Below are 143,537 nucleotides of genomic sequence, written 5' to 3'. Positions count from 1 at the left end.
AAAATGATAAGTTGAGCAGAGCAAAGAAAAACGACTTCTGGTAGCAAATTCACAGATTAGCTTTCAATCTGATGACTTCAATCATTCTACAAGCAATATCAAAATAAACCATTTAATCTGATATCATCTCCATTATTGCAAACAAACATGTCAAGCATAGTAATAAGCAGTTCTATAGCCTGTGGGGACTCATAGGAGAAAGAAAGTGTCCCCTGAAAAGGGAGGAATTAACAGCCAAAATCATTGACTTTCATTTACACCACATATAATACACACAGAAAGTGCTTGTACCTCAACTTTTCTTTCACTCTGTGGGGATGTTCAATTCACAAGAAACCACTTAAAATGGGATACATTAAAAGATGATCCAAACATAGAATAACACCTACCTCATAGCCAGACACGGTTGTGTTTCAGTAGTCCAAATCTCGAACAAAAGTCTTGTCCACATCCATGTTAACTGTACTATCCATCACTTAAAATGTGAATGGTTTAAGTTGCAACTACAAATTCAAATTTTAGAATTAACACAATTGCACATTGAGAAAACATGCAACAAACTTTGTTAACCACCCCACCATCCAGAAACTATTGAAAATTATTCTAATTCATCCAAACCATGTCAATCAAAATGAAGTATGAAGATAGATTTGGAAGTCCTGAGAGAAAGAATACTTCTAAAATCAAAACTAAAATTTCATAGAGGAATGATGAACTAAGGAACCATCAGAATTACCAATTTTGGCCAAGTCAAGTAGGTGTATCTATTGAGAAGGACAAAAGTTCAAAACCCACAAAAATAATAATAATAATAATAAAAGAAAGAAAGAACCATCCTCGACCAAAATTAATCCTCAATAGCTAAAAGCTGTTCGGTTCACATCATGGTTGCGTCTTCTTTTGAAAACACTCATCATTTGGTTCCTTAATTTCATCTCCATCAGTTTCAAAACCAAAATCGCATTCCCCAAATATTTGAAACAAACAAAAAATAAAGATGAAGACAAGATTTGAGCATAAACATAGAAAAGAAGGGAAGTTTAAAGCATTGTATACTTATCATTTTCTCTTGTATAGTTTATATATTCAAAGTCGTTCTATTGTTGCTCACATGAGCTAGCTCTTAAATTCAAATTCAACTAGGCTCTTTATCAGTGGTTGAGAGAGGGGTAGGAGAAGAATCTTTTACCTTTCTGTTTGTCTTAACCTTCACATAAATCCTTTTTTTTTAACAAGGTTGAAAATTCTTGGTCCACTTCACCATGTATATTGTATACATTGGAATAAACTGTAGACAACTATTCGTATAGGGTTGTATCCTTTTAACTCCATGAGTAGCATGTTCCTTTATGAATAGACACCATTTCAAATTTTAACCAACTTGAGGAATAGACTATCCAAATGGTCATGAATCTATAAATATGTTTTTTCTTCGAATTGGTTTTTAACCTTTCTCATAAACATTTTTCTTCCATAAAACTTTCTTCCTATTATAAATTTGTTGAAGTTTTCTTTGTTCCACAAACTTGGGTTCGTTAGATTTTGTGAACACTGTACAAGGTGTTCCTCTCACAAGAAAGTGTTTGCCAAAACAGTCATACCTTAACCGATTCACTTGGCTAACCAAAACAGTCATACCCAAATCCTTGAAACTCCCAGTATGGCTAATCCCACAATGTTTAACCCATAAATCATTCATACCCAGAAACTGTTTGCCAAAACGCTCAGCCCAAAACAAGTTTGAGTTACCTTTGAAAGCGCCGACAATATCGTCAGGATCGATCTCCGGCAACACCCATTCCTTCTTACTCCAAACGCCGGAACCATAAGGCCACGTAGTTTTCCCCACGCGCGAATCGAAGAGGTTTCGCCAATAGGCGCCGTCATATTTCTTCAATGCCTCCATGTCGTGTTGAATGTCGAGTAACCCACCAGATCGACTTCGGTAAACGATCTCGTCGAGAGAGTAGCACTCAGTGGAGTCGAGGCTAGCGTTAAAAGGGACGTACTTGGCCGAGAAGTTGCTCCGATCTTCTCCGGAGGCTGCACAGTGGCGACGGGCTTCATCTTTGATGTTCTCGTCGGCAGAACGACGGTTCTTGAGAGTGGACAATGGGGGAGAGCCGTCAGTTGGTGGAGAGGGGGAGGAATCAGAGGTAGCTTTAGGGATTCTGAGAATGGGGTTGCGGAATTTTGGGGTGGATTGAAGCTTGGGGTTGCGAGAAGGGAAAGAAATGGTGGGGTTGAAGAGGGAGGAGGTAGCCATTGTTGGGAGTGAAGGTTTTTGGGTGAAGATGGAGGAGGCAGCGGCGGCGGTGATTTGGGGTTTGAAACCCTAAATATATCTTTTATATATGAAACTCCAAAAAAACTTAAAATTATTATGTTTGATATCTATAATGTCGGTTAGAAAAAAAATAGATCTTTAATGTCGGTTTAAAACCGACATTAATCCTTCATCTTTGATGTCGGTTTAAAACCGACATTAAACATCCGCATTTTAAAAAGCGACATTAAAGATCCGTTTTCATTTTTTACAACCGACATTAAAGGTCATATTTCTTCTAGTGCTTTTCTCTAGCCTTTGTTTTTGTCTTTCCTTGCTTCTTGTATCTTATTCTTTTATCATATGAAACAGGAATGATAATGGTGCTACGGAGTTATCCGCCTAGTGAAGATACTCTCTGTTGCATCTACTGAACCCAAAATTCGCGCAAACTTATATTTAAAAAAAAACATCATAAAAACTTATATTTAATGTCGAGCAAACTCATTTAATGTAGGTCAAGCGATTGACATCAAAGAAGCAGTTTATCAATGGTTTTCAATGTCCGTCATTGATCTATAATGTCAATCGAAAACCGATATTAAAGTAATCTATAATGTTGGACGAAAACTGACGTTGAAAAACCTCTGTTAGTACATCCTTTTATTGTGATTGTCCGATCGAAATTATACCCCTCGAAACGTCTGTTTTTTACTGACATTGTAGTCCAGTTGTAGTAAGCTAATGCACTAAAGTATATGATCACTACACCATTAAATCTATTTCATAGCTTTCTAATTTGATAGCAAAAAATGTAAAAGTGCATATCTCAATCGATAAAGGATATATTATCCTCATTCCAGAGATTTCTACCTCACCTACCATTGAATTAAGAAAATAAAAATCGAGATGACCTAAAGAAACAATGACATAAATCGTCGTACGTACACTCTTTTGTTTCATTACTTTCATCTTCCACATAACCTCATACAAATTTCAGAATTAATGCATGGGATGACAGATATCAAAGTTTGGTCAAAAAGTTGGTGCTTTTTTTATGAGAGTTTATTGGGGTTGGTGATCTTTCACACCTAGCTCCACACTCAACTAATTAAGTCTTACTTCTCTCTTCTAAATTTCTCCTGCAGACATGGACTACACTGCACCATCTTCTCTGAACTCACCCAAGAGTGAATTAATGAACCTTTTAAAAAAGTAAAAAGAAATATTTATTTACTTTTTTCAAGAAAACATCGAATAATAATTTGAATATTTCTCCTACTCTCTCACTCAAACATATTTCACCTTATCTGATCTTTTTATCTGTTAGTTTTATGAACAAATTAAGAGTTTCTTTTAAAAGTAATCATTCTATCTCAAGAAAGCATTCCAGCTTGAAAGGCAAAGTGAGTCGAGTTAGGAAAAAGTTTGACTGATGGGGTGTGATGTCTCGAAGAATTTCATAAATCTAAACTTTAAAATTGGCAAATTTTATTAAAATTTTAAACCTTTATTCAAGTTTTTGTTTTAACCCTCATAGGAAAGGTTAGTAACAGGCCGGAAGTATTGCTCTATATGAAACGTACAATTTGCTAAAGAAAAGTATAGAGATAGACTCACCAAAGGAGTACTCGATCCATCATTTCGTTAATGAGAATGCTAGCTTTCAATTTCAGTTCTAAATTTTCTATTCGATCCATCAGCTTTTGGTACAAATAAAAAGCTTTCTGAAAAGAGTACTCTCATTCTAAAGTTGGTAACCTAATAATAGTTTCTTGTTAATTTTATTTCTTATTAGTATCAAGCTTGTTTTTCGCTACATCCAACGTATTGAGCGCAAGAGTTTCGAAATGTTACGGTTCATATCTTTTGTTATTTGGCTCGCCAACTCTCTCTTTCCAGTTGGATTATTTTTCTACGTATAGTTCCTCTCCCTTAAAAGACCAATAAATAGTCTGTGGTATTATATTCCCATCAACAGAGATCAAGTGTCGCGTAGTGGCTTTGACTATATGTAGACTCAAGTGGCTTAAAGCTTTACTCGGGAGTTTTGGGACAAATCATCCTCCTGTCATAAAATTATTTGGTGATCAGAATAAGCCAGAAATATGGGATATTACTCAAGACCCAGTTTTTAAAAAACGTATAAAACATATTGATGTAGATTGTCCTTATGCTTACGATGTTGCTCAAGATGACACCATTGATTCATTATCGTGTTTCTACTTAAAAGAAGGCTTCGAGCAAACAACAGTTTCCTTATCTTCTCCCTCCACTGGATTCATGATACTCATACTAGGAATTAGGAAATATATCTTCGTGGATTTTGATAATATATATTCCATACAAAATGTATTGAGTTTTTTTTAATAATATGTACTAAGTTAATAGTCATGACATGCACTTACGCATCTCAAAGAATTAGGTTGGCATCTCTCTGTTTTTTTAAAGAGATATGATCGGGTAAGTAAGTGCACCCAGACCATCTCTATTAGATGAACACTCATTTAGCACCCTCATCATTCTCATTTCATTAATAATAAGAGTTTAGTACAGAGAAGCAAGGGAAAACACAAAAAAGGGCTAGAGATAAAACCCCAATACAAGTAACCGATCGTCAAAAATTAAACAAAGGCATGAAGATTTAAAGTTAAAGTGCTCAGGCCATAGTTGACAAAAAGGGAGATCTACTGGTTCAGTATTCGGTAAGAGCTTGAATGTCTTCCAAAGCTCGAAAATCAATTTTTCACGGTCTTTGAAAATTCTATTATTTCTTTCCTATCAAATAGACCACAAAAAAGATGATATCATATTGAAAATGACGGTGCCTTTTTAGATGGAGCACCTCTCTTTTAACTCACTCACATCACACCTCTAACACGAAAATTATTATATTTTTTTAGATAGACTTACTCTACATGAAAACCTAAGAAAACACCTTTTATTTTATTTTAAATTTTTTTTCTTTTTTGGTAATTCATTTTGTGTTTTTAAAAATTAATGCAGCTTTTTTCTGTTGGGAATTTATATTTAAGATTTAATTTCATTCTTTTAGAAATTTCATTTTCATTTTGTGGGGGTGCACCTAGTTGTTATGGTACCAATACCAACTGTCCCTCCATTTGGTGAGACTTTAATTAAATTAGAAGATAAGATTCATTATGGAAAATACAAATAATAGCAAACTTTAAATAAAAATAAGAAAGAAAAAAAAAACATGAACAACAACAACAATAATAATAATTGATAATAAAACATTCTTGTGGGTGTAATAAGATTTTATAAATATCCAACAAAAATTAAAACATTAAAAATCAAAATTAAATATAATAGAGTATTTTTTCTTTTTGCGAAATTTCTATATTATTGAATAAATTATAATATATTTTATATATATAAAAAGTTAAAAAAACTAACTAAAAAACTAAATACCAAAAAGAAAAATAATAATAAAAAATACTAATGATTTGTAAACCCTAGTTTTCTTTTTAACATCTTTATAGAAATTAATATGTAATAACGTATATTTCTAAAATATTTATAAGATTTTTTAAACTAATAATCGCTCCATTTTATTCTCTTTCTCTCCTCTACAATGCTTAAATCATTTTCTAAAGAAAAATAATATAAATATATAATTTTGCATAAATAAAATCATAAAAAAAAATTGTGAGTGTGTTTTTTTTTTCTCTAGATGATTATTTTAAACGCATTTCATATAAGAATTTGATTAAAATAACTATGAAATATGTATATTTTACATCAACTTAATAAAAGCTTGACTCGTAACTTGAAAGCCTAAAAATTAATTAGAGGATGGATTAAAGAGGCAAAAAAAGATAACATTTATAGATTGACAATAAACAAATAGAAAATAATGAAGTTGAGGCAATTAAAATAAATATTTATTACATTGAAAAAAAAATTGAACAGACGTTTAACTAGTATAGATCTTCTATCAGCTTCAAAACTAAAAGGTTGGATTCAGTCACCTTATATATTGTAAAAAAAAAAAAAAGATAAATATTCACTCTTCTGGATTCCTAACTAGTTGTTCGTTAGAGTGTGATCGTCTCAACAGGATAGTGTAGAGTAACAAACTCTAAACTCGAGTAAAAGAATCGAACCTCAAATAACCATATCAATGCAGATAGGCTACATTCTCGAGACTTTGGAGAAAAAGAATCAAACAAGAGAGGAATAAGAAAAGTAGAGAGAATGTTTTTAGAGATGAATAGAGAGCTAAAATTTGAGATGTCTCAAATATAGAAAATATAGCAACTATATATATATATATATAGTTGCACGTACTTGAGTTTGTAACTCTCTAACAAAGTGTACGTACCATTAGGGAAAAACACTCTTCCAAGAATAACTCCATATATTAAATGTTGTTATCATTATTATTATTAAAAACTCATGTTAGAAGCATAGGCTAATATTTCACCTTTCTTTATTTCTAAAAATTTAAAATTCCATGTGAAGAAAAATCACTACACAATTCTAATTTATTTAGTGATGTAAATTTAATTTGAAATGTTTTCACTAATACTATGTAAAGTAATTATAATATAGAATTCGTTTTCTTAATATAGAAGGTTTGAAGTATACAACTTTTTTTTTTTTTAATAAAAAGGAAATTATATAATGGATGGCCAAGCTATAACCTCTCAATTGAATTATTCGAAAAATTCTAAAAAGGAAAAAAATATGTAATTAATAAAAAAAACATATTTCCATTTTTAATAAACATCTCAACCCCATAAGCATACTCAGATGACGTTCTATTCTTTTGCATCCACGACTTCTCCATATTATATAAGATGCAGTTTAATCTAAAAAAAAAATCAACAAAACAACGAAATTAAGTAAACTTAAACTGAATCCATATTCCAAAAACTAACAAGTTCTATATAACCCAAACCAAAAGCCTCTATATTATACACAAAACCAATGAATTCTATCCAATGAATTACTATGTATAGTTGAAGCTATCAAAAGACGAAGTCATTGTTCGAGTTGGTACCATAAAGTTAAAGCTGAAGTTTACCGACATAATGCGATTAAGATCATTAAAAATTTCAAGATATAAAAACAAATTTATTGAGAATACTTTTCTTTTTTTAAAAAAAAAAAAAGACCACTGAAGTGCATGTGAGTGGATTTACCACCTTAAAGATAATTCATAATAAATAAATATACATCATCCTCTATGCCTTTTTCTTGGTTACAGCGGAAGACTTTAAAATGTTTTGAAAAAGGAAATTTGAGACTTTTCTTTTTCAATGTTTTGTTGGAGGAAGAAGAAACAATTTCAAATATATCATAAAATTAAGAATTAAAATTTTGAGATTTAAAAGTGGTTTTTCTTTTAATGAGATGTAATGGTTGCATGGGTATAATACTGTACTTTAAACAGAAAATACATCACCAAAATATGCTAACAAATACCCAACACCAATAATTTAAAATATAATGTTGGTGTATAAGTAGTATATCGCATTAACTCAACAACATCGTATCACTACATTTGAAAAGAAGAATTTATATCACTACTAATAGTTCTTAAATATGCATTTTTTTTCTCTCAAAGTACATACTGCTACAACAACAGCCCACTGAAAATCTAATTTCAAGCGTCGCATTGATGTATGAATAATTCATCCAATTCACTCAAAATGATTGTTAATATGATCAATTAAACCATTATAAGCTGTAAGCTGTAATATAATATAGTAGATATATGCATGTTGAAACACTAATTAAATTAAATTTATCTCAAATCGTCAAAAAGCAGAAGTTGATGATGAAAACAAATTTAATATAACATATAACATTTTCTCTCACGACTTGAAATGTAAAGAAAAGCCCAGAAATCAATATGAAAAGGTAGGGAAACAACTATACAACTATAATTACTATGCTATGCCTTTCCCTCCTCAACTCCCTTTCCCATCACTTCATCCTTTACTTAAATTTATAAACTTCTAAACTTTTAAATTCAAAAACTTAAATTCACCCACAAAATTCGTAACCTCTTGTGTGATACCCTATTAAATAAAAGATTCAAATTTATGTAGCCAACGTGTTTGATACCATAAAAAAAATAAATATTAGATATCAAGAATCAACAAGAATCAACCTGAACTTGGAGTCTTTGTCCTTCCTATTCCTTTCCAAATGCTTTCTAATCGAGACAGCCTTCTTAATCAAATGGTAAAGATCCTCAGGAATCTCCGGAGCAAGCCCTTTTGATAGTAATAAAAAAACACACATTCAATTACCACAACAGCTAAAACCTAAAACTAATACATTAACATATACTCAATCATCCATATCTATCCTGGTAATAGCTAAAATCTAAAACTAATACATTAAAATTTCGAATTGATGAACAAGAAGAACAAGTACAATACCATGAGCTTTAAGAATGCGCAAGATCTTATTGTCAGTAACACTCTTAACCTCAGCAGTACCGTGAGAATCACGAAGAATGACACCGATGCAAACTATATCCTCACCTAAATCATCCAAGCGGAAAGGTGAGATGGAAACAAGAGAAGATTAGAAAACAGTTGCATATGGTCTAGAAAATTAGAAAAAAGTTGCATATGGTCTAGAAAATTAGAATATATCCTCACCTAAACCATAAAAAAATTAGAAAATTAGAAAACAAGATCAATTACACTGATTTTTGAAGATCACCTCCACTATTACACAGCTGCATATGGTCTCTCAAATCTAAAAGTCTCTACATTCCTACTTTATTGCCGATATTATAAGAACTTCTTGCAACTACAGCAATGATATAGCTTTATTTTCTCCATTCATTTTCCTGCCCAAGTTAAGCTAATTCTAAAGAGAATAGTTTTTTGATTCCTTTCTTTGAACCCAGTAGAAAGTAAGAACTTCCAGTTTGACCAACATTTTAACATAGCACAACATCTCTAATCTGGTTGCCTACCTGTCACTACACCTCATCTACCAAATACAAGAAGCTTATACTAAACGCAACTCCAGCCATTTCATCCTTATTTACAGCATTATTGTAATTAATTTATGCTTTTCAAGATTCGTCGACGCCAATAAAGCCCGCAACACAAATCTTCCAATGCCTTGACAACTTTCCCTTGTCTAAGAATCCATAATCTAAATCGAAATCAAAAAACATGCTAAAAACCCCAAATGAAAGAAGATGGAAATTTTACCGTGAGAGGATGTATTTTGTGAACGCGGACGAATTTGATTCCAAGAGTGGGCGAACCTGGTTGCTGGTTGATGTGAACGCAGACTAGCGGATGAGTTTCAAAAAACCTGGTTGCTGTGAACGCGGTTGCTGTGAACACGATTGCTGTGAACGGGGACGACCGGACGAGTTTCTTTAGAAGGAGAGAAATGCGGCCGAATTTGATTCCAAGGGTGGGTGAACAGAACAACAATCGATCGAAATGGTGGCGGCGATAGAAATGGTGGCGGCGATAGAAATGGCGGCGTCGATTAAAATTGTGGCGTCGATCGGAGAAGAAATGAAGGAGATTTGGAGAAGAAATGAAGGAAGTTCAGAGAAGACGAGGGTCGAATAGATTTGGAATCTAATAGGTCGAAAAGGTAAAGTAAGAGAGAGAATTCACGAAAAAAATTATTAAAAAAAAATTAAATGGACCTTTAATGTCGGTGGAAAACCGACATTAAAGTGTCTATTTTTTCACAAAATAAAAATATTAAAATTAAAATTTAAATGGACCTTTAATGTCGGTTCTCAAAATGGCGGACCTTTAATGTCGTTTTAAAACCGACATTAAAGCTTAGTCTTTAATGTCGGTGGAAAACCGACATTAAAGATCCGCCTTTTCAAAACCGACATTAATGTTCTTTTTTCATTTTTCCCAAGCGACATTAAAGCCTATATTTATTCTAGTGTTAAGTTAAGCTCTTGTTACAAATTTGGTTGGCTTATTTTATTAAAGGCAAAATTGGACCATCAATTCCTTAATAAGGTTATTAACAAATCAAATCTGTATGTTTAATATTTATTGATAATTATAAGAGGATATATTTTCAGAAGTTGGTTAATATTTATTAATAAATAATAAGAAGTTGGCTTTGGTTGCTTTTTTGGTCTTGACCTAAAATACAACTTGTGAGCTTTAGTTATAAACACAGTTGGTTTAATATTTATTAAAAAATAATAAGAAGTGGGTCGAGTGGTATATTTATTTATGTGGAAGACATAAGTGGGGATGGATGTCGAACTGATTCTGCATTGAGAAAGTCTTTTACGAACTAATAAGTTTGTGTGGTTGTAGTGTTAAACACCCTTGTTACTGGTATATCGAGTGATCACTTGGTTGAGAAAATTTGTGCAAGTTATTAGGAGAGTTTAATATTGAAGGTTATTTTGAGGAGTCTCTCACAGGGGGAGCCTAGACAATGAGACACAAGGTTGAAACATGCAGCCTAGATCGAATCCCTTGTTCACACATATATCAAGTGATTTAGAGGGAGCTTAAACGTTTATCTTGTAGAATTAAAGTCGTGCTTTTCAAGATAGAGTTGATTATTGATAAGTTATATGTTTGTGATTCTCTTAAATCTTAATAAATGATCTTTTCAATTAGGATAAAGGTCCCCAAATGTAGGTGTGATTATATTGAACTAGGTTACCAATGCATACATGTCGTTGGTGTTCTATTCCGTCTTTTCTTATTGTTATTTATGTAGTTACTTCAGTTATTAGCTTATATAAGTCATTAAGTTAATTATGACTTCTTTTTCAAGATCCCACTAATCTTTGATCCATCTAATTTAAATCCTAAAGTTCAATATTCAAATTATCTAATTAATTTAAATGTCATATTTTCTCTCTTTCTTAATGTCGTTAAATATACCGAATATATTTAACAATTTACTCTAGAAAATTAAATCAAACAATTTAAATTCTTTCATCACACTATTCTAAGGAAAACTTTGATATGAGAAAATAGGGGTTCTAATGAACCTACAATATTTCATGATCTTCAACAATCCTGACTAAACTCTTTAAACTAGTTAACCAACATCCGTTACCTACCATGACTGTCCACTATATAGCTCGTAGTCAAAATAATCACCAACACTTATTGAAAATTATAATAATAATGCTGTCTACAAGTTTTAGGACATAAAACCCAACAAAGTTAATTAGCACTTAAGGGAACAAACAAGCTCTCTACTAATTCTAGAAGCGGGACAAGAGTGAATTCCTTCTTACACCTTATGTCATCAGCTATCTACCCCGTCTTATCCCTAAAATGGGAGGCCTATTGAGTTTAGTGCTAATTAGCTGCTTTCACCCACGTAGATCTAAGGATAATCCCGTAATAAAATAAGAATTCATAGTTAGCTCAATATTAAGATCAAGTTACCTAAGCCATCAAATTTGAAATAGTTAGTTTTAAAGAGTAAACGGTGTATGGTGTTATAAAGTAAAAGTGACTATTTTATGGTCCAATTTTATACAAACTCTTTGCATAGAATGTCCCCAATTACATGTCTCTATATAAGCGATTTAGAATCACATCGTTTGTTTTAAAGACAAAATGGGTCACATCCATAGTGAACGTCCCCAGAATAAGGTTCTAGCCTATTCATATACTATAGATCTTTTAGCCTATTAACTCAAACTTGATATCCACTTTATGTCATTACATAAAGTTCAAGTACTCATATAATAGTCATGGACCCGTCTATTGGATTCGAGGTTATAAAGTAAATCATTAATTCAGCCACTTCATTGAATAATATCTCAACATAACATCTAATTTATCGAATAATAGAATATATTTATCATTTACAAACCACAAATTTTAGGACATAAAACCCAACACATGAGTGCGAATGTGAGTGTGTGCAAGTTCAAGCCCCAACTTTTTTTCATTATCAATTAGTATTTTTCCTATGAATTTTGAAACTTATATTATATTTTTAATAGAAAAATTGTATAAGATGACAAAAAAATTTAGAAAAAAAAAACAGCTCATGGCACGTTTTTTTGCTTATTGCAAATATGACAAATAGGATGACTATGAGACAGTTATTGGAGAGCTATCAAAGGGTTATCTACATTTAAATTTGCTATTTTTGCAATTCATAAAATGTAGTGACATGGACTCTATTTTCATATAAATTTTTTTTGCTATTTTTGCAAAAAAATTCTTTTTTTAATATTATAATCTATAATAGAAAAGTTATATTACAATTTAAAAAAAAAAAGTTTCAAATGTTATATTTTCTTTGCCTGAATTTTATCATTCATATTTAATTAATTTTTACAAACATTAAACTTTGAGAGAAATTTAAAATTTATTGCAAATAGGGTGGCTAAAATTTAACATTTTGAAAGAATAAAAACTAAATTTGACTAAACGATAAAAGACAAATACCAAAATAATATCTTAACGTTTCTGTTATCTCATTCAAAGAAACATATACCAAATAAAAGAAAAGTGTTAGGTATATATCTAATGTTTTGAAAGATACAATTAAACTATATATATAGTTAGTTGTAAAACAAATGGGTAATTATAATAGGTAGCAATTTTTAGAATAATTATTAAGTATATAGCAATATTTTAAAAAAATTGCAAATATAGCAAAATCTATCAGTGATAGGCTTCTATCGTTGATAAATTCTTATGGTTTATCAGTGATAGACCAACATTTACTACATAGTCTATCAATGATAGACTCCTATCATTGATAGATTTTGACAGATTTTGCTATATTTGCAATTTTTTTAAAATGTTGTTATATACTTAATTATTTTGAATATAATTGTTACATTTGCAACTATCCCAAAACAAATACTTAATAAAAAATTCAAACACTCAACTTAAAAGGAGAGATACTAAAATGATAATTTAAAATTTAAAGGAAAAGTTTGGAAGTTTATATGAATGGATCAACCATAAATAAACCTAAAATGGTGTGTGTGGACTCGATTATTCACTCTAACATGTTTGAGTTTTAATGACACGAGGAAAGCAACATCAAAATGGGGAGAGAGAAAACTGTCATTAAAACAACAGCAAAAAGAACTGACATTTCATTTTTGGTGAGAAAAATTACAAAAGAAAATTTGAATTCTCTAAAATTTATCACCCTTTTTAATTGTAACCAAATTATATATGTGATTAACATTCACTAAGTAGAAGCTAATTCATATGTATTTTTCTATTTGAAAAAAGATAAAAAATCAATTTTTAATAGAAAAAGTATGAATTCGTTTCAAATCATTTCAATTCTTTAATTTTTATAAAAGGACAAGAATTATAATAATACAAAATGTTCAACTAAACATTTGAAACAAACTACTTTTTGTAATTACTTGATGATGTAGGAGTAGTAGTTGTCCAAATTGCTAGGTCCTGAATTATTGGTAGTAATTTAAACTGTAGTAAATGTTGAATAAGATTATAAATTGAAACACCAACAACCTCACTATCCTCTATAAGGTATATAGATTAAATTTCTGGTTGTGATCAATTTCACTTTGAGAGATAAAAGTAGTATTAAAATTCGATAAAAGTTTAAAATTAGATAATCAAGTTAGAGTTTTATTAATTATGACAGACAAAGTTGACAAACAAAACATGAAAAAAATAATAATAAGAAATTGTTAAGTATATTTTTTAGCAGAAACCAAAATATCTGTAATAAATATGCTTAATTTTTATAAAAACAAATGATTATTAAAGGGGGCCTAGAATTTTGGAAGGTAGATATGGGAAGTGTTTGAAAAAAGGATACAATTAAATTAGTAGATATACCAATGGATCCCCTTTCTTCTGTTTTCTTTGTCTCTTTTTCCCCTCTCTGTGATTTCAAGCCATTACTTTTATGATTAAGAGAATCAGAAGGGTTTTGGTGTGTATTATTTAGAATTTGGGGGAAGATAAAAGAATTAAGGAATGGATGAAATTAAAGAAAACTTCCACTTTGTTGTGTTTCATTGTAAAAATGAACATTAATTCTTCTATAAAATAGCACACAAAAAGGTAGGAAGCAAATTAAAACTGAGTATAGAATTGCAACTTATTGAAATGGATGTGCTCATCGCCTCATATTACGATGTTTCCACTTCCAAAACTCCTTCCAGAGACCCTCATCATCTTCCTCTTCCTCCATATCCATTTCCACTCTCAATTATTTCTTGAGAGAATGGAGAAGGGAAAATATATACACTGATAACCAAATAGAAAAAATAAAAGGGAAGAATGGAGAAGGAGCTAGGAAGAGAAGGTGATAATATTTTTTTCGTTTTTAGTGTGGAAAGAGTATATTTGAAATAATCTAAAATATAAAATATAATATAGGTTTTATAAAAAAAAAAAAAAAAAAAAAAAAAAAAAAAAAATTTACCCTTCTAAATTTTATCTCAATTTTTCTTTAGTCAAATAAAGTAATTAACCCTCAGATCATTTAGAATTGTTTTCAAAATTTTAGAAACTAAAATTTATATTTTAAAAATTACAGATGAATAGATATTAAACTTAAACTTTATAGATAGAAGCATTTCTTCTTCACTGTAATATTTATTATTACTTGAGATTATAGATGGAAACATAACTAGGAATCTTAGTGATGATAGAGTGATATTAAAATATCCATATGTTTCTCTTTCTTTTTTTGAAGCTAATTAAGGTGATAGCAAAGGTGGTGGTTGCTTGTCTCCTCCCCCACCCAAATTGACACCACAATTAATTCTCTTCTCTTTTCTTTATACAACACATATTTGCATTGTTATGACTCTCGTTTTTCCACCCATCAAAAAATATTTGGCTGCTTCTCTTCAATAATTTTGTCATATCTTGTTGGATAATTATTTAGTTTTCAGTGTTTTTTCTAATTTGAGTTTATAATAAACCTTCGTTCCATCTTTAAATTAATCTTTCTATCATATAATCCATTATTCTTGAAAGAAACAACTGCATGTCCATGTCCAACGACGACTCAATCAATATAGGATTTTGATACGGAAAACATATGGTCTTTGATGTGTTGTTTGGACTTGTAGTTCCTCAAAGTTGTTTCTACTATATTTATGTCTTCTTGTGGGTTGCTCTCTATTCCCTCTAAAACCTTGTGTGTATTGCTTATCATATCCCTCTATTATTTATTGATATATATATCAATTAATGGAAAGTAAGACATAAGGAGTTTGCTATAAATGTGTGGGTTTGGTTAAGATATTGGTTTGGATCTATCAAACAACCAACCATACTTTTTTAAAAAGGAAAAAGAGTTAGGTAATGTTTATCAAACCATTATTCTTTTTTTCTTTTTATTATCTCTTCTTTTTCTAAAATTCTAATTCATTTTAAATATTTTTTTAAACGGAAAGAAACTTGATTGATATAGATGGGTAGCTCTTTTTATAATATAGTTTAGTTTTTTAACAAAGTTGTTATGATCGAATGATGTTATCGTTTTCTTTTTTCTTTCCTTTATTTACTTTTTTTTTTTTTGAATGATTGTAGCGGGTGACAATTTGAGTTTAACGATTTGTAAACTTGTCACACTTTTTTTTTCATTTTACGGTTATAGCAAAAAATGTAGTATCAACTCAAGTGATACACTTGATACATTCGATATACACTTTGATACCGAATACTACCTGATACATCTAAAAACCCGATACACATATTTATGTATGTAAATGTTGAAAATGACAAAATACTAAAGAATAAGTAAATATGTCTATTTGACATTTTTGTAAATAAGTTATCAAACCTCAAGGTAAAACAAATGCAAAACACATTCTTAGGAAGCATTTAGGGGCAAGGAGTGAACTATTATAGTTAAATTGTTTTGTTTTGTATTTAAAGTGTAGATTTTTTTATTTTGGTTATAGTAGCATGTGTTTGTGGTTTATATTTTATGATAATAAATATATATTTTTCCTTTCCTAATTCTCTAACAAAAATTCAAAAGCTTTTTATCATAAATACAAGTATTTGGTATTTCAAGTGTGTATCAAGTATGTATATATATCATTAAATATGTACCAAGTGTATGTTACGTATATCAAGTGTGTATCGAGTGTATATCAAGTACTATATATCCACCATATATCCATTGTGTACCAAGTGTAAATCATGTGTATCAAAATGAGTAGGATATCAAGTGCATATTAGTAGTGTATCAAAATGTAGAATGTGTATCAAATATATCTTATGTATCTGATGTATCATGTAGATATAGCAAAATCTATCAATCATAAACTTTATCATTAATAGATTTTTATTACTATTAATGAAGTTCATCATTGATAGACTTCTATTAACATCAATGAAGTTTATCATTGATAGACTTCTACTAGCAATATGGTTTATCCGTAAGGGTTTGATCTAAAATTTCTATATTTATAAAAAAATTTATAACGTCTTATATCTTCAAGCTTTGATCATTATATTTTGCAACTGCTCCCGCTAAAAAACATGATTATTTTTTTCAACCTAAATTTTTACTTCCTTTGTAATTCACTTTGCACTTAATAGTAATATTTTGAATCTTAAAAAATATATTTACATCATACGTACTCACACAAAGTTAGCAGAGGAAAAATAGAGGTTTTTATCGATCAAAAGTACTTAGTGATACACTATTGAGGTTATATAGGTAGAGCAAACAAAAATAAACAAAAGGAAAAGACTAACCTACCCTTATTAGATAAAGACTAATCTACCCTTGGGATAAATAATAATAATAAAATATGTTAACATTCACTGCAAAACATGATGCTACAACGATAAGCATTAAGAGTTTGTCAGTCAAGAAAACAAATTTGTTGTGAAATGGAGTGTGCCTTAGTAAACATATCAACCATTTGCAAAGAAGGGGAAACAAACAACAAGGAAATATAATGTTGCCAAGTTGAAGATGATGACAAATGACATGAAAATCAATCTAAACATGCTTAGTTTGCTCATGAAAACTTAATTACATGTTATCTAAATAGTACTCTGGCTATCACAATACAATGGAATAGGATGACTAAAATATACATCCATATCTAGAAGCAACCAACGTGTTAAGATTTTGTCAAAAAGATTTAATGAGATTATCTTATTTTAATGAGTTATTTAATTCCAAAAAGCTTTTATTTTAGGAATTTTGTATCAATGTCTTTTTTAGGTTAATCTTGAGAACAAATATATATATACTACGGAACTTGTAGGTTTCAGTACGACTGATGAAAAAAAGGATTCGGTATTGCTAGTCGAAACTATCATTGCAGTAGCAAGCGGAAGAAGGTAGTGCAATTATCTATCTATGGTCGCAACGAGTTGATCTGTGATGAACTAAATGATGAGTAATATGAAAGAATAAGTAATGATCAAGAGATCGTCTTCAATTCAGAGAGAGTATGGAGACATCTTCAAGTAGATTCACTCATATGTTCAAGGGGAGCCTGAACTCTTAAGTCATTAAGGGCTTTAATATAGTCATATGCTTGAGTCGAATATCACTTACTGTATTGATGTATATTGACTATGTGAATCTAAATAATATTACTCATCTCAGTTATGCACAACTCCACAAACGTAGGTTCTATTTACCGAACTGGGTTACCAAAGTTTTCTATATTATTTACTTCTATTGTCCCTTTAGCTAATACATCAATCAATTACTTAAAAATTAACTAGAGGATATATTGACTATCTCATAACTTTTTCACAATATAAACAAACAATTTATTTGACATGTAGTTGAGACCATGATACGATACTTTGCTTCTATAGAAAATCAAGAAATAACTTTGTTTCTTACTTTTCCATAAAATAAGAGAATCATCCAGAAAATATAAAATCCAATGGTCGACTTGCAATCCGTAGGATCACTTGTACAATTAGTATAGGAGAAAGCACACCATTTTAGAGATGATGTACAAGCAAACAAGAGACTTTAAAGTCTAGGATCACTTTTCAAATTTGGATTCTAGGATCACTAGTCAAATTTGAATATGAGTGCCTTGAATATACCTGAGTATACAAAGGACAACAACCCAAAGTGGGGTAGGAGCATTGACAAATTGGCTAATCACGTGAACTATATATGCAATATCAGGACAAGATCAGTCACAATAAGATAATCAAACTCTCCAACAATAGTATGATACAAGCTGGAATCTGACAAAGGAAAGCCCATTTGATAGAGAGTATCGAGCATTGGTCTCAAGAGGAGTATCCACAGTTCTATTGTCAATGAGACGAGCATGATCAAACAATTAGCTATATATACTTTATAACTAAGATAGGAGATAACCTTTTGAGAGAACATGCAACCTCAATACCCAAACAATAGCGTAGTACTCCCAAGTATTTCATTGCAAAACAACGAGATAACTCTGATTTTAAAGATTCTATTCCAACACATTCACCACCGGTAATAATCAAGTTATCAACATACAAGAACACAGTAAAATTTAGCTTATGCATCTATACGCTTGACAAATAATTGTAGAATCATGAAGACTAGGAATAAAACCAATCGATGTGATTAATGTGAAGAGCTTTTCAAACCAACCACGAGTTAGTGCTTGTTTCAGACCATAAAGTGCTTTACAAAGCCTACACACTTCACCGGATTGGTGGTTAATACAAGGAGGATAAGGAGTCATACTAGCCTTCTTCGTGAAGATCACAATTTATAAAAACATTTTGAGAGACATCCATTTGAGTTATTTTCCATCGACTAAAAGAAGTCACAACAATAAATTAAACGTGGATATAAATATCTCTTCGAATTTTATTTATATATATAAACACACACTCATGTAAAAGTGTTACAAACTTTGAATCTCCATCACCAAACTATTGAACAAAAAAAAAAGGTATATATTCTAATAGAGTATAATAATTTCAGTAGCATACAAATAATCATGAGAATTAGATAGGGAACTACAACCCTCAACTTTTTTTGGTCTTGTTGGAAAGTGTTACCATTTTTTATTATACTGAAAGAACTAAAAAGATGAATTATATTTTCTTAAAAAGAAATACATTATAACATTATAACCTTAATTAGCCATCTCTACCTCTTCCTACTATTATTCTGTTATTGTTATTGTTGCTGTTATTATTATTATTATATCGTTGTGTCTATATTTTAGGGTTTTGTAATGTGGTTTGGTCTGTTGGTGTCTTCTTCTGTTCATTTTTAATTTAAAGAACTATATATGTATATATATATATATTAAAAGAAAAGCAGTAAAGTAGGTGAATTAATTAATAGGATAAAATTGATTTTCAGTAATAATTAATGACACGAATTTCAAATAGAATTTATGATAGATTTAATGTCACTTGTCCAACTCACCATGTTATTTTGCATCAATTTTACGGTAGTGTAAATGCAAATACCAAATATCCTTGGGAGGCAGAGGCACACACTACAAGTAGCAAATTTATTCTTAGAATAAAAATTATTACTACAATTTATTTACATATTAAATGAACTCTAAATTGTTGAAGAAAATTAATTACATACTGAAATATCTTTGTAGAAATGGAATCTCATCCATTCGTTTATATTTAAATTTTTGGATTTTAAATAAAAAGTTAGTTGTAAGATTTTAATCTTACTTAAAAAAAAAATGAGGCTAAAGAAATCATGGGAACATAGTTTTCGAAATTTAGAAACAAAAATAAAATAGTTATCATGCCATCTTTATAGATCATTATATGTGGGTGGGTGAATGCAATTAATTTTTTTATACTTTACTAACCCTTCCCTTTAATTGTGAACTTGAATGTAAGGATTTGAACACAAAACATCCTAAACCATGCATTACTTTGATGTAATTTTATATCGCTAATTGACCTAAAAACTTAAGTTGATGGGTGAAGGTGAATTTAATTGTATACGACTTAACACTTCTCTCGCTTATATGAGCTCAATATATGTAGAAGGCTCAACAAGTACAAGTGTAAACAAATATTAAATGAAAAGGAAATAATATATATTACAAGCGTTTGATGAATATAGGATCTCCCTAGACTACATGTTGTAATACCTATCTTAAATCACCAATCAACCCAAAAGTTTAATTTGATGGGTGAAGGTAGATTTAACTATATATCATCTAAAACTTCCCCTTAAGCTTATTAAGCAGGTTGCTTCAAAATGTCTTGGGTTCAAGCTCCTACAACGTTATTTCTTCTCCCCAAATAATATAAATTTTCACTTGCTTTGGTTATTCTTCATATTTCAAGTTCGCAAGTGAAGGAGGATATTAAATATAGTATTAAATCTGTTCTTGCTCATCTACTTAAGTTTTTTTTGGTCAATTAGTAATTTAAGAATTAATGAAATAGTTAATAGTAATTTTAAGTTTTAAGAGTTTATGCATATTCATAATTATTGAAATACATAAATTGTAAGTGAAGTCATGATCATGTCACCTATGTTTTGTTTTGTTTTTGTTTTTTCTTTTCTTTTTTGTTAACTATATACTTAACATTTATAAAGTGGTTTGATATCTGTCATATCCCATATATAATTTAAATGTTGTGCCTAGAAAAAGTAAAGGGATCTTTGTTCAAAAATGAAAAAAAAAAAAAAAAACCCTAAAATTGTGAACACAAGATCCCTAAAATATAAGTGAATATGTACTTTTTTGGACAACTACTAAAACAATTGGTTTCTTTATCTTACATGTGATGGTTTCTTATAAGTGTTTGAATAGGTATGTTTCTAACTATAAAAGAAAAAAAAATTGTTTTCAAGTATTATTTAAAAAATCAAACAAAAAATATGCATACTTAATTTTCTTTTTTTTCTTTGGGATATTTTCATTTTTAAACCATTAAAACATCACTTAAAATAGGTGCTTCAAAAATAATAAAATATTAAAACCATTACTTTGGTAAAGAAAAAATTACCATCAAATGTTAAAATGATAATTGTTATTTTCTACATCAAAACGGACAAAATTTGTAGTATGAATGTATCAATTTCTACTTTCATTCATAAACTAACATGTCAATAAATAAATGATACATTAATTTATTGTGTGAATAATCTACTCTGCCTTGTTCTTAAATGATATAATTAAGATGACAAGTAATAATGATGGTTGGATAACATATTTTGCTTTACTATTTCTTCAAATTTTCCCCTATATATCAATACTAATTGTATTTTTTAGATTAAAATACAACTTTCGTTTTCATATTTGTAGGTTTTGTTCAATTTATTAGTCCCTATACTTTGCTTGTTCAATTTTAGTTTGTGTGTACTTTCTATAAATACTAAATTTAGTTACTTAAATTTAATTTTATCGATATTTATATAACAATATTTTCATGCAAGAATATAAAATATGTGGATGTAATTTCAAAATTTACTGATAACGTTCTTTTTTAAAAACAATATAAATTAGTATTGAGATTAAATTTAAGATTTATTAAAAACACAAACTATAATTAAACAAACTTCAAAAACAATTTCTTAGGATTAACTTACAAAACAAAAGCAAAAATTTTAACTTATAAAATTTAATGTCTTAAAGTTTGAGTAAACATATCGTTGTTATTGTTCTTATTATTATTATCATTATTAGGAGTATTTTTAAAATAGAACAAAAATTCAGTGTCATAAACAATGACAGAAGTGAATCAATATTTATCTGATGGATCTAAATAAAAATTATTTTATAGATATTTTAATTAGTTTGGTAATTTACAATAATTGTTATTGTTATTATAATAGTAGGGAAAGAGAGATATCACTTTATTAAATTTAGAGAAGAAATAAAGAAATGGAGGGAGAGAGAGGCTGAAAACGAAGAAGAAAAGAATAAATGATTGAAATATGACCCTTGACCACCATGCAATATTAGTTCAACATATTAAATAAACTATCACTTACCAAACATCTTGAATCATCAGATCGTCATCATCCTCATGAACAACGTAGAAGTGATATAAATATATATATAGTGTTTCTGAAGAATAATTTAAACTCACAAATCCCAAATGAAGAACGTAAGAGATGGACTGAAAAAGTAATGGTTGTTTTTCTTTCGTTTTCACGCCACCTTTTTAGGAGCCGTCATCTTTCCATTTGCGCCATAGTTCTTAGCATGAAAATCCGAGAACAAAGCCAGAAGCGACGAGTAAAATACGACATTAAAGCACCATCCCCAAACACCAGCACATCCCGTCCCTTTATGTGTGACATGAAAATATAGCATCAAAGCCAACACCACGAAGCTAAACTGAAACTGCACAATCTGACACTCTGTCACAAGCCTCTTCCATCTTGGCCTAATCCCAAGTGCACACGACAAGTAATATGTGTACATCAACACATGAACCGACGAGTTTGTTACTAATACCAACGGAAACAACGACTGCGACGAATGAAGCCATAAGTAACACATAATCACAACCGTTGCGTGGTGGTACACATGGAGGAATGTCAGCCGTTTGGTCGACCCACTCAAGATGATCAAGAAGGTATCGATGAATTCCACGATCTTGGAAAGGTAGAAGATGTAGGCCCAGAAGAAGAGAGGGCCACGTGGAGGGGTTTTTAGGGGAAGACAAAGAATGTAATGAAGGTGAGGTGCGTGGGAGAAAGTGGAGAGTGTGCATCCCAGGGCCATTGTGAAGGAGAGAGCAAGGAGGATAAGGTTATGAACGACTGAGATTCGTTTGAGAATGGTGGGAGGGAGGGGAGGAAGAGAGAGGTTGGAGAGGAGGAAGGTGAGGGAGAGGTAAGAGATGACAGTGACAGTGAGGAAAAGTGGAGAAGAACCCAAGGTTTCACCTTGAGACCATGAGAAATTGAGGATTTTTGGGTGGTTTACAAGCCAGTAATAGAGACTATCAGTGATTGTTAGACTCATTTTTCAACCACGCGCCGCCGTGAGAAGTGGTAGGTAGTAGTATAATACTTGGTGGTAGTGGTGAAAGAAATGAGAAAGAAGGAAGGGGTTTAAATTAGAAGAGAAAGAGAAGTGAATGAATGTGTGTGTGTATTCTAAATGTTTTTGGGACTGCTCCTATTTCGTAGCTGGAAAGATGTCAGCGTTTTGTATTGGGCAGCACAATATTTATAAGGCCATATGTAGAAGAAAACACAAGGCCTTCAACCTTTCACTACTACAAATGGAGTACCCTTTTCTCTTGAAATTAGTGAAAAGAGATGGGCACTTTGATAATGGCTATAATTAAGAGAGAGATAGAGATAAAAGGGCTACTGTCATTGTAGAATGGGGAAACTCACTACTTACTTTCTTCTCATCTAACTTTTTAATTATATCCATTTAATGTTCTTTCTCAAAATGACAATTTTTTTTGTCACTTAAATCATTCATTGGGATGTGGTTCATAGGGGATGGAAGTGTCACTTTAAGATTTGTTGAACTCAATGATTTATAAGTGAAAATGGGAATAGTTATGGTTATTTGGGTAAGAATGATACTCGTGTTGTTACTAGAGATGGAAGTGTCGTTTAATTTGAGATGGTTTGGAATGAATGTTTACCACATATATGATTGTCTTATTAGCAGCAAGCAGAAGTTTTCATGACATACTTTAATTACAACTCAGAAAAGCAAGTATGTATTTCTCTAATAAATTAAAGCACCTAATCATGATTGTATTGTGGAATAATATGTTACCAAGTCACCAACTACCCTTTGTTATGGATGGCGGAACCAAAATTCTAGGTACTTAGGAAACAAATTCGTATTAAATTAAAGGAATTTGATATTTTATAAATTGGACGAAAACTTAAAATATGGATTTTAGTTATTTTTTATTCATATTTGTCTTAAGGAAACCATTGATAGAGAGAGAGACTCCAGGTAGCACAAATTTTTAAGGTCACTATGCTTGATTGTATACCCAGCTTCATCAACCATGTCCATTATGAATATATGAACCATCAACCGATACTCCCTAACTTAGAAGGTAGGCTAATGTTATGTAAAATGGAGGAACTAAAGCATATATATATGATTAGTATAGAAGAAATATCAAGAAACATCAGAGAATACACAAAATAATTAAGATTTCCCTCCTTATTCAATTTTCGGAGACCCCTTATCCACATCAACCACAACTTTCATTGCCTTTAAAAAGAGTCTCCCTCACATAATAGATAACTCAGAAAGAGGGGAAGAGGCATTAACATCAATCACATAAAATTCAGTAGGAAAAAGGTCATTCATCACTACCAAAACATTTCTAACCAAACCAAGAGGTCTAACTAAGCAGAGATCAACTAATTGCACTAACGTATCAACAGATTGGCATGATATTAGATTGAAATTCATAATAAACAAAAGCAGACATGATGTTTATAACAGACCCTAAGTCTAGCTTAACATGCTCAAATTTTCTAAATCCTAAGACTAAGGAATAGAAAAAGTAGTTAGGTCATCATGCTTCATAGGAAGATTACCTAGAATAATTGCTTCTTTCCTATCTTATCCTTTTGTTCTATACCTTTTTTTTTCCTTATACAACACCTTTTCCCGCACTTTCTTTTCAGAGGACTAGGTAGACTTCACCTCTTCTTTTTATGTAACTTTCTGAGCAACAACTAACCTGCTAGGGAAAGGAGCAATAGGAACATAGAATCTAAACTCAAAGGAGGATCAAACCATATCTAGTGTATTTTGAGCGAAGCTAAAAGTAGTCTCACATGAGCATCAAACTCCTCAACATGTGCAAAGATAGGTGAAATATGACTCTCAACAAAGCATATGGTGGAGATGGCATTGACATTCCTCACATTGAACATCTGTTGGGAAGGAAGCTTCCTATACCAGGTGTTGAGTGGTCTGACAGTGTTGGCCAACTAGGACATCTAAGTAGCCAAGCTTTGTATGTGGAATATGGTCGTTAGGTGCAAGCAATGTTCTTTAAAGTACGTTCTAGATCAAGGATCAGCCATGTTCTCAACTTTCTACTCCAGCTGCTTTTATGAAACCTATGTTTTAGAATATAAGGGTTATGAGGAAGGAGACTATGAATGTTAAGTATAAGCTTAGGCATTTTGGAAGAAAGTCTGCATTCTAACTAGGTGATTCGAGGAAAGAGTTTTATTTTGAGCTAGGTGTGGAAGAAAGGAAAATTTAAGAGGACTTACTAGTCTGGATTTAGTCAGTAGGTTACGTGTAGGGTTAAAGTTAAGCATGATAAAAGGAAATATTAAACCTACATATGTAAGCTACAAAGAAGGAGCTGACAAGCTAAGATGAGTTTAAGGACGACTAATCTGGTTTAGGATTAAAATAAATAGCTTATGAGCTTAAGACGAAAGTTATCAAGGAATTCAACGAAAGTTCTAAGCGAAAACACTGTCAACAAAAAGTCCAGGCGAGAAGAGATGATCTTGAAAGTTAGGCAATAAGAAGGGTTCAGGAGGAAAGGAAGAGTTTAAGCTTTATGAGTGATTCTTCAAAGAAAAAGAGCAAAGTTTTCTAAAGCTTTTCTTTCAAAGTCAAGTTATGTTATATGTATTATATGTTATAATTATCTTAGTTATGACTTATATGTAAAGCATCACTGTTTAAAAGCTTATTTACGAGTTAAAGTGTATTTTCTCTTGATGCTTGTATGCGAGAGTAAACCATTAGTTTTATATATTCCTATCAAGAGCTAGCTATTACACATAGGAGTAGAGGTTGCCATGCATTCAGTGGTCCGCATGGTAAAAGGATGACTGAATACGTTAAGTGGTCTGTGTTCAAGTGCCTATCACTTGAGCAACTAGAGTTGAACAAAGGTCTGCAGAGATACTAGTGGTGAAATGAGTCATCATAGTAGTCTTATGTTGAGGAAGTTCAGTGTCCAGTCTAGAGGAGTAAGTAAAAGCTAATGTGATATGTTGTTTAAAATGTGAGTTGAGGCGGTAAGTTTTATTGCATACTTGTATTCCCTCAAAGGTTTTACTAAATATCACTCACTAAGCGCTAGGCTTATGTTTTTCAGAGTTTTCCTTTTCCTAGATAAGCAAGGCAAGAAGGTCGTTAAGAGGAGGCGAGCTGCTTAGTTTATCGAATGTATTTGTACCAAGTTGTACGAAATTCTTAATAAAGTTATTAAGTTTTTTTTTTAAGTTTGAAAGTTTTGAGTTCTTATCGCAGAAAATAATCCTTTAAAGTTAAGTATAGATTTGGGGGGTTTTGGTGTTTCATAGAGACGTTAGAGATGCCTAAGTCACGACCTCATTTGGAACACAAGAAGGAGGCGTTCTGGGTGGGGCGTGAAAGCTTTTCCTCCAATGTGCCTTCTACACATATTTCCTCTTATGAAAATATTCATACCCTAGCTTCTCTCTTTCATCGCCTTTTCTCCCATTCAAGCTCTGCAAAATACAACCAAGAATCTCGATCCTAGGAAGATCGGGTCATATACAAAGAAAGAAAGCTAAAGTACAGATCAAAGAATATAGAAAACTGATATTTTAAAGAAATCAAGACACTTCCTAGCAAGGGCACCACTTTGATCGAACATTTTGTCACCCAAATTTGGATCAAATAATTAATCGAACTATATCTACAAGAGTTAGCCTAAGTGGGAAGATTGAATCGAACACAAGGAGCATGTAAATTTCTCAAGCAAATGGTTTTCAACCTGAGGTAATTGATGGAGGGTCTGTAATTGGTTTCAATTATGGAAAAGTAAATTGTATTAAACAAAGAGAACCGGAGATGTGAATAATGATACAAAGCCTAGCTTGGGTTATGTCAATCTCTTCCCATTCAAAGAATTTGAACATAGAGTTATCATAACTAAATTAAGTTGTTGTTGATCCTAACCAACTTAATTAAAAAAGCTAACTAAATTGTCCTAGCTTCTAATGTGTTAAAAGCATTTTGTGTCAGGAGTAATTCCACAACTGATCTCGACGCAATATATAGACGTTAGAAACTATCTGGAAATGAAAGTTAAAAATTGAAAGGAATTCTCAATACCTCAATGTAAGGAGTTAGGCATTCTTGGGTACACTCAACAACTAATTAAGTCATGAGTGTCAAAAGGAAACTCATGAAACTTGTCATACGATTTTTTTCGCTTCAAGTAAATGTTCGCTATACTTGACGCAAATAAAACGTTAAGTAAAATCTCCCTTATACTTGATACGAAAAAAACGTCAAGTAAAAGCTAACGAAAAATAGTTCGAAAAAACCCGTGGAAACTCCACTTTTTTAAAACTATACTTGACGTTTTTTCTTTAAAATGGTCAATACTTGATGTTTTTTTTTTAATAAAAACGTCAAGTATGTAAAAGTTGCTAGTGTCAAGTAAAATAGATTTTGGTGTAGTGTCAGGAGTTCCCTTTTCAAAACCCTCTTCAAATATGCAATTTCACAAATCTGAAAAGGATCATAAAACCCTTCATTTGTCATGTCAAACGACGAAAAATTAAACTTGGGACTCCAAGAACATTTCCACCGCTCCTTTAATAACGTCTAATGTCGCCTTCCACCATCGGCTCCTCTCGCTGTCAGACCCTGCTGCCGATCATCTATCTTGATACGAAATTCAACCTTCCTCTCCATTTTGAGAATCTTTTCCTCTTTTGATTGATATAAATCTTTGCTCTCGTTTTACAATGGATTATAATGATTTTGAGATAATTTGTGGTTGTGTGATGATTTTGTTTGTGAAATATATGTTGGACTGAAGTTGCTTAATGCATGATTGGGTTGATTGTAGTTGCTTAATGTATGATTGAGTTGATTGAAGCTGCTTTCAAGAGGTTAAAATTTGATTTAATTTTGATTTTGCTTATACATTTAACTTTGATCTTGCTAGATTTAATTTTTGGGTTATTTTATCTTAGAGTTTTTTTTTATTAGTTTTGGCTTTTCAGTATTATTGTATTTATTATGTGATATATATAATTAGTGTTATTTTATATTGGATTCAGAATGTGATATATTGTTGGATTGAAGTTGCTTAATGTATAAGTTTCGTTAATTGAAATTGCTTCGAAGAGGTTAAACTTTGATTTGGAAAATGATGATCAGCTGAATTATATATCAACATTTGTTAAATTTAAACTTTAATTTCTAGAATGATTTGTTTAAAAGTTTTGTTATTTTTTGCTTATTTGTCTCATCTTGCTCTATCGATTTTATTTGTGATATTTTTATATTGATTCAAGTTGCTTTCACTAATTTAACCTTGGATTTAGAAAGTTATTGTTTCAAATAGGAACTACGTTCAAGACTTCTTTAGATAGTATATCACTTAAGTACGATCTATTCGATAAACTTGTTTGGATTTTAATAAGTGTTTTTCATTCTTATAAGCATCCATGAGTCTATATATAATAAGTAATTAACTATAATTATTTGACTAAAGAATACAAGTAATAACTTGTGTTGAATTCACAAGTTTATCGGAAAAACTTTTATTATTAAAGATCATGAACAAGGAGTAGATCAAATTTAGAAATAAATTACGTATATATCGACTTTGTGCTACAATTTCGTTATCTAATATATATATCGTTTGGTTTGATTAATATTATTTTGGATTTTAATTGAAGAAACTACAAAAGAAACGACTCAGGTGACTATTAAAACAATTAAAATTTGACAAAAAGCTAAAGAAACGACTTCCAACCATGTCGTCGAGAGATAAGTTAACAACTCCCAACGGGCTTCGTCACAAACTCCTAATCGTGTCCCGACAGGGTTTTCTCGACCAATGTGCCCATGAACAAAAGGTCGTTGAACATTCTTTTTCCAATGCATTTTTGGACATTTTTCGAGAAATATATTCTTGCTTAGATTTGGTATTACATTGATTTTTGCTTTTAACCTTGTTAATTTTGAGAAATATTTTTTCACTTTTTAAGTATAGGAGTGTTTGAACATTAATCTCTGTTTTTCATCCATAACCAATCCAAAAATTGAGAAATATATTCGTATTTCTAATTTTAAAAAATCAATAAATATTGAGCCTAGCAATAAACAAAATAGAGGGTAAAATTAATCTTAAAAAAGAAAAAAGAAACATAACATAATACTATATATATATATATATATATATATATCTCATATTGTTCCATTGTAGCACTTGTTCCTTCAATGTTGTTAATTTTCTCCTCAAGATATGTAAAAGCAATATAATTTGCAATATCAAAATTATTTTTCATAATTTCTTGAATTAATAATTCATCTCTTCTATATATTTGCATATTTTGTTTCCATATGACTTTTCAATTTTCATTAATTTATAGAGACATTTAAAGTTAAAAGAAAAATGTACTCACGGGTCATGACTAAAGTCAATCAAGATCACATCTAAAATTAATGTGGAACTTTCTTTTTAATCAAATATAGATCATATCTTAAAATCTATAACCACTACCAAGACCAATGACTAATTATCTTTTTTTTTTTATGCTACTAAGTTAATATGTCTAGTCCAAGTGAGCATAGCTTAATTGACATAATATTTGTACTATCGACTTCAAAGTTTAGAAGTAATTAGATTTTTCTACCCCACATTGCCAAATGGAAAAATAAGTTAATAAACCCCTACATTCTTTTTTTCTTTTTTTGTTTAATAAGTACATCTTTTGGAGGTTCATTTTGAAGAGGCCAATAATGGAGAAAAAAGAATATATATATATATATATACCTTATGATGTGTGCAATTGAAAGGGATCGTATATAGAGAGACATATTGAGAGTCATTCCTCCCTTTACTATATAAACATATTTTAGGGTTTTGTTTTAGAGAATTTAGAGGTTGAGATCTCAAAACATGTTGATCATTATTGATAGTACTCAATGCTGCATTCAAAGCCATACTCTCTATTATAGTTATTAGTTGGAAAGCTTATCTTCCTCTTCACTTTGGGTGGTAGAGTGTGACATTCTTTGAATTCCTTTATTATGGTGGATATATGTATCCAAATTTTATTGTTGTAGATCAGCTGAAAACCCTATTTGTTCATATAGCTCTAATAAAACTTCACCCATACTGCATCATTTTTATCAATGTATTGTATTTTATACGATACCGATGCACTATTCACTTTTTTCTAACATATTCTACAAAACATGACAAAATGTATGTCTATGATATATCAAGAATAATGTAGTTTCAATATCAATAATATATAAACAGTGACAAAAGCCAGAACGATTTTACTTAGACGAGTACAAGTTCATATAATAAAAGATATTTTTTAAAAACATATGTAACTATTGACAAAAAAAAAATCAAAATTTGTGGTTCAACTAGAAAAAGAGTTATTTGTTAATACAACGGTTGATTTTTAAGCATTTTTATACTGTACGAGATCTTTAGATAACGAATTGAAAGTTATATATCTAATAAACATTTTTAAGAGATTTATTAGTGTAAAAATTGAAAGATTAGATATTTATTGATCATAATCTAAAAAATGAGTATTAAACTTATAGTAGCTTAAATGTATTTTAAAATAATAATATTAAAGTAAATAACAAAACAAAAAATTTATATGCGAAAATTGTGTTTATATATATACTTTAAGTTTCAAATACTTATAACTTAAATAACCAAGCAGTTATAAAATAAACGAGCATTATCAAATATAACAAAATAAATCAAAATATAATAAAATTTTCAAAAGTACTATGATACGAAGCTTTATTATATTTTAAATATATTTTCAATAGTTTTTTTATTTACAATAATTTCCATATTTCCCGCACAAGAATCAACACATATGCAAGAAATTCTTTTACTAGAATTTAATCAATAAAAATGGAATTTATTCTTTTTAATCGGTTATATGTATCTGAAAGGCATCATTTTCAAAGATAGAAAAATTGATAAATTATTTACACTCTATAAAAAAAAAATCGTTAAAATATATAATTTATTATATTTAATTTTTCTATTAAGGGTAAATATTTTGTCAAATATTTTATTTTTGACCATTATCTTATTTATTGATATTTTAAGTGAGGAGAATTTAAATATGGTTAAAGAAAAAAGAAACAAAAAAACGACAAAATATGGTTGAAGAAAAAAGAATTAAAGAAAGAAAAAACAAAATATTGTGAAAGAAAAATAATTGAAAATTGGTTGATTCAAACTCTCCTCACTTGGGGAAGGAAACTACAATTTGTCCTAATTTTACCAAAAACAATATAAAATATATAAAACCCTACGATCCAAAGGGGAACACATTTATTTATTTAAATATTATTTTAAGAACTTTTATTCTTTTAACTTTCTAGAAATGTTCATCTCTTCAAGTTAGTTTATCGATATTTTTATTGATATTTCAAGAACATCGAGTGTCCTAACATTATGGTTCCACCCTTTTAATGCTAACTATCTAGATAGTACTGTAGTTTTAACGGTAAATTTGATAAAATATTTATAAAATAAAGTAATTTTTTTTAGATTCTATCAATAATAGACAATAATATAAGTTTATCGGTGTCTATCATTGATAGAACTTAAAATTTTATTGAATTTTGTAAATATTTTAATTTAATTTATTATATTAGTATTTACTATATTTGCAAATGTCCCTGATCTTTATTAATCATACTTTTTTCTCGATATTACATTTAATGTTTAATGTACTTAACTTAAGATATCTATCGTAATCTCTTAATTCAATATACCTAACTTTTTGTACACATGAGAAATTATCCATTATTAGATTAACATATATTATATATCATATTAATGCATCTGGACACCTATATCGAAAACCTATGTATAATTGAAAATATAGCTATTAAATTCAAAGTATTAGTAATATGTATTTTAAAAAATTAAAAATATAGTAAAATTTGTAATGGTTCATAAATGTTAATATATATATGTGTTAATTTTAAGTTAGTTTCTAAAACATTTGGAAGAGAAGAAGTGATAGATAAATAAAATTAGAAAAAAAGAAAAAAGAAGGGATGGGTAAAAAAGTGAGAGAGGAAATAGGCATTAATTAATATGAAAATAGGGGAGTGTTCCATTGAATATAAAGACAATGACACAATATTGAGACAAGAGGACAGTTGATAATTACAAAATTGAATTAAATGAGTACATGCAACCATATCAACCACATTACATTACATTAACCTCCATAAATAAAATTAAACCCAATAAAAAAAAAACATATTTTCTTTCTTTTCTTTTTTTCTTTTGAAGCCAAAAAAATAAAAAAATAAAAAAAAAATTGTCCACGTAAACCCTTTTGAATAAATAATCTAACATAGGAATTTCAGGTGTTCTTAAATGCTTTCACATCCCCCACTTTATTTACATATATATATATATACACATATATATTCCAATTTCCAAATATGAAAATTATTATTATTATTATTATTATTATTATTATTATTATTATTATTATTAGAGAAACTTACATAAATTTAACAAAATTGTAAACTATTTACGGCCCGGGTAACATAGCCTTAGCCATTTTTAAATATTCCAAATTTGTCCTTCCATCTTTCTTTTCTTCCTTGCGTCCTCTGTTATTCCGTTTTCCCCTGCGATTTCATCTTTCTTCTTTTCTCTTTTTCTTTTCTATGATTTCTTTTCATCATCTTTCTTATTTTTTCAATTGTTTATTTATGTCATTTAATCTTTCCATCGTCTTTCTTTTTCTTTTTTCTTTTTTTTTTTTTTTTTTTTTTTTTGCGTTTACATTTGGGTAACCAAATCTAAACGACTGTGTATAAGATTGTGTACAACAAAATAGGAAAATCTAAAAGATTGTCTACAAAATAGAAAAATCTAAAAGATCATCTTTAAAGAATCTTGAAAAAAAAATCATTTAGATTGGAGTAACCAAATGTAAACGATTGTGTAAAGAAAATAAAAGATTGTGTATAAAGAATCTTGAAAAAAAATCATTTAGATTGGAATAGTCAAATGTAAACGATAGTTTAAAAAAAGTAAATGATCGTGTAAATAAATCTAAACGATCGTAAAGATCGTGTACCAAATAAAAAAAATCATTTAGATTTGGGTCCCCAAATCTAAACGATCGTTTAGATATAGTTATAATTTATACGCGATCGATTAGATATGGCTACAATGCGATCGTTTAGATATGACTACAATTTATCTTTTCAATTCCATCATTTAATTTTGTTACACGATCGTTTAGATTTGGGGACATTGTAGTCATATCTAATCGATCGCGTATAAATTATAACTATATCTAAACGATCGTCTTATAGTCATATCTAAACGATCGCGTATCAAACAATAACCAAATCTAAAGATCGCAAGTATATTACGCGTTTGATTGATGGTAATATTTGAATTTCAAATAAATACATTTCAACGACATAATAATTTGTGAATGCTATAGAAAATCTTGTAATGATGAATGTTCCCACATACAACAATATATAGGTTGACATACAACATATTTATACAAAATAATAATAATAATAACATAAAAAAAAAAGAGAGGAAAAACTTTGGTTAAACAAAGAAACTAAACACAAGAAATGTTGCCACAAAATGTGTTGGCACCAACCCAACAAAAGGACACATATATAAATTAAGTTACTTGTTTGTGTTGTCACCAACCCAACAAAAGTTAAATGTTTTCAAATTTCTCATTTTTCTTATAAAAAGAGTGATCGATACCTAAATTTGATTCTAGTCATAGATATATTTTATACATTAAAAAGTATAAGATCTATAAAACGTAAAAGTATAAGATTTATATATCAACTTGAATTTCTCTAAATAATTAGTTTATTCATTAAAAAAAATGTTAATTTTATTTCTTTAGTTAGTTCTTTATATATTTTTAGAAACATCAATTTTATGTGATATATTTTATCAAAAACAATGATTAAATGCATACTAGTATGTATCTATTTCATGTGCTTTTCATCTCTCCACCACACAAAAATAACGAATAAAAAGTTGTACGTTCTTTTTTTTTTTACCCTGATTGCACTCTAAATGGTATATTCTTATACTAAAAGAATAAACTTTCCTTGTTTTATAACACTTCTTTTCTCATCATCTATAGATGTTACACATCAGTTTGCCTCAACACCATTTGCTACTTTTGATTTGAGCATGTATGTGTGGTAAAAAATGAATAGTTGATGAGGTCAATCTCTTTGCAAAAAGACTAACATCCATTTGACGTTGGGGCGGGTAGTTAACACACTCGTTGCGTAAGCCAATATTTACAAAGACGAAGCTACAATGTAAGTAGAGATCGATGAAGCACAGTATATCGTTTTCAATGAAAAGATTAGAAAAAGAAGACCATTAATTCCCTGCTACCATACTAACAATAATTTTCATTTATGTAATAGAAGAAATTCTATATGACAGAAAGCTAGGGGTCTCCTGCCACCAACATAGAGAGAGCTGCTCTCTATATATTAGGTTAGCCACATGTGCAAGAATAATGAACCTTATTATTAAACAACACAATTATATGAATATGAAGAGCTACATATTCCAAATTCTTCAGCCACATTTAACTATGAATAAAAGAAGAAATGAAAACGACATGATTGTTTTGTTTACAACAAAAATACAATAATTCTGCATTATTTGAAGCACATGTCATCCATTTCATAAGTGTTCTTAAGAAATAAGGGTCAGCTATTTGACTATTTTTGAATTAGCAAAACTACGGTGAGATATAATGTAACGCCCCAAATCAAAGTAATTTATTTTTTAATTATCTTAAGTTTAATTTTAAAATTTTGGGTGTAATTTTCTTTCAGTTGTTGAAATATTTGAATTGTGGAGATTGGAATTTATTAGATATTTTGGAAAATATATTATTGTTTAAAGTTGGAATTTTGATTAATTGTTTTAAGAGATTTGTGTTGGGGAGAAATTTGATTAATTATATGTGGTTATGTAATTAATTAAATTTGAAGTTCAAATAATTATATTATGTAGATAATATAATTATGTAAGGATATTTATTTTGGGAAAGATGAAAGTGATTTGATTGGATAGAGGAGGAGATTTGAGTTTAAAAAGTAGATTTTATGGATTTTTAACGGAGAGAGAATGAGATTTTTGGGAAATAAATAAAGCAAAATGAAAAGAAAATAATAATAATTTTATATTATTATTAATTTTCTTTAATTAAGGTCTCGGAATGCGTGGTAACCATCCACATCTTCTTTACAAACCCTAAAGAAACCCTAATCTCACAACAAAGAAACCCTAGTCGTTGCCACGCTTCATTTCCGCCGTCCAGCTGCTGATCATCTGTGTAATTGAGCTGACAACCAACCTCATCGACGCATTTTCATAAGCCAGTCGATCGCCCAAGCCATCTTCGTCCGCTCGTTAGCATCTTCGTCAGCATCTCTGTCAGCGTCTCCAGTCATCGGTCGTCGATCGAGTCGCCATCGAGATCTGTGAGTCTTCAACCGTAAACACCCGAGCTAGCCGTTCTCCGTCTCCGTCCGTCTCCGTCTCCAAGCTGTCTTTGTCAGTCGTTCGTCTCTGTCTCCGTCACAAGCGTCGTTGCACCGTCGACAAGTCGTTCTGTTCCATCACAACTAGTCATCGTCTACTGCTTCTTCGTTAGTTGCTCGTCAACCGTCGCAGTCGATCTCCTCCTAGTCGCCCAAGTCGTGTGTGTGTGAGTCGCATCCCCTAGCCGCCAGAGCCATCCGTGTTTGTGCGAGCCGCACCCTAGCCACCCGAGTCGTCCTTTCCCTTCAGTCGCATGCGAGTCACACGCCAGCCATAGTTGAGTCGCTTCCAGCCTCAGCCCGAGCCGAGCCGAGCCGCCTAGCCATTTTTTAGCCGCCAAGCCTATTTTGGCTTTTTCACCTATATTTTTGACAAGTTTGAATTGGGTTTTGGTTAATGCCCAAGAAAGAATTAGTTGGACCCTAAATAATTTAATTTTGGATTAAATTGAATTATTTTCTTAAAGAATTGGAAGTGAGTTATGGAACATTGTCCTAAATTAAGGTTAAGTTGGATCCGACATCAACTTTTGGTAAGTTGAATTAACTAGATTTTTGGATCCTAAATTAACTGCAAATTTAGTTATCTTAGTATTTTACCCTTAATATTTAGTATTTTTTTTTAAGCTTGACTTTGCTGTTAGAAGGGTATATCTGTGAATTGAGTTAATCTCCAGTAAGAGATTCTCCTACTAGACCATCAAATTGAAGTAAGAGCTGCATGTAATTTTTCGTTATGTGTTGTTGTAGCTGAGATGCATAATGAGTTTATGTTATGATAACTGATAATCAGGACGGAGTTTATATTTATGTTGACTGTTAGATTTGACATGGTAGTGGGATGATAATCATGTTTGATGATGTTGATGTTTATGCATGAATTATTATCCCATCATTAAAACTATTATGATTAATATTCATGTCATGCTTATGATGTTATGTTATGCCGCATACTATTGGATAGGGTGTACTGTTAGCTTTTTCGATTAGAATCGTACCCACATGGATGTCCCTCGGGATCACCACTTTTTTATGATTGTGTAGTCCGACGGGATCACCAATCTAGTATGAGATGATATGTTTACGAGTGGCTCGACGAAGTCACTCACAGTCCGATTGTCTTAGTGTTTCCTTTGAGATTCACTAATGACCAGTTTGTCCTAGGTGTTCTTTGCGCTCACCGAAAACTAGTTTTGTCCTAGATGTTCCTTTGGGTTCATCGAAGACCAGAGATGTTCTTATGGGATCACAGATTGTACGTGTTCGGGAACGTACCAGTTAGAGGTACCACTTTACAAGACTCTAATAATAAATTAATAGCCACCTAGCGAGACTAGTAGTACCCTTACTGAGTATATTTTTATACTCACTCTCTTATGTTTAATTTTTCAGGCAGAGGTAGAGGTAAGAGCAGAGGAAAGCTAGCGAATGACAAGAAGTGATCGTGGCATGTCATAGGGGACCACTTTTGCTTCCGCCTTATGTTATTTGATTTGATTTCAGTGTTTATGCACTTATTTATTTTACTCTTTTAAAACTAGATAGGGTCCAAGCTAGGAACTTACTTTTAGATTTATTTCTACTTACTTTAGTTATTTATGTTTTTAATGGATATTTGAGTTTTTAATTACGAAAAATTTGATATTTTCTATTTAAATTGTTGTTTTATTTTCATTTAAGTAGTAATGATCTCAGCTTAGTATAAAGAGTTGGGACGTTACAATTGGTATCATCAAAGCCTAAGCTTTAATTAGGTTCTGTAGACTGACTTACGATGTAAGTCTTTGTTTTTTGTTTTTACCCTATGGCTAATATGGTCCTTCGTCACTCGCCAGGTATGTTTTATGATTTATGACGATGTTATGAATATAACCTTGCCTGAATTAAACTAGATAATGAATGAATAATGTTATGACTATATTGTGAAAACTTCTGCCGGTGGAATTTAAGAAAAATGTCGCCACGTAAAGGTGCACGTAGAGGTGGTAGGGGAGGCAGGGGAGCTGGACGTACCCAACCTGAAGAGCAACCTACTGTACAAGCTGCCAACCCTACTACAGTCGTCACTCAAGTAGACCTCGTTGCAATGGAGAAGAGATATCGAGATATGCTGAGAGATGCTTTAGTACCATTTCATGCTGCGCAGCAGACTCCGACCGCCCCTCATCCAGCCCTAGCGGAATCTCAGATCGTGCTAGACCATTTGTCAGCCGAGGCTAAACATCTAAGAGACTTTAGGAAGTACAATCCAAAGACATTTGATGAATCTATGGATAACCCCACCAAGGCTCAGATGTGGTTGACTTCTATAGAGACCATCTTTTTTCATGAAATGCCCTTATGACTAGAAAGTTCAGTTCATAGTTTTCTTCGTGGAAGATAGAGGTATTGCCTGGTGAGAGACTGCTGAGAGGATGCTAGGTGATGATGTCAACCAGATAACCTGATAACAGTTCAAGGAGAGCCTCTATGTAAAATTCTTCTTTGCCAGCCTGAGGTATGCTAAGCAACAAGAGTTCCTGAACCTGAAGCAAGGCGACATGACTGTGTGGAGCAGTATGATGTAGAGTTTAACATGCTATCCCATTTTACTCCCAATGTAGTAAGGGATGAGGCTGCTAGGACCAAAAAGTTTGTTAAAGGTCTCAGACTAGACCTCCAGGGTTTCGTTCGAACCTTCAAGCCAACCACCCATGCTGATGCACTGCACCTAGCAGTGGATATGAGTCTGCACGAGAGGGTTAATCCATCCAAGGATGCAAGAAAAGGGTCAACCCCAGGTCAGAAGAGGAAGGCTGAGTTGTAGCCTATTATAGCGCCACATAGGAATCTGAGGTCAGAAGACGTTTTCCAGCGACACCGCTAGGAGCTTGCCACTGCAGGAAAGACTTTGAGAGAGCTACCTGCCTGTCGTAGCTGTGTGAGATCTCATGGAGGATGTTGCTTAGTGTCAGGGGCATAATTGTCCAACGTATTATTTACCGTTGGTCGTATGCCCGAATACCCCCAAATCACTTTATCTTTATGTCTTGAAAGTATTTAGGTTAATTCTTTCGTTTAGGTGTCGCCGAGTCACAGTGTGACATTTCGGCTTTTTCATATGCAAGTCTGCCAAGGCCAAAATTCTCAATATGTACTATAGGGGGTACATGAACAGTCCGACCCCCGCCCAAGCCTTGTCGCACTCTTTGCATGCCGAGTTATTTTCCTTGCAATTGACAGTCTTCAATGCTTTCTTTATGACGTTTTCAACTATTTACTTTCTCTCTCCCGTTTTATAAAAAACATTTTTCCAAGAACGGGGAGGGAGGCTACGTCATACCACGAGTTTGTCCGCGGATTCTGATTATCGAACGGCTGACTTGCTGATTGAGCTAAGCAAGTGCCACACAATCGTGTTGAGAAGTTACGATTGTGACAAGTGGTATCAGAGCCAAATTGGCAAATTGACGATTACACCGAAACATGTCGTCGTCGAATCCATCGGGCAAGGCTCAGAGAGACCGACTAGTAGAGATAGAGGAGCAGATGCTCTACCTAGTCGAAGTTCCCAACTCCATCCGCTACTTGGAGTCTCGTGTCGACGAAATTTCTGAGAAAGCCGACATGATCAACGCGGTAGCTGGCCGTGTCGAAGGGTTGCCAATACAAGAGTTGTTGGCAAGGGTTGACGTCCTAGAAGAAAACACCAACGCCAGAAGAACTATTAACTACGAGCATGGGGAGAGTTCCTCAGGTTTTGCTGCCCACATGGAAGAACGTGTCAGCGAGCTTGATAGCGCTCAGAAGACACTATTAGAGATGATAAACGGTATGTCGGAGGATTTTAGAGTCACCCTCGATGTCGTTAGAAATGAAATCGCAGACGTGAACGCAAGGCTGAGTCTCACGATGCGAGCAATGGCAAGCCAAGCTCCAGCTGGAGGAGCAATTTCGGTTAGCAAAGTAAAAGTCCCAGAACCAAAGCCCTTCTGTGGGGCAAGGGATGCAAAGGCCCTGGAAAACTACATTTTCGACCTTGAGCAGTACTTCAAGGCTATAAACACTATCATCGAAGAAGCCAAAGTGACGTTGGCAACGATGCATCTGTCTGAAGATGCAAAGTTGTGGTGGAGGTCCCGATACGTAGACATACAGGAAGGACGCTGCACTGTAGATACTTGGGACGCCCTGAAGAGAGAACTCCGCTCGCAATTTTTCCCCGAGAATGTGGAAATCCTGGCTCGGCGAAAATTGCGCGATCTAAAACACACTGGCGAGATTCGAGAGTACGTGAAACAGTTCCCAGGGTTAATGCTGGACATCCGGGATATGTCAGAGAAAGACAAAGTTTTCTATTTTGTCGAAGGGCTGAAACCGTAGGCGAGGTCCAAGTTGTATGAACAAAGGGTCCAATACCTCACGTCAGCATATGCAGCAGCCGAACGGTTGTTCGATCTGACAAGTGACTCTCAAGATGCGAGACGTAACCAAAGTTCCTCACCAAGAAGGAACAGGGATAGTCGCCCGAGCTCTCCCAAAGCTGTCGGGGGAGACAAACGTTCTGGTAAGGACCGTAAACCTTACCAGTCAACCACCGAAAATACATGGCGGAGGCCGAATGATCGAAGCCCAACCAAGCGTCCCCTCAGTTGTTTCATATGCCAGGGGCCCCATTTGGCAAGAGAATGCCCGAATAAAGTTGACTTTCATGCATTTCAGGCCTCTCTAATCGCGGGTTCAGGTGACAAGCCAAATCAAGCCGAAGATGAAGCGGACCCGATAGAAGTGGGCGAAAAGACTCGGATTGAGGCCATAAGGTACATGTCATCTCTCCAGAAAAAGTCAGGGGAGAGACACGTACCAACAAAAGGGGGCCTAATGTATGTTGACACCTGGGTCAACCAAAAACAGACTAAGAGCACAATGGTTGATTCTGGTGCAACCCATAACTTCATAACTGAAGCGGAAGCTAGACGTCTAAGGCTCCGTTGGGAGAAGGATTCAGGAAAGATGAAGGCCGTGAATTCCATTGCCCTACCTATCGTCGGATTGGTGAAGCGAACGACAATAAGGTTGGGAGGATGGAAAGGCCCCGTAGACCTTGTGGTTGTAAAGATGGACAACTTTGATGTAGTACTGGGGATGGAGTTCCTCCTTGAACATCAAGTCATTCCAATGCCCTCAGCCAATTGTCTCGCGATTACCGGATCTTTCCCCACGGTAGTACCAGCAGAGATTCGTCAGCCCAACGGGTTTAAAATGATATCGGCCATGCAACTAGACAAGAGTCGCGCCCAAGAGGAACCACCATCTGTGGAGATCCTGCTTGGGGCGTTGGAAAAGCCGGGGGAGACAGTCCCCAAGGACACTCTGTGTGTCCCAGAGAAGTGCCATGATGTGATGCCAAGTAGATGGCCCAAGTCCTCGTCGATGCGGAGGAGAACCGACCATGGGGTAGAGTCGCCATCAGAGGCAAACGCGCATGCGAAGAATGCTTATCGCATGGCGCCGCCGAAGTTAATCAAACTTTGGAAACCATCAGAGATGTTGTCGAATACAGGGTGTGATATACCTATACAAGCTACGTATGGAGCCCGCGTCCTTTCCCTGAAGAAGAAGGACAGAAGCCCACAATAGTGTGTTGACCGTCGCACCCAGAGTAAGCTCACGGTCCGGCGTAAATGTCCACTCCCCATGCTCACGAGGCGGGTGGACTGCCTACGTGGAGTGAAGCATCTCCCAAAGTCAGACGACCGACCGAGGCAATGTCGAGTAAGAACAACGAAGGCAAAGGGACTCGAGAAAAATTGTGTCACTAGGCATGAAGCATACGAGTTCCCCATGGTGTCGCTGGGTCTTACTGATGCCAAGGGAGGAAAGTGTTGTTCTGTGCAAGGCCAGGTGAGCGTGCTGAGTCATGTGGGGGAGTGCCACCAAGGTGGGTCGTCGAGAGAAGAAGACACTCAGTGGAGCGAGAACCTCGAGTGTCAGGTCGCCTTCAATGGTTCAAAGCAAGCCATGATCGAGGGGCCAAGTCTTGGGGTCGTCGAGGCGACCAAGACTCCTGAAGTCGAAGCCGAGCAACTCAGTTGTGTGCTCGCAGAATACCTGCATCATTGTGTTGATGGCAGACAAAAGAATTGGGTTCAACTGCTGAAGGTAACCCAATTCGGTTATAGTGCTCAGACCGACTCGCTGATCAAGAGAAGTCCGTTTGAGATTGAAGATAAGAGGCATTCTGTATTGCCGCCCGTCGCTGATGGCCCTTGTCTAGGGGACCGCCCTCAAGTCCACCGAGTTGGAGAAGAATGTGAACAGATGGCCAACATCGCTCGAGTGTGCCTAGAAGAAGCTTCAAGGCTGATGGAGGAGAGAGGAGATCAAAAGCGATGCCCTCTCGAGTTCGAGGGGATGACCAAGCTTCCAATTGACGGTGCAACAATGCCGTACGATTACCTGTCAACCTGGACCTGGAGGAAGACAGAGAAGTCGAGGAAGGCCTTGCTGAAAGAGTAAGGACTTGTAGAAGACCCACGAGGGAGATACATAAATTCCTGGTGAAGGGGAAGAAGCCCTCGTGGAGGTAACTAGCGGAAGACCTGTCGAAGACTTTGAAGCGTGGATGCAGAAGACCGAAGAGCTCCAGCTTCACCAGTTGACGAGGACGTCAACCGTTTAAGTGGGGGAGAATGTCAGGGGCATAATTGTCCAACGTATTATTTACCGTTGGTCGTATGCCCGAATACCCCCAAATCACTTTATCTTTATGTCTTGAAAGTAGTTTAGGTTAATTCTTTCGTTTAGGTGTCGCCGAGTCACAGTGTGACATTTCGGCTTTTTATATGCAAGCCTGCCAAGGCCAAAATTCTCAATATGTACTATAGGGGGTACATGAACAGTTCGACCCCCGCCCAAGCCTTATCGCACTCTTTGCATGCCGAGTTATTTTCCTTGCAATTGACAGTCTTCAATGTTTTCTTTATGACGTTTTCAACTATTTACTTTCTCTCTCCCGTTTTATAAAAAACATTTTTCCAAGAACGGGGAGGGAGGCTACGTCATACCGCGAGTTTGTCCGCGGATTCCGATTATCGAACGGCTGACTTGCTGATTGAGCTAAGCAAGTGCCGCACAATCGTGTTGAGAAGTTACGATTGTGACACTTAGCAGGGAGTGGAGTTTGTTACAAGTGCAAGCAATCAGGGCATATAGCTAACTTTTGTCCTCAAAAACTGCTTGAGACTTCGAACCATACTCTCACTTCCCAACAAGGAAGAGTATTTTTCTATACTTCCATTCTAAATTTTATTTCGTAGTAGAAATCTATTTGCAGCTTACGAGATTCTTTTCAGGAGGAAGTTCGCTTGCGGCTCTTTGTGGTCTATGCTTCTTTCGCCTATTCACTTGCACTTTGGTTCTAACTCTTTGATGAAAGTTATCTCCATTGTAGGGTCAACGTGGAGTCAAATACTGGTTCCATCATTAATTATGTGTTGTCACTCATATACTGGTTTATTCTCCTTAAAATGGAAAAATGGGTTTTGATTGAATGCTCATGATGTGTTAGGTGAATGAAAGGGATGTCGTTGAAAGAGAGCAAAAGGGTTAAAAATCCCTCAAATCATAACAACAAAGTTAATTTGTAACCCAAACTCAGTTAATAAAGAAACTAGCAACCTAGTAATTAAGAGAAAGTTAAGGATCCAACTCAAGAAAATTTTGTTTGCAGATAAATTAAAGTAAGCAGGTAAATCTATTTTTATTATTTTTGATAAAATGTTGGCCACACCAAAGATAAAGGTTTCTCTCGATAAATTAAAAGTGAGAAAGAGTATTTCTAGCAATTTTTTCTATCGTCGAACATATTTGTTCAATTTCAATCTACAACTAATTAGTTTAAAAAAAAACTAATTAATCTCAATTGATGAACAAAAATTACATCAACATTCATATTAAACTTGTTAAATTCATTTTCATCTTAGCAATATTTTCATGCATTCTTTAAATTTGCATTAACATCTTAGGTTACAATGTTGTGACATTCAAGAGCAAGAAAATCTTTGTCTTAAAAATGATTAATTAGTTGAATTCAAAAGGAAAGACATGCTTAAAATCAAATGATCAAGAATTTCCATCGAGTCAATCTTGTTTCAAAAAGAATCATGCTTAATTAGAGTCATTAGAATTTAAACAAAGCTTCATGTTATCAGAAGTGATCAATTCATTCAAATAAGAACTCATGCAAAAACAAGATTAGAATTTAATTAGAGATCGAAAGTAGAATGCCATTAAAACATAATTCCCAAGAGAAAATTGGAACGAAAAAAGACTTCTTAGAATTTTATTGATGGTTTTTTAGAGAATTTACAATAGATATAAGTATGAAACGTGTCGACATTATACTTCGTCTTTTCTTTTTCCTTCAAAATAAAAGTATGAAACGTACGTGCATGATATAAGAATAACTGAAATTTGTAATAAACAGAATATGAACGCATATAAATTCAACGGTAACTAATAAAAATTCAATTTTTTGAGCTTGAAAATTTAAATCTGGATACCTCACATATAGACTTTTATATATATATATATATATACAACTTATCTTTAGAGCAAATGCAATTTTAACCTATATTTAGTGACACTCAGTGATGATATAACATACAAATGTTGGTACCTTCTAACTTCTAACTTCTGTCTACCAACTAATATGTTATTGGTACCTTCTAACTAACCTTTAATCCTTCTTCTCTCCATACATTTTCTATCACTTCTCTATTGACATAACATACAAATGAATTCCCACTCCTTCCATTTAATATCCTTTAATTTCCAACTAATTTCACTAAACATAACTAATTTCTTTTCTTTTTCTTTTTCTTTTTCTTTTTCTTTTTCTATCTAAAATTCTCTCTACCATCAAACTTCTTCCTAACCACTTCAATCCTCTTCAAATTAATCACTTTTCTTTTCTACTTGAAAATTAAATGCTTTTTATCCTTTTAAAAGCTCACTTTTTAAATTTTGTCCATTATTGTTAAATTTAAATCCTAAGAGTTTTTCTTAGAGTTTTCTCTTTTCACTTTTTATTTTTTCAAAATATGTATAGCAACAAAGCTTAGAATTCTTTTATTTTACTTTAGTGGTATATTGTTCTTTCTTTCTTTTTTTCTACAAAATTGTGATATGTTAAATGGTAATGATGCTTGAAGGATTTTTGGCAACTTTTAAGGTTTAGTCAGATTGTAACAAAATTTTAAAACATTTAATATTTGGTTATATTGTAAAAAATGTTTTTTTTTTAACTTTCAAAAGTTTCACCAATGTTTTTTTATTAAAAAAATATAAATACCGTTTGATCCGTTTTACAAAATATCCATAATAAACTATTAAAAAATTTCATGAATACCTTTGAATTTTTTAAAAAAAAATGTTTAAATTTCTCACCACCTAAAATAAAAACCAAATTTTTAAGTTAAAACATAGAGAAGTAAGACGTTACTAAACTTTTGAAAGTTTAAGGATATTATGAAAAAGTTAGTAAGTATTAATAGTTAAATACATTTCTTTTATTTGACTATTCTTTTTTTCTTTTTCTTTTTTTCAAATATGAATTTGAATTTTAAACTAAATATAATTGTATTAATTTAAATCTTGAACGACTTTAGAGTTGTCCTAATTTAAACCTCAAACTAATATATTTATATCAAATTAGACTTTGAATTTTAATAAGTGTAAAAATTTAAATCTTCTAACTTAATTCACAAATGTATCGATGCTCAACTTTCATAAGTGTATTATTCAAATAAAACATAAAAGGAATAATGTTTATTTTTCCTCTCTGGCCTTCTTCTTTGGGTTTTTCTTGTTCTTCTTACGCTCTCTTATAATTGAGGTGATTCAATTATAAAAGCTGAAGGTTCTTGATACATTTATGAAAGTTCATAGGCGAATTTGATATAACTATTCATTTGAGGTTTAAATTGATACAAATTTAAAGTTTAGGAATTAAATTGATACAACCTCCAAAGCTCATGGTTTAAATTGATGTTTTCCTTATTCTTTTAGCATATTTTAAGTATAAATTTTTATTTCAAATTTTGGTTTAAATTGAGATTTTCACAATTTCGTGTAGTAAATAAATTTTTTTTATTTTGATTGGTGAGAAAATACTGCATGAAAATTGAATTAATGAAAGTATTTTAAACTTTTTTTCAAGTTTAAAAGAATTTGGAGAACTTTTCAATAATTTAAGGATATTTTTTAAACAAAATATTAACTATCATCATCTAAATCTAACGATAAGCATATTTTTAACTTTTTTTAAGTTTAAAGACATTTTTCAAAGACTTCATTATGAACATTAATTTTTAGAATATGAAACCCACGTAGAAAATAAAATTGTAACAAAAAAATTCCAAACACATACAACCATGAACAAAATGGACTCTAAAATTCTTAGTTTATAATATGTACAAACCTCGGCTAGAAAAATATGATTTAAGCATGAGATAATACATATACTCATCTTGAACGTGAAGTCGAAAGTTTGGATCCTTTCCCTAAACCATCGAGAGTATATATAATACAATATGTAAGTATATTTTGAAAATTTATAACAAGAATGCTATCGATAAAATGAATTTTAAAAACAAAATAATGATAAACATTTAAAAATTTATTGAAAGTACGATAACTATGGACTAAAATTAAAACAAACTTCAAATTATATGAATGAAATGCTACTAAACTAACCTAAGTATATGTTGTTTTTAATAGATTTACTATAAACTAAACAGTTCACACCCCCCAAATCTCTGACTTTCTAAGCTTCTCCCATATTCGACTTGCTTCTCTTTTTTACTCTTTCATCCATCCATTCGATTCTCCCATTATAGACACTTTGTATGAGTATGTTTTCACTTCATTCTTGTTCTACAAATGATATTTTCTTTTCTTTTCTTTTCTTGTTAGCATTTAAGTAAGGAGAAGTTTTCTTTTTTCTTTTTTCGTATCTTAATTTGGGTATACAGAAAAGCAAAAAGTTCCATCGAAAGCACTTCTAAAAGCATGCACAGTTCTAATTATTATTTATACAAAGCCACAAAACAAATTGTGTATTATTGACTCTAACATCACTCTATTTTACCTTAATTTTTAAAGTAATTAATAGCCCAATAAAACAGTAAAGTTGAGCATTGCTCAGTAAATAAATACACCAATATATCATTTTAACAGGTTGATGACTTCATCCCAAAAATGGTTAAACTAAAAGAAACTATCTCACTGGTACATTATTAATTGAGACAACCATATAAATATATAGCAAAGTGGTTTTAATGAACAATAATAGTGTGCTTAGGTGTAAATGAAAACCAAAGTCTATAAGTTATAAAAGCTATGTAATAATTATTATAGTAATAAATAAAAGGGTCCCAAAGTATGGAAAGCAAATCAAAGGCATTCAACTCCCCTAACCCACCAAGTAACACAAATGGAACTCCCTCAATGCTAACTGAATCAATGAAATACAACTAATTGGCAACAGTGTCAGAACTTAATTTTCATTTCTTTTCCCTACAAGTGTATGTCAGAGTTTTATCAAGAAAACATCACAATGAAACTAAGACTAAATAAATGAAGGAATGGGTAGAAACTTAAAGAGATGGTGGACTTTGAATAGTCTAAATTCTCCTTTCGAATTTTCGAGAAATCTCAACCTCCTAAAGCCAAACTCATAAAGAGTTCAACGTAAAAGTTCTATTGCATATCCTTTCTCTGTATCATCCATTGTTTAAATGCAATAAAGTCCTCTAGCCGATCCTATTTATTAAATGATCAGACTTATTAATAAATATAACTAAAATCTCAAAAAGTAATAGAGGTAAATAAAATGCTATCTTAGCATCATAGGTAAAAGGTTAATATAACATGAAAAGGATTGGTACAGGTTAAAATGTAAAATATCAACATGCATGAAAATGTGAAGACTGAAACTTTACATAACATGCATATATGCATTATATAAAACAAAAGAGTACTCTGTCCATATCGAAGTTAAGCAATCATGGCCATTATATTCATGACATCCATCATCTCATATTGCATAAAAAATTCCACTAGAAAATAAGCAATATAGTGGATGCATCAGAGTTACAAAAAAGAGGATTTTGTACACCAAAGAGGCAATTAAATACACATCCTCCGGAAGACGAGATGAGGAGTTTCCAACATTTTGAAATGTTCTATTGTTAAGCTCAAACCAAAGGCCATTATCATAAGGCTAGCACCAATCAGATTACACCATTGAAAATTTTAAGTGGAGCTTTATGGGAAATGAATCGATAACTCAAGGATTCCAGCATTCAAATGTGGAAAATCAAATGAAGCATAGATTCGAAGTTGAGACCAAATCAGAGAAGTGCAATGGATGAAAAGGAGCTTAGCATTTCACCACGGTTTCTGCACAGAATACTCTAATTCGGGTTTAAATGGATGGCATGAAACGAGCTTGACATTTGTCAATGGTGTTGAGGTGATCGTTATGAAGGAGCATCCATTTAAAAGGAATTTTGCTTGTAGTTGAATACCTCCATTGCAAATATTGCTAAATTCCTACGAAGCACTAACACTTCTAAACTGGCAAAGTATCGATGTTCAACACCTACCTGCCTTCGACACGTCTCCAACACACTACCTAGCGTGTTTATTATTCATCAAGAAACAGCTAGGACACACCAGTGATACGCGTAGGACAGGTCAAGTACACCCCATATATGCAAAACCTTTTGTAAAAATATAACAACGTAACAAGTCGCACCACCAGCAACCCATTTGTGGGGCATTTTAACTTGATTTAAATTAACTGTTCAAACCAATTTATTCAAAATTCTAGAGTTTTTACACACTTCATCCTCAAAATTTATCCACACCCTTTTTCAAAAAAAATTAAAATTAAAAAATCAAAAAAAAAAAAAAAAAAAAAAAACCAGTGTATTACTTGATTTTTCCTTCTAACTTCAGCAACAGTGGCGACTTCAATTTGAAGACCCACGGCTGCCAACAACTCATGTGATTTTTCTTACTAATTTTTTGTATTTGCTCGTTTCTGTTCTTTTCTCCTTTGGTTTTTACATTTCCTTTATTTTTGTTTTGTTTTTTTTTTTTTTTTCCTTACGTTTTATTAAATATGTTTGTATGTCACACAGTATGTTGAATTATGCACACCTATTTGTTTTTGTAAAAAAAACAATAATAATAATAAATAAATAACAAATCCTAGCACAAGGGAAATAATATTCTTACAAACAAATTAAAGCAAATTTTAATCAGCAGACAACGTAAAGAACTTGGGCAAACAAAATTGATGATCACCTTTTTAAGAGCATGTTTGGACATTGATTTCAAAATTATTAAAACCATTTTTGTGGAGCTCAAGATTACTTTGTAACACTAAAATAAACCTTTAATCACAAAAAATATAAAAAGAACAAATTCAAAAACGGAAAAAACTCAAAGATCCACCATATAAAATATCAAAAATGTCCTATCAACCACGCTGTCAACAACGCAGACGTCCTATCAACCATGTCGTCAATAACGCGCACGTAATATATTTGCGATCGTTTAGATTTGGTTATTGTTTGATACACGATCATTTAGATATGGCTACAATTTATACGCGATCACTTAGATATTGCAACAATTTATGAAAATTTTGGTTATGTTTAAATTTGATTACGTTTAGATTTAGGAACTTAAATCTAAATGATTTTTTTTTTCAAAATTTGGTACACGATTTCTTTTTATTTTTTACGCAATAAAAATACGATAGAAAGAAATCACGTCGAAAAAAAAAAGGAGGAAAAGTACAAAGACGATGGAAAAGCGAAAAAAAAAAGGAAAAGAAGAAAAATAATGGAAAGATTAAACGAAAAATAAGAAAGATGATGGAAAGAAATTGCAGAAAAAAATAGGAAAGAAGAAAGACAAAATCGCAGAGAAAGACGATGAAAGAAATAGCAGAAAAGAGACGAATCGCAAAAGAAAGATAGAAGAACAAACCTGAAATATTTAGAAAAGGACTAAATTTATGGATTTTGTTATACGGATCATAAATAGTTTGGTATTTTATTACATTTACATAAGTTTCTCAAAAATTAATTTTATCTGTAATTTTCACTTTTAAATATAAATAAAAAAAATTATTATGAATAATTGAAAGCATATTTCTAATTATAATCATTTTAAAATCACTACCAAAAAATGCCTTAAATGTGATTGTGAAGTTTGCATCAGTTTCAAACTGTGTTGTAGTGAGACATCTAATGAGAAAACTTATAGCAACATTTATCGACTTTTTTAGTTTGGTGGTTTGATAACTTAGCACTATCGCGGTTCCCTTTTCCTCACCGCATACTTGAAGTTGAACCAACATCTCAATTTTATTGTTTTATAGAACTATGAATTACCAAAATTCTTCTTATTTTACAAATGGGTGAAGCCCTAATATACAATGATAATGGTCCAATATGGCAAACCTCTCAACGGTAAAAAGAATGACAAAATAAGGCAAGAATATTACACATTAAGTATGTAAATAAATGCTGGAAATAACATTCTAGATAGACGGGAAGCAGTAGACTTTCCATATTCAGCATACCCGTTAAGCTGGATTGTATATGTTGATTAAGTCCATCTTGGTTTCTAAGACTTCAATTGTTCTTAAATAGGGTTTTGCAAGAATATCAGAAATCAGCATCTTGGTCCTTACGAGTTAAGGGAGATGCTTTGGTTTTCAATCTTTTCTTTAATAAAGTGTCGATCACTGGGTCTTCTGCGATGCTCATAGTAGCTTGGTTGTCACAATGTACCTCCATTGGTTCTCCTTATGTGATTTTAAGCTATGATAGGATGCTTTTGAGCCAGATTCCTTCACATATTTGCTTGAGCTAGAGCCCTTAGTTCCGCTCTAGCACTACCTCTAGATACGATTGATTGTTTCTTACTTCGCCACGTGACTAAGTTTCCCCAAACAAAGGCACGGTACCTAGTAATTGATCTATCTATTTTTTTAGGTTCCCCAATCAGCATCCGTGAAGATTTCAATGTTTCATTTCCTAGGTTTTTTGAAGCACGATCCTTCTCCTGGAGTTCCTTTCAAGTATCGAAGTATTCTATAAATAGCTCACTGCAAAACAGCATTTGATACTAATCTTTGTCGACCAATGTGTTTCTATTGCTTAACTGATGAGTCGTGTCAACGGGAGTATTGGCGGGCTTACATCCAAGCATACTTGTTTCCTTTAAAAGATCCAAGACATATTTTCTTTGAGAGATACTGAAACTTCCTTTGAGTGAGTCACTTTCATCCTCCTTTTTCTCTCCTCTTTCACTCCTCTCCTCCTTTTCCCCTCTCCGACTGTCCCTCCTCCCGGCGCTAACATGGAAGTGAAGAGCTGTAAAATTGTCGAGTCCTTCTACTGCATTTGGTTCGACAAGGGACATTTCAACATTGAAGAGGTTGATTTTCGAAGAATCCTACAAGAATCAACTAAGATGGTTTATTGCCGGGTTTGGTACAATATGAGGAACATAGCTTCGTTCTCAAAAACGGCAGAAGACTCACAAAGTTCAGAGCTCCTTCCGGATAGATAGTCTGATGTGTTTCTCGAAATTCCTCAAGGTTTCAATCCTTTGTGCATACACTCAGGAGGTGAGAAACAAGGATGGGTCTCTTTCTTACAAATGCTAAAAAGTTTCTTAATGAACCACGATTATAGATTGCGGCACTGATCTCTTCAACCAGCCTCTCGTTCACATGGAAATTAGTTGAATCTCATTATATTTGCCCAGGCCCATGTTAATTATGCAGATAAAGTGAAGGCCTCAAACTCAAATTCACCCCTGCACAACATATCAAAAAACAGAGTCCGAAGCCAAAAGATAAGCCATTCCTCTGCTCCTCCTCTAGAAACCCTAAGCTTGCAACAACAATGGGTTCGAAAATGTGTTGATGTTATTAGAGAGGATTTCAATAATTTTGAAGTCCAAAAGACTTCATATTTTCGAAAATTTGAAGTTTTATTAAATTTTGCACTTTTGTTTCAGCTATTATACTTTGAGCATTAGACCCATTCACTATTTCAGTGAAAGTCTTGTGTCAGTTTCCAAAAAAAGGTTGTTGTAAATAATATGTTCAGTGGCAGATCTAAACCTAATATGGTCTCTTCTTACTACTTATGAGATAAGTGCCAAAGATTACTGAGCGCCTACTCAGCACAAGAAAACTAAAATTTACAACCACCTGGTCCACCTCCCAATCATAAACTGATGTCCTAAATCACACATGGCAGGGGAAGACTCCTGCTGCACGAAGGAGGCATACTTCATAGTTGATTCTCTAGCAACCAAACCTATCCTCCTAAATGGTTATGATGGTATACTTTTAGTTGCGCACATCAGCCTCTAACTTTAACCATCAATCTTGCCTTGGCAAGCACCACATAAGTACAATTTGAATTATCAATAATGATCCCAATTTCCAGAGCAGTTTGCTTACAGAAAGTTCTTACCATCTACGAAAAAGTTGTTGGAGTACTTCAAGCTTACTTCAAGCTTAAAATTGAAACATATCACATGTTAGCATATCATTTTACATACTTCAAACTAAGATTGTTTGCACGTATGGTTTATTGAAGAATGTCAAAGATTTGGCATTTCTCTACAGTTTATAGAGCAAAATAAACTGTGGATAGGTTTCACTCGATTATCAAACAAAAGAAAGAAAGTGCAAATTACTGGAACAAAGCATCATCAATAATTGTAATGATCTAAATCTAAAATAAACAAAGCACAGCCAAACTGTCACTAAAAGAATCATTGGGTTTTAGATTCTATTCTCTTCTTCCTATTGGCAGCATAACTTTTCAAATGGAAGTTGATGAAAAGAGCTAGCAGAGAGCCATTGAAAACAGCATTAAAGCACCAACCCAAAAAGCCAGAGCAACCACCAGCAGATCCACCAAAATGATCATACAACATTTGACCCGAGACCACAAAACTAAACACAAACTGTAGGATTTGGCAGTCAGTGACCAACCTCTTCCACTTTGGTCGAATCCCAAAGGTGCATAGGAAGTAGTATCCATACATTATCACGTGCACAGTGGCATTGGTCACAAGCGCTATGGGGAACAGTGATTGGGAAGTGTGAAGCCAGAGATAACACATGATCAAAACCGTGGAATGGTGGTAAACATGGAGGAACGTGAGGCGTTGAAAGGACCCAGTGAGGATGATCAAGAGGGTGTCGATGAATTCAAGAATCTTGGACAGGTAGAATACATAAGCCCAGAAGAAGAGAGGTCCAACTGGTGGGGTGTGAGGTGGAAAGCAAATAATCCAATGGAGGTGAGGCACATGGTAAATGGAAGAGAGAGTGCATCCAAGGGCCATAATGAAGGAGAGAATGAGAAGCACAAAGTTGTGAAGGGCTGAGATTGGCTTGAGAAAGTGTGGGGAAAAGGAAGGAATGGGAATGTGGGAGAGGAGGAAGGTGAGGAATAGGTAAGTGAAAACAGTGAGGATGAGGAACAGGGGAGTGGAGGCGAAGGTTTGGCCTTGGATCCATTCGAATTTAAGAATACTGGGATGATTCACAAGCCAATATCGAAGAACTGAGAGAATTTGATTCATTATATACTTCAAACAACACCCAAATGAGAGGAAATAGACAAAGGGATTTCGAAGAGATAATGCATCAACAGAGATTCGTTCTAAACAAACTCATATAACAATTTAGTTTGGCAAACAATTGAATGAAGTCAATGGATAAAGGTTAGTGTTTGGGAACCTGAGATTTGAGTCGGGAAGCAAAGCTGTGAGACATTGATCCAAAACTTTCAAAATGTGGGGGAGGGGGGTGGGCAAAGGCGGCGGAGCTGGAACTGCAACTCAATGGAGAAAAAATGAACGCGACTGATGATGATAACGAAGCTTCACAACGTACCTGAAGAGGAGGGTGTGGATAACCCTTTGGAATCAAAATGTCTTTACATCTTCAATCTGTGTTTGGATGTGGAAAATAAAATAATTGTTTTCAACCCTTAAATAGTTTAATACAAACATTTCAAGTTATGTTAATTAGTTACTTTATTAGTAAAATAAAAATTAAATTAATTACTGAAAATAACTTAATTAAATTAATTAGAATATTAATAGTTTCAGCCTAAGATTTATATTAAATGGCTAAGATAACATTCACAAATTCATTGAGTCTAAATGATATTATTTATATTTAATAATTAATTAAAATTAATATTAATATAGTTTATATCACTTTAAAAATTAATTAAGATATATTTATGGTTCTTCGTCTAACCCATGACAGGTTGGGGATAAAATTATTTATGTTAGGGATAAAATTTCTTTAATTTTTTTAATTACTAATTTATATCCCTTTATGAAATAGTTTTCGAATAATAAATTTAAAATTACTAAACACTCATGCTACAATTTTTGTTGTCCTTTTAATTAATAAAAATAAATATGTTCGTTCAAATCTAAATATTTTGACAAAAATCGGTTAATTTAAGAGATATTTTTTAAAAAAAAATATATAGGAGAAAATATTTACAAACCATTTTGAAAACATAAAAGGCTCACAAACCCATAATATAAAATATCAAGACTACCCCAGTCAACATGTAATGAATTGACCACACGGGCGATACATGATCGTGTAGATTTTGATATATATCATGTCCTTAGATGTAGAGAATTCTGCCTTTAACTCATTCGATATCATTCATATAATGCACCAAGATGAAAGAAGTGTATATCTACACGATCTTATACTTCATTTTAAACGATGGCTTTCAAATTTAAACTATCATGTAGATCATGATACACGATCTTAGGTTTAGTTGCACCGAGATGCCCTAAGATAAAAGAATTATGTTTTTATTTCATTCAATCTCGGGTATACAATGTCTTAGAATGAAAGAATTTTTTCTTTTAGATATTGGATCTCGTGTCTTAATGGCATCGAGATAAACTGGGATGAAAGAATTCTACATATATTGCCCCAAGATCCCAAAAATGAAAAACTTCTGCTTTTAGTTAGTCAATCTTAGCCCTTAATTGCATCAAGATGACCTAAGATTAATAAATCGCAAAAAAGATATAAATCACAATAGCATATATGAAATTTATGAAAAAATGATTAGGCATCATGAGCTTCTTTTTTTTATTTTGTTATACAAGTCGTAAATATTTTGGATTTTGTTATCTTCATGTACGGTACTCTAACTTAAATGTAAGTTACGTTAATTAACAAATTAAAAAATAAATAAAAAAGAAAAGATAGAGAGAAAAATATACCAATATACATTCATGAACATTCACTTTTACAAAATAAAGAATACCAAGAAGCACATCTATAAAAAGTTGATTTCAAAATCCTATGGTAAAATACCTTTTTCCTCTCTCAAATATCATATTTTGTTGTGGTCTCTTTTTGATTCAATATATCAAACCTATCTCTACCTCCTATAGTGTATGTATATGCATGTGTGTATATATTTTAGGGAAAAAAAAAACGTAAAGACAAATGAATCAAAAGTAAAGTCAACTCAAGAGGGATGGTCTTCCAATAACGTAGATGAATGATGATATCGAAATAAGCAACAGAATTACACGAACGATGTGAACCTCAAGAATAGATCCATTTAGATAACACATCCAAGGATTTCTCAACAATTTCAATTTCCTTTCACTTTTCTTCTCCCTTTACGTTTTTACCTCTGCCATGTTCTTGGATTTTTAGATCAATGTTTCTTTTCTTTAAAACAAAAAGTATGCAAATAAAAATATTTCATAATTGGAGTGTGGGTGACCAATGGAAATGCATTTTTGCATTCTAAAAATCGCAATTTTCTAACCTAAGGTTAGAGAAGATTAACGCCGTTAAAAAATGGCTAACAATATAATTTTTAAAAAAAATTAATCGAAAAGATATCGAATTAAAGCATATAAGACCATTTTGTTTGGAAAATCGGTAAAAGTATTGGCAAAAGTAACATGCTTTTTGTTTTCGTTTTTAAAAGTAGCGCATTCTTATAAAATTCGTAAAACTATTTTTCTCAATCAATTTCAGGCAAGATCGACCACCGAGATTTCCTAAAATATTAAAAATTTTCAAGGTTGTTTTGGGTTTTTTAATTTTCTATCTTATCAAAAAAATTATTCAAACCTTCCCAAACATTACACCAAATCTTAACTCGTTTTTGCTACATTTACTGAATTCGATCTCATCCCAAATGTTACACTAAATCTTAACTAATTTGTGTTACTTTTGCCAATTTCTCCAACTATTTTTGGTCAATTGTCATTTTTCCTTTTCATAATTTCTTCCCTTTAATTCTTTAATCAATTCAATTATCTTCTCATAACTTCAAATTAGAACGTCGAGAATTTGGGAAAGAAGAAAGAAAGAGGATGCTAATTACTTCCCTTTCTTTAATCAATCCAATTATCTTGTTATAACTTCAAACCGGAATGTCAAGAATTTAGGAAAGAGAAAAAGAAGAAAGAAGTAAGCTCGTTGATGAGAGGTGGAAGAACTGATTGGACAGAAGCAAGAAAGAAAGAGAGTGACAACGTTTGCTATGACTGTGTTGAGTGATGTAAAAGAAGGTTTTTGGTTGAAGAAGAGAAGCATTAGGAAAAGGAAAATGGTAATTTAATCGAAAAATTGACAAAAGTAGCAAAAATTAATTAAGATCCAAGAAGGTTTGAATATTTAAAAAAAAAAAGATAAAAAGAACTAAATAAGATTGGAAAATATTTGAGAAATGGTATAATCTCAGTCTAATTGTCTACCGAGATGCACCGAAAAAACCAAAACAATCGATAAGTTGAAAATTTTAAAATTTTATAGAAATCTCAATAATCAATCTTGCTGAGAAAAACGATTTTACAAGTTTAAAAAAATATGCTACTTTTAAAAACGAAACCCAAAAGTGTGCTAAGCCAAATTCTCATTTTGTTTGTACGTAGTTTCCACTTTTAGTTTGAATCCTTTAATTTTAGTATACTTTATCTTGGTTGATCTCCATGACAATAGTTAGTCTTTTCTCTTCTTCCCACAACCAGCACAAACACATAAACCCTCATCACATCAATACATTATTGAACCTAATATAAACCGATCGACATCAAATTGTTGATTAAATTTTATTTAATAATTGTTATGTAATTTTAATATTTTTCAATTTTGTCCTTTTTCATGACACTTAAGTATAGTTAACTTAATCATTTTCTAATATATTATGGTTTTTGTTGGGAGGCTATCTAAGCTTATTAGGCTGTTTTAACTAGTTTTTTATAATTGATGTTTTAAGGGTTTTTTTTTATGGGTAATTATAATAGGTAGCAATTTTTAGAATAATTATTAAGTATGTAGCAATATTTTAAAAAAATTGCAAATATAGCAAAATCTATCAGTGATACACTTCTATCGTTGATAGACTCTTATGGTTTATCAGTGATAGACCAACATTTGCTACATGGTTTATCAGTGATAGACTCCTATCATTGATAGATTTTGACAAATTTTGCTATATTTGCAATTTTTTTAAAATGTTGCTATATACTTAATTATTTTGAATATAATTGCTACATTTGCAACTATCCCTTTTTTTATCAATAGAAATTCTTTGGTAGACTACAAAGCTCATCACCACCTTATATTCGATTGCATACTAAAAACATTCGTGTAAGTTTGATTATATCCAAGTTACATGTCAAGAACATTCAGATGAGTTTGATCACGAGTGCTCAAACTTAGAGTGAAGAACTAGTACTCCTTTGTTTCTTGGTCGGTTTTAGAATTTGATATTAGAGGTTAACTAATGATTTCTAATTTTTAAATCCTAACCATCCATAACCATCCATATAACACTTTCGCATTGGAACACCTAAAACAAGAAGCCATTTATACCTTCTTGTTTTGGTGAAAATAAAAGGAAATAAGTTGGTAGTGACCGCCGGTGGGTGGCTAACGATAGTCAATAAAGAGAATGTAATAACCCTCAACCAACACGATTGATACCACACCTCAATAGTTGAAGTTCAGATTGAAGCTCCTAAATGAACAAGTTTTTCTGTTTTTTGTGTGACAGTAAAGAGGGCAGGAAAGATAAATATACAACAAGTTTGAGGGAGGAATTAGCAGAAATGGGGAATGAGCCAAAAGAAAAAAGAAAAAAGAAAAAAGAATCAGTAGCCAACAATCAACAACTTGTGGCCGATGTGATGTCTACAAGTTACATTGTCTTATGGGACTTCATTTGACGTCTCTGTCCGAGAACATAGATTTTGGAATTTCATGTATCCTAACAATTTCTCAAAAGAGGAAAAAAAAAAAAGGATTAGAAATGTTCAGAGCATCTTCAGGTTGTTGGTTTTTTTTTTTTTTAATTTCTGAATTTTGGATGGTAAAAATTGGATTTGAGCCGACCTGATCAGTAGGTCGGGTATTGTCCGTACGGAACTGAACATGGGTCGGGTCAGTTTTAAGAGAAAACAACCGAATCCAACCTACTTACACCTTTATATAGAAGTTCCCCACTGGAAGGTAAGATTTTTGCTTTACTTTCCTAATGGGGAAATGAATATTAACTCAATCAGTAGTTTCATACCAAGACTACTTTGATTACCTTATTCATTAAAGAGATAATACCAGAAGAAGAGTATTTCAAATGTTCAATCAAGATGGCGGAAAACACCAACCAGAAGAATGAAAAGAAAAACCCAACAAGGGAAATTTAATAATAATTGCATGAATTCAGCTTTAAATGAATTTCTCCAGTTGGATCACGAGGTTACATCAAAGGACAGAATATTATCCACCTATCAACTAACTTTTATCAAAGATTTATACGGCAACTTTGCACCAAATCTATAGTCATACTGCAAAACTGGGGGTACTGAACAATGCATTAACTGGATAAAAGATCACGACGAACCTGCCGTTACCTTTCTCCGAACAATTCTCTTCCTCCGTGCTTTGGGTACTGATTCACCTTCAGAGACAGAGTCAGCACCAGACTGTTTGAGACCGAGGAGTCCAAGGCCAGAAATGATGGCATTCTTTGAAATAAACCATTTCGAGGAAGACTGATTAATGTCTTCAGAAGGTCGGTTGTAAACCTTCTGCAAGAGTTCCCTTGACTGAACCAATGGATCTGCCTCTATTCCAAGCCAAGCCAATCTTGATCTTTCTCCTAGTTGCACATTCAAAACCCTACATACAATTCCAATATGGTTTTATAGAATATTCTTTACCCAACAATGTCTTTTTGGATAAGATTGTGTTTAAACCAGAGACTTTAAAGGGAAAAAAAATGGCATGTCTAAGGCTTCACAAATAAATGCCAAAGATATTTCAAAAGGGAAAAAGCAGTTCGAACCTCATTGCAGAGCTTAAAAACAGAGCGACTCCAATAACATCAAAATGATTGATCATTGCTCTGTCAAAACCGCATAGTAACTGATACCGGAGATTTGCATAGAGGCCGAGAAAAGCACCATACCCGAGAGCATTGGTACTCACAGTTGGAACTGATACAGATAACCTGGCAAACACGTACACAATTCCGTGTGAAGAAAAATGGGAACTTAATTAGCACTTCTATTTGCCAAATGGGAGTGATCTATTACCTTTCTTGCTTTTTACTTGAGAGAAAATTGGACAAAACACCTTGAGCTGCTCCTGCAGTTATACCGACCAAGCACAACTCTGCAGCTTTGTAGAAGAACGAATGGATTCTCTTTTGTAGGTCAAATTCCCTCATAGGATAACTTTTTTCAAATATATTATTGGGAAGCTTCTGTAATGTATTTTGCAAATCAAATCGGAATGTATTTCCATATGAACGACAAGGAGCAAGTGACCAAACAACTATAGCATTGCAAGCGGTAACAGTGAGAACATTAATGAGCGCCAGATCCCATTCCTGTTTTATCCTGGAGCCACAACAGAACAACAAATTTGTAAGCCAATCAAATAAAAGATAAATTTAAAAAATGAAATAAAGTTTAACCATATGCCTAAATAACAAACCTGTCCTTGCGATTCTTTATTTCCCACCAAGCTGAACAACCAATTGTAGCAGCCTGCTCTAAAAGAAGCCTATAGAGAAAGGAAGGATCTGCTAACATCCTGTGCAATTATATAATATGTTGAAGTTTGATAATATATATTTCTTTTTCAAAGAGTGCATGCAGTCTTTCGCTTAAACAAACTACTGATCAGTAAAAGAAAAATTCAAGTATGGAACCATGAAAGAAATTAAACTGTTCATTTTATCGTTTTGAAATTTATTTCCTCAAGAAAAGGAGATGGAGGGGGAAGCTAGTCAAGCTGTTGGTCCACTTCCACATACTAGATATTGATAGAGAAGTATTATCATAGATATGTTGATATAATATAAAATATGCATGTCTACTTCAGAAAATTAGGCAGAAAAGACACCATAAAGTTTCCAAAGGAGATGACCCTAGCACTGAGAATTGGAAGGTGAAAGCGGGTTTGAAATGGCAATTTTATGTGATCATAATTCTAGACAGCGACTTGAGTTCCATGATAGGCTTCAATAAACAATGGACTCCTATCAACAATGGACTTCAATTGGTGATAAGAGTTTGTCAATCACTTTATAAACTTCCTTCATGGTCCAAGTCAGTCATAAAAAACATGCATGGAAGAAAAATGACTTGAAGAAAAAAATGAAACTAATAAAAAAAAACGGTTCAAGTTATTTAAATGGACCAAAAATGAAACTATAAAGATGAAAACATTAAGCAAAACTTAAGAAAGAAAATAAAACGTGCAAATAGTTCGAAATGAAACAATCTGCGCTAAATTTGTGTACTAGTGATTTGGATTGAAATTGTGTATTGAGGGGGGTTAAGACTTTTCACTTAGATTTTGCAATTTTGCAAATAGTTTTCTTAGATTTTGCAATTTTGCAAATAGTTTTCATAGATTTTGCAATATTTGAAAATGGTTTTAAGTTAAGCTATTTTGGCTATTTGGCTCATTTTGTCATATATGCAACCATCCCTAAAATGTAATGTCAGCAAGCTTAAGAATCCAGTAGAATTCATGGGTAATTTAGAATTAGACATTACAATATCTAATTGCTTAAATTCAGGTTTAGGATCTAATATTAAGACGCAGATGCTTAATGGACAATCAATATCTTCAAGTAAGCGAGTTCCCATGTCACCTCTCCAAGAATGGTGAATTGGTAAAAGAATTGAAGTGAATTACCTAAGAACTAAAGGCCTCGTAAATTCTACCAGAGGTTTTTAAAGAAATCACCTGCCAATAAAAGCCCGTGAGATTCCTTGAGGAAGTGCCCGTGAAATGAACCGAGTTGTAGTTGGCCTGGCATTCACTGCTAAGAATCTTACCATTTGAGCCGAGCTAACTAAACCCTGGGATAAATAATTTGTCAGCATCTAACCAAAGTTCAAGGCTAAATATTTAGCACAAAAGGAAAATGATAAAATATTTCCTACTCCAACGAGAAAATATTACACTTAGGGGTGGAAACAGTTCGGTTTGGTTTGGAGGTGAAACCGAACCGAACCAATTTATTGGTTCAAACCAAACTGAACCGTATTTATGCGATTTGGTTCGGTTTCAAATTCGGTTTTGGTAATTTTAAAACATTTTAAAAACAATTCGATTCGGTACGGTTTTAAATTAGCTTTTGTTCTTTAAATTAAAAGCAGTTCGGTTTTAATTTAGTTTTACTTTTTTTAAAAATCTATAAGCATAAAAATATATAAATAGTAGTTAAAAACGGTTCAGTTCAGTTTTGGTTTCAAATTTCTTTCAACCGGGCCAAACCGAATTTTTCAATTTCATTAAGTATTCAGTTCGGTTTTAAGAAACAGTTTGGTTGCTGCGGTTTGAATGGCCACCCCTAATCACACTAATAAGATAATCAAAACACTACCATTTCATAAGCCTGACGAAATCCAGCAGGCAAATCCATCATTGTCTTCTGCCACTCGTTTAATACTGCATCTACAAATTTACGATCAAAAAGCTAGAGCAAATATGAAGTTAGTGCTAAAAATGAGCCCATAAAAAACAATAGCAACACAGATCTGTCGGTAATAGATTGTATACCTCTTCAAGAAATTTCCTTCTCCGGAACAAGCCACCCTCATCTCCCTCGTCGCCATCATCAAACTCATCATAGTAATCATCATCATCACCATCATCGTCTCCACCGTCACCGCCACCATGATTGATTTTCTTGCCAATATCTCCACCACCTCCCCCAATTGCAGTCTGCAATTTGCTATGACATTATTTCAGTTTGAAACACTTGGAATTGGGAAAGTGAAATAACACAACCAACAACATAAAAGACATGCTTAATTCCACCAACCAAAAACATAACTGGACAACAGAAAACAAAGGACATGTTTTTTCTTTTATAAGCAGAAAACAAAAAGACATAAAACATAATAGAGAGCAATTGTGCTCTAAAGTGGAGGGTGAAGTGCAAAAATAGAAATAAAAATAACAACTTCGGTATATTTAACTCCAAAGACTCTCAAAACGTTTCAGTCGACAATTCTTGGCTAGAATCATTTTTCCTTTCTTTGTGTGTAATGAGAAACAATAATTCCAAGTTCCAATCAGACAAAGGGAACAAATACTAGAGGGACACGCAACCAAAACCCCAAAAGGAGCCAACCCAAAACAGAAAAGGGCTCCACCAATGCATCTGACATTTTACAGGTCAACCAGAACTAGATAAAAGCCGTGCATCAGAACTTGTATGCATAATTGCATGATACAAAGAGGTGAGGTGAATTTGAGACTCTGATGCATAAATGTAAGGCATCTTGTGTTGGAGCTTATCATGAATGCTTACCACCTTAGGAAAAAATAAAAAACTTAATCTTCCAAACATCAACATAGCCATTTGAATGTTCAAAAGTTGTGTTCTGTGATAGATGCTTCAAAAGAAATTTTGTAGAAAAATCTCCATTCGATTGCACAGCTTCCACAAGATTCTGTCACTGCCTTGTGTTTGTTGCAAGAAGGATAAAAGATGCATAAGAGAGGTCCAATTTTTTTATTTAATATCATTGAGATTCCTTCTAAGAAGCAAATTCCAAATGTTAGATTCCACCACCCAAAAGTATTTAACAAGTGCAAACCTTTTTATTGTCAAATCAAAAAGCCAACAGAAGCTTTATGCTATCGAAGAGCCCTTCGACCAAACAAAACTACAAAATGAGGTATGTGCCCCATCCCTAACATTATAGGGAAGTCAATAAAATATCAACTTCCTATGCCTCATAATAGAAATCCACAGACCCCAAAAGGATCTATAGGATGATGAGCCCAGAGATGAAGATAAGCAAGTAGGGCCGTACTAAGCCTTGATGACTTTCTTTCAAAAGGCTCTATTCTCATTCAGGATGCATCAATTCCCTTTTGCTAAGGCTCGTTCTTGTTAATCAGCTACAAATCCCAACACTTCTATCTTCAATTGGAAGCATGACATTCTCCCATTTGAAAGGGTGGAAGCTAATGCTGTCATCATTTCCTTTCCAAAGATTCACACCTTACTCGGCAAGGGTTGCTTGGAGAAAAGTGAGTCTACCTACAAGTTCTTTCAAGCTAGAAGCCTCTGAGATTCAAAATGAGGCTTACCATAGGATAGAAGGCCATTTGCACCCCGACAAGCTGTTTCCACCCAATATGAAGAGGGAAGGATCACCGTATCCTAAAAATATAAAATATGTCCCTCTTTGGGTGTGCTTTGTCTGATTCCTATTTAAGGCAAGGGAACCTTCATTTCTAGGGTAGGCTGTGTTTCCCCCTTCCAGTAGAACCTTGTTTGTTGTAAATGGATACAAATGATAAATACAACCTAGGACCCTTGTGTTCTTCAGGTTGATTAGGGTGTTGGTTCATAGAGAATTCTCTGGCGATGTCAATCAGATGTTTCTGAACTGTTCCTATATCTAGTTTGGGAGAACACATTTTATACTGTCACAGAATGCGGTGATCCTTCAGCTTCATATTCGGAGGAAACTTCTTAGCATACATTTTTTTGGGGTGACAATGGCATTTCTTCTAAGTTGTTACAATTCAAATCAAAGAAAATTAATAAATAAAATAATAATAAATAGTTTAAGAATCAGGTTATTTTCTAGATGACTTTGGTTACAAAGAATACATGTATCAGAATGCCTGTAGGTGTCATCAAGAGGTATAAGTCAGTTATGGTTTTTTCTTGATAACTATGGTTAAAAAGAATAAGATGTTTCAAGGTGTTTGTAGGCGTCCAATAGAGATGTGGCTCCATTTGGATTTTTTATTGACAACTTCAGTCAGAAGGAATAACAGATTGTTCTGGAAGTTTGTCAGGGTCATAAAGAGATGCGAGTCTATTTGGGGATTTTCTTGGCAACTGTGGTTAGAAGGAAATAAGAATAGGAGATTGTTTCGAGATGTATTCAATGATCATAAAGAAATATGGGTCAAAAGAGAATTTTCAGTCTCCTATTTGTCTCTGTTGAAAGCAAGCAGAGCGGTTTGAATGCAAGGCAGAACCTTTTCTCTTCAACTATCTTGGTTTCTCTCTTGAAGAAGACCTTGAGACCCATCCTTTTGGAGCCCATCAGTTGAAAATGTCATATCCAAGCTGGACAAATGGTGGAATATTTTTATTTCCAGAGGGAGATATAAATTGGCCCAAATCCGTTTCATTGAGTGTCCCTCCCTATCTCTCCTTCCCCACAAAAATCCAAACAAAAATAAGTTACCACTACCAGTAACAACAAAATTATTGGCAGGGATCTTTTTGTTGGAAGGATTTTCCTCAAAACCATGGATGTGCTCTCGTTAAATGGAAACAGATTGCTCTTCCCGTGCTTTCAATGTGCGAGATTTGGGAGAGGAGAAATGTTCGTTTAGTCCAATGGCACACTCAACAGTGCCTCATCGTCTCACTTAGACACATGCACAGTCCATCGGCTGAAGTAGGACTGTATATATGCAGATGGGCAGGAATTATGTGTTCTACAAAGATCTCTAGGCCATTAAACATTAATACCATTTTTCTAAACAGAAAAAAATAAGGATATCATAGACAAGAAAAGGAGGCCAATAATACCTTTCAACAATTGATCTTTTCTAGAAGGGTGAAAGGAATGACCTTGCTACAACTGTATCCTTGAGTTTGGCGCACTTATTTTTTTTCTAGAAAATTTAGCGTCAGATACAATAAGGATGACCAAACTATCTTACCATCTACAAAAATGTCAATGATTTTTCTTTTTCCACCATTGTCATCAAACTTTTGTCATCTTCATAAACAAACCTCCTTCGTGTGAAAACTTTACTATCCTAAGTAACTTGTCTTCACCTTTATGTTCCTTGAAAAGTTCAAGAGTGGGAGGCAAATCTAACAGACATTTTAACTTTGAATTTCAGAAGCCAGTCAAGAAAGATTCAGCTTACATGGACAAAAAGAATTTTCTTCAAACTTTGTACAGTAGCATGACTTCCTTTATTAACCGTCACCACCAAGATTGAGAAGGATTCAACACCAATTATGATGGAGCATTGTGAGTAATTATGCACCATCAAGGTGAAGCGAAGGGAAGAGGATGGTTCCCATGAAAGGGTTATATTGGGCGGGCATCTGGACAAGAGTACAAGTCATCAACTTGTAACAATTTCGAATTTGCTTGTTTTCGTTAAGTCCACCAAATAAGCATGAGAAGTGGACTGTAATCTTTTTTAATAATACACGTGAGTGCCCAAGATACACTCACCCGATTAATCTCAAAAGGCAATAGTTTAACCTTTTTATATGTGTTTTTCATCGAATTAAGCAGGTAACTAGTTCAAACTCATTCTCTCTTAAGCTCTTTACTTCTTCTTTTTCTTTTTTTCACACCCCCAATAACCATTGGGCTTACTCGTGATAGTCCTGCACCTCTCTCCAAGAAATATGATTCAGTAATCAGTACTTGGCAAATCCATTTCTGACCTACTGAGAAGTGGACTCATTTTTATTAACGGTGATCTAATAGCGTTCAAAAAGAAAGGAAAAATTGGCATTGTCACTCCCTCTAACATCTTTTGTTTCTTATCCAAAAATATACAAATAAACCAAATAGCCCTGCCCCCTCCCCCAAACCCCTGCACTTCTCCTATACCAATTTTCATTCTCAGTAGAAACTCCAAACAACAAACACCAGAAACAATTGGTAGTGGTTCTGTACATCTAAATTAGGACATCTACTGTTCAACTATCCATAAGAATTAAGATAAGATTAATATTCTAACAAAAAGCATTGCCTCTCAGATAGAAATAGAAACCCAAGTTCGGAAGACCTATATTTCAATTGTAATGAAACGTTTAACAGTTGGCTGAGATAGGAAAACGTCCCTAATCAATTGCCAGAAATACAAGGAACAAAAACTTCCAAGTTAAAATGCCATTTCTCATAGAAAGGGAGCCAAAACCAAAGTTCATATTGCCAAAAATAATAATGATAAAATAAATAAAGCTGCTTTTCCAACTACGAAACATTTCACGACTAGAAGAATCCATGCAACACCAAAGCATAGGCACAATCCAATTGAGCGAAAGCAAAACTGAAGTAACTTGCCTCAGGGCTAGACTTGGACTGCTTCTGAGACAAATCAAGCTTGGATTTCTCCAAAGTTACAGAACCAAGGGCACCAAATTGGCCTTTCATAACAGGGCCAAAAGAGGAAGAAGATATGGCAAGAAAAGGGTCAGACCCAGCAGGCGCAGAGGGGGTTTCAAAGCAACGCTCCAGAAAAGCAATGGAATCCCCATAAGGAACACCCGAAGAAGAAGAAGAAGAAGGGAAAGAAGGAGAAGAAGTTGTGAAAGCCTTGACCACCAAAACTGCTCTATTTCGATAAGAGGGACCGAGTTTAACAACCGAGGGCAGCCATAGCTTGTTGGTGGTAAGCTGGGTGTTAATGGGCATGATTTGAGCCGTTTGAAACACCGCATGAGACATATTCGGCTATGGATGAGGTTGAATTGAATCCCGTCTGTTGTCTAAATGGTCATCGAGATTGAAACGGGGAGGAAGAAGAAGAAGACTAAGGATTCCGAATTTCCCTGGTACTCAATCTCTCTAAGAAATGGGGAAATTAGAGAGAGAAAAAGAGAGAAGAAAGTAGGTGGAGAAAGGGGTTTTAATGGATTAAGGATAGCCGCCTGCGGAAGGGACGAAGAACACTATCTTCAATAGAGATTGACCCACTGAGTCGACTCCGGTTTTCTAGACGAGTTAACTCGATGCCGGAGTTCTTCATCCACTTGGGCCGGGCCGGGCCCGGCTTTGTGTTTTGGGAAATACAACTATACACCCCAACAAAATTATTTATATTATAACAACTTGGAAGCTCACATGCTAGCAAGGGAGAATCAAACTAAAGGGATTTAAGATTTCATGGATTATTAGAATTAAGCATGTTAGAAAATTGTGGACGAATATTCAATTGTGAACGATCATAAGATCTATTATTATCAAGCAAAGAACTTGATCGATAAGGTGATAAATTTTGCGAGTTTTTTTTGAGAGAAATAAGTTTATGAACGCTTCATTATTTTTTACCAAAATTCAACAGATTCATATATTGTAACGAATTTTCTTTCAATCAATATATGATGGGCTTCATTTGTCTATGATTACTTTTGTCTATTGTCTATCTTCATCATGCAATAACTAAACCCCCATTGGACGTGGATGAGTTAAATTTTAAACTTTTAAGCTCGGAGAGAGAAGCTTTTACGAAGAAGTTAAACAAAGATTTAACTTGTAGTTTATTCCAAAAGCCTAAGCTAGAAGAAAACAAACAACTACTTGAGAGTTGTGGAGCTTAACATTCAAAACAAGCACGAAAGTTAGAAATATATAACTCTTACGCTAGTGATCAAAGTAAGTTAAGCGCCTGTGGAGACATAGATATGTGGCTACGCAGCGAGAGTTAGAGACCTAGACGTTATAATCATGAACATAGAACTTCCTTTCAAGCAATGGCATGATTGATATTGCTTCCTCATCTGTATCTAGTTCTTATAGTATGTTCTTCATTCATTACTGTCGATTCATCTCTTCTTTCAAACTTATAATTATTATTTTACAATCTTTTTCCAAGTTTTAATTTGAAATATGTTTTTTACTATTTATCTTTACAAACTTGTATTAGAAACTTTCACTATCACATTTTCTTAAGGAAAACTTTCCCATGTTAGACTTTGATCTTTGTTGAAACTACTTAAGATTAATTTGACTTAGATCGATTTTATGAAAATTTTGTTGTAATGATCTATGAATTAATCCATAATCATTGTCATTTAAACTTGCCCATACCACTTTAGTATACATGTATTGAATTGTGTATATATGAGTAGTCAATACACACCACCAATAGTTGTTGAGAATAATATTAAAATTAAAATCCTATATTTTCTCCAAGAGTTAAGCGTTTGCATTGGCACATGCAAACACTAAGGGGACACATCAAAGACTCCTTGAGGTCGCCAAGCATAAATCTCACAATGTCTCAAACTAATGATGAATACTTTAGGATATGGTGTCACACGTCTCTCACCCACTTATTATAAATACTTTCTCCAATTCACTTTGATATTAACCTATGCAAAACACCATCCATAGGTGAATGCACCAAACATAAATCACACAATAATGTGTATTACCCTCTATATATCAATTCCTTCGTCCACCAAGTATTTTGGGAACCTAAGGTTTTTTTACTTAGAAAAATCAAGCTAATTTGGCTTCAATAAGTCATGGTTAATTTGCTAAATATAACATTTATATAGATTGTTTTAACAATATATTTGATAAACCCTCCAAACAAATTTAATCATTTTAGGAATACTATAATTAAATGTCACTCTCTGTTTGTTACAATAATAGGAAATAATATATTTGGTATTTAAAAGAACTTTCATCAGTTTTGACATTAAAACAATTATGGAATTAGAAACATCTCATCCAAAATAAAAATATTCATTTAAGACTACTTCTTATATGAAAATTTAAAAGAAAAAATCCACACATTTTGGTTTTGCCAACATAATTTATTTGTTAGACTTATGAAAGGGAACTCCTACTTTTTAAAACTCATGCATACTTAGAAAACAAAAACACAAACACAACATAACACACACACACACATATATATATATGTATGTGTGTGTATAATTAATTAATTTATTTCTTGAGAGTACAAATATATGTAGCCTTCATAGTCCCTTAGACCCAAGCAGCTTCGTAAGGCCAAAAGTAATGGCCATAGCCATCCACCCTCCAACCACCACTCTTGCTGCTGATTTTCCAACCGGAGTTCTCCCCAAGATGGCTCCAACTATCCCAAAAACCAATAGCGTCAAGCTCGCCACCGCTGCCACCACCCCCAGCCTCACCTTATGGTCTCGGATAAACACTGCTGCCACCAAAGGAATGACTGCTCCCACCGAAAACGCTATCGCCGATGCCAGTGCAGCCTGTAGTGGATTCGGCAGCTTCTCTTCCTCCTCGCCCGGCTGTTTTGGTTCCATGTTATTCTGTAGATAATGTAGGAAGAATAATATATATAAGCTCTTGTCTTACAAAATTAAGGCTGAAGTTATATTTTGAAATTTATCCAAAATGCTCTTATTCACAGTTTTTTAGTTATTTATTTCTTAATAAGATAAAAAATAATAGCTTTGATCACATTACATTCTTTTCCTTCCCATTTCTCTTCAGCTGAGCTTTCTCAATATCATATTGAGTATAAACTGAGACAAACTCCCCTATGGCCATACTACAAGCTCCGGCAACCAGTCCAGCAAATCCAGCAATAAGCATGGCTTTGGCGTCGGGCTTCACGGCTCCGACGCCCATCATGAGCGAAGCAACAGAGACGAGCCCATCATTGGCCCCTAGGATTGCTGCTCGGAGCCACTGAGCACGTTGAGTATAATCAACACTGCCAGACTCAGAAGCCATATTAACTGAATTATATGATGAATCGAATTTGAATATGTTAAGAAGAAGAAGAAGAAGAAGAAGAAGAAGAAATGTTAATATTTGCTTGTGGAGGGCACACGCCCAGAAGGGATTTTTATAGAGAGTGAGTAATTGTTTTCTGTTTTGTTTAAGCAAAAGAAAGAGAAATGAGAATAATAAAATAGAGATAGTGGTAGAAATAGGTAAAGATTAATGGATAGTGTGAAAGTCACTACTCAAAATTAGTGCTCACACTTTCTCTTAGTGGAATTGTGGAAAGTTTATTAGGGTTTTTTTTTTTCTTTTATTAAAAAAAAATAATAATATTTGTGACTTGCGTCAATTCAAACGTAATATCTATATTATTTCTATCGAATTATCGTATTAGATATAAACGGAGATTTCATCGATCGGATAAAAATTTCTCATCTATATCGTCAAAATTGTGAGGTTCTTTGATCCAAATATGGAAATCTAATCAATACATGTCTCTTCAAGATCATGATGTCTTTTTAGATTCATTATATTCATGAATCAAAGTCTTAACTCATTTTTGTTCATGGACTCCATGAGATGAGGTTTTATATATCATCAATATCTCACAATCAATTGGACCCCAATTTTTATCTAATATATAAGAGTATAACACATCTTACTCTTTATATATTATTGGTAGAATTGCAAGAGAGAACTCAAATTTTATTTCTTTTCAAAGTGCAAGTGTGACTTCTTTTCACATGTAAATAGTTCTTGATAGACTTATACAGTGAAGACTGTATTTATAGTACTTAATTATATCTTAGGCTCTAAAGAATCAAACCTACTATTAGATATATAATTAGATATATACCTTAGATGATATATAATAGTTGGTGTAGCGGTTGGGATAAAATCGTCAAGGTAAAGTGCATACCACTAGACGTTTTTTAAACATCAAGAAAGACCTTAGTATGAAATTTTTTTCGAAAATTCGTTCACCTCCACCATTTTCTTAAATCTTTTTAATATTTTCAAAACGAAGGAAAAAATAGATATTAATTGACATTTTTAAGATGTTAAGAAAAAGTACACATCACACTTCACGGTTTTGAAACGTCAAGAAAGACCCCAGAGTGAAAAGTTTTCGAAACCACTCATTTCTAGACATTTTTTTTCAAAACCGTCTAGAATTTAAAATGACAAATGTCAAGAGAATTTGTTTTTATAGTAATGAATTTTGAGTTGTTCGTGAAAGATCATATTATATATGTGACGATTAATATCTATAAAGATATAACTAATTACTACTCTACGTCAATAGTAACTATCTCAAGAAGAGACACAAGAATGTGAGTAGTAGTAGTCTCTGGTTCCAATTTCATAATTTTATATATATATATCATAGTGATTTAAAACTCGGTGGTTAAATTTTAGTTTTTTTTTACAAGCAGAAAATATTTTCAAAAAATAATCCTATTCTAAAAGCCAAAAAATGTCACAAAAATCCTTTGTTTTAGAGTTTAGGATTTAAGGTTTAATGTTGTTCGTGGCCATAAAAAAGTGTACTTTGATGTTTTTTTTTCTTTTTTTTTTTTTTTTGTCCATTGTTATGGAAAATGTCATCAAAACAAATTTCTCGATTCATACTTTTCAACTATTTGTTAAAAATGTCAAAACAACACTTTTTACTAACGTTGTTTGGGGTGTCAAGAAAACAATTTTATTTTCTATTAACATATGTTTTTATTCAATTTTTTTTTTTATTGTCAGCTATACACTTTTTTAATAGGGAATATTAAGTTGCTACACAATATATTCATAATAGACGTTTTCTTGCCCATCAATTAAACCAATTTAAAAAAACATTAAAAACTAGATCATTGGAAGCCCCATATACACACCATGTGATCGAACCCATACAAACTTTCAAGTCCACAATATTTATATTTGTTTCAAGAAGTAAGTAACCTCACATGGTACCTACTAACTTGTACTTCATACACAGCCAAAAAGTTAAACCACATTACTTACGTATACAAGTTATAATAGCATTTTTTTATAGAATAATGCGATGAAATCCCATTTTCTAAAATTGTTTTCTCAAGAAACAGGGGTTGAGATTGAGAAATATGTCAATTGGGACCAACAATATTTTCGCAAGTCGGGTCTCACGATTGTTTGCAAGTCTTTTACAACCGAGATTGTGGCATCTAACAATTAATCGGTGCATGATCACAAAAGAGTTGTAGAGAGAATTTTGCAGCAATTTTGTGCAGCATTCTCCTACCTTAAATTGTGACATAAAACCGACTCTAAAGACAAGCAAGAATATAAATATGATATGGAAAGGAGTCGTCAAAAATCTAACAAGAGAGATTTATCCATATCACATCAAATATAATCTTGACTGCTTACTAGAGACGTGATGAAATGGAAGTATACTTTGATCTGTCTATTTTAAAGGTTACATAGACAAAACAATTCCAATCATATACAAAATTTATTGGAAGGAAAAGTAGAGGTAAAAAGTCTAGCCAAAGCAATTTCATAGTGAGACGAGTTATTTGTCATAAGAACGAGGGAGTGGCATTAAGTAGAATTATGTTGTCATCCCAAATTACACAAGTGTGACAAACAATCGAGTTTAAATTCACAACACTTGAAGAACAAAAAAAATAATAATAATAAGAAAAAATTTACTTTTTCTACTTTTTGTTTTTTTTTTTTTTTTTTTGTTTTTCTTTTTGTGTTGACATACTTGTTTTATTTGGAGCCAATGGCAAATGACAATTTGGGACGTGATTTGTTTTTACCCAACAGTTTCATCTGATTAACTCGTTGTTCCTCTTCTTCCTGTTTTTTCCTCTTAATAGCTTCTTCTTTTTGCCTTTGAAGCTCTTCCAGTTCTCTATATCTTTCTTCCTCTCTCTTTTGTCTCTCTAAAGCCTCCCTTCTCTGAGCCTCTTCTACTCTCCTCCTGCTCTCCTCAACCATTCTTTCTAATTCTTCTTTCTCTTTTCTAGCTTGTTCCTACACCAACAAACCAACCCCACAAATTCACATTTCTATCCGAACCGAAACAAAACCGCAATACACAAGTTGGATTTTGGCAGATAGTCAGTAATAGATAGATATAGTACGTACCTCTTTCCGTCTGGCCTCAACAAGGGCAGCTTCTTTTTCCTTCTCAAGTTGAGCGGTCACTTCTTCGTTAAGCCGTGTCCGTCCCTCCTCCAACTTCTTGTTTATATCCAGTTTTAGATTATCAGAGTTCAGTCTCTCTTCAACTTCCTTGCGAATTGCTTCTTCAACTCTCTTATTCGTTTCTTCTTTAAGCAATTTGGCCTGTGACTCCTGTTGTCGCCTGAGAAAAAAATAAAAATTTAAGAAAACGGCCAACCCCGGATATGTAAAATGCACCACCTGAAAGCGTTCTTCAATTCAAACAACGAACTAAATGACAACTGACTTTTCGTGCCTCGGTGCGTTGTTTTTTCCTCTTCCGGTTTATATAAGCATATAGTAAATTAACAAACTAACCTCCATGACGAGATAAGAGCACTAAAACATGCTTATCCTTTTAGGGCATACCTCTAACTCAATCCTGATCCATACAAAAGAGTTATAAAACTGGTGAACAGCATATTAACGAAGCATCAAATTGATCATCAAATATAACAAGTCTATAGCAGTATCTTCCTTCAGAAAATCCTGTGGAGAAGAATGTCAAAGTAACCTGTCGCAGTTTTAAAACCAATCACCGGAAAAACTCAAATCCTTACAACTATAACATTCTTTGAATGGGGAGCATATGACTTCTTTTTTTTATGTAAAAATTGATTTTTATCCATGTAGTTATAACCCTTTAAACTAAGACAGTAGGCATTTCAAGTAAAATGAGGTTCCTAGAGGCCTATCAAGCTCAAACTAGTCGATATATACTGTCACATCCTGAAAGAGTAAGTACCTTCAGGATTGTCAAACTGTACAAATATTTCATATTAGGTGTTCACATAAGCATGCATGATAACAGCAGACTGTCATTCAGGCAACCAATTGAATAGGCCACATTTTACATTCGTTTGTCCCATCTTAAAAGCCCTTGCTCAAATTTAAATCAGTTAGGGATTCGGTAGAACGGCGAGCGCGAGTATGGAGAATACTAAAAGAAAGAACTAGATGGAAGAGCAAAAGCCAGATGTGATAAAAGCTCCACAGTGCAGAAATAAACAGAGCAGATTCTGAAGCATTAAACTTTTTACTCCTTAGACTCCGAAAATATTAAAAAAAAAAAAAATCAATTTCTCTGGTTGATATACAATTGAAAGGAGAACATAGAGTTCTGCTGAAGCAAAACAATGCCTACATCTCACCATTAGGTTTTACTTTAATCATAATACTCTTGCCTCTATCTAAAAGACAAACAAGAATGCCTCCTAAATTAAATTAATAAAGCATCTAGTACCTTCTCCTGATGTTCTAAGCTAATCAAACAATAAAACTTTTCAGTCACCATATGAACAAACATGAGAATGCAATGTCCATGATAATATAACAAGTTTATAGATATGGTTTTTTATCATCCGTAGCACATACATACCCCTCTAATTAACAATAGAGATAATGAGGAAGCTATTTGTCAATGAAATGGTTTCTCATCCAACAAAAGAAAAAAGAAATAATGATAATGCTGCAATGAGAAAACTGAAAGGGAGATTGTCCCACAGCACTGTAACATTATTAAACAATTCTGTAGCCATTTTCAATCAGTTCCAATACTTATAGAAAATTAGTTATACTCAACCATTATGATGTGAAATTAAAAAGAATGTGCTCGCATGAAATCATAATCTTTAGAGATGCAATTCCAAATCATTGAATTACAATCCACCTATAGCCTATTGTTCCATTTTCACCTTCAGGAATCTTCACAAGTAAAAGTACATCCACTGCAGGTGCAGGTACAGAGGTAAAAAGAAAATTCTAGCATATGCACAAGCTGACAAGCACAACTACAAAAATATGCCAGCATTTCTGGATGCTGGAACATCCATATTAAACTAAAGCTGAATTCTTGATTCTTTTTTTTTACTTTAAAAAAACCATAAAAAAAGAAGCATGAACCCAGGCTCTTTCAGTCAAGAAAAAAAAAAGTTTTAAATTAAAAAAATAAAATAAAAAGTTTTCAATTTTGATAAAAAAAATTCTAAGATTCTTCGTGAACACAACTAGATTACTATCATGATTCTGCTTTCAAATCCCTCTCTAGCTAAAGAGTAGTAACTATTTTGACTCTTGTTCAAAGATAGCACAGACAATTGGGGCGAGAATTCACTTAGTCATCCTCGTGTGGTTTTAGTTATGTCATTATCTTTCATGGTCAAAAGTTAGAGAGCCCGACTGAAATTCTTGTAGTATCACAGCTGAAGGGTTCAAAATGTTAAAGCCCACAAAGTACTTAAACGAACTACAAAGGTCAACAAGTGATAACATTTTCCATTGTAGAATATTAAATGATTCTGCAGTGCAGACGAAACCCAATGATAATTGAGAGACAAAAAGAACATAAAATTAGTGATCCAGTTAATATACCTTTTTCTTTCTTCCTCCTTTTTCAATTTTTCACTGGTACTTTTTTGCTCAATGGATCCGAGGCTAGAACTAGAAGATCTACGATGCAGAGATGATGAGGAACTTCGTCGTCTCTGCTTCTTATAACTCCTTGAAGTTGGAGAACGACTTCTATGGTGTCTTGGTGTTCGTGAACGACTTCTATTACGTCTTGGAGAAATTGAGCGACTTTTTCTTCTGTATAATGAATAGAAACAATTGAGCAAGATATAAAGACTTCTATACATAGGTATGTATCAAGCTAGCCTACCACTTTGCACCGTACAGTTACCTCATACATTGTTAAGAATAAACCTTTGTGAGCTCCATCTTTTATCACATCACATGAAGAAGAAAAGTCACAATCGAGCAATGACGGAACACCCATCAGCACCCATAACCTGGTCGCTTCCCATGTAATAGGAATAACTGACTTATTTCACAATTTTCTTAGCAAGATCATGTCTATTCTGTTTGCTTCTACCACATTTTAGAGTTTTTTCCCTGAAGATTTCTAAAATTTTCTCCCCCACTCACCATTCTCAACAAATGATTAAATACCATTAGGAGGTACTTGACAATTGTGCCACAAAAATCAGAAATTTTATGTGAAATTCAAAATAGTAAAGCACATTTACAAAACAAGAAAACAAACCATCAGCACATAAACAATAAAATAGGTCAAAAAGATCCGGAAGATATAACTCACTGAAAGAGAAGTACAAGCAACCCTAACTTACAGTGGTCAATTTTTTGTAATTGAACAATAAAACAAACACGAAAACTCAATAAATTTTATTATCACAGCAACATAGAAACCCGTATTGTTTTTTGTCATAATAATAAGAATAAATTGTAAATGAACATTCCATGAAATCAAAGTCCTCTTAATTCGACAAAGAACACGTCCTGAAGTAGAAAGAAAAAACAGGGGGAAATTTAGAGCAAAAGGGGCAAGATTCATGCAGAAACTCCGAAGTCAATGAAGTAGAAACCGCGGGAAAAAGATACAGTGTCGTCAATCTTCTCATAATTTCGTCGGAGATTATTCAACGGATTAACTCGAAAGTAAATAAAACTACAAACATAAACGGGATCACCTGCTGTAAGAATACGGTGAACGGCTCCGGTCTCTCCGACTCCTCCTGGAATACCTATGCCCTAAGGGAGATGGCGAAAGCCTCCGCCTATACAAAGGCGATCGAGATCGTGATAAATCCCGAGGCATCTTGTATCAAGAAGGACAAATCTTCACTCTGTAAGCAAATTACTTCGATTAACATCAACATGGTCGACACAATAAACATCAAGATATTGTATTTGAGGAACCATCTTCTGAAATAAACATACAAAGAATAGAACCGAAGTATGAACAACTAAAAAAAGCCAAGGTCAAACCGGACGGTTGATTCAGGAAGCAGAGGGAGGGAAAATATCCACAAAGGAGCTGAATGTAAAGCAGCGAAAACCCTAGTATACAGAGAGTAGTATGATAAAGAGCAAGTGGAACCCTAATTGGAAGCAGAAAAAGGATCGGAGATGAAAACATACATGTATGTATTACCCGAAATCGCAGTTGATGAGGTTGGAATCCAAATTGAGGAGAATCTGGTGGAAGGTATCTCCGAGGATGGGGATTATAAGAAGAAGAAGAAGAGGTGATCCGAATTGAATCGCTCCTCCCTGTCCCAGTTTCCGTTCTTCGTCGTCGGTCCGATTGGAATGGGAATAGGGAATAGGGAATAGGGAAAGCAAAGGTGAAAGAACCAAAGTCTTCTTCAAGAATTGAACGCCGTTCGTTCGTTCTTTCTTTCTAAATTCTCTCCTTGTGCTGTTAAATTCCTGTTCGCCCTAAAATTATTCTTATTCATTCTCATTTGTCCTTTTATACTTTTTCATTTAATTCATTCATTTCCAACAATACTTCCTAAATTTATAATTTATGAAACACAACCACCGATATGGATACAAATACGAATATGATACATACGTATGAATACGTCAATTTCTAAAAATCTAGAATACTGATACGTCGATGATGATGCGTTTTCCTTTTTGAAAAACAATATATGTTATCGATAAATTTAGTGATGCTATAGTACAAAATACGATACAAAAAGTAACATTTAAGATGTTGAAGAAAAAATAAGTCAATAAAATTTAATAGATCATAAGTTACTCGTACTGATCAGATAAAAAGATTAGAGGGAGATAAACGAAAAAACCCTTTGTTGAAGATGTTCAAATATGTTGTATTTTCGTGTACTTCATAGGGATTCAAGCGTGAAGATGAAGATTGGATGATTCTAGGGTTTTTTTTCTTCCTTTTAGTTTTGAACTCGAGTTGCAAGACTTTTAAATAGGTTGCTTAGTTTTAGATTGGGAAAGATTACATGAGTTACTTATCTTTTTCTATAAAAAATTGTCGGTGTAAAAATAGATACGTCAAATTACGTGTCAGATACGTATTTGGAAACTAATAGGAAGTATAGTTATTTGATACGAACTTTTTGTCGCACATGAATTATGTATGCTTCATAGCGAGGAATGTTATGTGAATTATTATAGGCTAAATTATAAAAATAAAAATAAAAAATTGTTCCTAAACTTTTAACCGTGTAAAAAATATGTCTATAAAGTTTTAAAAAGATCCTTAAATTTCTAAAATTAGTCCAAAACTATTCGTAAACTTCTAAAATGAATTCGAAAATACTCTTACCTTACCATTAATTTTGGATGAAATTGTGAGTCAAAAAATACTTCAATTTTCAATGAGTTTTAAAAATATTCTAAAACTTTAGAAGAAATTATATGAATGGAAAACATTAATAATGTCATCTCCCTACCTTTTATCTTTTTCTCCCCTCCCTTCTTCAATACCATACTTTCCTTTTTTTTTTTTGTTGACTACTTGACTCTTGCTTATCTAAAATAAATAAATAAATAAATTTGTACAAGATAATCAAAGAGTTTTTCCAGAAATGGAACAAAACGCAAAAGTATCTAACAATTTTGAAAAAGAAAAAAACTCATAAGTCCACAACATGAAATAACAAAAATATCACGCAAACCTTTAGATCTTGGTAAATGATCGTTTAAATCTATCACTTGTTTATATGGAATAGATAGTAATAGTCGATCATTTAGATATTGATACACTAGATATGATATCGATACACGACAACTAATCATTTAGGCATTGGTATACTAGATATTATATTGGTACACTAGATATTGGTGTACACGATAGTTTACCAATATCTAAATAATCTTGCCAATTTGTTTACGAAGAGCAGATCTAATTATATTAATGTATATAATTGATTTCTTCTACATAATACTAATCGATAGGACCTCATACATGACATTGTATCAAATCTAAACGGTAATTATCTTATCCGTAGGGGTCGAGCAGGTTCTAAAGGAAGAAAGAGGTAGTAAATAAACGAGGAAGATGAGAGGGATGAAAGAGTTCGGTTTGTACAAAATCTAAATGGTCTTGCTACGGTTCATGATCTTGTACAAGATTGTACAAAGTCTAAACAATCTTGGTACATGATCTTGTACCAAATCTAAATGGTCGCTTGGTACGATACACGATCTTGTACAAAGTCTAAACAGTACACGATCTTATACGAAATCTAAATGGTCTTGGTATGTGATATACAATATTGTGATCATCTAAATGGTCTTGGTAGCAACAATAATCTCTAAAATAGAATATTGATCGTTTAGATTTTGGTATACGATAGTTGTGAAATATTATTTTAAAAAGACCAAAGTGTTGTTACTACTCTAATCGTAAATGAAAAAGTAATAATATAACAATTTGCTTGGAGGAAACATGTAATCCCCACACTATTAAGAATGACTTAGAGTTTCGATTGGGTTCAAAATGATTATTTGAAAGTGTTTGATGAATATCAATACTAAAACATTTTTGTGTTCTTACAAAAAAGAAAAAAAGCGTTTAGAGTGATTGGTTATAGATAACAGCAAAAGAGAATTATTTTTAACATAAATCAGTCATTTTCGCTTATTGAGTTTAAGATATTAATTTAGTACTTAAGTCTTCTCTTTCTATGGTATCTTCTCCACCGTTGCAAAACTACTGTGATAATCAAAATTACTTTCAAGACCATGATTTCTTCCCTTTCTATGATAAAGCATTTCTGTAGTAGAGCATGTCTAACACTTAAATCCAATTATTAGACACATCGAACACTCAAATACTTATCTATATGCAAAACTTTTCTGCAGTGATCACAAACACACCGATTGCCAAACGATCAAGATGCAGTTAACAGAAAATCGACGATAAAACAACTCTATGATAAATTTTATTCCAAAGGTTCATATAGTCTACAATCTAGTATCATGCCCTTTATACTTCTTGGTGTAAGAAAAGAAAATCAAAAAGAAGACTAGAGAAAAAGAATAGTATTTTAGATGAGCTTCTTTTTATGGAAGAATCGCTTCAAGTACCAGAGTTGAAGTGCTGAAGCAAAAATACAAACACCCAAAGACATTATGCTAAACCACGCCACTCTTCCATTTGTTTTTTCACTAACTATCCTCATATCCGCTTCCCTGTGATTGTATAAATGATTAATTCAAACATTCATGGAGAAATTTTTTTTTTGAATCGGATTTGAATAGTTTTGCAAAGTAGATTACCTGTTCTTTAGATAGATAAGATTCTCATGAATGGCCTGTACCGCCCCTTCAAGTTTCAGGAGCTCAAGCTGAACACCCTGCAAGTTAGCAATTTGAAATTAACTTCAAGGTTATTTGAGGAAACATATGAAGAGCAAAAAACTTTGAGTGGTACATATAAGATCATAAGTTTATCCTTCTTTGGGATAGGAGTCGATTGGCCTAGAGAGCGATGTTCATAAGCCCACTCTCCGTTTGGTCCAATGTGTTGTTTATCACATTAAATGTAAAAATAACCCTACTCTAAGACTTAAAATGGTAATGACTATTTAAGTACAAATGTTTCTTTAATCCCCTCTCTCGCTCTTTCCCGCATCTCTCTCTTCCTTTCGTGTTTTCTGACCTCCTTCAATCCTCTTATTTCAGTTAGCCATGTGTGCTGGCTCCACTAATGCCGACTTCGTCAAAATTGATAGATAAACAAAATTGTACAATATACATAAAACATTACAACTTAACATCTCAAATTAGGAATTAACAAGAACAAATATTTATTAATTAAAATTTTGACTAAAAAAATTATTGGAACCTACCACTTATTGTAAATTACAGCAAAAATGAAAACAGCATAAACTCAAACTTTACAACTCCAGGTTAAACAACTACGCACTTACTTTATAACTCCAAACTAAACAACTCTACAACTCAAATTCAGACTAAATAACTTCTTACACTAATTAACGCCTCAGACTAAGCAAACTCCAAATTAAAGAACTCCACTCCTTGCCCCCAACATTGCCTTGGTGACTTAGTAGTGTGCTTAGGCATGAAGCACATAGAGGTGCTAGTAGAGTCTCTCACGTTGATTCAGGCGAGGTGGCATTACAAAACCACACACCATGACACAGGTCTAAATGCTTTTTGGCACCTGCCTAAAGCTTTTGTTTTTGTTTATCTTCCTTCTTTAAAATATTGGTTGAAAAAGAAGGACCTGATGTTGGCAAGTTAACAACATACATCTTTCCCTCTAATTCTAACAAGCTTCTCTCTTAGTCTTCAGTCTCTACTAGTCATGGTTTTCAACTAGTGGTCTACATCTAATTCTCTTATTCTGATTCAGTCTCTACCCCTCAAACTAAGTCCCTCCAACCTCTCATTCTCGCGTCTCTCTAGCCCTGAACCCACTCATTGTTTAATACCAAGCAACCAAAATGGATAAACTAAAATTAGACAGTCCTAATATGACTTCAGAGAATGAGAAGGGGAGGGGAAAACTAAAAATCAAAGAGGTGCCAACCATTTCATTAGTGAATGAAACTATGAATACATATCAAGGTTTAAAATGTCATTGTCGATGCAAATGTCTGTCTCAATTTCACTGGAATATTGATAAAATGTTGCTGCCAATAGATATTTTTAGAAATATTATAAAAATAAAAATTTTATGAAAATGTACTTAAATTAATAAATAAATTTTTTAGACTTAATACTTAATTTTATTATATTACATTAGTGACATCTTGTTGCTTCGTTATGAGCCCTTAGCCTATAAATTTCAGTAAAATATCATAGCTGAGCTACATAACGAGCAGGTTGACGGTTCACTACCTTAATCTCCGCATCTTAACCTTTGACTAGCATGATTTTGAAGTGCAAGTGTCCTAAGAAAGTTAAAGTTTTCCTAGTCTTGGCTTTTAACAGCCACAACACTGAAGATGAACTTCAAATAAAGTTGAGGAGTTGGACCCCTTGCCTTCTGGTTGCAGGATGTATCTATAAAATGTGATTGTGCCTCTAGATTGTGGAATTACTTGACTGGAAACTTGGAAACTTCTTTTTCCCTTCCTAAGAAGGTGGAAGGTTTTGTTTCTCATAAAAAAATAATAAAAAGACCACAAAAAAGGAGGCCAAAGGTTGGCTTGTGGAAGGACTTCATGCATGGAACTTGAGAGGGAAAACCGAGATTGTTGAAAGTTGTCTCTTAGATCTCTTTTGTGGCACATTTAGAAGGAAAGAAATGCACACTCCTTCAGTCATATTTTGACTTCTTTTGTGGTCTTGTACACAATAAAACATCTTGGCGGGTTTCTTTACGTACAAAAGTCTGCTGTCATTAGATAATTATCGATGATTCAAAGGCTCCGATGATGTAGTTTTTTTTTGTTTTTGGGGTGTGTGTGTGGGTTGAGAACTGGAGGGTGCCCTCTATTGCCAGCCATTAACAAAAACACTTCTTTTACGAAATAAAATAAAATAAAATAAAAATGATAATAATTAAATTAAATTAAGAAAAAGAAAAAAGAAAAAAAAAACACTTCAATTTTTGTTGGAAGATGATTAAGAACAAGACGCAACTCAATGACATACATATCTTGAAACTGTCAGCTTAAGAAGAAAACACACCTCAATTTTTTCTTTTTTTGCAACGGAATCCCAGTCCTTAGCTGAAATCCCAGTTCTCCAATCGAGATTTAAGCTAACTTCACCACCACCCTGATGATGACCATCAACCCAAAAGCATGCCAGATGGTTGCCAGCCTCCGCTGTGGTGAATGCAAACTGCCCAGTCGTTTGATTCTCCTTTTGGTGGAGGTTGTTCCCGTAAGGCGATGTCACCTGAGAGAGAAAATTTACAGATTGAATAATAAGCCAAGGATACAAGGACATAGATCAACACATCAGCTGACCATTTCCACATATAAAGGATATTACTTATTACGTATTAGGATATTCTCTTCACATTAGCTTAAGATAAATGGGATTGGCAACCAAACTAAACAAATATGGCGATTCTTCTCACCTGTAGAGAAAAAAAATTAATTGCATAGAACAACTTTTAAAACAAACTCTACAAGATGCAAAACTAAATGAAGAGAACCCAACAGGTACTAATGAGCCTCCCACTGTCTCCCTTTATCCATTACCAATCTTTATCACTATTAATTATAGTGGATGTAGATGTCTTTCATAGCACTCACTGCCCACGAAACAACAATCACTCTCTGCAAAATTCAAGCATAATGTAACACTAATGCATACATGAAAGAAAAAAAAAATCCCGACAGAAGATAACTAAAGAGGCAGTAAAAAATCTTGTGAAACCAAAACGACCAGCATCCAATCCGTTCAAGATAAGCAATCTTAATTTCCGGTAAGATTACATCTTCAATCAGCCAGAAAAAACCAGGTAGAAAATTGAAAAGGAAAAAAAAGAAATCATCGAAAAACCCTAGCGTTGACCGATTGAGGGCTCACCTTGACGGAAACGGTGGGCGTGTGGGTGTAATTCTCAGAGATTACAACATAATCAGCCAAAACAACGACGTTGCTGTGGATTTCCTCAGAGACGCACTTGGTTCCTGTTGAAGGAAGGTTAAGCCAAATGGCATGTGTAGGGCGCAGAAGATCCGTCACCAAGAAGGTGAAAATTAACAGGAAAGACGGCAGAATCATCCTCCAGTGTTCCATTGCTGTCTTCTCCAAAGAACGCGCTCTCTCTCAGTCACTCTCTGTTGAATTGTAGAAAACTGGAGAGAGAGAGAGAGAGAGAGAGATATGCGAAACGTTAGAATGAAAAATGGGAGAAACGGCTTGGGGAGATGTAGTTGGTAGGGTCGAAGCTGGAGCTTTAATGGCGTTGGATTTGGTTGGTGATCGGTATTTGAGAGCCCAAGGTTTTGGAACCCTCTCGCGTACTCTTTTCAAATTTCACCTTTTTGACTCATTGCTTTGGTTTCATTTCCTTATAAGACGATGGGATTTGGTAGCATCGTTGCGTTCTCTCGCCCATAGCAAGCGCGTGCTCTGTCCAAAGGCCTTCTTCATCTCTTTCCTTCTTTCTTTTGAAATATATTATACATAACAATTAAACACATCAATATAGTATATATGTATCGTATCGATCAATGAAGAACTTTTCAATCAATAGATAATAGAAACTTAGGGTTGTTTTGACCCTCAAAATATGAAAAAGTGGAACGGACTATTATAATTCTATGGGCTATTTGAACGGTGAAAAGAAATAACTAATCCTTTTCATGTTTGAAGTAAGGAATAAGGAGAAAAGCAATAGGTTTAATTCTCATTTTCTTTCTTTCTCTCTCGATCTCTCTCTTTTAATATATAATATATATACTTTTCTTTTTTTATTCTTAGTAACACTTTTTGTTTATTTATTTTTATTTTTCGTTAAATAAACACGTTTAATTCAATTCGTCAAATATAATATAAATGATCGATAATACTTGCTTCATTCAATAATTTGACACCATTTTAGATATCATTTGATTTTATTACCTTCTTTTATAATTTTTTTTTATTACAATAGTTATTTTTCTATATTAGTGTAGTATTAAAAGTTTTCATTATATGGTTAATAATTTAAGGCGATTTAAACATAATTTAGCAGTAGGATAAAACCCATTTAAAAAAAATAATAAAAAAATATTATAGAATACTAAAAAGTTTGAATCCCAATTATAATTATCTGCCTTGTAAATATAAATTTGAAGGTATTTTAGTGGATAAGACACCTTCAAAATTTCTTGAGGTTATAATTTTATTATAAGTTTATACATATTTCAAAAAGTGTATAAAAGTTTATGAAATGGCTTTTTTAAAATTTAAAAATATCAATAGTTTCATTTATGTTTTTCTTTTTTAAGTTATGTGTCTAACATCTCTTTATATATATATATATACTATTATACATAAAAGTTAAAAGTTTAGTTGTATTAGCCATCAAATACATATTTTGCCTACGCATGAACTCCGATGTAATTGACGTCACCATTTAACTATATTTTGAGTCATAATTTTTTTTTCCCTTATTTCATTTTGTTTCAATGCAATTATGTTGTTTGTCGTTTGTTTAAATCGATTGTTAATGTTTCGTACTTTCTCGATATTGCAAGTACAACGTCACTTTAAAAAAAGAGGTATAATTTTTTTTTTCGCTCATAAAACATCGATTAAGTTATTGACATGGAACGCTTGTATACAAAACGTTCAAAATTGACATCGTTTTTACGAAAACTTATCGAGCATGCTTTCCGATTAAAAATGAGCGAATTCGATAAATTTAAAATACAATTATTCGTGTATTGTATTTATAATACGAATTTTAACAAAAAATTTAAGAGTATGAATTTAAAATAATAATAATAATAATTTGTCACGATCCTTCCCTCAAGCAAGAATTATAATAATTTTTTCATAATCCTTCTCACTTATTCATTCCCCTGAGGATTATCATAATCTTTTTCTTTTCATAATCCTCCACTTTTCTCATTTTCCCCTTATTCCTTTCCTTCCCCCAAACGCCCCTTAGGATTATGATTAAGACTATTCTACTTCTTCCTCTATTTCTCATCTTTCCCTATTTCCCACTCCCCCTTTGTCACTATTCCTCGCTCCGACCATTTTTCCTACGTCACTATTTCTCACTTTTCCAAGGTTTTTATATATTTTACAAATTTTAATTACGCCACAAGAAAATTCATCTAGTAAATTTTGTTAGGAAAAATAAATTAAAAAAAAAATCTACTTTGCAAACAAAAATAACTTAGGAATATGGCTTGTTAGGAAAAAGAAATTATAGAAAGATATATTTGCAAAATAAAAATCTAGTTAGGACAAATAAATTTAAAAAAAATATATTTTACAAAAAGTACTTAGAAATATGGCTTGTTAGGAAAGATACATTTGCAAAAATAACATAATAAAAGCTACTTAGAAAAAATAAATTAGGAAAATTTTATTTACAAAAATTTAAGAAAATTGTGTAAAACAGTTAATGCTTAACCATAATATGAAAAATCATTTGCTTAAAACTTTGCAAAAATATTAATTCATAATTTTATCAGTTTATTTTCAGTTTTCGAAGAGGAAAAAACAAACAAACAAACAAACCGGACAATCAACAAGTTTTGACAATGTTTGCTATAGAAATAAATAAACATAATAAAAATAAATATTGGTAATTAGGTGCATAGTGGATGAAATGAAACTATATTTGTATTTCCATTGAATCAAATTTTATTTATTTTTTTTAGTTTTTATTTCCAAATAAATCAAAGGAATAATTTTCAAAAAAAATTCTAATTCTAATTTTTCATTGAAATTCTATTTTATGAAAAGATGTAGCATAAAACAAAATTTGAAGAACCAAATTTATATCATAAATTTGAAGAAGAAAATATACGTTATAATGCATATTTTTAAGAGACAATTTATGTTATAAAAAGAAAGACAATATGATAAAAGAGAGAAAAAGAAAAGGAATAAATTTATGTCATAAAAAGAATAAATTTGTATCAAAATCAATGATAATATGACTAATATATTTAAAAAAGAATATAGTATGTAGTGGTTAAAATCACCCAAGAACTTATCAAATTTAATTTTTTAATTTTCTTTTAACTTTTACAAAATTAACAAACTTATACTTTCTTTAAAAATCATTATCGAAAAAAACCCAAAGTAATGAAAAAGACTAATAATTAAATAATGAAAATGAAGAATTAGTAATTAAACTTTCTCCTAAAATTATTTTTGTTATATGTAGTGACTTATGAAAAATGTAATCAAAGAAATAAACATCCTAAACAACAAGATTTAATAAAATCAGTTAGAAGAAAAAAATGTATATTTCATGTATCATGACAAAAAAATTAGATGAACATCATAATTAACAATATTTAATAAAATCAATCGAAAGAATTTGTGTATTTTGTGTACATTATGTATGTAGACAAAAAAAAAATAGTGAAAACCCTAGTTTATAACACTTTTTCATCCCAAACACAATTTATAATAACACAGATTATGATAATTTCCAAACAAAACTTATAATGACACAAATTATAATAGTTTGCACTTCAAACATTGACTATAACAACACAGATTATAATAGTTTGCACTACAAACGCAAATTATTATAATCCTTATATTATTATAATATCCGATCTATTATAAGTCATCCCTTGTTCTAGATGCCTCCTCGATTCATTTTAGAAGGAAACATGCAGAATAAAAAAGACATGTACCAAACCCTTATGAGTAAATGTGAGTCAAAATCCAAACTTAGGCATATGTAATTAGTGCAGTATCTAATTGATATTCTTGCAAATTTTATGTTTTAATTTTCCTAAATATTATGGATATTACGTGTTGTTTTTTCTTTATTATTATTTTCAATTTTTTTTTTATTTATTTCTCTTACACATGTTTCTTTTAGTATTTTCCCGAGATTAAGTATTCGAACTATTTTCATTTTGGTCAATTGGATGATTACTTTTTATATTCATTGTTGTGAATCAACCAAAGTTTTACATCGGTTAAGTAAATGATCTTTGGTATATAAGTACATACAACTATCTTTATTGGTATGAGACATTTTAATATGATATCAAAAACAAAATTTTAAAAACAGAAAAACTAGAAACCGAAGATTCTAAATTAATTTCGAGTTGGGTGTTGACTCTTCCATTGTGTTAGAGCTTTAAAACATCCCTATTGTGTATAAAATAACTGTATATGCTTACAGGGAAAGTTCCCAAGTACCTTGAACTGGATTTATCCAGTATTGCATCATCTTTACATTTCAATATATTAAGATCTAAATTTCTCATTTTAGGATGGTTGGTTGAAACTACTTTAGGTAAGAATGTGAGATGAAAACCTTGGTAAGAAACTGATCAAGAACTTCAAGTGAAAACTGATATTCAGGCAATAAAATTTACCATATCATGGAATATACAGGAAAATTGAGAGCAGATGGTATATAAATAATACGTAGGCAGACCCAGTATGTGATGGTATAAAGATTCAATGGAATATCTACAAACCCAAAACGTGACAGTATTGATCACTGGCATGGCCCGATACAACCTCATAAACCCAGTGTTGACGGTATCGGCCTCAACACCATCATCGTTTGGAAATGGTAGATAGGCATAAACATATACATAAGTGAACTGTTACCATACTCTAATATCTGGATATCATCTGCATTGAAGTTCTAGTGTTTATTATCCTCGCTGTCATGCTCTTTTTTAAGCATGATGCAAAAAGATCACAGGCGAACGTGGACCAACGTTGCCGGTGTTCTATACCATCGAGTAATCCATGCTCCCAGTTGCATGTCAAAAGCTCCATAGCCATTGAAGACCGGCACCAAAATCACCGAGTTGATGAGTGGCAGAAACCAGTTACTACAACCTAAGATAAACCATCACCTGGTAATAGTTACATGCTTTTGTATCCTATCTCTATATGAATCACCTTTAAAGTGCATACATCCTTTTGTATTCGTTATTCAACAACTCTGATTCTGATGCTACAACAGACATGGAATAGGAATGAGATCTGCTCTCCGCTCGCTTAATACTTCTCATTTTTGACTCCTCCATCCTGTGTTGAACAACACAATAGCACATGGAACCGATTGTTGTAAGCATTATTGTGCTACCAATCACAGTTGCACAGATCGCTAGCCACTTGTGGTTTGACCCAACAACCACATATGTGATTGAAATGAAGGCAACTGAAATGAAGAGGCAAGCCAACCACATGAGCTTGTTAATTACAAAAACCAGCTGTCTCTTTGCCTTCTGTTCAATCACAACCACAGATGTCTGGACAACTACAACTGCCAGGGAAATGAACAATGCCATACTGTCGGAGACCATAAAAATGATGAAAGCTGCATTTGTAGCGATATGTGCCTGTCCCAGAGTTTCACCATTCGATTTCTGCTCGACAAACTGGCCTGGTACGGTGAATATAGCCGCAAAAGCAACAGTAGCAATGAGAACAGCCACAACAGTTGCAGAGTTTATGGCATTGTTGAGACCACTAATGTGAAGTTTCTTTAACCTTTTCGCGATTCTCTGAACCCTAAAACCGGTTTGGCGGGTCTGCTGTAGTTGGGATTCAACATCATGCTTTATGTCACTAACCGTCTGCTTAAGTTGCTTGGCAGCACTCGGGGGCTTGCCCTGGTCTTTGGAAATGACTGCACCTGCTTCCTTCAAAATGTTTACAAGTTCTGTAGATCCAAATTTCTCCGCAATGTCAAGTGGGGTTTCTCCATTCTTGTTGATGGCATTGATGTTGATTCCCTTAACAGATAATAGGCAACGAACATTCTGCAAATATATAAAGATCTCAAAATAAAGCCGACATCCAGTATGAGAATTAAAAATTGAAGCTGAACTTTTTCTTCAATTTAGATAGACAAAATGAACATCAGCATTAAACTTGATATAAAACAGAAAATGATTAGAAAAACCAATTCGCAAGTTTTTTCTCTTCTTTGTATGCTCTAGCTAGATAACCTTTCATTACAGTCAATTAAGAATATTAGGAGTGGCTAGCTAAACAGACCAAACTAAAAGAGTTGTCTAATGTCCTCACCCTGATGATCTTTGATTCACTTTTTATCAGAGTATATGGGTGAGGATTCAGAGTCATTCAAAAATTTTGGGGAAGTTTTTCAGTCATCATCTATTGAGACTTTTTTATAGTCTTTTGACGTGAGGCAATTAACGTAAAGAATTTCAGCCCATTACCACTATTATTATTAAATGGACTGTATACGAAAATTTACAAGGCTAGATAAGAGATCGGCAGTTCCCTCCACAAAGAACCCCAAAGATCTTTTGCCAAGTAGCCTTGAGTATTTATCAATCATGTTAACTAAGAGTATTCCGGACCAATTAGATCAAGTCACATAGGTGCCTTAAGTAGTCCTTGTCAACTTTGTGAGGGCCTCATGAACTACAGTAGTTTTTTATACAGAAGTTTCAAAGTCGAATCTGATAAGACTGCAGCCCAGCAAGTAAGATTTAACGTGCAATTGACCAGCTACCCCAATCATATGGGTCTCACACTTGATCAAAATCCCAGAAGCCTATGTTTGGGAACCAATGATGAAAAGTTATAGGAAGCATCTTTATTCCAAAGAAGATAAGGCCTTTTCCTTAAAAGGTCATCTAACTCTTCTGTTAGCTTTGAGTGGAAGTACTCACTATTTCTTGTCAATGTTTATGACCCCTTTGTTCCTACCAAGAAAGATTAGGAACTGAAGAACAATTTATTTGTGGGAGTGTCTGAAAAAGGTTGGCCTCATGTGGTCAATAGTGAAAAGAAATGTGCATGGGTCGCCTGGTTATTTGGAACTTGCTTAGAAAGAACATCTCTTTGACTAAAGGGTTTGGCATCTCTCTTTAGTTTCGTTAAATAGAGTAATTATAAGAACTGGTTGTTACACATTTGCAGGTGGGATGGAACTCAGGATGTTAATTCTAGAAGGATCATGGGATAACAAAGATCCTCTATCCAGTACTGTTGCGTATCTTTATTCTCTACCAGGCATTGTTTCCCAATTGATAATCTTCTCGTCTCTGTAGAGGGTCACTTTGATTTTAGGTTTCAATGATATGCTTTCTATTGATAATCTTGTGAGTTGCCTTCTCCTATAACCTATCATTTGACGTTGAAATTCTGAAGACAGTTCGATTCTTCATTCCCTGGCTGGTAGTGTGGGGAAAATCAACACTTTTGATGTCATCAAAGGTTTTTAGCTCTCAGGTCAAGTCCAAACTGGGAAGTGTTGTAAAAAACTTTTTGTAGGATATAAATCTTCAGTTCAGGCTTTGCCCTTTTCTAACTTCAATGTGGGTCGCTTTTTACAAGTCCCTCGGTGTCATTACAAGTGGTTTGGTCCATATAGTTAGATAGGAATAGGAGGGTTTAAAGTTTTGCAGACTCAAATCTAATGTGTTGGAGTTTCCTATGGATTCTTGTAATTGGGCAAATGCAGTTCTAAGTCCCCCACCTTCTCAGAAAACAAAAGAAACAACAACAATTTTGGGGCATTTTTTTAAATTTTTGAAAAGGAAACAAAGATTTCATTGATAGTATAATAAATACAAATAGGATAACTTATGTACAGCCTCATTATGATAGAAGAAACATCCAAGGAACACAAGAAATAGTATCATGGGTTCAATCTTTGATAGCCACCTACCTAAAATTAATTTTCCTATGAGTTACCTTGACACCAAACGTAGTAGGGTCAGCGGGTTATCCTGTGAGATTAGTCGAGGTATGCATAAGCTGGCCCGAACACTCATGGAAATAAAAATAAACTAAAGAATAATCTGCGAAAAGCAGAGAGAGAGAGATGACCAAGAGGAAGCTAGGAGCCGTGATGAGGCAAATGGAAATACATTATTCCCTTGTTTGTTTTTCCATTGATATTGGAAATTCATTATATCAATTTTGGGGCATTTATATGTCTGTGTGTTCCTTAGGTTGTTTATTTCATTGTTTGTTTTTCTATTGATATTGATAGAATTCGAGCTTTTAAAAATATATACATATATAATATTGCAGCACACAGTTCTCTTAATGCATGTGAAAATATAAAATAAAACTGAACAAATTCAATCACCATGGCCAGTGGGTAACTTTTTTTTTTTTTTTAATTGTGCTTTTGTTCTCCGATTTTCTTTATATCCGTAGTTGTCCGAGCCAGCTTACACGCACCTCGACTGATATTACAGGACAACCCATATGACCCTACAACATTTGATTTCTTACCAATGGTTTTCATATTCCTATGTAAGCATTTGATTTCTTCAATTTTTAAAAACAAAACCAAGTTTTTGAAGACCAATTTTTTTAGTTTTTAAATTTTGGCTTTAATTTTGAAACATTTCTGAAAGGTAGGTAACAAACCCTAAAAACTAATAGATGGAAGTGGTGTCCATGGGCTTATTTTTTAAAAACCAAAAGCCAAATAGTTAACAAACGGGAACTAAATGATAACAACATTATAACTATAGGCTACCCAATGGATCACAGTATATTTGAAGTTAATCAAGATTCAACCACAATCTATTAAAGTAATTGGATTTTCAAGATTAAAGAACACTAACGAGACACTGAACACATTATTACCCATTGCTAAACTTAATCTCAGGGAACCCAATTATGTTAACAACAAATGGTGGACTAATGTCATTTTGAACGGGGAAGAAAAATGGCTCACTAAACGAAAGTCCTTGGTAAGCATCCATGCCATATCAAACTAATAAAGCAAAATTTGCATCAAGTGAACGCTTTTTAAAGCTATAAAGATGTGCAAAATAGATTGTTTACCTCAGTACGTCTCTTCAACACTGCAATGTGTAATGCTGTATTACCCTTGTTATCTTCCAAAGTCAAAACTGAAGGATCAGGTCTTAGTAACTCCATCACAATGCTATCGTTCTGCCCTTTTACAGCCATGTGCAGTGGGGTTTGCCCCTTCTTGTCAGTTCGGAATCCGAGGGTTGGGTCCTTTCTTACTAATAATTTAACAACTTCAACATGGCCCATTCTGGCAGCTGAATGAAGGACAGTCTTTCCATTGTTTCGGGCTATCTTAGAAAGTTCTGAGTCTGTTTCGAGAAGGAGGTTTACCACATCAATGTGCCCCTGCATGGCAGCTGTGTGCAAAGCAGTTGAGTTGACCGAGTCTGTGGTCATGGCCAAGTTGGGAAATACATCAAGAAGTTCCTGCAACACCTCTGCAATATTTGTTCGATCAGAAAGGGCATCAAAAAGAAATAAAATTATAAAGAAAACAACAAAAGGTTGATGTCATAGTGCAATATTCTGAGGAAGAAGATATCTGATGATTCTCCTTTATTATTTCAGCTCTTTTGGTTGATAAATTTGAAAACGTGATAAAACCTCGTGAAAAGTCAAAAAAGTAAATCTAGAAAGAAAAAGTGAAAGCAGACCATTACCAGCAATCAGGTAAGATCTTGACAAAAAATCTTATGCCATCAAAAAATAAAAACCAGAAAATAAAAGGTCTGTACCTAAGAAAAAAAGCATACATATCTGAAGATTCTAGTAATATATTTAAAACTTATATTAAAAAATCCAATAGCTAAATAGAGTTTTGACACAGAGGAAAGGGGTTTCAATAATGACCCAAAAACAACGATAAACTCCATCAGATATGTATGAGAACTCTATCAGATATGTATGCTTTTTTCCCCTATATAAATAGAAGATTGAAGATTCTAGTTGTGTATCCAACAAGGGCAAATGTTCATGAGACAAGTCGAACACTAGTCTAATCTGCTTAACATGTGCTTGACACGTGGCCACCAATTGTCGGACTTGTATTCAGTTTGTTCAAAGTTTTGATTTGTGTGTATTCTGTCTAACGCATATTAAACACAAACTATTACTTGTTCAAACTAAAGTGTTTCTTCGTTCTCTTCGTAAACCATCGTTGAGATGCAAGTTTAACAAAGGCAATACCCTGTTTACAAATCAACCAAAAGAATAAACATATTTTTCAATTTGAGGGGAAAAGAAGGGAGCAATAAAGGTGGAATCATAAAGTCAAATACTATTTGACAGTTGATAAAAGGTCAGATACATAGACACACATTTATCGAGCAATTGGCATATCCCTAAAGTCATTGACAATAAGACATGCTATTATGATCGAATGTGATATCTGATTGCAATAGTTTAATCACCAATAGAGGTTCTTACTGAGATGGCCATGCTTCGCTGCGACGTGGAAAGCATCATATCCGTTTCTGGCAGCTATAAATGAAGTCTCAAGGTCCAAATATTTCAACATCTCTGCAACGACGAAGTCATGCCCATTTTCAGCAGCTGCATAAAGAGGAGTCTCACCTTCGAGATTCTGCTTTGACAATAATGAATTTGACTCATTTTTATCATTGCTATTCTGAAGAATCTCTTTGACTCTCACTACGTTTCCAGCTCTTGCTGCCAAGTGAAGTGGTGAATCCCCACGTTTCCCAGGTGATTCCTTCGTCTTCTTCCTCTCCCCGCCCATGAAACTGAGTTGCCTCTCCATCACCATCCGAAAGCTCTTCTGCTTCTCCATGAACCCTCTAATGCTTTTCTGCTTCTCCATGACCACACGAGAGCTTGGTTGCTTCTCCAACGATATTTCTTTCAAACTATTCTCCATGATCGTATTCAGAAGATCATCCAGCAAATCAGTTGACAAGTAAATCTGAATTAAACAAACTCCCTCTTCGGTTGAAACCAATTTTTAAATTCCACAGCCCCGAAAACCTAACGCTAATTGCTCATGGTGGGTGGAAAAAAACCCAACACTAGAAATCAATCAACGATCGATTCTCAGATCGCTTGATTTAGGAAGTAATAGAAGAAAAGCTTAAAAGTCAATCGATTTGGTACTTTCCTGAACAACACTTGTTAAGCTTCTGAATTCCAAAATTCAAATCATTCCTCCTTTCCTCCTGCCAGCAATAAAAAACCCATTTTCAACTTCAAAAATTACAGCAACCCATGAAACCAAAAAAGCTAAAAACAAGAAATTAATACCACAATCAGACTATCAGAGAGTAGAATCAAACACCCAATACCTCAGCCTGGAGCTTCCAACACCCACCCACAAGACGTATCAGCAAACAAAACCCAGATGGAAAAGAAAAAGAAGAAAACCAGATGAGAACGAAAGATGAAGAAGAAACACGTTTTGAGGAAGAAGCATAGAATGAAAAATGGAAGATGAGGAGAGACAAAAGCACTTGTTGGGGCTCTGTTTTTAATTTATTCGAATACATCCAAAGGAGTAAAAAGAGAGAAGAAAAAAAAAAGGGGGAAGAAAGATGATAGATACTGTCAGTAATAAGAAATGAAGAAATATCCAAAAACCCATTACAGAGTGAGAACCACCACAACCACCATTTCCACATGTATCGCACGTATCAATCAATCTCTCTCTCTCTCTCTCCCTTCTCCTATCCTGTTTACTACAGCGTCAACCTTTTTCAGCCAAACACGCCTTTCTCCTCCCCACTCCCTAAAACCAAATCATGGGATTCTATTTCCCACGTCATGATGTTTTTATCCTCTTTTTTGCTTTTACTTTCTCTTATCTGGGTAATCATCGTCATACTGACTACTCTCTGTATTCTTATATTAGTTCACACCTTTCAAAAAAAAAACCAATTCCTTTTCATATATCCAATTATCAATAGAAATTTAAAACATGACAAAAGAAAAATACGAACAACGCTGGTATGAATCTATATTATACTAAAGAAGTAAGAGTAAAGATGTAACCATGTGTTTGATGATAGACTTGTTAAAGTGCTTAAAAAGTAAAAAGTATATACTTTTTAAGTGTTCTAAACATAAAGTTGGCTTTTTGAAAAAAAAAGGAGAGGAATTAAACATGCATGTATATGTGTATGTATGAGAATCAAACTGTTTTGTTTTGTTTTGTTTTGTTTTTGTAATGGTCAACACAGAAAGGACCAAACATACAAATTAGTCCAAATTTGGACAAACATTTTGTGGGTTATGATTGAGACAAATTAAATAAAACTTCAATTAATGAACTCAACCTTCAAACCCCTTCAACCAATATACCTTTTTTCAAATTTTAAAAAAGAAAAAACAGTAAAATGTTTTATCCAGGATTTGTGGTTTTTTCCTTTGAGGATAAATAATTTGTTTTTGATTTTATTTATTATTTTTTGGAATAATTTTAATAATTTAAATATGAGATATTTTTAAATATAATAAAATAACTAAAATATTTGTAAAATATAGAAAAACTTTAGAAACGGGTAAACTTCTACCACTGTTAATAAATGTCACTGATAGAAGTATATCAAGTATCTATCAATGTCTATTCTTCATAAGATATGAAATTTTGTTATATTTTGTAAATAGTTTGTCAAATTTACCATTTTTTAAATAATTTTTATTTAAATATTTTTTGTATTTATATTTACTTAACTATTTTATTCTTTTGTGAGAGATTGAGATTGACTAGTTTTTTTAATTGTATTGTAAATGCAAATATTATTAGTTTGTTTGTTATCTTAAATTTATTTATTGTGTTTTCATATTTATAAAGACTTTTTCGTCCGACTTATGCAATGAAAACACGTGCGATGCACGTAGTTATATCTAGTAAACAATAAAGCAGTAAATTTAAAAGTGTAAAAATATGTTTGCATAAATTTAATTTAAAAAAAAAAACTAAAAACTAAAAAATCAGTGGGTTAAACTAGACGTTTTAGGATAATTATAATAGGTAGCTATTTTTAGAATAATTATTTAGTATGTAACAATGTTTTAAAAAAATTACAAATATAGCAAAGTCTATCAGTCATAGACTTCTATGGTTGATAGACTTTTATGGTTTATCAGTGATAGACTTTTATGGTTTATCGTTGATGGACTCTTATGGTTTATTAGTGATAGACCAACATTTGCTACATGGTCTATCATTTACAGACTTTGATAGATTTTGCTATATTTGCAATTTTTTTAAAATGTTGCTATATATTTAATTATTTTGAATATAATTGCTACATTTGCAACTATCCCTATTTTTTAGATTAAAAGTTTTATATTGTTTTTGGAAGTATGACTACAAAATCGATTAGAAAACCTATAGAAAACATCATTGAGTTAAACCCATTTTTGTGACATAATGTTTGGAGGTTAACACATCGTAGGAAGAAGAGAATTTCTTTGTTTAGGTCATACTAACCTTATAAGCTTCTTTGGTTCCTTCTGTATTGAGATTTAAATGAATGGAACAAAAACTGTCCTAACAGTAAGTCAAACTAATAAATAAAAACCAAAACTAAAGACTAACTTTGGCTGAGATTTGATGTTCTTGAAAAATTAATTAAATTCTAGAAGTTTTCTCCTTGGTTAGGTGAAGTCAAACTGAGGGTACCATCACAAACCAACGTTTCTCTCATTTTAAATTCTACTCTCTCTCTCTCTCTATATATATATATATATATTAATTGTTTTTTCTTCCTAATCGTCATATCGATTAACTTCGTTGCATAATAATGGAGAATATTTTTAAATTTAGTAAAATAAACTAAAATATTTACAAATATATAGCAAAATCTTTTATTCTATCGAAGGAACTAATAAATTTCTATCAATGTCACTGATAGAAATATAGTAATGTCTATTGATACTTCTTATCGATAGATTTTGAAATTTTTTTATATTTTGTAAATAGTTTATTAAATTTACTATTTTTGATAACTCCGTATGGTATTACTGTTTTTTTTTTTATACTTTTACTTGACATCGTAACTCAGACAATAATTGATAGAGAAATTTTAACAGATTGTTTAATTAGATAAATTAACTGTCCGAAAATATATCAAATCGTATAATAGATATTATAAACATATAAATATTAATAAATAAGAGGGAAAACATGTGAAAATTGTTTAATATATATAGGCCAATTTAATTATTGGTATAGTATTCTTAAACAAAAAAGAAATGCATTTTTTTTTATATAAAAATAGGAACATGAAAATGTGCCTTATAATTATTCAATCAAATATTTAAAAAAGAAAACTTATAATAATTGAATGTCATAATTAGTTTTTAAAATAAACAATGAACACAACAACTTGTACTCAAAAGCCTTTAACTCAATCAATTAAGACACCTTCATCATTCAACCCTTCTCCCTCTATTTATAACATCATTGAGTAACACACTTTTCATTTCATTACTCTTAATAGTTAATACTCATCATTCTATGTACCATACACCATGTTTGGTAGATAATTTGAAAAATAGAAATTTCAAAATAAGGGATCCAATGAAAACAAAGTTTTATTTTATATTTTCAGATAGATATATGTTTGACATATTCAAAATTTGGATTATAGTTTTAAATATATATATATATATATATATATATATATATATATATATATATATATATATATATATATATATAATGTATATCATACTGTATTTTTATAAATCATAAAACTACTTTTACTTGTCCATTGACATTTAGTTGACAAGCTATTATTAATTTATTTATGAATATAATTTATGTTTAATAAATTGATTAAGTTGCAACTTTAGTCCCTAATGATTGGAGAAAGTTAGAGTTTTGTTTATAGTTTGGTAAGATCTTTATATATAGTTCTTATGATTTGAAAACCTTCATAAATAGTCTCGTAGGACTGCTTTCCATGATTTTATCAAATCAAAATGACTAGATTGTAGTTATAAAGTATAAAGACTAAATTTCATTATTTTGAAACCATAGGAACCAAATTTGTTATTTTACCTAAACAATCATGATACGCAATCGTGTAGGAAATAATACACAATTGTCTAGTTCTTCTTAACAATGGAAAAAATACTTCACGTAATTTTTCTTTTAATGCATGATAGTGTAAGAAATGATACACGATCATGTAATTATTTCTAACGATAAAAAAAATGTTTCAAATCTAAACGATCGATTTGGTTCATATCAAAGTCATATTTAAATAATCTTGATATTCTAGAAGAGGAGTCGTAGGAAAGAAAGAGAATATGAAGAAAGAAAGAAAAAGAAGATGAATAAAAATGGAAGAAAGAAAAATTTGGAAGAAATCTGTACTTTGTTTACTTAAAAGAAGATGAACGAAGTAGTTGAAAAAATCTGAAATAAAATTAAAATAGAAGAAGAAACAGTTGAAGATAAATAAATCACAAAGGAAAAAGAAGAAATAGAAGCGATGAATTGTGTGTAATATCAAGAACAAATCTGGATTTTATGAAAAACTTCTACTGACTTGTAATAACATAGCAACCCAAACGGTAGAGTATAAGTCACTCCTATTTATGGGTCATTTTGGGCCAAAGTGTAAAGGGTAAAGAAAGAAAGAAACAAACAAGTTTTCAAGAAGAGATCAAACATAAAAAGTTCCCTATTTATGGGTCATTTTGGGCAATTTTGAAACCTTCATTTCAAGAACCTGAATTATTATTATAAAATACTTCCTTTGCTTTAAAGAAAAAAAAAAATCACGATTAAAAAAGAACACCCCTTTCAACCTTCTCATTACCATAATATTATTGAAGATAAAAACTAAATACACTTAACAAAAAGAAAAAAAAAAACTAAATATATATTAAAAAAAATAACAATAAAAGATAAACACTATTTTATCCGTCCGTTCATCAGTAGAAAGAGTAGTTTAATTATTACAAAAAAAAAAAAAAAAAAAAAAACAATATCACATTACAAATTAGGGTTAGAGAGCTTATATATTAACACATTTCTCTCGTATATACAATAAATACAACTTAGGTTTTAGGGTACCAAAGCGTGTTGATCCTAGACCATGACTCGCTGATCAGGAAGTAGGACCCCGTAATTGATCGTTTGAAACGTCAGACCAACAGATCATGATATTTCAACCATAAAAATAAAAATAAAAATAAAAACTTGAGCCTCATCATTCACAAGGAAACAAATTTGTTGGGCATTCACAAATAGCAAAGGAGAAAAGCTCTTGGATGCAGTATGTACATAGAAACAAATTATATTAGTAAAATAAATTCAGATTAATCACCACAACCCCATTCTCCTCTTCTTATCACCAGTTAAGTAGAACAAAAGTCATATACAATGAGATAACCTCTTCACCCTACTTATCATCCTTTCTACCTTTTCTTCAACACATGATAAAACAGACGCAATACATACACAATTAGCAGAGCCACAGGTGGAGTGCGATTCAGTGATGTTCAAATCTTCGGCAGCATTGTATTTCCTATTTTCGACATCGGGATTTGACAGTTTCTATAGCTGTAAATGACAGGTTCATACTTGGAACGTCGTCAACTATTTACTTGGTGGGCAGTTGTGTTTTTATTCCCCAAATATCTCTCTATAATATGAATAACTTGGTTATATACCTTCATGAACACAGGAAGGTAAGAGGTAACCCAGTTTCGTATTATTAACAACTGTAAAATAAAACGCTCATTCCAACACCCTCTCTCCTCTCCATAGCTACACACTACCACCACTATAAAGAATTCACTCTTCTAAGCATGCGTTTTGGTCTTCGCTTCTCACTAATTGGAATGAGTTTCTTCTTCAGCTTCAATAAAGATAATCAGTTCGTCAGCAATACTACCAGTAAAGAGAATCAAATCAATCCAGGAGTAAGAATATTTAAAGTAGCTTGCCATGTCCTGCATTTGGATGCAATCAAACTAGACAACTATAGGATGCTAATGGAGTTTTGATCAATGAAATTCTACCCAATTGCTTCTTACGTGATGAAACATTAACAATCAATTAAAATGTCAAATACCACGAACCTCAAGAACTTGTGGGAAATAACAAAATTATAATAAAATAAATCAAGCAAAAGCTCGGAATTCATGATTATTCTGTTTCTGTGAACACAGACAACCCAGCCAATATGTGCAAGTAAATGTAATTTCAGGTAGGTTCCATTTAGATTATAACTTCTATGCTGCACTTGGGTCAATCCGAATTTCAATGAACAAATTTCAGAATGGCCCAAGGAAAAAGAAACTGGGCATGAAGTTTTTTTAATAAACTTGAAGAAAAAAAATCAATGTTGAGCAACTTCAATAGAAACTATGATCTACGAAATAGACATATTTTTTATGATGGAAAAAGATAGTTTCAACAATAAATGACATGTACAAAAAAAGAATACAGCACTCAAAAAAATCTTATGATGTTCAAAAATTTAAACTAACGAGCATTACGTAAACATGTGTCAAATTTTATATGTACCAACTACCTAGTGAAGTTCTGTCTGAAGAGAAGAAATTATAAGAGGTTGGTACAATGCAGCTAATTTTTTATCCTCAGTTATACAAGAGATAAACTAAAATTTATTTAATGATACATCCCTAGGATATGCAGCAGCCACACTCAATAAATTTCACATGAATAGATACTCCATTCAATGGTGATGTTAGGATACTTCAAAATCTTAATGTTTCTTCAGCATAAAGAAGCAATTAGGTAGAAGAATTTTAGATATCGCAAGAATCTTAGAGCACCTAATAGGCTGATACAGGACAAAAAAGTTATTCAAGTCAAGATGATGAACAAATATCAAACAATTTTGCAGTTTGAGTTTCCAATGAAGATTCCTCTTCTGGTATAACAAATGTTAATGAATACATTACTTCGGATTTTACCTTTTACAGATTCATATATTACTCTGGGTTTTATGAATACAGTATACACACAGAGTCAGAAAGAGGAGCTAATGCAAATATCACCAAAGCATCTCTATGAGCATTAAACTACTTTTCCAAACCTCTTAACAAGAAATTTCTGAGTGGTTGTTTTCGTATTAATTAGTTTAAAGCTCTAGGATTTGGTTCTATTCCTTGAAGAATGCAATTAGAGGACAATGCTAAAAGAAACATAAGTTGTCTTCTCATATGGTTGTCACAAGGCTAAATTACCCAGCATAACTGAAATAACAAAATCCTAGTACGTAGAAATTATTTCTTATATCAATAGTTCAAAGATAAGCTGGAAATTAATAATCCTTGCAATCCTCAAAATGATTATAGCTGCTTTTTAAAAAACTCTCTTTCATTCCCAATTCTCTCAACAGGGTTTCAAATGAAAAGTTTACAGAACATATAAATTAAGATATATAGCTACATGAATGCTCAATCATATTTTCTTAAATATCAAGTTTTATCTCTGCGCGTATGCTTACTTATTCTTCCAACAATCATATTGCTAAAAGAAGTTTAAAATTGACGGATAGAAAATATGTTCATATTTCTACAGTAGTTTTCTTCTTGATTAAAATTTCTTAGGCAGGGAAAAAGGAAAAGAAAAAAAAAAAGAAAAACTTGCTATATCTATCCATCATATTTAATTTTTTAAATGCATTTATTTGAATACAGAAATGCCATTGAACAAACACTTCAATCCTACAACTTCTAAACCAAAAACTAAGGCATACAGTTACTTAGGCTTAAGCCTGTGGCCAACAGCCTAACATCTAAGTTCATTTTTGCTCAAATGAACTCCAAATTCAATAATATGAGAGGAAAAAAAATTACAGCGGTCTATAACTACAACCTACTAACCTCTAATCTAGCACCTGAGTCATTGTAAATGATAATACTTGTACCAAGCATCCGAGTTACCCATGCAATTAAACTATTACGAGACTGACTAGTTCGTACACATTATATAAACATGATATGCATCATGATGTTATTTGGCATTTAAGTACTGTTTAAGATATGCTTTGGGTTCGACTCTTGAATGTGAAGTATTAACATGTCAAGAACTCATCACATATATTATACATTTCCAAGAAGTCCACCTCAAAATAAATAAGGACCACTCAACAACGGATCATATATTTTTGGTAATAGTCTTTTTTAGCTTTATCATTACATAATTGAGTCCTTTTTTGCAGTACATCCTCAACTAAAGTAAGGGATCTGTAATCGAGAAGTAGAATTCTAGCTATAACTTTTTTTTTTTTTTTTGTTTATCGAGAGAATTCCAAGGATTATTAAAGTAAAATAAAAAAATTATAAAAAAGGAAAGAAACATGAAGAAATAAATAAAAACAAAATAATCTAGTTCATGCAAGAACATAGAACATAGACAAGATTATTCAAATGGTACAAATCTACAAATATGAAATCCCAAATTACACTCTCAAGCATGCATCATCAACTACTACACAAAGAAAGAAAAATAATGTCAAACAATAAGTACATACCTGCTTAGACCGTTCCTTGATGTGCTCAACCTGCATTTAGAATTTGATTCCTCAGAACTTCTGAATGGATGATGATTTAGACTCGACACATACAGAAATCCTAAGATGAATCCAGCATGTAGCGGACCAAAATCATCAAACAAGTCAAGAACAATAAAATGAGCAAGAACTCATTGGCATATCGTAACCTAGTTCCAAAAGTTACGACCATGGAATGGCATTTTTTTATTTGGCATTAATAGTGCATATAATGTTACCAGATACAAAAACGTATATATTGAAATTTAGCAGAATACAGGAAAGCAATAATTTGTGAATTGTGGTAAGCTTTAGTGAAGAACAGTTGACCATAATGTCCCTAAATTATTATCATAGATCACAGTTGCTGGGAACTTTCTCATATTTCTTTTGAGAAGAAGAAGCACTGCCTGTTACAATCTCACGTAGAATGAAACTTGATACCATCAACATCCTTGAAGATATTTGTCACATGGTGGACTTGATTGCTGGTCATGCTCAATGTAAGCTTGGAGATGGTCCTTCTAGTTTATTCTGGAAGGATTCTTGGTTATGTTGGGGTTTTTATGAACTGTATGCCGCTACTTGTTTAGGCTTACAACTAATCCATATGCTATGATGGTGGATGAGTGGGTTGAGGCAACTGAAGCATAAGATTTGAGCCTTCGTCAAAATATTTTTGATGTGGAAACAACTAAACGGGCCAACCAATCACACTTTTTTTCTAGTTTAGACTTTGCAGCTCGCTTGACACATGGACTTGGCCTCTTGAATCTTCTATGTGTTCAATCTATCCCACCATTTGCCTATTTTTAGACTCCCATTTCTCCTGACATACGGACTTGGCCTCTTAAATCTTATGTGTTCAATATATCCCACCTTTTGTCTACTTTTAGACTTCACAGTTCTCCCAACACATGGACTTGGCCTCGTGAATCTTCTATGTGATTTCCTGTTAAAACTCTTACAGAGAATTAGGGCACTTATTCTAAGAAAATAAAGATTTTTCTTTGGGAGCTTAGGTTATTAATACGGTTGACCATTTACAAAGGCACATGCTTTATATTGCTTTATCTCCTTCTACATTATGAGTGAATCCAAAGCCAAGACTCAATGCCGTCTCTCTATCCACTGTATTTTTGCTTCTTGATTTTAGGCCATTATTTTGAGGCTTTTGTTTGGTCTTTACCTTTTCCTAAAAGCATTTCAAACCTCCTGGATAATGTTTTGGTTGGCCACTCTTTTCAATGGTATTACAAAGGATATTGGGCTTGCTTTAAGCCATGCTTTCTTTTGGACTATTTACAGTGCTAGGAATAGTGCGTCGCTTATGGGAGGTTTCCTACTCCTTTGATCACTTTCTAGACCTTGTACTCTCGTCTGCCTTTTTTTTTGTGTGTGTGTGTGTGGACAAGGGGGGTGCAAGAACAAGCAACCATTTGCTCTTTTTTTTTCTTTATAGCTAATAGTTTTTCTTTTGTAATCCATCTACAGGTATTACATACTTGGAGTTTTTGGTTCAATGACATTGTTTTATCGCCCCCCCCCCCCCCCCCCCAAAAAAAAAAAAAATCAACATCTTGTCAACCATAGGGCCGGAGGCTATGATTGTTGTTCAAGTCCAGCTCATGATACTTCAATGCAACTTCTAATATCCACAATAATTGGAGAAATTTTCTTTATGCTTACCATGTTTATTCAATTCAGGCATCTGAATTAACTTACAAAACCCAGAATAAATGACTGGGCAAGCCTCAAGTTGCCCCCTGATAATGAGTCATTGGTAAAAACCTATTTTAAGAGCATACCCTGGATAGGATCTCCCTCCAACTGTTTATATTCTGAGACTTCCAAAAACCTTCAGGAAAAGAAAGGTCAAGATCGAGATCCTCTATAACTCTACCTTTAGAGTCAAACAGGGTCGGTGTGGTTTTTCCCTCCCTCTTGTCTTTCAAGCATCAGCTTCAGAGAGAAAACACAACAGAACCAACTGAATATTACTGATTTAAGAAAATAAAATTTGAAAGTATCACTTGAGAGTCATCTCATTGAGTGGCACAAACTGGCATTAGAGCACACGGTCAAACTGATTATCCGACCATCAGGTACTAAGGTGGCAGAACATCGAGAAAAGCGGTGAGTGGCGACAAATGTAATAATACTAAGTTGATTAAAATGCGATAACAACTACAAAATATCCACTGAAAGAACGAATAACACAAATTTCATTCAGAGGTACCTCTTCTCTCAATAGCCTTGCACGTTCCTGCTCCAGTTGGGTCACAAGAGACTCTAGCTCTAGCGTATAAGCCTAAACATAAACGCTTCAAATTAAATCTCGTTGGAAAGTTGAAATAAAAATTTAAGAAACCCGAACGTACTTCAAGAACTCAGTTTCCAAGACGACCACGACACTCTCTTGCACAATAAGTGATGCATTGAAACGCTATAATCACCACTACGTGCGTTTCGTTGTGAAACTTAATAATTACTCTCGGAAAGACCAAAAAAAGTAAATAGACAAAAGAGGAATTTGGATATAAGATGAAATCATTAACCTGCTTGCGTTCCCGAGAACGGGCAGCGGATTCCCTGTTCTTGATCATCCGTCTCTGTTTTTGCTGAGTGGCCTTATCAACTGGTTCCTCAACAACAGCCCTTCTTTTCCCTCTTCCAACTCCAACGATTCTGCCATCGATTCCACTCCCATAACCTCCCACCATGGGACCTTCCAACTGCTGCGACGGAATCTGAAGCTGATTATTATTAAGCGTGGAGTCGACAGCATAACCCCCAACAGGTTCAGAAACGACCGGAACCCTCAAATCCTCATCACGAACAGCCCCAGACTTAGACAAAAAATCTTCAAGCGTAATTTCGCGATCCATAGCAGGGTCCCGCCTCTGATCACCCCCAGAAACGATCTCCTTCCAGACCTCATCCACAGTCCTGGAACTCAATTCATGCGAGGGGATGGAGGAGGAGGAGGAGGAGGCAATAATGGGATTTTGAGTGTGAGTTTGAGCATCGGAATACATGTTCTTAAGCAGGTCATCCATAGTGATGGAAACCAAATTCCTGGAGGGATCAGCGATAACTGAGGAGATAGAAGAAAGAGAGGATTGAGGCGGGAGATCAGGATTGGTTTTGGAGGTGGATGCGATCTCGACATTAGAGGAAGCCATGGGCGAAATTGTAGGGTAAGGAAGTCAAAATTAGAGGTGAAAATTGTGGAAGGTTGAAGAAGGATTAAACAGAAGGATGATAAAGTGATTAGAAGTGAAGTGATAGTAATTTGGGATTGTGAATTTTTTTGTAGCGTTGCAATGAAAGAGACGAAAATTGGTTGTGCGTTTGAATTGAAGGTTGAGGAAGGAGAGATGAGGAAGATGAAGAAAGAAAGACGGGAGGGGAAGGGGGAAGGGGAAGGGGAACGGAAGACATTACATATAATAATAAATACATATAAGATTGAATTAAGAATTATAAGGAAACGCTTCCGGATCTTTTCCTTCGCTTCTATCAATCAACCTTTTCATTTTTTATTATTACTAATTATATTTCTTTTCTTTTCTGTTTTTCTACTTTTATATATATATATATATATATATATATATATATATATATATATTTATTTATTTATTTATTTATTTATATAAATATATATAATGGGATGTGACTACGTGGCAACTGGCACGTGCTACTCAAACCTTTTACCCTCATTTTATTATTATTATTATTATTATTATTATTATTATTATTATTATTTCTTTTTTCTTTTTTAGAATAATCTTTTTAAGGAAGTATTTTGGAGATGGACAGTGATTTTATACTAGTGTGGTTATTATAATAAATAGTATGGGGATTATAACGGTATACATTTTGGGTACAGACTATTATCGAGGTTGCTTCATTTTGTAGTGGTGGCTACTATTCGGATTTTCGTTTTGTCTTGGCCTTCTACTTTTGTTTGGTAAATAATTGGAGCTGGAGAGGTGTGAGGAAGAGAAGAAAGAAGAGTGGGAATAAGCATTATTATAATACTAGGCCAAACAAGGAGTTGATTAAATTTTATTTTAACACTGCGTCTTTTAAGTAGGTAATTAGTGGGCTTTACGAAGATAGACGTAGGCCGAATTACACCTAAATTCCAACATGAAATTTTAGTAGAATTTGTGCTACTTAATTCATAATTTGCTTTTGGAGTAAAATTGAACCTCTACCCAAGACGTTTTGGCTTGAATTTGGGTCGTAGCAAGTTTAAATTTTGGAATATGAGCAAATTTTACTAGGTTTTGTCATTAGTTTAATTTGATTTGAGGATAAGAACAACGTTGGAATATGCTCGAACTTTAATTTGAAACTAACTTATTCTTGATTTTGGTTACATCAATAAATTTTGAATTTTGCTTTTGGATAAGTTTTGGATTATGCCTTAATTTGAATTTGCGATAATTTGGAGGTATTAACCACAATTCTATTTAACTTGAATAAAAACATAATGTCACTGACACTAAGGTGTTCTTATGTTGAGGTTTTAGACTTGCTAGGGCACAAAGGAGTTCGTAAGAGAGAGAGATGGTAGGCCGAGCGCATAAAAAGTTAGAGAATGTTTAAGTGAACTTTATTGATGCTTCAGGTGGATAAAAACAAACGAGTCTCTTTGTGCTATTTATAGACAAACCTAACCAACATCGGGACCATTCTAGAGCCTACCAAACAAATTTCTATAAGCATTATAGCTTATGACAAACTTTATTAGATACTACCAAACACCTCTCAAGATCAATAAAAATGTATCTCTCAATTCCATCATGGTACATACCGTATTTAGCTTATAACAAAACTCTCAATTCCATTATGATACATATCATATTTTCTCTTGTAATTTTCTTTAAAGATCAATAAAAATTCTCTCTCAATTCCATCAAGAAACATAGCTTTGGGAATTATGTAAAACTAAGGTACTTTTTTTTGGAATGAAAATTCTAACGATTCTTTCTTGAGAACCTTGTCTAATTTGTTTTCTAATTTCAATCTTTATTTGAATTCAATTATTGCTTTTGTATGATTTATCTGTTTGATTGAATTGATGTCTTATCTAACCATAAATTTAGTTTAATCTTTAATAGCGTTAAGCATGATTTTTCAAAGCAATATTGATTGGCAATTCTTGATTTGATCTTAAGCATATTTTCCTTTTGATATTTTCTTAAATTTTTGATTCGAATCCAATTAGTTAATCAGTATCAAGATAGAAACTTTTCTTGTTTTTGAATGTCACAATATTGAAACCTACAAGCTTAATGCAAACTCTAGAGAACTTATGCAAACTACTAAGATGAGAATGTCTTCTCTTGAGTTTAATATGAATTTAGAATTGAATTAGTGACGGTAGTTATATTAGTAATAGCATCTATTAGTGATAGAAGATCTTTCTAACAGTTGCTATCAATATTAGCTTCTAATTTGAGAAACTCGAGAAGAAATTCCCAAAATGTTGGATGCACATGACTTTTTTAGTCCTCTACTAATTTGTTATATATGTAATTCTTTTATCTTGTGCTATGCGTTCTATTATTTTTTACTTAAACGTCATTTATTAAAGTTTTCCTATCCACAAAACCTAAGAATTTTTTAAGTTAGGTTTCTTTTATCAATTCTAAGGTCGCAATTTATTAAATTTCTCGAAATGATTTAAATTAAGGTATATAAATGAATTCGTTTTTACTACTAACAAAAAAAAAAGGGTTCATTAGTTTAAAAATATTTTTAATGCTGACTTTATTGTTAATTTTTAAAATTAAAAAAAATTATTTCAAATGTAAATATTAATATTCAAGAAATCAAAAATTTCAATTGAAATTCAATACATTAGAATAAATTACAACTTGAGTCTTAAACGTTTCTTTAAGTTTTTCTTTAGTGAAGTTTATCGTGTTTGTATCATCTAATAAGTTCCTAAAATTCTAAAAGGTATCTCGTAAATTTACGAATTTTCAATTTTATATTTAACAAAGTCTTCTTATACCATTAAAATTGTTTAAAACCAAATATGCATCTACAATACATCGAGTATTAAACCAACTTTAATAACTAAGCTAAATTTATTCAATAGCTTTTTAGGGTAATTATAATGGTCACAATATTAAGAATAATAACGGAATAGATAGAAATATTTTAAAAAAATTATAGATATAACAAAGTTTATTAGTGATAGACCAATATTTACGACATAATCTATAGATGATATACATAGACCTCAACAAATTTTTCTATATTTATGCTAATATTTTAAATCTAATCAAATAGGTTTATAAAGTGAGAAACTAAATTTATTACAAAATTAAAAGTATAGGAATTGAATTAAATTAAATTAATGTAGTAACGATATAGTTAGGTTTTGAGAGAGAGTTTAAACAAAATAGTGTGTTTTTAGAAGAAGTGCTTTACCATTCTATTAGAGAAGGGCAAAAAGAAAGAGGCAATAGTGAAAACTCGTGATTCCATTCTTCAAAACCAAACTCAGATCAAACCAACTAAGAATCTACACAAAATCCTTTCATACACTCTTAATTTCTATGAATCAAAATGAAGTTCATCTGCAATTTAAAGCCATCAATGGAAGAAATTACAAGAAAGAATCAATACCTGCTTCAAATCCGGAAGATCAATTCAAAGACGCTGCTACGTTTGGTCGAGGATGACTATCTTCAACATCAATGTTTTTTGAATTTTCTTCCGTGAATCCGAATGGCGTCCAATTCAATGGCTCATACTCCTCCACTGTTTCCCCGCTCAAACCGTCTTCTGGTTTCGTCATCCACGCTGCTGAGGTGCTCATCGATGGCATCGACGGAGTTACTTCATTAGAAACGGCCGGCGGATGTATAGGACTAGTCGATGGCGAAACTGAGGACATTACCGGCGGCTCGAATTGGAAATTGGATCGTCCCGGTGAAGGACCAAGAAATATATGATTAAATGGAAGATCAATGGTTTTGTTCAAAGAATTGCTCGGACTAATCGGTGGAAATACAGAGGAGATGCCGATTGAAGGATCAGCGGCCGGACCTGTGAAATCTCTGTTCTCTTCAGGCGGAAAACTACTGGGAGCGCTAGGGCGAAACGGCGGAAGAGGAGGAAGAGAATAGTAGGGAAATTGGATCTGAGAATGCAGACTGAGAATTCCTTCTAAGCCATGGACGGCAACGTGACGGCTGTAGTACAATCCAGGGAGAACAATGTTAATACCATTGACGAAAATGGCGTCGGAACTTGAGCCCCGAAGGCGGCGAGTGAGAGAAACATACTGTGAGGGAAGAAGAGTCTGGATAACCTGGGAAGGGAAGCGGTTGAGATCAGAAAGAGAGAGGCGGCGAGGGAGGCAGTGGTAACGGAGAGTGGCGGTATAGGTGAAGGCGGACTGAGTCATGGCGAGAGCGAAAAGAGAGGAGTCGGTAGGGGCGAAGAAGGTGAAGGAGGCGTTGGGGGCGGCGGTGAGGAGATCGAGATGGAGATCGGAAGTGGTTATGGCGTTGGAGAAGAGATTGTAGCCTTGAGCTCTGACAACGGAGAGCATTGCGTCGAGCTCTTGCGTAGGAATGGAGGAGACGAAGGAGGTTTTGGTCAGGAGGAGGGAAATCACGAGGATAGCGACATGGAGACGGAGGCCGATCTTCATTCGGACTTGAAACGCCATTAACGAGAGCTTCAAGAATCAAGAATGAAGAAGGTTTGTTGGTTGCTGCTCTTCTTCAAGTTCCCCGCCATTCAAAATTTAACCCTCTTTATTATTTTTTTAAAAAAATATTTTGATTTATATAATTTCGGTACGTTGTAATTTGTGGGTTTTTTAAAAATAGAATTATTGGGCAAACTATTTACACCACATGTAAAATACCCAAAAAGTCCGTCCAAAAAATGAGAATGACCCACGATTACAAGTCTCGTCATCGATTTAGCCCTATGATTTCACTCAAACATGCAACTTTTCAGTTTTGGCTACTCCATTTTCTTCTTCTTCCTTCTACAACGAGTAAATGATAATATTTTCTTCTTCTTCAACAGCGGCTACTTCCTTTTCGTCTTCTACCTTATTCAACAAACTAACATAGCCCACTACATCCTCATTCTTCCTCCACCGCCCTATTCTTTCTTCATCCTCATTCGTTTCGGCAACAGGGGGAGAAGGTATGGACAAACCTATCAACATTTGATATGTGTAAGATCATGTTTGTATATACTATAACTATTTTTTTCTTAACATATGGTCAGCAAAAAGGAAAAAGAAGAGTAAGAACAAAAACAACAAAATGAAAAATGAAGATGTAAAATCAAGGGTAAAATTTATATTAAAAACATATGTTCTTTCATTATACATATCATTTCATTTTAAATTTCTTGTTGTAGAAAAATAAAAAAATGAAGGTGATTCATTGTCGATGTGTATAGTGGTGTACGTCTCTAATAGAAATTGATAGAAACTGATTATGTTTTGCTGTAATAATTTTACATTATACATATATATATAACAAAGATAAATGGTGACACCCTATTATCGGGATGTACAAGTAAACAATATATAGGGAATATCTTTGATATAAATTGACAGAATTCCATCATTCTCTGTCATAATATTTTCAAACGACACAAAAGAAATAAAAATTCTGAAGTTGCATTAACGCTTAGCTTTAACTACCTTTCATTTATTTGTTAATGATTGAGTAGTAAAAGTCTTTTTTTATTAAAATAAAAAATTGAATTTATAACTTTCTATCAATAAAAAGTGATTAAAAATTCTACCATGTTGACATTTTTTGTCATTTGCCATTTTTCTACTTTGATACTTTAGTGGTTAGCAACTATTCAATATTACTATTGAAACTTTATTTTCATTAATTTAACCTATAAATGAATAATAACGATTCTTCTTTAATGGTTTTTAGACGGTATACGAGGATTGCAATATTTATTTATGCTTTAATGTTAAAACTTGAGGATATGTATATCCATAAAAAAATAATGCATAGTTTTTTATTACTGTCTACCACTAATAGATAGTGGTATATATTGAGTTTTATGTTCTAAAACTTATGATGTGTGAATGTTAAACTATCATATGGTAATATTCTTTGAAAATATATTGTATAGAAACTATCATGAAATAGTCACTTTTTCCTTATAACGCTGTTAACTATTTAAAATTTCGACGTTGATGACCTAGGTAACTTGACCTTAATCCTTAGCTAACTATGAATTTTTGTTTATTTGGGGTTATTTTTTAATTTGCATAGATGAGGGTAGTTCAACAATGCTAACCCAAAAAACTACCATTTCACAGGTAAAACTGAGTGGATAGTTGGGGATGTAGAATTTAAGAAAGAATTCATTCTTGCGTGTTTTTGAGGTTAATAAATAGATTGTTCTCTTAAGTGCTGACTTCAAATCATGAACAAAGAGACTTTGCCTCCTTTACTAGTTCGAAAAAGATTTCGTTTAGTTGCTATTGGACCATAAACCAATTATTCTTTAAAGGATAGGCTTAAGAAACAAGAGGAATTTGATTTGTTCGAATTGTTTAAAATAGAATCGTTAATAATATTTGATATAATTTACTATTATAAATTGAGAAAAAAAATGTTATTTAAATATGGAATATTTGAATTTTATTTAAAATTGATTTTAAGTTAGTTCATCAATAGCAAAAGAAATTTTGATTGTTAATCAAAAGTCAAGATGTTGACTTTTAACTATCGAAAGTCAGAGGTTGACTTTGTTCTTAAGTTAGTTGAGTGAAACTATCCCACTTGTGGTGTATAAGCTATGTGCTTGGTGTGTTATTCATCAAGAAATTTGTCCACCAAACCCACTTACTTAGTGATTGTTAAGGCCAAGTTTATATGCAAATAGGATTTGCAAATCTTTTGGCCATATAATTACACAATTTGACCATGTAAAAAGATGATGATGTTTAGAGACTTTTGCTAGAATTTCTAAACGTTAATAATAAGTTATAAAGTGAACACTCAATGGAATTACCTTTCTACTAACCCTAGAAGCAAGTAAGATTGAATTCCATCTTACACCTTATGTCCCAAACTATCTACTCGATCTTACTCTTGAAATGGAAGGTTTATTGAGCCACCACTGTCAAGCTGCTCTTACCTATGTAAAATTAAGGATAGTCCTAAATAAACAAGAGTCCACAATTAGCTCAAAATTAAGATCGAGTTACTTTGGTCATCGAATTCGAAATAGTTAGTTTTAAATGCAAAAGTTGTTATAACATAAAAGCGACTATTTCATGGTTCGTTCCTATACAAACTCTTCACATAGAACACCCCCACTCATATGTCTCTACATAAACGATATAGAATCACATGGTTTGTATCAAATACAAAGTGAATCGTATTCCTAACGTCCCTATAATAAGATGCTCAACCTTATTCGTATTTGTAAACTATAAACCATTTAGACTATCAATTTAAACTTGATCTACTTTTATGTCACTATACAAAGCTCAAACGTTCATACAATAGTCAAGGAACTTTAGTTTATTAGATTCATAATTATAATGCGCAAATCACTTATTTTAAACAATGTCTCAATAACAACTTTATATTAAACAATAAAAAACTATTTAGTATTTACAAACCACGAGATTTATAACATAAACTCAACATACTCTCACTTGGACTAAAACTCTAGTGCTATAATATACAAATGTCAAGTTCAAATGAGATAAATGAATACGATAAACTAGGACATACATCAAATAATACTCAATAATGCGATGACATTTCATTAGCTACAAAGAGGATGAGAGAGATTCAACAAAAAGATCATGATCTAGGAAAAGAACAAAGCAACAATAGGAAGGGAAAAGAAAAAAGAAAAAGAAATAAGAATCAAAAGTTCTGATTAATTATTGGTTGATTACCCAAAAGAAAGGAGGAAAATAAAAAAGAAAAACTTAAAAAACAAAAGGAAAAACAAAGATAAGTAAAATTATTGATTTAGAAAAACAAAAGTAAGTATAAAAAATAGATTATTTATAATTAAAGAAATTGCACAAATACCTTTAACATATAAACTCAACACTCCAAACACGGACACATACTCGATGTTTGGTTGATGTTGAGTTGAGTTGAGTTGGTAATTAAATATAAATTAACACAAAATAACTAGATAATAAACCTTTGAATGGTTTGGATATATTCCATAGATGAATTATTTTTTTTTACCATTCAACTCAATTGAATTACACTGGCGGTTAACAAATGGTGGATAAGTGTTTTACTATTAGTAGGTTAATTTTAAAAAACCAAAAAGTTAAATGATACGGTAGAGTAGCAGAGGAAGGGGAAGAGGAAGAGGAAGGAGAGGAGCAGAGAGTGCAATCATGGATTTTGGTCGTCTCACTGAGGCTTTGGCTTCCAAATCTTACGATAAGATCGCTGATATCTGTGACGATCTCATGCTTCAGGCAACTATTTTCTCTCTCTTTTTCATTACCTTCGTCTTCAGTTTTCTTTTGCCTTTTCCTTTTTCCATAACTCTCCCTAATCCTAACCTGAACTATCCTTTGTGATTTGTTCAAAATTTCATAGGCTGCTGCCGAGGGCATCGCTTATAAGGATGAATGGCCTTACGCCATCCATTTTCTTGGCTACTTTTACGTTGATGACATGTAAGATCATTTTCCTTTTAGATGGATTGATTGTGGTACTGGGCTTTTATGGCCGAAAGTTTTGTGCTTCTTTGTCTTTTGATCAATCGCCATTTTACCTTTTGGGTCATTTCGGTTGGTTGGTTGGTTTCACTCTCCTAAACGAGCTCTTTGCAACTACATTTGAAAATTTTTGTTTCCTTGTAACGAATAGAAAACAACATATGTTAGGGTACCGGACCAGGAGGAGAGTGTGTTTGGGTAATGTTTTCGTTGATTATCGACTCAATTCTCAATCGTTTTGGGTTTTGAATGGTTTTTAGTTTTCCTTGTGAGTGATTTTCCTGGCTCAGAATTCTTTGTCTATTTGAAAAAAAAGTTGTTATATACGGTTGAAATTGCCTTGCTGGTGTTCCTCAAAAATATACTTTAGTTCTTCACTTGCTGTTAGGGCTCTATAGTGTTACTTTGGAGTTATTTGTTTCGAAATACACTGGGTTTCATTATTTGGCCATCAGCTCTCTTCTATAATATTTTAATTTATCTTCTACATCTATCTCATTTTGGGTTGCCCTGGCAAAATCCTTGTGTGAATTGTTATGCATTATCTTGAACTCGCTGTTCAGTTTCTGTTTTGGATTTGTTTCGTTTCTTCCTCTTCCCTCGTTTCTTCTTCCACTCAATTTTTTGGTGAAATTTTTTCATATTTTGGTAATTCGTAAGATTACTCTTGGTTGAAGTTGAGTTTCCTTACCTACTAGATTTGTGGATTATCAGCTGGCTTTTAACTGTTTAGCGGTTTCTTGCAGCAATAGTGCTCGATTTCTCTGGAAAGCAATACCTTCTACTATTAAAGAAAACCGACCAGAACTGGTTGCCGTTTGGAAAATTGGCCAAAAACTTTGGACTCGGGACCATAGGGGTGTATATGAGGCTATTCATGAATTGGATTGGTGCCAAGAAGTTCAAGGCCTATTAGCTGCATTTTCAGGCAAGTCTCTTTAACTTTTTCCTCTTTCAAAGACAGCCAAAACATTCCCTTTGTAAGCTAGTAAATTTACACACATACCCCATTCAGAAATGCGCATCCCACAACAATGATACAGTACCGTTTTCTCCTATTTTTCTTCCCAAACATAACCAGAGTTGATTTCGGTAAGAAACCAAGCTTACATTGATCAGAATGAAAGAATATACAAAAAGCTGAACAAAAAAAAAAAAAAAAAAAAGATAAGAAGTCACAAAAAGAAATTTTAACCAAACAAACTCAAACTATTCCCAAAACAAATCTCCCAAGAATTAAAAAAATATGATGTGAATCTTGAACATCGAAATACTTTTTGTTTCCATATTGCAGATCTTTACAGAAGGCGAATGTTTCAGTTGCTGGTCTCTGCCTATTCTACAATAAGCGTCCATGATACAGCTCAGTTTTTGGGAATGAATGAGGAAGAAGCCAAAGTTTGTAAGTTTCTTTATTAACCAAGTACTTCTATATTTTCCTTAAACTTTTGTGACCATATTATACTTTCTTTTCTTTATCCATTGAGATAGTGGAACAGTATTAATGACTAGAAGGTGGTTGCTTTTGTAGTCTTTTGGGTTGGTGGTTCTTTCTATCTCTACCACCAACCAACTTGGTTGTATTGTTTTTGGGCTTTAATTTTTTCATCGTTTCTTACCAAAGTATATATATTTATTATGGAAAGTTATCTGGGCATTGATTCCAATAAATATTGTCTACCTTCTAAGCGTTTGAACGTACAATAGTTGTTCTATATTATTTTTTTGCTATAAACCAATGAAGTTCTTTCCTTGAATTTTTTTTAAAATTCTTGGAAATTACACCATCAGCACAAAGTCATGGAAGATGAAGGGATATTTTCTGTGAATGATGATGCAATTAACCATTCACCAGCGTCAGGTCAAGAGATAGGGGAGATCGTCTTCATTAAACCATGGATTGGTGTTTTAAATGATTCTAGTCTGCATGGTCACTGACAAACTGTATAAAATAAGCAATATCTTGAGAAATCTTGACGCCTGCCATTGTTGACGACCATTCTTCCCATGCAATGTCTTTTGAGATTCCTAAGTCTTCTTTTGTGGCATCCATTATGCTCTTAAATTCTCAAAACCATGAGTGTCAAAGAGGTCAAAATTTCTTCATTGGAGGTTATTCCTTGTATTATTCTCGGAAAAGTGAGCCTATCATTTCTTCTCACTCACCCACCGGGGTTAATACTTTGAATCTTGATTTAATTGAAGAAGATTGTTTATGTCTCTTGGTCTCCTATTTAAGACAAGTGAGTAGTTGGAACTTAATGGCCATAGCTCCTAAGGTAACTTGTAGGAGAAAAAGGTTTTGATATAATGTTGGATAAAATGTTTGGCCAATTTTACAACACCTTCTTCAAATCATAGATCCCTAGACACTCGTCCCCCCGACGTATCCATCAAATGTCCTTAGATTTGTGTTAGACCACCAGTTATACACACTGATGTTCGGAGGGGTAGAGATGGGAATTCGTGGTCTGGTTAATGGTTGATTTTAGTTTCTTTACTATAGTTTATTTGTTCTTTTGTTATTTTGTGTAAGTCGGTGTGAGGTTCCTAGATATGTATGGGAAGGGTTCTATTTTGGGGATCTTTGAGGTAACTGTTTGTGTAAAAGCTTGTTGAGAACCACTTCTCAGAAGGTGGGGTTGTAATACTTCTGTTATCAATATTAAGCCAGTATTTTCTTAAATTGTGTTCTTGTGAGTCTCTTACAGTTTGGTAAAAAAAAGGTGGTCTCTTTCACTCGTAATTTGAAATAGTTTTTTCTTTAACAAAGGTTAGTGGACGACCTAAACATAGAGATTGATGTCCTTATTTGAGTGTGACTGCACAATGGATGAAGATGTTAGTGTCTTGCATTTAAAACAAGTTGAAACTCTAGAAGCCATTATTCATGTTTCCTTCATGAAATTAAGTTATGTAGCCTGATTCATCCTTCAATAAATTAACTGAAGTAGAATCGTAGAGAGAAGTCATTGAATCCATTTATGTTCATAACACTTGGTGCTTCCTGCTGCAGAAATTTATAAAATGGCAATAACCTTTGTTGTCAATGAGGTGATTTAAAGTGCATTCTTGATCACTAGTTGTTAGAATTAGTGGGCTTGGCCCAAGGATAGACTTACCCTAATTTTCTTTCCTTTTTTATCATAAACTTGTTGTCAATTAATTTTTCCCCTTTGTATCTTTTGTTTATAAGAAATAATAATAAGAAAGTCGAATTGTGGTTTTTCTCTCGGTACTCGGGTTTCCACGTATCTCGGTGTCTATTTTCTTTTACCGCTTTTAATACTAGTCAATAACTTTTGTTGTCTTATTGTATTCGTCCTTTATTACATCAATGAAAAGCTCATTTTCCTTTTAAAAAAAACAAAAGTGCATTCTTGATCACCAGTCGTATTATTTTGGTTGAAGAATTATTGTTTTGGCTTTTTAAGAGGGTGTACACAACAGTCCTTGCTTGGCAGATAGCAATTAGGGAAAGAGCTGGAGAACCATTGCAGCATTTTGTGGACCTTGGTGGTGATTTTATTGTCTTTAGAGCTCATGAAAGATTGTTGGGAAGAACCAACACAAAAAGTTGAAGAAATTAAATAAAGTCATCTACAATCATGCCATGGTGGACCTTTAATGAGAAACTACCTTTCACTTGGTCCACATAAGATTTAATGCCGCTCAATTTCTTATTTAGTTTTAGTGTAAAAAAAGTTACTAACAAGTTTTCTGATGCTGTTGAAGAAAGCTTTAGAGAATTTCATTGGTTTGGAAGTAGAGGTGGCAACACTTCACACCTCCTTCAATGAGTTATTCTTAGTTGTCCTTCGGATGACAGAGTTCTTGGCATATCGACATCAGGCTTTTTAACCTTGCTTTCTTGGCAAAGTGGATTTGGTGTTTTAGACAAGAAAAAGGGGCACTTTGGAGAAAATTTATCAAGGCTAAATTTGAGTCCACCAAGAGCGAGCCATTTATCACAACAATGTCTAATAAAAAACTGAAGGGCCTCATCTATGATTCTACATAGCATTCAGCGTTCTTATGGGAATGGCTCCTTGATTCTTTGGTCTGATCATTGTTTGCTAATACTTACCTCAAACAAAGCATCCCTAAGATTTTTGCCAGTGCTAAAACTAAATATGCATACATCACTGATGTTTGGAACAGTGAGAATAAATCATGGACTCAATTTTGTAAAAACTTTCTCAGAAGGTGAAATTGTTGAATGGGTTGCACGCAGCTCATCCTTGGCATTCGACTCTCCTCTCTCTCTGTTTTAATAAATGGATTTGGAAACTTTTCAATTAGTTGATTTTTCAACAAAGTCATTGATGTCCCACCTCTCTTCAGTCAACACCTAGACTTCGAATAATCTTTAAAAAGATATGGAAGCTCCCTTGTTTTAAAGCAATCAAAATTTTTCTAGGTAACCTGGTCACTCTTACCTTAATACTATACCCAGGGACTAGCTATCCCGCTCTTGGTGCTTCCTTTTCCAGAAAGATAGTGAATCCTAAAATCTCATCTTTTTCCATTTTTCTTTACCCACAGATATGGAAGTTCCCCAAAATTTTTATTATTCTGCAAGTATGATGATGTGATGTTGGATTTACTGTTCCTTCCTCGCAGATATATGGTCAGAATTGTTTAGTGCTTTTGATTGGCCCATGTTTCATATGATTCTCTTGGATGGCTCAGGATGATACTGTCAGATTGCCCTTTCAAAGCCACAAAGTAGCCTCTTTGGTCCAGCACCAGTGGGGTTTTGTCAAATATTTGGGATGAAAGAAATGCAAGAATAGTCAAAGATTACCAAATCCTCCAACCAAGTCATAGAGTCTTCTATATTCCAGGCTTTAGTTCTAGTAAAAATTTACAGCCCCTGTAAATGTCACAATAACTTTTTTTGTTGCAAACTGGAGTCACCTTTTGTATTCCATATCAATGGGTCCTCATTTTCTACCTCGTTGGATTATTTCATTCATGAATGAAATTGTTTCATCAATGAAAACTAAAACATAACAAAAGGTTTTATGATGCCAAAATTGACAGGCTAGGAAGAGTCAAATTTACCATTTTCCCATCATTCTTTGAAGCATGGGGTATCAATTGGATGCCCATCCCTTTTGGTTTTGAGGATATGTGGCCAAAAGCATTCTTCATTCACCTCTATACAAGTGGTTTAAATTCCTGCAAGTCTCAAGTATGGCCAGGTTTAGTTTTATGATAAAATAGAAATATGAGAAGACACTTGTCAAAACCTGGAGTATAGAGGTGAATGAAGTATTTGGACACATTCAATATCAAAAGGATGAGCTCTTACCGTTATAACAGATGATTGGTTTTGCCTCCTTGTTCAAAAAGAAACCAACCACAAATTACTAAGGGGTTATTTGGGGAGCCAAGTTGATTATTATAGTCTGCGGTCGTTATAACATGTACGTTGTAATAGTTTGTAGGTTATAGTATTTTGTGTTTGAGATACAAACTATTTTAGTGTGGGTAGGAAATAGTAAATATTTCAACAAAGAGGAAAGAGAGGATGAATAGAAAATAGTAAACATCGTAACATAGCGAGATTTGAAATAGTAACACTCTAGTTAATTATAGGATATAATAGTTGGAAACACCAACTATTATAATTGTAGACTTAAACATAGAGTGAGGTATTATAGCCCACTCCACCGATTTGTTGAGGGCCAAACACCTCCTGATTACTGATAAGTTCCTCCACATAACATTTTTTTTCCGCAGAACATTTTTATATTCTGTTATGGAGGAAATGTTATAGGCACACAGAATGGGTGATAAAAACTCGAGCTATTCACAAATTCGTCAAGAAAGCTCATATTACTGAAATCCTATTTTGCAAAGAAGCCTATTCTCTAACTCTAAAGTTGAGCTAGAGATCGTATCCTGATACTTGGTCTACTAATAAAGAGGAAATCACCAGAATTTTGCTAGAAGTCTAGATATTGGTTGGAAAAAAGATCTCACCAAGAAGTCTAGATGTTTCTTATTAAAGGGCATCAGAGACAGAGACAGAGACAAGACATCCATCCACCTATTCAGTAATTCTTCCTATGCTAGTCTTTTAGAATTTTGGCACTGCTGCTGCTTTTGGTTGGTTTACAGTGCTTCTGTGAGGCACCCTCGCCCTCCTATCACTTACTTTCACACGCCACCCCTTCAACAAGGAGAAAATGATCGTAGGCTCAGTCAGTAAAAGTAGGGCTTTATTTTTGTTATTTGTGGCTAAAGAGAACCTCTCGTATCTTCTCTGGAAAGGAGGCAAGTAGCAGAGCACCATATCTTATTGACTCTTCGAATCTTTTACCTCTTCAATGGTTTAAATTTGCTCTACCTTTTTTTGCAAGTCTATTTTCACTTCTCTTATAGCCCATTGGAAAAGGCTTCTGTATTCTTCCCATGGATAGGATCTTCATTCTTTGTAATTTCATTTTACCACGTTCTTATTTTTTAAAAAAATAATTGGGCAATTTTTTAAAGTTCAACAATTGTGGAGTAGGGCTTTAAATCATCAACCTTTGGGATAGTAATTTGTTTCTTATACGCTGAGCTGTTGTTTGGTTTGGCTCACTAACTTGGTATTTCAAAGTATCATCTATTATCATTTTTGTGATGAAACTCTACTTTTGCAGCTTTCTTATTGAATGTTACAAGAAACTACAATTGAATTGATGAAATATCAATTCACATTTGCCTCACGGTTGATCTCCTTCTCGAGATTCAACTACACTCATTACATGGAATTCTTTGATGCCTTTCCCGCCTACCAACTAACCCCTTTTATACTAACTACTACCCACCGACTTCCCTCTATCACAATTAACACGTGCTTATTTTTATTATTTTTTATTTCTTCTACTATACACAAACTTAATGGGAGGGTGTCTATCATTTTGTTGACTTGTTTAGAAATTCTTGGAACGTTCTAAAAAAGGACTTGGTGTGTCAAGGAATTATTGTGCTGGATGGGCTTTTGTAGGAGCTTTAATGATCAAAGAGTTGACGCATGGGTTAGTCTCATAAAAACGTGAAGGAGTACCACCTTATCATTCTGAAGGGGGAGAGGACATCTAAGTGATAATGGAGCGTACTCTTGCAGAAATGTTTTGCTCGGTCTTGACCAAAGATGCGGGAAATTGGAAGTATGACTACCATAAGAAGATGGAAGTTCTCCTTTGGACTCATTGTACTGCTACAAAAGGCGGCCTTAATGCCAGCAAACAAGATTCAGCATACTACCCAACATTTGTTCACGGTTGTCCAAACAATAAAAGTGCAACACATTCTTCTATTCCATTGGCGTTCATCGTTGGTTCGTGGCCACTAACCAAACTGGAGCTACAAACATTAATTGATTTAGTCTACTGATATAGTATGCTTGCATTTTTATATATTATGTTGCTTCCATTTGTTTGGAGTAGGTCAAATTGGTAGGCCACTTTTAAATTATGGAACACTAAGCTTTATCTACCGTCACAACCCTTAAACTCACAAATACGTGACTTGCATCGCTAATAAACCCTTCAAACCAGTGTAGCTGACTAAATCGTCTCTGAAAAGTTGGTAATGCAAATGACTGAGATTTTGTAGAAGGATTTGTTAGGTACCCAATCTAACAAAGAAATACTCAAGAACACAAGATGAACTCAAGAACAATCAAACATGAAAATATATTAAATGCAAGCTATGATATCACAAGAGACCCCTAGCCTTTCAAAAGAGCTGGACTTTCCTCAAATTCCTACTCAAGGACTATACTACAAAACTCTTCATATCTTGCTCTCCACCCAAGCCCTCTATTTATAACTGAATCATAACCACCTTATTATCTAATTACTAATATGTCCCTCCTATAACAATACTAATATTCTCCTAATAACCCCATTTAACATTAACCCTAACTAGGTCCCTTACAGGATTCTACTTCCCAAATCTAACAGTCTGTAAATTAACTAACTCAAAGGTGGAATAGTGTCGAAATTTCTGGACAGTATCATGGACGGGATTTTCTGGCCTTTGTTGCTTAAATTATCTGTCTTACATGGTCTGTTTTTTCTAGTAAAATGAGGGATAATAATTGCTCTATTATAGATTGCTCGAGGTGTTTTTTGTTTTTATATCCGAGATTTTCAAGGCCCGTTTGCCTTGGGGTTTTATTCCCCTCATAAGGGCTTTTTCAAAGTTGTTTGGTCTTTGAAATGCAATCTTGTCAGTGTTTTGGTTTGATGTTTTTCTTTCTTTGGCCTAGTTTGTTTTGGTTTTTCTTGGTTGGAAGTTTTCCTCTTTTTAGCATGTGTAACATTAGTTGTGTTTTGTCTCCATTGTTCATCTTTTATTTGGAGATATTGTATTTTGGAATTAGGAGCTAGTAGTCCCTTTTCTTTATATGAATGAAATTTTTTGTTCCCGTTCCTAAAAAAAGCTATAGTATTTGGATGACAAAAGCGTTCTTTAGATCCAGCTGGTTTTCAAATGGTTTTGTTTTTGGACTTACGTTAGGTGTTTTCGTCATCACTTCTAGCTAGTTTACAAACAAGAAAAGCTGTTATGTATTTGCAGATGTAACACAACAAGGATGGATAGTCGATCTTGCTTCTCAAATGTTCACTGTGAAGAAACAAGAAGTTGTGTCAGAGCAGAAGTTAGATTCTAGTAAATTGCAGCGCTTGACCGAATACGTTTTCCATCTCGAACATTGAGCGTTAATTCTTTAGTTCTTAGTTTGTTCTATTTCCTTTACAACTAGCCGTGCTATGTGGATATTTTAAGTCTCTACTTTGGAATTCTTAGGTTTGTTGGCTCCCTTTCCGCCAACTGTGAACTGCTATACTTCTCATGTGGAAACTTTGAATTGTTACTTCTGTATAGCATTAAACCGTGGCAACACTTTTTTGGGGGTGTTATTCTAATTGCTTTAGACACCAATTTTTTTAGGGTATGAATGTTTGGTTTTGGCTTTGATTTTTAACATTTGAAGGATATTCTCTTGGTTTTCATTGATACTCCATAATGACTCTCTTCTTGCCCTTTTCCTTGTATATGAATTCTGTTAGTGGTTTTGTAGATGTCCAAACGTTTGGAAATTATGTGTCTGGAAATAAAATCAGAGCTAAATCGAAGAAGAAGGTTTCGTTAAATGAATTGATGAAATAGAGAAGCAACCTTAGTGGAGTTCCAAAGTAGAGGTCTTTTTCCCAAATTCAAGAAGCCATTAATTTTCAAGGATTCAATGGTGAATAAATTCGATAGCCATCATAATTCAATAACTTGCGAAGAATTTTATGGACAGTTTCTTCCAAATTTATTCTTTTAACCTTCCAATTTGTTAGTGTTCGAGAGTTGTAATTTATACCATTTAATTCAGCTGCAATGCAAATGGCTTAGATTAGATTTTTAATGGATCAAGTTTCCTCCAATTTTACAAATTTATGCAACACCTTTAACTTGAAGGGGACTAATAATTTTTATTAATTAGTGCTATTAATAATCAGCATTAAATATTAATCTGGTAAACACAATGAGACAACGGTCAGTATTGTTAAGAATGATGTGGTCGAAGCATTGAACAATCATCATTATCAATAGTAATCCAACAACAATCAAATATAACAACTTTTGAACATGTAGTAACTTGGTTTGATCACTAAATAAGGACTTTTTAGGGATTTATTGATACAATTTATACCCAATTTCAACATGAATTAACCACTATTCAAAGGCAACAACAACATGCAAATATGACACTTATCAGACTGGTATCTAAAATTTCTGTTTGATTGTCACGTGATTGATATTGTTGAGTTTTATGTCTTAAAACTCAAGGTTTGTAAATGATAAACTTATGTCTATTTTGCAATAGAAAATGGGCATTTGTCTTTCAGTTTGACTGAGACCTATGATTTGGTTGATGAGACAGTAATGAATCTATATGAAAATTGTGACGCCCTCCGTAGACTTTGATTTTGACAACTTGCATGGTGATGGAATCTCTTTCTCTTCTTAGGAACAAGGGATTGAACTCAAGGTTCCCCACCCCACCTCAAATATTTGCTTTTATAAGAAAAGAACACATTTTCCGTAATAATCTCTAGAGAGCTTACACTGAATCAAGATCAAACTTTGCTATAGATACTAAAAGTGAACAAAAAGGAGAATGGATGGACATAAGACATTATCAAAGGGATAAGCCCTTTCCTTTGCATGCATAAAATCACTCTTGAAGAAAGAGCAAAAGCCGGAGCTCAACTTCAAAGGAGGTTGAATCCAACCATGAGGGAGGTTGTGGTAAAAGAGATCTTGAAGTTCAACAAGGTTGGAGTTATCTATCTCGTTCCAAATAGTATGTGGGCAAGTCTTGTCCATGTCGACCCAAAAAGATCGAAATGATGATGGTGGATAATAAGAAAAGTTAGATGATCTCGTCACAAATTCAAAATGGATGGCGTATGTGTATAAATTATAGAAAGTTTAACTAAGTGACAAAGAAGGACATTTCTCAATCTTGTTCTTGGACCAAATGATAGATAGATTAGCAGGAAAGCCCTTCTTTTGCTTCTTTCATGACTTCTTGGGTTTCTACCAAATACTGATCATTCAAGAAGACCAAGAAAAAACAACATTCACATGTTACCTGCATTTTTAGAAGAATGCCTTTCGGTCTTTGCAATGCTCCGTGTACTTTTCAAAGATGCATGATAAGTATTTTCTCTGACATTATTGAAAATTGCATAGAAGTTTTAATGGATGATTTTATGGTATATGGTAGTTCTTTTGATGAATATTTTCATAATCTAGGTTTAATCATGAAAAGATGTATAGAAACCAACTTAGTTTTGAACTATGAAAAACGTCACTTTATGGCTAAACATGGCATAATTTTAGGTCTATCTACTTTCTACAAACGATATTGAGGTAGACAAAGCTAAGATAGATGTGATTCATAGTTTCCATATTCTACTTGCATTAGAGACGTTAAGTCCTTTCTAAGAACAGTTTAAAAAATTGCATTGCCTTTAACCAATCTTTTGTTGAAAGAAGTTCATTTTTCTATATATGATAAATGCTGACATGTTCAAAGAGAAGTTGACCATCGCCCCAATCCTCCAACCTCCACAATGGGACTTACCGTTCGAGATTATGTGTGTGCTAGTAATCTAGCAGTTGAAGCTGTTCTTGGACAAACGGTGTACAAAAAGGCACACATCATATACTATGCATCTAGAACTCTCAATCCAACCAAGTCAACTACATTTTAGGTTCATAGATAATTGTCTTTTCCGATCATGCGACTATTAGGTACTTGATGATTAAGAAAGAGTCCAAGCCAACGCTTGTGAGATGGGTCCTTCTTCAAGAATTCATTCTAACAATCAAATATAGAAAAAGAGCTGACAATTTCGGAGCCGACCATCTTAGTATGATTTTACAAGAAGAAAATAAATTTCGTTGAGAGAGGATTTCTTGGATGAACACCTTTTCCAAGTAAATGATCCACCTTTGTGGTATGTCGACATTGTAAACTACTTGGTAACCGGTGAGCTTCCTTTCGAATTTACTTTTGCTCAAAAATCAAAATTGCGTAGTGATTTCAAGTACTATTTTTTAGGACCTCCTTACTTATCGAAGTTTTGTTTTGACTAAATGATTAGGTGTGTTCTCAAACATGAGCACGACTCTATCTTGTCTTTTTGTCACAAATTAGCATGTGAGTGACACTTTAATCGTAAGAGAACCGCAAGAAAGATTTTAAATAGTGGATTATATTGGAATGCACTTTTTATCGATGTTTAGAATTTTTGTAAATCATGTGGAAAGTGCAAAGAACCAGTTCACTATCTAGGAGGCATGAAATACCATTGTATTTCATCTTAATATGTGAAATGTTTATGTAAGGGGTATGAATTTCATGGGTCAATTTCTTACATCTCATGGTCATTTATATATTCTATTAGCGGCCGATTATGTTTCAAAGCTAGTTGAGGCTATCCCCACTTGGGCTAATTGTGCTTTTACTATCTTAAGGGTTCTTAGTATCTAACATTTTCTCTAGATTGGCATTCTGGAAGCGATAATTATGATCAAGGGACCCACTTTTGCAATCGTACCATTGAGGCATTAATGAAGAGGTAGGGTGTTCAACACCAAGTTTCTACTCCTTATCACCCTCAAACGAACGGTCAAGCTGAGATTTTCAAATTGAGAGGTGAAAAGCATTGTAGAAAAAACCGTCAACCTGAAGAGGAAGGATTGAAGCCTTCGCTTGAATGACGCTCTGTGGGTGTACTGCACAACTTATAAGACTCTAATTGGCACTGCTCCATTCAAGCTTGTTAAGGTAAGTTTTGCCACCTTCCGGTTGAGATCGAGCACAAAGCGTATTGGAGGGAGCAGTGCCAATTAGAGTCTCTACAAAAGCTGGTGACCACAAAGCGTATTGGACAGTCAAACAATGCAATGTCTCTAACAAAGGCTGGTGACCAGAGATCATTGGATCTTCAAGAGCTTGAAGAGTTGAGGTTAGATGCATATGATAACACTACAATTTACAAAGAAAAACTGAATGTTTCCGTGATATCAAAAATTGCACAGCTATCAAACTCCATCTCAGTCCCTCTTTCTTTTATATTTTCTCTTTCATCATTTGTGACGCATCTCTTTCAACAATCTTTTTCACTTTCTTCATTGATTCCACTTCATGGCCATGCATGAACTGAGAAAATGCTTTCATAAGTAAACAAATATATGTCCTTTTTGAATTATAAGCTAACTGATTTAAGCAAAGTATCATACCATTTTATTTTCGCATCAGTAAACAAATATATGTACTTTTAGATAAAATTAATGGATGAATATTTAATTTCTAGCTCATAGAAACACTAAAAAACTACTCAAATTACTATTTCCTGCTTTTATTTAAATATTTGAAGTACATAATTGCTGAAAAGAAGACCCCCTTAGCTATGGGAATTGGACAACTCTTTCAACAACTTAAGGCTCAAATTTCATTGCTGAAAGCTCAGCATTTCCTCTCATTTCATAAATCACAATTAACCAAACCTACAATTATATTTTTGTACATTCAGAAAGGTGCAATGATAATCTAATCAAAAACAAAATAATAATAACAATAAAGCACCCCTCGGGTATTAAAGAGGTAGTTGAAGACTAAAGCAACACCATTTTAGAAAAACAAAAAATGGTCTAAATTCATTAGAATTTCAGCTCACGCAGGCAATTGATTCATCCATACGGTTGTAGAATGAGCTGAGTTTTGTAATGGCAAGAGCCTCTCCAAACAATGATGCTCTGGTCGATTTTGATATACGGACTTCGACAAAGTCACCAACCACTGCTTTCCGATGTCCATCATAATCACCATCTCGATGTGGAACTGCAACATTAACAAACGAAACTCTATGACTTCTGTCGCTCTTGCCGATCATTTCTGTCTCTGGGGCTCTCTTGTTTGGTCCTTCCACAAGCACCAATTGGACACTACCAATTTGTGAATCATAACACCGTCCTGTACTGTTTCGAAAAGCTTCAATGAGTTCAGTAAGTCTTCTCTGCTTCACTTCCTCTGGAATGTCATCGACATAGTTCCGATGGGCATGAGTCTTTTCCCTCATGCTATATGCAAACATGTAAGCCATATCGTAACCAACTTCATTAATCAAACTCAGGGTATCCGCATGTTCCTCTTCGGTCTCCCCACAAAAACCTATAAATTGGAATGGAAAACGATGCATCAAGCCAGCAATACTACTAAGTGAAATATATTACATTGAACAACATGGATATATAATGACAATGCATTTTTTTGCAATTTGAAACCACTGATATTGAAGGAGGATTGCACTTCTGCTTCAAGAACTAAAGCACTACTTTCATCTCATAACGTTGAGGGAAATATAAAAAATTAAAAAAAAAAAATCTCTAATATCCATGGGATAAAGGCAAAGAAAAAAGAATAATGTATTTTAAAAAAAATCCGACTCTACTTGCTACTGTTTGTATTAACCATGTATAAATCCAGTATTATTAGCCCAAGCTACTTTGCTGGAAAATTAAATATGATATGGATCCAACTCGAAAAGTTAAGCAACGGTATCAAACCAATCTCCAACACATGAATTGGACAATGTTCTTCAGCAGAGAAAAAAGGATGATCAAAACTTCTTGCTACACACCACAATAAAAATGATTAGCTAAATCAATGAAGGAAAGTGACATACATTGCGTTATGTGAATTACATAGTGACACTTGTTTACAAAATCAAATATCGTAGAAGGTTTTCATTTAAGCTCAGTATCAGCATTACAGATATTCTGTTTTTTATTTTGTTTGTTTTTTTTTTCTTTCCTTAACAAGGATAACCGTAACAAAAAGTTCACAATTTTGGATTATACTTTAAAAGTTCAATGATTTAAATAACGAGGGCCAATATTACAGGGATAAAAACGACAGTTGAATCCAATTTATAAGAGAAGCGATGACAGATTCACAAATGTGGTCCTCCAACAGCAGAAGAGTAGAACGATTAGTATTTTTACGAGTACTGTAATATGACGATGAGACTGAGAGAAATTGAAATGAAAGAACAAACATTAGCCAGTTAACTGACAAATGAATCAGCAAGTGTTTCAAACGAAGCTTAGACTGTTTTACATATTTCCAATCTGATTTCTATTGCAGACATTATTATAGCTAAAATGGTTACGGGTTATTGTATCTTTAAGCATTAGTCTATTCTCATTTTATCAATTAAAAGTTTCATCCCTTTTCAAAAAATCAAGGAAAAAAAATTGGTTAAGGACTAAGGAAAAGTAAAGAGATTTTAAAAACAAAGAAGTTCTATATCCTGATCCAATAACCACTGCCGTTGGCTACGAACTTCTGACCACACGAGGTATGGGTACCAATGCTTCATATACAAAATAATCAATATTTAATCCAAATATTGCAGATTTTTTTAAATAAGAAAATATTATAGAAGTTAAAAAGGCCCACATACCACAAATGAAATCACTCGTTATTCCCACATCTGGAATGATTGATCGAATCTTGTGCACAAGATCCAAGTAGGCCTCTCGGGTGTATCCCCTACGCATTCTTTCAAGTACTATGCTATTCCCACTCTGAGCAGGTAAATGGATGCTTTTGCAAATGTTGTGTCTGTCTCGCATTAAATAAAGGAATTCATCCGGAAAGTCTTTAGGATGTGGAGATGTGTATCTAAACCTCATCTCAGGAAATTCAGTGGATAGACGATCTAAGAGATCAGAAAAACGCAAACCCATTTTCTTAACCTTGGCTATGGTGGAAAATCCATCACTGAGTTTCCAATTAGTTCCTGGTTCTATGTCTGCATTCTCAGTGGTATCATTATAGCTGTTAACATTCTGACCAAGAAGAGTTACCTCTTTCACACCTTCTCTATAAAGTTCTTTAACCTCACACACAATTGATTCAACAGGACGTGACCGCTCTCTGCCCCTGGTAAAAGGAACAATGCAGAATGAGCACATATTGTTGCAACCTCTCATCACAGATACAAATGCAGTGACTGAATTTTTGGCTATTCGTACCGGACTTATATCAGCATAAGTTTCTTCAAGGGAAAGAAGTGTGTTTATTCCCTTCTGACCATAATCTACTTCATCCAATAATCTTGGTAGATCTCTGTAAGCATCAGGTCCGCAAACTACATCAACCATCTTGTCTGAATCTAGTATTTTATCTTTCAACCTCTCAGCCATACACCCCAAAACAACTACTTTAGGAGGATGTCGAGACTGTGATCTTCCGGTAGCAACATTACTTTTCCATTGTCTCTTCAGAAACCAAAAGTAATTAAGTCTCTGCCACACCTTCTGTTCAGCATTGTCCCTGATAGCACAAGTGTTGATAAAAATGATCTCTGCAGTCTCAGGAGTGTCAACAGTTTCACCGTATCCAGCTTTTTTCATGATAGATAGAACAACCTCCATATCATTAATATTCATTTGACATCCATAGGTTTCATGATAAACACGACCTCTTGAAGGCACATCAGAAGCTGGTAAGGATCTGGTCATGAAAAGAAAGAAAAGAAATGTTTGGCACATGATTAAACTTGTATTACTTGAGATGGAAAAACTTTGTGAAATATATTCTCTCCATGAAAGGTACAAACAATAGCAAAAAGTGAGGGCTGCCCACCACTGTGAAAGCTATATGAGATTACAGAAAGTGCACACAAGAAGCATTAATTTTATGAGGGGAGCGTAGATACAAAAGTCCCCAGCTAGAAAGCCACAATTACAGACTGCAGCATGTAACTCTCAAGACCTCCAAAATTTACAAACACTACAAGTTCCTTTCCAATATTATCTTCTTCCTTTACGGCCAAATTCTTAACACCTTGATATGGTTTCACTTTCTCAAGTGAAGAAGCCTTTTGCAAACTCATGGCATTTTTGGATAACCCATCTCCCTTTTTCTGTATATCGTATTTGTCATGAATATAGTTTCAGTTTGCTAAAAAAAAAATACAAATGAATAAGAGTAATGTTAATATGATTATATGCCTTGTATCCCCTTTGTACTTTGTTCCCTCCCAAGTGAACGTTACTTATTCATTTTTTTTAATAAAAAAGAAAAAACAAAACTTTCATAAGATTAAATCAGAGGACGTCTGTGTCTACAAAAAAGTGGCCAAACAGAATGCAATGCATGGTTTTTGAAGCTTCTGTGGTGCACAGCAAGGAATTAGTCCGCATAGACTTCTATGTCTAAAGCAGCCTAAATTTGTACATAAAAATTTATATACTATGTATCTATTAACAACCTTAAACAGCATAAACTTCGAAAATGATAATCAAAGTAACAAACAAAGTCCATCCGTTTACACACGATGATTCCACATTTCAATTACACATAGGTTAGATCATCATTTAAAAGTTCCAACAAGAGAAAAAAACGAATAGAAGGAAATGGGAGTTATGATTTGAAAAGAAGTGCACAGTCTTACTCAGTCCCATTTTGTCTCAGAACCCAAGATTGCTCAGTGGAAATAGAAGGCCTCAATTCCTCCAATCTTTGGACTGACCCAGAGGCAGTTGTAGCAGCAATAAACCCACCACGAAAACGACGAGTACTCCGAGAAAAAGACCCAGAAAGTGGAATTGCAGTGGTGGGAGAAGCAACATAATTGGGAGAAGAAGGTAGGAAATAGGAAATGGAGGAGGAGGAAGATTTGGAAAAGGGTGGAGAGTAGCGAGCATAGCGAAATTTGAAGAGGGAAGAAGTGGGTTTGAAGATTATGGTGGTGGAGGAAGAGAAAGGAGGGGCTCTGAGAACGTGAAAGCCCATTTGAGAGAGTGTGGATGGGGAGAGACTCACTTGGTGGGAAGTTAAACCGATGATTGTTTTTCGTTGTCCATCGTAGAATTTTAGTCCCTCCAGACGATCCTGCCGTAGGCAAATGCATAAATTAGGGGAAATTGCATTTAACTTCAATTTCAATTTGACTAATTTTCTTTTTAATTTTAATTTGAGTTTTTCACATAAGAAAATTAAATAAAAATTTACTTTTCGAATGATTAAATTGTAAAATAAATTATTTTGAAAAAAAAATGATGTGTTTGACACTGCGATCTAAAATGGATTTTGAAAAAAAATGAGTTTATAAAATAATGTAATTTTAGGATAAATACTTAAAACTAATTTTTAGAAAAATGAATTTTTGAGGTGTTTAATAGTTTTTTTTTTCTTTTTTTGAAAAAGAACTTTGGCCACTACTTTTGACGATCCTTTATCACCAACCTCCGACAACCGTCACTGTTGATCGTTTTAGGCCAACACCTAATTACCATTTCTAACAACAGTCACTTATGAACCTTTGACCACCATCACCACCAATATTGTCTACCATTTTTCCCACAAATTGTTTTCAGTCAACCTCCGACGATCGCTTTCCAACAATTGCTGCAAGCCAAACTTTAGGTGATCATTTTCTGGTAATTTTCGCAAGCTAACCATCAACCATTGTCGATCGTCGCCAACGAACATATAGTCACTGTTTTTTTAGTTAGTGTTTTTCACATATTGTTAACGGTCGACTTTTGTCTACTGTTTTTCCAGTAATCGCTATTTGTCAACGTCTGGCTTTTTGACAACCATCGTAGACCAACTTTGACAAATGTTTTCAATGCCTGCCCCCTGCCAACTTCCAACGACCATTTTTCAGCGTCATTATTGACAACTTCTTGACATTGTTTTCCAATGCCCTTTTTTAGCAACCATTGTAGACTAACTTTTGACTGCATTTTTCGATCACTGTTTTTGACGACCGACATCGACACACCATTGACCACTGTCGATCGTTGTCAACAAACCTCAAATCACCGTTTTTTGCAACTGTTTTTTATCAACCACTGTCAATCAATTTATGTTTACCATTTTCTCCACGACCACTTTCAACCAACCTCCGAGTATCCGACAACCACTTTTGATAACCACTTTCGCCCAACTTTCAACGACCATCATTTGGTGATCTTCTTCGGCCAACCTCATGTCATCATTTTTTGGTGATTTTCTTCGGCCAACCTCCTGTCATCATTTTTTGGTGATCATTGTTGGCTAACCTACAGTCCTTGTTTTTCGGTGATTATCATCGACAAACTTTCCTTTGCCATTCTTCAAAAATCGTCGCCTGCCATCTCCAACCACTATCTTCGATGACAGCCTATAGCCAACTTCCAACCATTTCCTTTACAACAATTGTTGTCAGCCAACCTTCGGTGACCATTATCACCAAACTTCAATCATCGTTCTTCACGACCGCCACTGAGCACCTTTGACCATCGTCTATGGTAACTATTGTATGTGACAACCAACGACCAACTTCCAACAACTGTTTTCCAAAGACTATCATTGGCCATCTCCGACCACTATCCGCAATGATCATTTGCCCACTTTGACCATCAACTCCATGGGCAAATTCTTTATTGTAATTTTAGATTAATAAAAAAATTAGTATATAACAAATCAAACAAACTTTTGTTTAAAGTTGTCAAACGCATGTGTGTTTTTGGTTTTAAAGAGCTTTTAGGAAAAAAAAAGATGTTTAAATGAAAATGCATTTTGAAAAAAAAAATCTTAAGTCATTCCAAGTGGACCCTTAATCTTTGAACTTTGGTATATAACGATTTAGTTCTTGTACTTTTAATTATGTAACAAATTAGTTCATAAATTTGAATATATAACAATTTAGTCCTTCTACTTCCAAATTTTGGACAATTAGTCCTTAATGTAACAAAGTTCATAAAAATTAGATGTCAATATTATTATTTATGATGTAGATTGATATGAGCTGACCAATCATCACATTATTAATTAGATTTTATTGAACAATTGTGATTGTCCACACGAGATTTACAGAGAAATTTAATTTATGGAGTTGAACTTGTATTGATGTTGTGGTTGTGTTGATTTGATGCGATGTGATTCGATCTCTAATGCTTGATTCTCTTATTTTCTTTCGGTTAAATGTGTGCGTTTGATGTATAAAGTGGAACAATGTTGATCTTGAAGGCCACAGTCTTGTAAGAATACTTGTATCTTCAAAGGGAACTTTACTTGATGTTCTCGAAGGTGGAATCTTGGAAGAATATTTGTATCCTCAAATGAACTTTAATTTTCGAGGCAGTCAACTTGCCCCTGGCTCTTGGGAGAATTTGGTATAGAGTAAAAAAATTCTGTCCCCTATCAAAAGAATTCTTTATTTATAAAATTCTTTGGTGGACTTTACGAGCTTGGGCCTGGATGGTTCATGCCATGGGCTCAACCACATAGATTTGGGTCATATTTAGCATTTGAGTTAAATTAAGTTTTTTTTGCTCAATTGAACTTTACCTAAGTAAATAATATTTAATTTGACCAAAATAATTAACTTGATCCAAAAGTCATAATGCATGTGGCATCATCAGTCACATTATGTTTTCAATTTTAATTTGGAACACATATCAATTTTTAATTAGTTCCAAATTCAACAAATTCAATTATTTGCATTTTTCCGTGACCAAAATTTCTTATTTAATACTGATGTAATTTTAATATTTTTCAGTTTTATTCTGTTTAATAAAACTTAAGTAGGGTTATGATATAAATCTCCTTAATCTTAATTAATAAAACAAACTAATCCTAATCCCAATAGATTAAGGATTTAACCACAATAACCTATTCCTTCTAGATTTGATTGGGAGACTATTTAAGTTGTTTAGAGAAGATTTTGATAACCGAAGATTTAAGGTTTTTTTGGTCAAATGAAAGTTTTCAAGTAGAGGAAAAGCCTCAGACTCAAAGTTGCAGGTCAAGTATACCCAGGTCATCACAATTCTTTTGCGACGTAGATTGCATGTGAAGAACATTCAAGTAAGTTTGATTATGTTGCTTGTGGAGTGTTCAAACTTACATAGTGACGAACTACTTCGCCTTATCTCTAGGTCTTCGATCAGAGGGTAATCCATATCTAATTATGTTGATGTCAAATAGGGATTTTATATAATCTGATATTAAGGGTTCACCGATTGGGTTACTAATTTTTTCAAATCTTAGGATTTTCATATCATTTGGTACTTAAACTCTAAACCGACTATATGTTTAATTGCTTTGTTGATTGAGGCTTAGTTTCTAATTAGGATTTTTGTTTTGTTCATGTTTGAATAAAGAAAAAAAATTTACTATGAATTGAAGTTGACCTACCGTTACAAACTTGAATTTAAGAAGAAAAAAAAAACATTCAAAGTTTGAGATGTCATGGAATTATGAAGAAGGAAAAAAGAAAGAAAGAAAGAAAGAAATTTGGTAGAGGACTGTGACAATTGGAGAAGTTTAAAATTTTTGGAATCTAACACTTTTGAATTAAGGAACTCAATTTTCATAGCTTTTATAAGCTCCTAAAATTTAATAAGTTTATTCTGTTCGAGTCGAAGAATTGACATCTTTTATGGCCTCCTACCGATTAAAATATAACAAAACATCTTAATCTATTCTTATTGGGATTGATAAATATAGATTATTATCTTAGTCCATCATGATCTATCACAAAATTGTGATATTTTTAAAAGCTTTGTCATTTAAAGTAATTTCAAATTACGTAATAAATTTGTTTATAGAGTGAATCTTTGATTAGAAAGTTGTTTGACGAAAATGGAATATAAACATAAAAAGAGGGTTAAAATAGTAGCTTAATTTCTATTTTAATTTTCATACTTTCCATAGATTTTAAGTTTATTTAAAGGTATTTCCTCAATATTTATCGTTGAATTTCTAATTTATTTCTTTTTTCAAAATGTATTGTAATTAAAACGTGGGTAGAAAAATGAAACTGATTAAATGATTGATCTCGAAATTGATATTTGACTAAATTTCTAAATCTTATATACAACTATTTTATTATAAATTTTGAAAATATATAGATATATGGGTACTTCTTTTAATGAAAAAAAAAAACATTGTCATTATTTTATCCATTAAAGTAACAAAAAATGTTCAAAATATTATTTTATTTCCTATATTTTTAATTTTCTCGATTTTAATTTATAAATTTAGTCTTTAAAAATTAAATTTTACTAAAATTGATTAAATACAATATGTTAGTATAATTTTAAAATTTAAATTTAAAATGCTATATTAGTTCATTTTTTTTAAAAAAATAATAAAAGAGTATTTGACTCATTCAAAGTATAAAGAGTAAGATTAGAAATCGGAAGAATATATAGACTAAAATTTGTAAATATATTACATGGTATTTTTACTATAAATTTTGTAATATATACATATATTGTAACACAATTATTTTAAATAAAAAAATGCTAAAGATATTTATAAATATAACAAAATGTGTCTGTCAATAACAGATGAAAATAGTCTATCAATCATTGGTAGATAATCATGTTTTACTATACTAGTTATGTTTTACTATACTAGTTTGAATTACGTGAGTTGCACAAATTTAATAATGTTAAAATTCGTATAAAAGTTAAGAAAAACACAATTCACGTTAAATTATATATAAAAAATATAGTATACATTAGACAATAAAATTGTGGTATAGTCTTAAAAATTACAAAAATGTTACAATGATTTTTTAAATCAAGCTAAAAAAATTCACAAAAATTTGGGAGAGTAAGTTAAGAAAATTAAAACTAAAAAATGGATCGAAATAGATAGAAACCATGGATTAACCCAACCATCTAAAAGTTAGATTTGATAATCTAAATTTTTATTTTAAAAAAAAAGTTTAGACATATAAAATTTTATAAAATAAAAAAATAGTAAAATAGATATTAGTTAAATATAAAATAGGATTGTTTTTTAATATTTTATTTATTTTTGAAGTAGATAATAGTGATTTTTCTCCATCATTTTGGATATATTAGTAGGAAATATAAATTATTATTATTTTTTTTAATCTCTTCACATTGAAAATATCTATTATTTTTTTAGATTATATTCTCTGTGAAAACTTTTTTCTTCCATTTTATCAATATTTAAAATTCTATTGATTTTTTTAAAAAAATATTTTAAAGTGAATATTGTTGAATAAGAAATTTTAGAATCAATCACAAATTGTCACGTCATTTACTAAAATAATTATATTTGGGATTAATTAAAAATTGACCTGTACTAAAAATTGCCATGTGTCCCAAATTAAATTTAAAGACAAATTGGACATCAATTAAATATTATTTATTTTGGCTAAAATTCAATTAAGCCAAAATTAAAAATGAACAAAATCCATGTGATTAAGTTCATGCTTATGGTACATGGACCAGACCAACCCAAGTCCAGACCCAAGTCCACCATGTAACTCTATAAATAGAGACAAAATTGAAGAAGATACAACCTTTCTTCCAAGACTCCAATTTCAAGAGCACCATCGAAGATTGAAGCTTCTTCGAAGTTCGAAGGTTGAAAGGTTGAAGCTTCTTCGAAGGTTGAAGCGTCTTCGAAGATTGAAGCTTTCTTTCAAGACTCCAACTTCAAGAACACATACAAGCTTTCTTCCAAGACTTCAACTTCAAATTATTCTTCCAAATCTTCATACAAGCTTTCTTCCAAGACTCCAACTTATTCTTCCGAACTCCAACTTCAAGAACACCCTCGATTGAAGCTTCTTCGAATATACAGACTTTCTTCCAAGACTCCAACTTCAAGAAGTGTTTCGCTTCCTCAAATCAAACTTAAGCATCCGAGAGAGAATCAGAGGATCAAATTCTAAGATTGAAGCTCATTTGAAGATAAAGTTTTCTTCCAAGACTCCAATTTCAAGAACAACTTCGAAGATTGAAGCTCCTTTGAAGATCCAAGCTTTCTTCCAAGTCTTCAACTTCAAGAACACCCTCGAAGATTGAAGCTTCTTCGAAGATATAGTCTTTCTTCTAAGACTCCAACTTCAAGACCACCTCAAATCAAGGGTAAGCATCCAGCCGAGATAGAATGAGAGGATCAAATTCTAGAGATCGAATCACATCCCATCGAATAACATAGATACAACATCATTCAACTCGACGAATCAATTTTCTCCGGAAATCTCGTGTGAACAAATATTAAAAAATCTATTTTTTTAAAAGGTTAGTCCGTTTAAAATCTATTTATGTTTACTTAAAATATATTTTAAAATGAATATCAAATCTATTATTTCTTTTTTCGAATTTTTGTTCCCTATGTGAATTTATCATAAATTGTTGAAAATATAAAAGAATAGATTAAAAACTGAAAAAAAAGAACAGGAAACTAATAAAGTTTGTCTAACTCTAAATTAATTCAATTTAAAATAAAAATTGAGGAAGGAGAAATAATAATAAAATTTGAAATAATACTGTAAAAGATAGAGAGAAAAAAGAGTTTGGAAAAGATAAAGAATGGAGAAGGAGAGGGGCGGAAAAGAAAAGAAAAGAGAAGAGAAGAGGGGAAATTGAAAAGAAGAGAGAGAGGGAGAGGGTAATGGTCTCTCCCTCCCAACTCTCAACCTTTCAAATTTTGAAAATTATCAAAATCCAAAACCCAAAACACAAAACTCACAATATAACCCTCCCTCCCTCCTTCTCTCTCTCTCCTTTTCCACTTTCAAACGTCTCTATAAGCGCGCTCCTTCTTCATTTCGTTCATTCTCTCTCTCTCTCCCTAACATAAACCCTCCTCAGATCCATCTCCACTTTCACTTTCCTCTTCCTCCCAATACCCATTTCCCCACTTTTCATTTTTTGTAAGCTCCTTCCCCCCCTTCTCCAATCTCTTCAAACTTCATTCATTCCCCCAGCTTTTTCTGGGTTTCATGTTTTTTTTTTTGTTTTTTCCTGTACTCTTTCATTCCTTTCCTGGTGTTTTTGTTTTTCTTTTGAGCTCTTTGCTATTCTCTCCTTTTTTTTTATGGATCTTCAATTCTTCAATGAGAATGTTTTTTTTTTTTTTTTTTTTTTTAAAATCCTTTCAGCTACTGAACTATGTCATTTTTACTAATTTCTTTGTTAATGTAATCAATTACATCACTTTGAAAGTGGATTAATCAAATATCAACAATAACAAACTATGGGACTTGTTCCATTCTGATTCATCATGGAAATGTGCTTTCTTTTCACTTTTTTCATCTGCCAATTATAAGACTTCTCTGCCAGTTTATGACCCTAAATGCTTTCTGTTTGTTGGAGGATTTTGGATGAAAAACATGGGTGCATTTGGTGTAGTTTTTGTTAAGACACTACTGATCCGGAACTAGTCCATGTGATTTTTTTTTTGTTGATAATATGTTGAACTAAAACGCTAAAAGGTAATTGTGTGCAAATTGTGTGAAATTTTGTTGAATCAGGAAGTTTGAATGATTGAAAGTTCCTTATGGTTCTTGTTTACATATCATAATAATGTCATGTTACCTTTCATCCCCTGCTGATTCTTGTCTGTGAAATGTTTGGTTACTAACCACAATCTGTTTGATGATTGTCCACACAGAATGGACTCACTCCCGGATGCGATTGTTCAGTGCATCTTGTCACATATGAGCAATGCTCGGGATGTGGCTGTCTGCAATTGCGTATCTAAGCGCTGGAAAGACTCGACACCCTACATTCGAAGTCTCTATTTCCCTCGTAACTCTTTTGACAACCATTCGGGCGGGTTGAGTCCCGACAACATCATTTGGAGGATAATATCATCCATTGTTCACTTGGAGGAGCTTGTTGTTTATAGTCCATTTACAGGTGCTGGTCTTTCTTCATGGTTGTCTAGTGTTGGCCCTTCGCTTCGACACCTTGAGCTACGAATGGATAATCTGGTTGATCTTCAGGCTTGTCAAGAGAGCCCTTCCAAGTTGGAATGCCTTAAATCTGCAGCAAATTTGGAGACACTTAAATTGTGGGGTGTGTTAATGACACATTCACCCAGGTGGGATGTGTTTCAAAAGCTAAAAAACCTTGAGATTGTTGGTGCCAAATTTGAGGATCCTGCATTGAACACTGCTCTTCATGCATGTCCTAATCTGTCCAACTTATTGCTCCTTGCTTGTGAAGGTCTTTCTTCAGTTTCAATTGAGCTGAAGCATTTGGAGCAGTGTAAGCTGGACTTCTATGGCTTGGGGAACTGCTCACTTTTGATCAATGCTCCCAAACTTCAACTCCTTGAAGTTCAAGGCTGTAGTTGGATTAGAGCCCGTGGGACAAGTTCCTTGAGAAATCTTTCAATTGCCAATAATCACGGTAATCATCATAACTAAAAATCTTGTGAAGGAAAGTTTGGTATGATTCTTGGGAGGGTGAAATATTCGTTCAACCAGTTAAAAGAAAAATATTCTTTCATAGTTTACAAGTATGTGATCAAAACACTAAATATAAGAACCTTAATTATATTAAAGTATCACATTCAATAGTCATTGTAAACTCATTTTATGACAGTTATGATAGTGATTGTCTTGTTTGTCTTTAATGTTTACAAAATACAACATGATTTAGGGGATATAGTCGTTTCTTGTATGGAAACCATCAATAAGAACTAGGTTTAGGGTATACAAGGTGGAAGTTTGAAAACGTTTTAATTAAAGAAGTACTACGCGCACAGGATATCTTTAGGAGCCTTGAAATATTTGTTGCCTATCTTTATGGTTTGAAATATTTCATGATACAAGGATAACTTCGTTTCTTAAATCTCCAATAGAAAGAGCCTACAAGGTGGGTTCTGATAAATTTGCAAAAGTACTAACGCTTAAAAGTCACTTGAACTTCATTTCTAAGACCTCAGCTATATTAATCTTTATCCTTACGATTTGCTAAGTATGAATCTTTATCCTTACAATTTGATAGGAAGAGTATACATGGTGGATTTTGATAAGCTTGTTTCACTGGAGACTCTCTCCTTGAGAGGTATTCAATGGTGTTGGAGTGCAATAAGCAGAATTCTTGAATGTGGGAGTGAAGTGAAACATCTTTACATGAAGGTTGAGTTCACTGGAGACTTTGATGCGCTTGAACCTTTCCCAGAAATTGACTTTGTTGAGTTTTTCAATAACCATCCAAAGTTGCAAAAGTTTGACATACATGGAGCCATGTTTGCTGCACTTTGCCAAAAACACAGCCTTAAAAGTGTAAGTAGAATCAACTTGTTCTCGAGATGGATTGAGTTCTTGGCTTATAAATAACATTCTTTTGTTACTCAGGTGGATCCAGATTTTGCAATCTCATGTTTGGAAGAAGTATGGGTTACGGTTAGATCACCGTTGAACGCCGAACAGAAGATGAATACTCTTGAGTCGTTTACAAAGTATGCCAAGAATTTGAAGGCATTGGTTATAAATATACTTCGGATGAAGAGTAGCCATGGCAGTGCAGATGATTTCTTCGACGATATTTGCAAATTTAGACATTGCCACCCTAAGATCGTTCGCATAGAATAAAGCACTTCTCATTTGTGATTTTATTTCATCATTTATCCTTTCACATTCTCTGATTACAGGTTGGCCTCCTGAAATGATTTAACTTAGTTTGGTCATTCTTTTATGAATGAACTCATAACTAATTGCTCCTCTCCAGCGTTCTTTGATGCGACCATCAATCAAAGATGTTCATTTATTGCTGGCTTGAGCATAGTTCAATTGGTCAAGTAACCGTTTTTATAGGTTGTAGGTTTGAATTCCTACCGTTTGAATTGTAATAACCTAAAAAGAAGACAAATTGATATTGGTATTGAAGAAATGTGTTTTCTACATTTGATATCAAAATTTCTTAGTTTGAAGGAATGACCGAATCATTTTCCATAATAAAGATTTGGATAATTTTGTCTGATGCACAAGAACAAAGAGTGTATTTTAGTTTAAACCTACCAATTTGACCCAACTTTTTGTTTAGAAGGTTGAATTATAAGATTGGTTATTGGAGTTGTTGGTTGTCTATAGGTTAAATTACATGTTTAGTTTCAAGTCTTTATCAAATAGCTTCTTAAACTCTACAATTTTTTAATAGGCTCTTAAATTTAGAAAATTGTCCAAAAAGAACTAATTTTAGTTTTCACCTTTTGAAAATAACATGTTTTTCATGTATATACTTGTAGATATGTTTCTTTCTAATGGTCGAGATTATCATTGAGATCATATTGTAAATATTTAAAATTTAAACTACTCTATCTCAAGAAAGGAAGGGAACTACCCTTGATTTAAATAACCCTTCGTCTTCACGTAAACGAACTAGGTTCTCATTTCACTCGACTTCTTGCTTTCTTTACTCTGAAAATCATTAAGTCCACTATTACTCACCTACTCAAAATGGTTTAGTGCATCCTTAAGCTTAGATTTGTAATGGTATTCCACTTTTAATTTACTTTATCTGTTAATCTACTTTTGGTAGATAAGTTTGTTGGCTCAATTTGAGTGAAGGAGTAAAACAGTGGCTCCTAGACTCCACAGAAGGGGCTGAAAGATTAAGTCTGGTTCTCCCAAATTACTTGAAAGTTGAATGAATGAGTGAGTGAGATAGATTGGGGCTGTCAGACAAAATTGGGTACAGGAAGGTGGAGAAATCGGGAAGAGAAACAAATTGTCAAAAAGAACTGTCAAATCTGGAGAGTTTTCTATGAGGAGCTTGTTCAAGGCCATCCAAATAAGATAAAATTCTGTAAAAATACAGTAAGAGGTTCCTCTTGAAGTTTCATGAAGGTTGTTTAGGCTAATTCTTAATGGATTAGAAAAATATAAAGTTAAACTTACCCAACACCAGCTAGCCCCCTAACACCCATGATCCACATGGCCATGTGTGTGTCCTGCTGCACACTGCCAGTGCCGCTCACCCCTGCGCCCAGCGTCATAGTCGCACTTTCAAGCATAACCATGACACCCACACGTCCTAACTGCACTTTATGTTGTTCAACCAAATGTATTTATTTGAAGCTTGGGAGAAAATTTTGTGATTATTTGAAAATTTTAAAGATATTTCGGATATAAATCGCATAAATTTGGGTCTAAAGCCAATTTTGGGATAATTTTGAATAATATGAGATTTATTGAGAAAAATTCTTAAATGGGCATTGATTAAGGAGTAAATAAATTAAATGATATAAAGAAGAACCCATGAGATATGAAACCTTAAGGAGCTGTTGGAGATTAGTTAAAAGCTTGTAGAAATAAAGAGTTATCACCAACCACATAAATTTGCAGAAATATTACATCCTTTCCAAGTCATTTCATAATATCGTTGTTCATTGATAAAATAAAAGGACTTATTTTGTAGGAAGTATGATCTACTGAAGCAAACAAGTCCATTAGAGCAAGCATGACTCAATTTCAAACTAAAACGAGTTACAAAAATATCCTTGTTGGCGCCATTTGCAACACCACGATACGTGTCACGATGCTATTTTCTCGAGAGCTCACTTTTCATGAAGTGCTGCAGAATCCATGTCTAGTGCCACGCCCCCATTTTGATTGCCACGGCGCTATCAACAGTTATCCCTAGCACGGTAGCACTATAAACTTTGACGATCATTTAGTTATAAAACCCCCTTTTTCTCTTGTACTTTACACAATCAACTTCATAATTGGTCTT

At 33.1% G+C, this 143,537-nt stretch overlaps 12 protein-coding genes and 1 long non-coding RNA gene across 30 annotated transcripts in view; 2 read left to right on the top strand and 11 right to left on the bottom strand.

Moving 5' to 3' along the window:
• Positions 1-2,010, bottom strand: part of LOC127149489 (uncharacterized) — a 3,626-nt gene extending 1,616 nt beyond the window's left edge. The window contains exons 1-2 of the long non-coding RNA XR_007821131.1: positions 1,750-2,010; positions 390-460 (exon numbers count right to left, since the gene is read on the bottom strand). This is a non-coding gene — a long non-coding RNA (uncharacterized LOC127149489). The remainder of the gene's footprint in view (positions 1-389; positions 461-1,749) is intronic.
• Positions 2,011-22,110: 20,100 nt separating this feature from the next.
• On the bottom strand, positions 22,111-23,436 carry LOC103491306 (elongation of fatty acids protein 3-like). Its single transcript, XM_008451192.3, has one exon. It carries the CDS (start codon positions 23,157-23,159, stop codon positions 22,338-22,340), a length of 822 nt encoding a protein of 273 aa, XP_008449414.1. The 5' UTR covers positions 23,160-23,436; the 3' UTR covers positions 22,111-22,337.
• A 28,946-nt stretch (positions 23,437-52,382) lies between these two features.
• LOC103491307 (elongation of fatty acids protein 3-like) lies at positions 52,383-53,782 on the bottom strand. Its single transcript, XM_017045215.2, has one exon. The coding sequence runs from the start codon at positions 53,403-53,405 to the stop codon at positions 52,587-52,589; it is 819 nt and encodes a 272-aa protein (XP_016900704.1). The 5' UTR covers positions 53,406-53,782; the 3' UTR covers positions 52,383-52,586.
• Positions 53,783-58,510: 4,728 nt separating this feature from the next.
• Positions 58,511-67,051, bottom strand: LOC103491309 (protein RETICULATA-RELATED 1, chloroplastic). Of its 2 annotated transcripts, none has more exons than XM_008451194.3 (8): positions 66,438-67,051; positions 61,918-62,082; positions 61,742-61,834; positions 61,099-61,214; positions 59,836-59,934; positions 59,433-59,738; positions 59,183-59,347; positions 58,511-59,016 (listed from the first exon to the last, which is right to left on the bottom strand). In XM_008451194.3, the coding sequence occupies exons 1-8, from the start codon at positions 66,819-66,821 to the stop codon at positions 58,728-58,730; spliced, it is 1,617 nt and encodes a 538-aa protein (XP_008449416.2). In that variant the 5' UTR covers positions 66,822-67,051; the 3' UTR covers positions 58,511-58,727. The 2 variants fall into 2 exon arrangements, with proteins under 2 accessions (XP_008449416.2, XP_050941142.1); XM_051085185.1 differs by having other exon boundaries at positions 59,836-59,904.
• Positions 67,052-68,764: 1,713 nt separating this feature from the next.
• LOC103491310 (vacuolar iron transporter homolog 2.1-like) lies at positions 68,765-69,981 on the bottom strand. Its single transcript, XM_008451195.3, has 2 exons — positions 69,561-69,981; positions 68,765-69,403 (listed from the first exon to the last, which is right to left on the bottom strand). Exons 1-2 carry the CDS (start codon positions 69,828-69,830, stop codon positions 69,083-69,085), a joined length of 591 nt encoding a protein of 196 aa, XP_008449417.1. The 5' UTR covers positions 69,831-69,981; the 3' UTR covers positions 68,765-69,082.
• A 2,388-nt stretch (positions 69,982-72,369) lies between these two features.
• On the bottom strand, positions 72,370-77,346 carry LOC103491311 (uncharacterized protein At1g10890). 13 transcript variants are annotated; one of them, XM_051085175.1, is made up of 7 exons: positions 76,971-77,286; positions 76,770-76,889; positions 76,520-76,675; positions 75,719-75,820; positions 75,402-75,617; positions 72,954-73,173; positions 72,370-72,839 (listed from the first exon to the last, which is right to left on the bottom strand). In XM_051085175.1, exons 3-7 carry the CDS (start codon positions 76,645-76,647, stop codon positions 72,573-72,575), a joined length of 933 nt encoding a protein of 310 aa, XP_050941132.1. In that variant the 5' UTR covers positions 76,648-76,675; positions 76,770-76,889; positions 76,971-77,286; the 3' UTR covers positions 72,370-72,572. The 13 variants fall into 13 exon arrangements, with proteins under 13 accessions (XP_050941132.1, XP_050941131.1, XP_050941135.1 ...); XM_051085174.1 differs by having other exon boundaries at positions 76,818-76,889; XM_051085178.1 differs by having other exon boundaries at positions 76,984-77,286.
• Positions 77,347-79,732: 2,386 nt separating this feature from the next.
• On the bottom strand, positions 79,733-83,881 carry LOC103491312 (transmembrane emp24 domain-containing protein p24delta3-like). Its single transcript, XM_008451197.3, has 4 exons — positions 83,331-83,881; positions 82,479-82,691; positions 80,097-80,173; positions 79,733-80,009 (listed from the first exon to the last, which is right to left on the bottom strand). The coding sequence occupies exons 1-4, from the start codon at positions 83,541-83,543 to the stop codon at positions 79,865-79,867; spliced, it is 648 nt and encodes a 215-aa protein (XP_008449419.2). The 5' UTR covers positions 83,544-83,881; the 3' UTR covers positions 79,733-79,864.
• A 3,950-nt stretch (positions 83,882-87,831) lies between these two features.
• Positions 87,832-94,963, bottom strand: LOC103491313 (ankyrin repeat-containing protein At5g02620-like). Of its 2 annotated transcripts, none has more exons than XM_008451198.3 (4): positions 94,514-94,963; positions 93,642-94,387; positions 92,244-92,653; positions 87,832-89,224 (listed from the first exon to the last, which is right to left on the bottom strand). In XM_008451198.3, the coding sequence occupies exons 2-4, from the start codon at positions 94,090-94,092 to the stop codon at positions 88,361-88,363; spliced, it is 1,725 nt and encodes a 574-aa protein (XP_008449420.1). In that variant the 5' UTR covers positions 94,093-94,387; positions 94,514-94,963; the 3' UTR covers positions 87,832-88,360. The 2 variants fall into 2 exon arrangements, with proteins under 2 accessions (XP_008449420.1, XP_008449421.1); XM_008451199.3 differs by having other exon boundaries at positions 94,473-94,877.
• A 4,502-nt stretch (positions 94,964-99,465) lies between these two features.
• On the bottom strand, positions 99,466-106,265 carry LOC103491314 (ABSCISIC ACID-INSENSITIVE 5-like protein 4). Of its 4 annotated transcripts, none has more exons than XM_008451200.3 (4): positions 105,271-106,265; positions 104,952-105,023; positions 102,695-102,724; positions 99,466-100,045 (listed from the first exon to the last, which is right to left on the bottom strand). In XM_008451200.3, the coding sequence occupies exons 1-4, from the start codon at positions 105,895-105,897 to the stop codon at positions 99,971-99,973; spliced, it is 804 nt and encodes a 267-aa protein (XP_008449422.2). In that variant the 5' UTR covers positions 105,898-106,265; the 3' UTR covers positions 99,466-99,970. The 4 variants fall into 4 exon arrangements, with proteins under 4 accessions (XP_008449422.2, XP_008449423.2, XP_050941129.1 ...); XM_051085172.1 differs by lacking the exon at positions 99,466-100,045 and adding an exon at positions 104,616-104,674 and having other exon boundaries at positions 105,271-106,153; XM_008451201.3 differs by lacking the exon at positions 104,952-105,023 and having other exon boundaries at positions 105,271-106,154.
• Positions 106,266-109,206: 2,941 nt separating this feature from the next.
• On the bottom strand, positions 109,207-110,503 carry LOC103491315 (uncharacterized). The gene has a single exon (XM_008451202.2). It carries the CDS (start codon positions 110,412-110,414, stop codon positions 109,383-109,385), a length of 1,032 nt encoding a protein of 343 aa, XP_008449424.2. The 5' UTR covers positions 110,415-110,503; the 3' UTR covers positions 109,207-109,382.
• Positions 110,504-114,033: 3,530 nt separating this feature from the next.
• Positions 114,034-123,472, top strand: LOC103491316 (COP9 signalosome complex subunit 8). The gene is made up of 5 exons (XM_008451203.3): positions 114,034-114,200; positions 114,325-114,404; positions 115,193-115,374; positions 115,741-115,848; positions 123,030-123,472. The coding sequence occupies exons 1-5, from the start codon at positions 114,117-114,119 to the stop codon at positions 123,167-123,169; spliced, it is 594 nt and encodes a 197-aa protein (XP_008449425.2). The 5' UTR covers positions 114,034-114,116; the 3' UTR covers positions 123,170-123,472.
• Positions 123,473-127,469: 3,997 nt separating this feature from the next.
• LOC103491318 (CDK5RAP1-like protein) lies at positions 127,470-131,928 on the bottom strand. Its single transcript, XM_008451205.3, has 3 exons — positions 131,483-131,928; positions 129,485-130,539; positions 127,470-128,190 (listed from the first exon to the last, which is right to left on the bottom strand). Exons 1-3 carry the CDS (start codon positions 131,821-131,823, stop codon positions 127,688-127,690), a joined length of 1,899 nt encoding a protein of 632 aa, XP_008449427.2. The 5' UTR covers positions 131,824-131,928; the 3' UTR covers positions 127,470-127,687.
• A 6,445-nt stretch (positions 131,929-138,373) lies between these two features.
• LOC103491319 (F-box protein At1g10780) lies at positions 138,374-141,739 on the top strand. The gene is made up of 4 exons (XM_051085171.1): positions 138,374-138,724; positions 139,465-140,207; positions 140,808-141,088; positions 141,161-141,739. Exons 2-4 carry the CDS (start codon positions 139,466-139,468, stop codon positions 141,395-141,397), a joined length of 1,260 nt encoding a protein of 419 aa, XP_050941128.1. The 5' UTR covers positions 138,374-138,724; position 139,465; the 3' UTR covers positions 141,398-141,739.
• The last annotated feature ends 1,798 nt before the right edge of the window (positions 141,740-143,537 follow it).

This window comes from Cucumis melo, chromosome 5 (genome assembly GCF_025177605.1).
Source record: "Cucumis melo cultivar AY chromosome 5, USDA_Cmelo_AY_1.0, whole genome shotgun sequence".
Taxonomy (NCBI): domain Eukaryota; kingdom Viridiplantae; phylum Streptophyta; class Magnoliopsida; order Cucurbitales; family Cucurbitaceae; genus Cucumis; species Cucumis melo.
This window is presented reverse-complemented; position numbering and strand designations above follow the sequence as displayed.

What these genes read in the sequence shown, in the direction of transcription:
- LOC103491306 (XM_008451192.3), bottom strand. Translation starts at nt 23,159, where the DNA reads ATGAGTCTAACAATCACTGATAGTCTCTATTACTGGCTTGTAAACCAC.
- LOC103491311 (XM_051085175.1), bottom strand. Translation starts at nt 76,647, where the DNA reads ATGCCTCGGGATTTATCACGATCTCGATCGCCTTTGTATAGGCGGAGG. An exon ending in AAAGGTTTATTCTTAACAAT is followed by an intron (nt 75,618 to 75,718) that starts GTATGAGGTAAC and finishes TTCATTATACAG; the next exon opens with AAGAAAAAGTCGCTCAATTT. An exon ending in AAGGAGGAAGAAAGAAAAAG is followed by an intron (nt 73,174 to 75,401) that starts GTATATTAACTG and finishes TTTTTTTCTCAG; the next exon opens with GCGACAACAGGAGTCACAGG.
- LOC103491316 (XM_008451203.3), top strand. Translation starts at nt 114,117, where the DNA reads ATGGATTTTGGTCGTCTCACTGAGGCTTTGGCTTCCAAATCTTACGAT. An exon ending in GTGACGATCTCATGCTTCAG is followed by an intron (nt 114,201 to 114,324) that starts GCAACTATTTTC and finishes AAAATTTCATAG; the next exon opens with GCTGCTGCCGAGGGCATCGC. An exon ending in TGAGGAAGAAGCCAAAGTTT is followed by an intron (nt 115,849 to 123,029) that starts GTAAGTTTCTTT and finishes ATGTATTTGCAG; the next exon opens with ATGTAACACAACAAGGATGG.
- LOC103491315 (XM_008451202.2), bottom strand. Translation starts at nt 110,414, where the DNA reads ATGGCGTTTCAAGTCCGAATGAAGATCGGCCTCCGTCTCCATGTCGCT.
- LOC103491319 (XM_051085171.1), top strand. Translation starts at nt 139,466, where the DNA reads ATGGACTCACTCCCGGATGCGATTGTTCAGTGCATCTTGTCACATATG. An exon ending in TTCAATTGCCAATAATCACG is followed by an intron (nt 140,208 to 140,807) that starts GTAATCATCATA and finishes ACAATTTGATAG; the next exon opens with GAAGAGTATACATGGTGGAT. An exon ending in AAAAACACAGCCTTAAAAGT is followed by an intron (nt 141,089 to 141,160) that starts GTAAGTAGAATC and finishes TTTGTTACTCAG; the next exon opens with GTGGATCCAGATTTTGCAAT.
- LOC103491307 (XM_017045215.2), bottom strand. Translation starts at nt 53,405, where the DNA reads ATGAATCAAATTCTCTCAGTTCTTCGATATTGGCTTGTGAATCATCCC.
- LOC103491310 (XM_008451195.3), bottom strand. Translation starts at nt 69,830, where the DNA reads ATGGCTTCTGAGTCTGGCAGTGTTGATTATACTCAACGTGCTCAGTGG. An exon ending in GAAATGGGAAGGAAAAGAAT is followed by an intron (nt 69,404 to 69,560) that starts GTAATGTGATCA and finishes CATTATCTACAG; the next exon opens with AATAACATGGAACCAAAACA.
- LOC103491312 (XM_008451197.3), bottom strand. Translation starts at nt 83,543, where the DNA reads ATGGAACACTGGAGGATGATTCTGCCGTCTTTCCTGTTAATTTTCACC. An exon ending in CGCCCACCGTTTCCGTCAAG is followed by an intron (nt 82,692 to 83,330) that starts GTGAGCCCTCAA and finishes TTTCTCTCTCAG; the next exon opens with GTGACATCGCCTTACGGGAA. An exon ending in CTTATCTATCTAAAGAACAG is followed by an intron (nt 80,010 to 80,096) that starts GTAATCTACTTT and finishes ATACAATCACAG; the next exon opens with GGAAGCGGATATGAGGATAG.
- LOC103491318 (XM_008451205.3), bottom strand. Translation starts at nt 131,823, where the DNA reads ATGGGCTTTCACGTTCTCAGAGCCCCTCCTTTCTCTTCCTCCACCACC. An exon ending in CTGAGACAAAATGGGACTGA is followed by an intron (nt 130,540 to 131,482) that starts GTAAGACTGTGC and finishes TTTCATGACCAG; the next exon opens with ATCCTTACCAGCTTCTGATG. An exon ending in AACGAGTGATTTCATTTGTG is followed by an intron (nt 128,191 to 129,484) that starts GTATGTGGGCCT and finishes TCCAATTTATAG; the next exon opens with GTTTTTGTGGGGAGACCGAA.
- LOC103491309 (XM_008451194.3), bottom strand. Translation starts at nt 66,821, where the DNA reads ATGTCTCATGCGGTGTTTCAAACGGCTCAAATCATGCCCATTAACACC. An exon ending in AGTCCAAGTCTAGCCCTGAG is followed by an intron (nt 62,083 to 66,437) that starts GCAAGTTACTTC and finishes AGCAAATTGCAG; the next exon opens with ACTGCAATTGGGGGAGGTGG. An exon ending in TCAAGTAAAAAGCAAGAAAG is followed by an intron (nt 59,348 to 59,432) that starts GTAATAGATCAC and finishes CGTGTTTGCCAG; the next exon opens with GTTATCTGTATCAGTTCCAA.
- LOC103491313 (XM_008451198.3), bottom strand. Translation starts at nt 94,092, where the DNA reads ATGGAGAATAGTTTGAAAGAAATATCGTTGGAGAAGCAACCAAGCTCT. An exon ending in AGCGAAGCATGGCCATCTCA is followed by an intron (nt 92,654 to 93,641) that starts GTAAGAACCTCT and finishes CAAATATTGCAG; the next exon opens with AGGTGTTGCAGGAACTTCTT. An exon ending in TGTTGAAGAGACGTACTGAG is followed by an intron (nt 89,225 to 92,243) that starts GTAAACAATCTA and finishes ATATATTTGCAG; the next exon opens with AATGTTCGTTGCCTATTATC.
- LOC103491314 (XM_008451200.3), bottom strand. Translation starts at nt 105,897, where the DNA reads ATGGCTTCCTCTAATGTCGAGATCGCATCCACCTCCAAAACCAATCCT. An exon ending in GTTCTCGGGAACGCAAGCAG is followed by an intron (nt 105,024 to 105,270) that starts GTTAATGATTTC and finishes GTTTATGTTTAG; the next exon opens with GCTTATACGCTAGAGCTAGA. An exon ending in TCAAGGAACGGTCTAAGCAG is followed by an intron (nt 100,046 to 102,694) that starts GTATGTACTTAT and finishes TCTTTATTGAAG; the next exon opens with CTGAAGAAGAAACTCATTCC.